The 111,868-nt window shown below is 52.1% G+C and overlaps 3 protein-coding genes and 2 long non-coding RNA genes across 7 annotated transcripts; 1 reads left to right on the top strand and 4 right to left on the bottom strand.

The window, feature by feature from the left end:
* Positions 1-639: 639 nt before the first annotated feature.
* On the bottom strand, positions 640-38,500 carry RBM23 (RNA binding motif protein 23). Its single transcript, XM_068999355.1, has 16 exons — positions 38,416-38,500; positions 35,662-35,736; positions 32,436-32,483; positions 30,927-30,973; positions 30,143-30,196; positions 27,440-27,574; positions 23,908-23,961; positions 22,284-22,401; positions 16,062-16,214; positions 12,875-13,012; positions 11,229-11,294; positions 9,716-9,799; positions 5,821-5,983; positions 2,956-3,054; positions 2,102-2,210; positions 640-740 (listed from the first exon to the last, which is right to left on the bottom strand). Exons 1-15 carry the CDS (start codon positions 38,449-38,451, stop codon positions 2,122-2,124), a joined length of 1,359 nt encoding a protein of 452 aa, XP_068855456.1. The 5' UTR covers positions 38,452-38,500; the 3' UTR covers positions 640-740; positions 2,102-2,121.
* Positions 38,501-41,650: 3,150 nt separating this feature from the next.
* PRMT5 (protein arginine methyltransferase 5) lies at positions 41,651-76,178 on the bottom strand. 3 transcript variants are annotated; one of them, XM_068999351.1, is made up of 17 exons: positions 76,064-76,178; positions 73,745-73,863; positions 71,372-71,457; positions 70,224-70,358; positions 69,012-69,118; positions 66,263-66,312; positions 64,514-64,677; positions 63,204-63,365; positions 61,150-61,227; positions 59,482-59,540; positions 56,569-56,691; positions 54,995-55,170; positions 52,381-52,490; positions 49,963-50,056; positions 46,484-46,600; positions 43,612-43,676; positions 41,651-41,906 (listed from the first exon to the last, which is right to left on the bottom strand). In XM_068999351.1, exons 1-17 carry the CDS (start codon positions 76,168-76,170, stop codon positions 41,754-41,756), a joined length of 1,905 nt encoding a protein of 634 aa, XP_068855452.1. In that variant the 5' UTR covers positions 76,171-76,178; the 3' UTR covers positions 41,651-41,753. The 3 variants fall into 3 exon arrangements, with proteins under 3 accessions (XP_068855452.1, XP_068855453.1, XP_068855454.1); XM_068999352.1 differs by having other exon boundaries at positions 41,651-41,903; XM_068999353.1 differs by having other exon boundaries at positions 46,499-46,600.
* A 564-nt stretch (positions 76,179-76,742) lies between these two features.
* Positions 76,743-81,726, bottom strand: LOC138101592 (uncharacterized). Its single transcript, XR_011147214.1, has 4 exons — positions 81,590-81,726; positions 80,105-80,229; positions 78,924-78,992; positions 76,743-76,963 (listed from the first exon to the last, which is right to left on the bottom strand). It is a non-coding gene; the product is annotated as an uncharacterized lncRNA (long non-coding RNA).
* Positions 81,727-96,097: 14,371 nt separating this feature from the next.
* On the bottom strand, positions 96,098-109,311 carry LOC138101589 (proteasome subunit beta type-5-like; the record flags this gene model as incomplete). Its single annotated transcript, XM_068999350.1, is given in 5 exon segments — positions 96,098-97,272; positions 105,415-105,721; positions 108,900-109,153; positions 109,156-109,219; positions 109,222-109,311. Coding segments are annotated over 5 exon segments (1,017 nt in total), but the record flags the coding sequence as incomplete, so codon positions are not given.
* Positions 109,312-109,571: 260 nt separating this feature from the next.
* On the top strand, positions 109,572-111,240 carry LOC138101593 (uncharacterized). Its single transcript, XR_011147215.1, has 3 exons — positions 109,572-109,624; positions 110,294-110,373; positions 110,914-111,240. It is a non-coding gene; the product is annotated as an uncharacterized lncRNA (long non-coding RNA).
* Positions 111,241-111,868: the final 628 nt, after the last annotated feature.

Raw genomic sequence — 111,868 nt, 5'->3', positions numbered from 1 at the left:
GACCTCCCAGTATGGACCAGTGACCCTCCCAGTATAAACCAGTAACCCCAAATCCCCTCCCAGTTCCCTCCCAGTCCCTCCCAATCCCCTCCCAGTCCCTCCCAGTCCCTCCCAGTCCCCCCCAATCCCCTCCCAGTCCTCCCAGTTCCCTCCCAGTCCCTCCCAGTCCCCCCCAGTCCCCCCCCAGTCCCCCCCCAGTCCCCCCCAGTCCCTCCCAGTCCCCCCCAGTCCCTCCCAGTCCCCCCCAGTCCCCCCCAGTCCCCCCCCAGTCCCCCCCAGTCCCTCCCAGTCCCTCCCAGTTCCCTCCCAGTTCCCTCCCAGTCCATCCCAGTTCATCCCAGTCCCTCCCAATCCCCTCCCAGTCCCTCCCAGTCCCTCCCAATCCCCTCCCAGTCCCTCCCAGTCCCTCCCAGTTCAATTCCGCTTTTATTTCGTGTGAATTTTTTTTTTTTATTTTTTTCTTTTTTTCCGATTCCGAGAAAAATCCCAAAAAAAAAACCAAAAAAAAAAAACCCAAAAAAACCAAAAAACCCCAAAAAATCCCAAAAATTCCCAAAAATTCCAACCCCGGGGAGGGGTGGGGGGGGGAGGGGCGGGAATGGGGGAGGGGGCGGGGCCAGCGCTGAGGCCACGCCCCCTTTGCCCCGCCAGGGGGGGAGGGGCCACGGAGGGGGGGAGGGGGCGTGGCCTGAGGGGGGAAGGGGGCGGAGCCTCCTGGCGGGGGCGGAGCCAAATCTCACCTGGAATGGAAAAGGGGGAGGGGTTAGAGGGGAACTGGGAGGGACTGGGAGGGACTGGGAGGGAACTGGACAAACTGGGAGGGAGTGGGAAGGGATTGGGGGGGATTGGGGGGGACTGGGAGGGACTGGGAGGGACTGGGAGGGAACTGGGAGGGGATTGGGGGTTACTGGTTTATACTGGGAGGGGACTGGGAAGGACTGGGAGGGACTGGGAGGGGATTGGGAGAGACAGGGAGGGGTTAGAGGGGGACTGGGAGGGACTGGGAGGGGATTGGGGGGGACTGGTTTATACTGGGAGGGACTGGGAGGGACTGGGAGGGGATTGGGGGGGACTGGGAGGGATTGGGGGGGACTGGGAGGGACTGGGAGGGAACTGGGAGGGGATTTGGGGTTCCTGGTTTATACTGGGAGGGACTGGGAGGGAACTGGGAGGGGATTTGGAGGGACTGGGAGGGACTGGGAGGGGATTGGGGGTTACTGGTTTATACTGGGAGGGGACTGGGAAGGACTGGGAGGGACTGGGAGGGGATTGGGAGAGACAGGGAGGGGTTAGAGGGGGACTGGGAGGGACTGGGAGGGGATTGGGGGGGACTGGTTTATACTGGGAGGGACTGGGAGGGACTGGGAGGGGACTGGGAGGGACTGGGAGGGGATTGGGGGGGACTGGGAGGGACTGGGAGGGAACTGGGAGGGGATTTGGGGTTACTGGTTTATACTGGGAGGGGATTGGGAGGGACTGGGAGGGACTGGGAGGGAATTGGGAGGGACTCGGAGGGGATTGGGGGTTACTGGTTTATACTGGGAGGGACTGGGCCAAACTGGGGGGGGTCACAGGGGGGTGCCCAGCCCTTACTGGTCCGTACTGGTTTATACTGGTTTATACTGGTTTATACTGGGAAGGGCTCTGAGAGACTCAGGGAGCACTGGGGCCAACTGGGCCAAACTGGGGGGGTCACAGGGGGGTCCCCAGCCCTTACTGGTCCATACTGGTCCTTACTGGTTTATACTGGTTTATACTGGGAAGGGCTCTAAGAGACTCAGGGAGCACTGGGGCCAACTGGGACGGACTGGGATGGACCGGGGTGGTCACTGGGGGGTGCCCAGCCCTTACTGGTCCATACTGGTTTATACTGGTTTATACTGGGAAGGGCTCTGAGAGACTCAGGGAGCACTGGGGCCAACTGGGACGGACTGGGGGGGGTCACAGGGGGGTGCCCAACCCTTACTGGTCCATACTGGTCCATACTGGTTTATACTGGTTTATACTGGGAAGGGCTCTAAGAGACTCAGGGAGCACTGGGGCCAACTGGGCCAAACTGGGGGGGGTCACAGGGGGGTGCCCAGCCCTTACTGGTCCGTACTGGTTTATACTGGGAGAGGCTCACATGGTCTGGGGCGAGAAGAGCCCCGAGAGCGTCAAACACTGCGAGGCCAAAGTCTGCGAGGCCAAATTCAGCGCCGGGCTCAGGGCTGGGGGAGGGGAGAGCCGGGGGCTCAGCGGGGGAGGGGAGGAGGGGGGGTCCCCGAAATCCGGGCAGCCCCGAAATTCCCCGATTTACCCCAAATTTACCCCAAATCGCCCAAATTTCCCCCCCCCGCCCGGGATATTTTCCAGCGAAAAACGGGGGAGGGGGGGAAAAAAAAAAACGACCCCGAAACGACCCCGAATCCGCCCGAAATCTCCCCAAAATCCACCCCAAATCCCCCCAAAATCCACCCCGAATCCACCCAAATCTACCCAAAATCGCCCCAAAATCCACCCCAAATCCACCCAAAACCCCCCCAAAATCGCCCAAATCCACCCAAAATCCCGGAAAATCCCCCCAAAATCCACCAAAAAGCCCCCAAATCCACCCAAATCTCCCCAAATCCCCCCCAAATCAGCCCAAATCCTCCCAATTCCCCCCAAAATCCCCCCAATACCCCCCAAAATCGCCCCCAAACCTCCCCAAATCTCCCCAAATCCACCCCAAATCCCTGAAAACCCACCCAAAACCCCCCCAATATCCCCCCAAATCTCCCCAAATCCACCCAAAACCCCCCCAAAATCCCCCCAATTCCCCCCAAATCCCCCCCAAATCCACCCAAACCCCCCCAAATCCTCCCAAAATCTCCCCAAATCCCCCCCCAAATCAGCCCAAATCCTCCCAATTCCCCCCAAAATCCCCCCCCCAGCCCCTCCCCTGCCCCCCCCCCGGTTTTGGGGTCCCCTCACCTGTCAGGGCCGCGGGGTTCAGCCCCCCCAGGGGGGTCAGGGCCCCGTTCAGCTGCTGCAGCGCGGCCTGGGCGGGGGCGGGGAGCTGCAGCCCCGAGCCTGGAGAGCCAAAATCCCCCCGAATCGCCCCAAAAATCAGCCTCGGCCACCGCCAAAACCCCACCCCCAAAACCGCCCCCAAAATCCAGCAAAGTCACCCCAAAATCCCCCCGAATCGCCCCAAAAATCAGCCTCGGCCACCGCCAAAACCCCACCCCCAAAACCGCCCCCAAAATCCAGCAAAGTCACCCCAAAATCCCCCCGAATCGCCCCAAAAATCAGCCTCGGCCACCGCCAAAACCCCACCCCCAAAACCGCCCCCAAAATCCAGCAAAATCACCCCAAAATCCCCCCGAATCGCCCCAAAAATCAGCCTCGGCCACCGCCAAAACCCCACCCCCAAAACCCAGCAAAATCACCCCAAAATCATCCCGAATTTACCCCGAAATCACCCCCCAAATCACCCCAAAATCGCCCCAAAAATCAGCCTCGGCCACCGCCAAAACCCCACCCCCAAAACCGCCCCCAAAATCCAGCAAAGTCACCCCAAAAATCACCCCAAAATCCCCCGAAATCGCCCCAAAAATCAGCCTCGGCCACCGCCAAAACCCCACCCCCAAAACCCAGCAAAATCACCCCAAAATCATCCCGAATTTACCCAAAAAATCACCCCAAAATCATCCCGAATTTACCCCGAAATCACCCCCCAAATCACCCCAAAATCGCCCCAAAATCACCCCAAAATCCCCCCAAATCGCCCCAAAAATCAGCCTCGACCACCGCCAAAACCCCACCCCCAAAACCGCCCCCAAAATCCAGCAAAATCACCCCAAAAACATCCCAAATTTACCCAAAAATTCACCCCAAAATCATCCCGAAATCACCCCAAAATCACCCCAAAATCATCCTAAAATTACCCTGAAAATCACCCCAAAATCCTCCCGGAAATCACCCCAAAATCACCCCCAAAAACCAACAAAATCACCCCAAAATCCCCCAAAATCCCCCCAAAAATCAGCCTCGGCCACTGCCAAAACCCCACCCCCAGAACCGCCCCCAAAATCCAGCAAAATCACCCCAAAATCGTCCCGAATTCACCCCCAAATCCCCCGAAATCGCCCCAAAATCACCCCAAAATCACCCCAGACCCCTCCCAGGTGCCCCCAGCTGTGCCCAGGTGCCCCCAAATCCCCCCCAAACCCCTCCCAGGTGCCCCCAAGTGCCCCCAGGTGTGCCCAGGTGTGTGCCCAGGTGCCCCCAGGTGTGTGCCCAGGTGCCCCCAAATCCCCCCAAACCCCTCCCAGGTGTGCCCAGGTGTGCCCAGGTGTGTGCCCAGGTGCCCCCAGGTGTGCCCAGGTGCCCCCAAATCCCCCCCAAATCCCCCCAAACCCCTCCCAGGTGCCCCCAGGTGTTCCCAGGTGCCCCCAGGTGTGCCCAGGTGTTCCCAGGTGCCCCCAAATCCCCCCAAACCCCTCCCAGGTGTGTGCCCAGGTGCCCCCAGGTGCCCCCAGCTGTGCCCAGGTGCCCCCAAATCCCCCCCAAACCCCTCCCAGGTGCCCCCAAACCCCTCCCAGGTGCCCCCAGGTGTTCCCAGGTGCCCCCAAATCCCCCCCAAACCCCTCCCAGATGCCCCCAGGTGTGCCCAGGTGTGCCCAGGTGCCCCCAGGTGTGCCCAGGTGTTCCCAGGTGCCCCCAAATCCCCCCCAAACCCCTCCCAGGTGCCCCCAGGTGCCCCCCAGGTGTGCCCAGGTGCCCCCAAATCCCCCCCAAACCCCTCCCAGGTGCCCCCCAGGTGTGCCCAGGTGCCCCCAGGTGTGCCCAGGTGTGTTCCCAGATACCCCCAGGTGTGCCCAGGTGTGCCCAGGTGCCCCCAGGTGTGCCCAGGTGGGTGCCCAGGTGTGTGCCCAGGTGCCCCCAGGTACCCCCAGGTGTTCCCAGGTGCCCCCAGGTGTGCCCAGGTGCCCCCAAATCCCCCCCAAACCCCTCCCAGGTGCCCCCAAACCCCTCCCAGGTGCCCCCAGGTGCCCCCAGGTGCCCCCAGGTGTGCCCAGGTGCCCCCAGGTGCGTGCCCAGGTGTTCCCAGGTGCCCCCAAATCCCCCCCAAACCCCTCCCAGGTGCCCCCAAGTGCCCCCAGGTGTGCCCAGGTGTGTGCCCAGGTGCCCCCAAATCCCCCCCAAACCCCTCCCAGGTGCCCCCAAACCCCTCCCAGGTGCCCCCAGGTGCCCCCAGGTGTGCCCAGGTGCCCCCAAATCCCCCCCAAATCCCCCCAAACCCCTCCCAGGTGCCCCCAGGTGTGCCCAGGTGCCCCCAGGTGCCCCCAGGTGTGCCCAGGTGCCCCCAGGTGCGTGCCCAGGTGTTCCCAGGTGCCCCCAAATCCCCCCAAACCCCTCCCAGGTGCCCCCAGGTGTGTGCCCAGGTGTACCCAGGTGTGTGCCCAGGTGCCCCCAAATCCCCCCAAACCCCTCCCAGGTGCCCCCAAACCCCTCCCAGGTGCCCCCAGGTGCCCCCAGGTGTGCCCAGGTGCCCCCAAATCCCCCCCAAATCCCCCCAAACCCCTCCCAGGTGCCCCCAGGTGTTCCCAGGTGCCCCCAGGTGTGCCCAGGTGCCCCCAGGTGCGTGCCCAGGTGTTCCCAGGTGCCCCCAAATCCCCCCAAACCCCTCCCAGATGCCCCCAGGTGCCCCCAGGTGTGCCCAGGTGCCCCCAGGTGTGCCCAGGTGCCCCCCAGGTGTGCCCAGGTGCCCCCAAATCCCCCCAAACCCCTCCCAGGTGTGTGCCCAGGTGTGTGCCCAGGTGTGCCCAGGTGCGTGCCCAGGTGGGTGCCCACCTTCGGCCAGCTTGGCCATCAGCTGCAGCCTCCCCGCGGCCGAGCCGAGCTCCGGGGGGTCCTCGCTGGCCCCGCCCCCTCCGGCCGAGGCCCCGCCCCCCGCCGAGGCCCCGCCCCCCTCCGGGAAGGTGACGTCACTGGAGCCGTCGGGCCGCTCGCTCACCTGCGGGCCCGAAACCGGCGGGAATCAGCCCAAAAATGGGGGTGGGGAACCCCAAAAAACCCCAAAATCGGCCCAAAACGGGGCCGGGGAACCCCAAAAACACCAAAATGGGCCCAAAACGGGGCCGGGGAACCCAAAAAACCCCAAAATCGGCCCAAAACGGGGCCGGGGAACCCCAAAAATACCAAAATGAGCCCAAAATGAGCCCAAAACGGGGCCGGGGAACCCCAAAAAACCGAAAATGGGCCCAAAACGGGGCCGGGGAACCCCAAAAAACCGAAAATGGGCCCAAAACGGTGCCGGGGAACCCCAGAAACCCCCAAAAAACCCCGAAATGGGCCCAAAACGGGGCCGGGGAACCCAAAAAAACCCAAAATGGACCCAAAACGGGCCCGGGGAACCCCAGAAAAAGCCCCAAAAAAACCCGAAATGAGCCCAAAACGGGGCCGGGGAACCCAAAAAACACCAAAATGGGCCCAAAATGGGGCCGGGGAACCCAAAAAACCCCAAAATGGGCCCAAAACGGGGCCGGGGAACCCCAGAAACACCAAAATCGGCCCAAAACGGGGCTGGGGAACCCAAAAACCCCAAAATGAGCCCAAAATGGGGCCGGGGAACCCCAAAAACCCCAAAATCGGCCCAAAACGGGGCCGGGGAACCCAAAAAACACCAAAATGGGCCCAAAACGGGGCCGGGGAACCCAAAAAACCCCAAAATCGGCCCAAAACGGGGCCGGGGAACCCCAAAAATACCAAAATGAGCCCAAAATGAGCCCAAAACGGGGCCGGGGAACCCCAAAAAAACCGAAAATGGGCCCAAAACGGGGCCGGGGAACCCAAAAAACACCAAAATGGGCCCAAAACGGGGCCGGGGAACCCCAGAAACACCAAAATCAGCCCAAAATGAGCCCAAAATGAGCCCAAAACGGGGCCGGGGAACCCCAGAAACCCCCAAAAAACCCCGAAATGGGCCCAAAACGGGGCCGGGGAACCCAAAAAAAACCCAAAATGGGCCCAAAACGGGCCCGGGGAACCCCAGAAAAAGCCCCAAAAAAACCCGAAATGAGCCCAAAACGGGGCCGGGGAACCCAAAAAACACCAAAATGGGCCCAAAACGGGGCTGGGGAACCCAAAAAACCCCAAAATGAGCCCAAAACGGGGCCGGGGAACCCCAGAAACACCAAAATCGGCCCAAAACGGGGCTGGGGAACCCAAAAAAACCCCAAAATGAGCCCAAAACGGGGCCGGGGAACCCCAGAAACACCAAAATCAGCCCAAAATGAGCCCAAAATGGGGCCGGGGAACCCCAGAAACGCCCAAAAAAAACCCGGAATGAGCCCAAAACGGGGCCGGGGAACCCAAAAAACCCCAAAATGGGCCCAAAACGGGGCCAGGGAACCCCAAAAAAACCGAAAATGGGCCCAAAACGGGGCCGGGGAACCCCTGAAACACCAAAATCAGCCCAAAATGAGCCCAAAATGGGGCCGGGGAACCCCAGAAACCCCCCAAAAAACCCCGAAATGAGCCCAAAATGAGCCCAAAACGGGGCCGGGGAACCCCAGAAACCCCCAAAAAACCCCAAAATGGGCCCAAAACGGATCCGGGGACCCTCAGAAACACCAAAATCGGCCCAAAACGGGGCTGGGGAACCCAAAAAACCCCAAAATGAGCCCAAAATGGGGCTGGGGAACCCCAAATACCCCCCAAAAAAACCAAAATGAGCCCAAAATGAGCCCAAAACGGGGCCGGGGGAACCCCAAGAAACCCCAAAATCGGCCCAAAACGGAGCCGGGGAACCCAAAAAAACCCAAAATGAGCCCAAAAAGGGAGTGGGGGAGGGGAAAAGGGCGGGAATGGGCTCGAAATCCACCCAAAATCAACCAAAACCCACCCAAATCCACCCAAAATCCCCCAAATCCACCCAAAATCAACCAAAACCCACCCAAATCCACCCAAAATCCCCCCCAAAGTTTCCCAAAATCCCCCCCAAAATCCCAAATTTCCTCAAATCCCTCCAAAATCCCCCAAAATCCCCCAAAAAATCCTGAAAATCCCTCCAAAAATCCCCCAAAAATCCCCCAAAATCCCCCAAAAATTCCCCAAAATCCCCTCAAATCCCCCAAAATCCCTCCAAATCCCCCCGAAATCCCCAAAAATCCCCCCAAAAATCCCAAAAAATCCCCCCAAAAATCCCCGAAAAATCCCCAAATCCCCCAAAAATCCCCCAAATCCCCCAAAAATCCCCCCAAAAATCCCCCAAAAATCCCCAAAATCCCCCCAAAAATCCCCCAAAAATCCCCCAAAAATCCCCCCAAAATCCCCAAAAATCCCCTAAATCCCCCCAAAAATCCCCCAAAAATCCCCCAAAAATCCCCCCAAAATCCCCTAAATCCCCCCAAAAAATCCCCAAATCCCCTCAAATCCCCCCAAAAATCCCCAAATCCCCCAAAATCCCCCCAAAATCCCTCCAAATTTCCCCAAATCCCTCCAAAAATCCCCCAAATCCCCCAAAATTCCCAAAAATCCCCCCAAAATCCCCCCAAAATCCCCCAAATCCCCCAAAATCCCCCCAAAAATCCCCCCGAAATCCCCAAAAATCCCCCCAAAAATCCCAAAAAATCCCCCCAAAATCCCCCAAATCCCTCAAAAATCCCCCAAATCCCCCAAAATCCCCCAAAAATCCCCCAAATCCCCTCAAATCCCCCAAAATCCCTCCAAAATCCCCCCAAATCCTCCAAATCCCTCTAAAATCCCTCCAAATTTCCCCAAATCCCCCCAAAAATCCCCCAAATCCCCTCAAATCCCCCAAAATCCCTCCAAATCCCCCCAAAATCCCCCAAAAATCCCCCCGAAATCCCCAAAAATCCCCCCAAAAATCCCAAAAAATCCCCCCAAAAATCCCCGAAAAATCCCCCAAATCCCCCCAAAAATCCCCCAAAAAATCCCCCCAAAATCCCCCAAAATCCCCCAAAATCCCCCAAATCCCTCAAAAATCCCCCAAATCCCCCAAAATCCCCCAAATCCCCCCAAAAATCCCCAAAAATCCCCCAAAATCCCCCAAAATCCCTCCAAATCCCCCCAAAAATCCCCCAAAAATCCCCCAAAATCCCCCAAAAATCCCCCAAAATCCCCTCAAATCCCCCCAAATTTCCCCAAATCCCCCCAAAATCCCCCCCAAATCCCCCCAAAAATCCCCTAAATCCACCCAAAATCCCCCCAAATTTCCCCAAATCCCCTCAAAATCCCCCAAAAATCCCCCAAAATCCCCCAAAAATCCCCCAAAATCCCCTCAAATCCCCCCAAATCCCTCCAAAATCCCCCCAAATCCTCCAAATCCCTCTAAAATCCCTCCAAATTTCCCCAAATCCCCCCAAAAATCCCCCAAATCCCCTCAAATCCCCCAAAATCCCTCCAAATCCCCCCCAAATCCCCCAAAAATCCCCCCAAAATCCCCAAAAAATCCCCCCAAAAATCCCCCCAAAATCCCCCAAAATCCCCCAAAATCCCTGAAATCCCCCCAAATCCCCCCAAAAATCCCACAAAATCCTCCCCAAATCCCCCCAAATTTCCCCAAAAATCCCCCAAAATCCCCAAAAATCCCCCCAAAAATCCCCCAAATCCCCTCAAATCCACCCAAAATCCCCCCAAATCTCTCCAAAATCCCCCCAAAAATCCCAAAACCCCCCGAAATCCCCGAAAGTGCCCAAATCGGGGGATTCTGCCCCAAACCCACCTGCCCCACGCGCATCGGCCGCCCGGCCAGCTCGAAGCCGTTCAGCTGCTCCAGCGCCCGGCGCGCGCACTCGGCCTCCGAGAACTGCGGGTTTGGGGCGAAAAACGGCGATTTTGGGCAAAAACGGGGAGTTCGGGGAAAAAAACCGGCGTTTTTGGGCGAAAAAATGGGGATTTTGGGTAAAAAAAACGGGGGTTTTGTGGGGAAAAATGGGGGTTTTAGGGATTTTGGGGTCACCTGGATAGAGGTGGGAGGGAGATTTGGGAGGAAAAATGGGGATTTTGGGCAAAAATGGGGAATTTTAGCTGAAAAAACAGCATTTTTGGGCGAAAAAATGGGGATTTTGGGCGAAAAAATGGGGATTTTGGGTAAAAAAATGGGGGTTTTGTGGGGCAAAAATGGGGGTTTTGTGGGGCAAAAATGGGGGTTTTGGGAGGGAAAATGGGGATTTTGGGCAACCTGGGTAGAGGTGGGAGGGAGATTTGGGGGGAAAAATGGGGATTTTGGGCAAAAATGGGGAATTTTAGCAGAAAAAACGGCATTTTTAGGGAAAAAAATGGGAGGTTTGGGTACAAAAATGGGGGTTTTGGGACCTTTTTGTTCATTTTGGGGCTAAAAATGGCATTTTTGGGGCGTTTTCTCGCATTTTGGGTCTAAAAGTGGCAATTTTGGGACATTTTTTCCCATTTTGGGTCTAAAAATGGCATTTTTGGGGCATTTTTTCCCCCAATTTGGGTCTAAAAGTGGCAATTTTGGGCCGTTTTTTCCCATTTTGGGTCTAAAAATGGCATTTTTGGGGTGTTTTTTCTCATTTCAAGGCTAAAAAGGGCATTTTTGGGCCGTCTGCTCCCCCATTTTGGGTCTAAAAGTGGCAATTTTGGGCCGTTTTTTCCCATTTTGGGTCTAAAAGTGGCATTTTTGGGGCGTTTTTTCTCATTTCAAGGCTAAAAAGGGCATTTTTGGGCCGTTTCTCCCCCATTTTGGGTCTAAAAGTGGCAATTTTGGGCCGTTTTTTCCCATTTTGGGTCTAAAAGTGGCGTTTTTGGGCCGTTTTTTCTCATTTCAAGGCTAAAAATGGCATTTTTGGGCCGTCTGCTCCTGGTTTTGGGTTGAACCCGGGCGTTTTTTGTAGCTTTTTACCCCCAATTTGGGTCTAAAAATGGCATTTTTGGGGCGTTTTCTCCCATTTTGGTTCTAAAACTGGCATTTTTAGGGCGTTTTTTTCCATTTTGGGTCTAAAAATGGCATTTTTGGGGCGTTTTTATTCATTTTGGGGCTAAAAATGGCATTTTTAGGGCATTTTTTCCCCCAATTTGGGTCTAAAACTGGCATTTTTGGGCCGTTTTTTCCCATTTTGGGTCTAAAAGTGGCAATTTTGGGCCGTTTTTTCCCATTTTGGGTCTAAAAATGGCATTTTTGGGGCGTTTTTTCTCATTTCAAGGCTAAAAGTGGCATTTTTGGGCCGTCTGCTCCCGGTTTTGGGTGGAAACGGGGCGTTTTTGGGGCCACTCACGGTGATGAAGCCGTAGCCCTTGGACTGCCCCGTGTCCGGGTCCCGCATCAGGACGATGCTGTCGATCTGGGGGTGGGGGAGGGGCGCAGCTCACAAAAGGGGCCTGGCCCCTCCCCCTCCCCTCCCCCCCAAAAAAAATCCCCCCCTGGGTTTTCCCAAAATCCCCGCTTTTCCCCCCAAAAATCCCCATTTCCTCCCCAAAGTCCCCAAATTTTTCCCTCAAAATTCCCTTTTTCTTCTCCCAGAAATTCCAAGTTTCCCCCCCAAAATCCCCATTTCCTCCCCAAAATCCCCAATTTTTTCCCCCAAAAATCCCCAATTTTTCTCCCAAAATTCACTTTTTTTTCCCCCCAAAATCCCCAATTTTCCTCCCAAAAATCCCCATTTCCTCCCCAAAATCCCCAATTTTTCCCCCAAAATCCCAGCTTTTCCTCCCAAAAATCCCCATTTCCTCCCCAAAATCCCCAATTTTTTCCCCCAAAATCCCCAATTTTTCCCCCCAAAATTCCTAGGTTTTTTCCCCCGAAATCCCCAATTTTTTCCCCCCAAAAATCCCCAATTTTTTCCCCCAAATTTCCCATTTTTTTTCCCCCACAATCCCCAATTTTTTCCCCCAAAATTCCCGGTTTTTTTCCCCCTGAAAATTCCAAGTTTTCCCCCCAAAATCCCCAATTTTTCCCAAAAATCCCCAATTTTCCCCCAAAAATCCCCATTTCCTCCCCAAAATCCCCAATTTTTTCCCTCAAAATTCCCTTTTTCTTCTCCCAGAAATTCCAAGTTTTCCCCCCAAAATCCACAATTTTTCCCCAAAATCCCCAATTTTTCCCAAAAATCCCCAATTTTTCCCCCAAAATTCCCGGGTTTTTTCCCCCCAAAATCCCCGTTTTTCACCCCCAAAATCCCCCGTTTCTCCCCCCAAATCCCCGTTTTTGCCCAAAATCCCCGTTTTTCACCCCAAATCCCCCCCAAAACCTCCCCAAAACCCCCATTTTCCCCCCCAAAACCCCCATTTTTCCCCCCCAAATCCCCAATTTTTTTCCCCCAAACCCCTTTTTTTTCCCCCAAACCCCCGTTTTTGCCCAAAATCCCCGTTTTTCACCCCAAATCCCCCCCAAATCCCCCCCAAGCCCCCCCAAAACCCCCCCAAAACCTCCATTTTTCCCCCCCAAAACCCCCAATTTTTCCCCCCAAATCCCCAATTTTTCCCCAAAAAAACCCCATTTTTTTTCCCCAAACCCCGTTTTTTCCCCCCCAAAGCCCCGTTTTTGCCCAAAATCCCCGTTTTTCACCCCAAATCCCCCCCAAGCCCCCCCAAAACCCCCCCAAAACACCCATTTTCCCCCCCAAAACCTCCATTTTTTCCCCCCCAAATCCCCAATTTTTCCCCCAAAAAAACCCAATCTTTTTCCCCCAAACCCCTTTTTTTTCCCCCAAACCCCCGTTTTTGCCCAAAATCCCCGTTTTTCACCCCAAATCCCCCCCAAGCCCCCCCAAAACCCCCCCAAAACCCCCATTTTTCCCCCCCAAAACCTCCATTTTTTCCCCCCCAAATCCCCAATTTTTCCCCAAAAAACCCCGTTTTTTTTCCCCCGAAGCCCCGTTTTTGCCCGAAATCGCCGTTTTTGGCCCCAAAGCGGGGCGGGCACCTTGCCGAAGGGCTCGAAGATGCCGCGCAGCATCTCCTTGGTGATGTTGCAGTGCAGGGAGCCCACGTAGAGCCGCAGCGGCCCCCCCGAGCCCTTCTGCAGAGGGGCTGCCATGGCTGCCAGGCGGTTCTTCTCGGCCTGCAGGGGGGGATTTGGGGAGAAAAAGGGGGAAAACGGTGAAAAACGGCGAAAAAACGGAGAAAAACGGTGAAAAAACGGCGAAAAACGGTGGAAAAACAGGGAAAAAACGGTGAAAAAAGGGGGAGAAACGGGGAAAAAATGGGGAGAAAAAGGGGAGAAACGGGGAGAAGCTGCTGTGGCCGCCAGGCGGTTCTTCTCGGCCTGGAGGGGGGATTTGGGGAGAAAAAGGGGGAAAACGGTGAAAAACGGCGAAAAAACGGAGAGAAACGGTGGAAAAACGGCGAAAAACGGTGGAAAAACAGGGAAAAAACGGTGAAAAAAGGGCGAGAAACGGTGAAGAAATGAGGATAAAATGGTGAAAAAGGGGGGGGAAAAATGGGGAAAATGGGGAAAAAAGGGGAGAAAAAGGGGGAAAACGGTGAAAAATGGTGAAAAAATGGCGAAAAACGGTGAAAAAATGGGGAAAAACGGTGAAAAAACGGCGAAAATATGGGGAAAAACGGGGAAAATATGGGCGAGAAACGGGGAAAAAATGGGGAGAAATGGGGAGAAAGCAGCAGCTGCCATGGCCGCCAGGCGGTTCTTCTCGGCCTGCAGGGGGGGATTTGGGGAGAAAAAGGGGGAAAACGGTGAAAAACGGCGAAAAAACGGAGAGAAACGGTGGAAAAATGGGGAAAATATGGGGAAAAACGGGGAAAATATGGGGAAAAAATGGGGAAAAACGGGGGGAAAATGGGGGAGAAAATGGAGAGAAACGGGGGAAAAACGGGGAAAAATGGGGAAAAAACAGTGAAAAAACGGCAAAAAACGGGAAAAAATGAGGAAAAAACGGTGAAAAAACGGTGAAAAAACGGCGAAAAATGGTGAAAAAACGGGGAAAAAAGGGCGAGAAACGGGGAAAAAATGGGGAGAAACGGGGAGAAAGCAGCAGCTGCTGTGGGTGCCAGGCGGTTCTTCTCGGCCTGGAGGGGGGATTTGGGGAGAAAAAGGGGGAAAACGGTGAAAAACGGTGAAAAAATGGCGAAAAACGGTGGAAAAATGGGGAAAAACGGTGGAAAAACGGGGAAAAAACGGTGAAAAAATGGGGAAAAACGGTGAAGAAATGAGGAAAAAACGGTGAAAAAAGGGGGAGAAATGGGGAAAATGGGGAGAAACGGGGGAAAAACGGGGAGAAAAAGGGGGAAAACGGTGAAAAATGGGGAAAAAATGGGGAAAAACGGTGAAAAAATGGGGAAAAACGGGGAAAGAACGGCAAAAATATGGGGAAAAAACGGTGGAAAAATGGGGAAAAACGGTGAAAGAACGAGGGTAAAACGGAGAGAAAGGGGGGGGGAAATGGGGGAAAAATGGGGAAAATGGGGAGAAACGGGGGAAAAACGGGGAGAAACGGCAAAAAAATGGAAAAAAAACGGTGAAAAAACGGGGAAAAACGGTGAAGAAATGAGGAAAAAATGGGGAAAAAATGGGGAAAAAATGAGGGGAAAATGGGGGAGAAAATGGGGAAAAACGGGGAGAAAAAGGGGGAAAACGGTTAAAAATGGGGAAAAAATGGGGAAAAATGGTCAAAAAATGGAAAAAAACAGGGAAAAAATGGGGAAAAACGGGGAAACAACAGCGAGAAAAGGGAAAAAAACGGTGAAGAAACGAGGATAAAACGGTGAAAAAAAGGGGGGAAAATGGGGGAAAAATGGGGAAAATGGGGAGAAACGGCGAAAAAATGGCAAAAAACGGGGAAAAAATGAGGAAAAAACGGTGAAAAAACAGCAAAAAAAATGGGGAGAAAATGGGGAAAAAATAGTGAAAAAATGGGGGAAAAATGGGGAGAACTGGGGAGAAAGCAGCAGCTGCCATGGCTGCCAGGCGGTTCTTCTCGGCCTGGAAGGGGGGATTTGGGGAGAAAAAGGGGGAAAACGGTGAAAAACGGCGAAAAAACGGGGAAAAACGGTGAAAAAATGGGGAAAAACGGTGAAAAAATGGGGAAAAAACGGTGAAGAAACGAGGGTAAAATGGAGAGAAAAGGGGAGGGAAATGGGGGAAAAATGGGGAAAATGGGGAGAAACGGGGGAAAAACGGAAAAAAACGGGGAAAAAATGAGGAAAAAACGGTGAAAAAACAGCAAAAAAAATGGGGAGAAAATGGGGAAAAAAGGGGAAAAACGGGGAAAAAATGGGGGGAAAATGGGGAAAAACCAGGAGAAATGATGAAAAATGGGGAGAAAAGGGTGAAAAACAGGGAAAAACCAGGGTAAAACGGGAAAAAACGGGGAAAAAAGGTGAAAAATGAGGAAAAACTGGGAGAAATGGGGGAAAAAAAGGCAAAAAAAGGGTGAAAAAAAGGAGAAAAAAAAGGGAAAAAAGTGGGGAAAAAATGGGGGAAAAATGGGGAAAAAATGGGGAAAAAAGGGCAAAAAAATGGGGGAAAAAAAAGGGAAAAAAAGGGCAAAAAAGGGCAAAAAAATGGGGAAAAAAAGGGCAGAAAGGGAGCAAAAAAGAGCAAAAAAAAGGTAAAAAATGAGCAAAAAAAGGAGCAAAAAAGGGGAAAAAATAGGGAAAAAAAGGGCAGAAAAAAGGGCAAAAAAAGGGAAAAAGAGGGCAAAAAAAGAGAAAAAAAAGGCAAAAAAAAGGGCAGAAAAAGGGAAAAAAAAAGCAAAAGAAAGGCCAGAAAAAGGGAAAAAAAAGGGAAAAAAAAGAGCAAAAAAAGAGCAAAAAAAGGGCAAAAAACGGGGAAAAAACTGCTTAAAAAAAAGGTCCTGGAAGGTCACAAAAAACCCCCAAGAAACCTCCAAAAAAATGAAAAAAAAAAGGAAAAAATTTGGGAAAAGTTCCACCCAAAATTCCCCAAAATTCCCAAATCCCCTCCCAAAAACCGCTAAGGTCCTGGAAGGTCAGAAAAACAGCAAAAACCGCTCGGAAAAGGTCCTGGAAGGTGACAAAAAACCGCAAAAAACGGGAAAAAAATGGGAAAAAAAGGGGAAAAAATGGGGAAAAAAATGGGAAAAAAACGGGGAAAATTCTCCCAAAATTGGGCAAAAGTGTGGGGGACTCACCTGGGAGGCCTGGACGATGATGGGCACCCCGAGGAGGCGCTGGCCCGTCAGGCCAATGGCCAAGGGCACCGACTGGATCTCGCAGAACTCCACGTAGGCGATGCCCTTGGAGCGGCGGGAATTCCGGTCCGAGATGATCCGCACGTCCCGCACCTGCAAGGGCAGTTTGGGGCAGTTTTAGGGGGTTTGGGGGATTTTAGGGATTTTTTGGGGATTTTTTGGGGTTTTTTTCTGGGATTTTTTTAGGATTTTTTTGAGATTTTTTGGGATTTTTTTAGGATTTTTTTGAGATTTTTTGGGATTTTTTTAGGATTTTTTGGGGATTTTTTGGGGATTTTTGGGGGGATTTTTTGGGATTTTTTTAGGATTTTTTGGGGGATTTTTTGGGATTTTTTTAGGATTTTTTGGGGATTTTTGGGGGGATTTTTTGGGATTTTTTTAGGATTTTTTGGGGATTTTTTTGAGATTTTTTGGGGGGATTTTTCAGGAATTTTTTGGGGATTTTTTGGGAATTTTTTAGGATTTTTTTGAGATTTTTTGGGATTTTTTTAGGATTTTTTTGGGGATTTTTTGGGATTTTTTTAGAATTTTTTTAGGATTTTTTGGGGATTTTTTTGGGATTTTTTTAGGATTTTTTGGGGGATTTTTTGAGATTTTTTGGGGATTTTTTGGGATTTTTTGGGGGATTTTTTCGAAATTTTTTAGGATTTTTTGGGGATTTTTTTGGGGATTATTTGGGGATTTTTTGGGGGATTTTTAGAATTCTTTCCGCTGCCCTTGGAGGGGCGGGAATTCCGGTCCGAGATGATCCGCACGTCCCGCACCTGCAAGGGCAGTTTGGGGAAGTTTTAGGGGGTTTTGGGGATTTTAGGGATTTTTTGGGGATTTTTCGGGGATTTTTGGGGATTTTTTGGAGATTTTTTGGGATTTTTAAAGGATTTTTTTGGGATTTTTTTAAGATTTTTTGGGGATTTTTTTAGGATTTTTTTAGGATTTTTTTGAGATTTTTTGGGGATTTTTAAAGGATTTTTTTGGGATTTTTTTAGAATTTTTGGGGGATTTTTTTGGGATTTTTTGGGATTTTTTTAGGATTTTTTGGGGATTTTTTGGGATTTTTTTGGGATTTTTTGGAGATTTTTTGGGATTTTTAAAGGATTTTTTTGGGATTTTTTTAAGATTTTTTGGGGATTTTTTTAGGATTTTTTTAGGATTTTTTTGAGATTTTTTGGGGATTTTTAAAGGATTTTTTTGGGATTTTTTTAGAATTTTTGGGGGATTTTTTTGGGATTTTTTGGGATTTTTTTAGGATTTTTTGGGGATTTTTTGGGATTTTTTTGGGATTTTTTGGAGATTTTTTGGGATTTTTTTAGGATTTTTTTGGGGATTTTTTGGGATTTTTTGGGGATTTTTTTGGATTTTTTTAGGATTTTTTGGGGATTTTTTGGGATTTTTTTGGGATTTTTTGGGATTTTTTGGAGATTTTTTGGGATTTTTTTAGGATTTTTTTGGGGATTTTTTGGGATTTTTTTAGGATTTTTTGGGGATTTTTTTGGGATTTTTTGGGGGGATTTTTCAGGAATTTTTTGGGGATTTTTTGGGAATTTTTTAGGATTTTTTTGAGATTTTTTGGGATTTTTTTAGGATTTTTTTGGGGATTTTTTGGGATTTTTTTAGAATTTTTTTAGGATTTTTTGGGGATTTTTTTGGGATTTTTTTAGGATTTTTTGGGGGATTTTTTGAGATTTTTTGGGGATTTTTTGGGATTTTTTGGGGGATTTTTTCGAAATTTTTTAGGATTTTTTGGGGATTTTTTGGGGGATTTTTTAGGATTTTTTGGGGATTTTTAGAATTCTTTCCGCTGCCCTTGGAGGGGCGGGAATTCCGGTCCGAGATGATCCGCACGTCCCGCACCTGCAAGGGCAGTTTGGGGCAGTTTTAGGGGGTTTGGGGGATTTTAGGGATTTTTTGGGGATTTTTCGGGGATTTTTGGGGATTTTTTGGAGATTTTTTGGGATTTTTAAAGGATTTTTTTGGGATTTTTTTAAGATTTTTTGGGGATTTTTTTAGGATTTTTTTAGGATTTTTTTGAGATTTTTTGGGGATTTTTAAAGGATTTTTTTGGGATTTTTTTAGAATTTTTGGGGGATTTTTTTGGGATTTTTTGGGATTTTTTTAGGATTTTTTGGGGATTTTTTGGGATTTTTTTGGGATTTTTTGGAGATTTTTTGGGATTTTTTTAGGATTTTTTTGGGGATTTTTTGGGATTTTTTTAGGATTTTTTGGGGATTTTTTTGGGATTTTTTGGGATTTTTTTAGGATTTTTTGGGATTTTTTGGGGATTTTTTGGGATTTTCTTAGGATTTTTTGGGGGATTTTTTGGGATTTTTTTAGGATTTTTTGGGAATTTTTTGGGATTTTTTTGGGATTTTTTGGAGATTTTTTGGGATTTTTTTAGGATTTTTTTGGGGATTTTTTGGGATTTTTTTAGGATTTTTTGGGGATTTTTTTGGGATTTTTTGGGGGGATTTTTCAGGAATTTTTTGGGGATTTTTTGGGAATTTTTTAGGATTTTTTTGAGATTTTTTGGGATTTTTTTAGGATTTTTTTGGGGATTTTTTGGGATTTTTTTAGGATTTTTTTGGGGATTTTTTGGGATTTTTTTAGAATTTTTTTAGGATTTTTTGGGGATTTTTTGGGGATTTTTTTTAGGATTTTTTGGGGATTTTTTGAGATTTTTTGGGGATTTTTTGGGATTTTTTTAGGATTTTTTGGGGATTTTTTTGAGATTTTTTGGGATTTTTTTGGGATTTTTTTGGGGATTTTTTGGGATTTTTTTAGGATTTTTTGGGGATTTTTGTGGGGATTTTTTGGGGGGATTTTTTTGGGGATTTTTTTAGGATTTTTTGGGGGATTTTTTGGGGATTTTTTGGGATTTTTTTAGGATTTTTGGGGGATTTTTTTGAGATTTTTTGAGGATTTTTTTGGGGATTTTTTTAGGATTTTTTTGAGATTTTTTGGGATTTTTTTGGGATTTTTCTGGGATTTTTGGGGGGATTTTTTTGGATTTTTTTAGGATTTTTTGGGGGATTTTTTGGGATTTTTTTAGAATTTTTTTAGGATTTTTTTGGGATTTTTTTGGGATTTTTTTAGGATTTTTTGGGGGATTTTTTGAGATTTTTGGGGGATTTTTTGGGATTTTTTTGGGGATTTTTTCGAAATTTTTTAGGATTTTTTGGGGATTTTTTGGGGGATTTTTTAGGATTTTTTTGGATATTTTTTGGCGATTTTTTTGGGGATTTTTTTAGGATTTTTTTAGGATTTTTTTGAGATTTTTTGGGGATTTTTAAAGGATTTTTTTGGGATTTTTTTAGAAGTTTTGGGGGATTTTTTGGGGATTTTTTGGGATTTTTTTAGGATTTTTTGGGGATTTTTTGGGATTTTTTTGGGATTTTTTGGAGATTTTTTGGGATTTTTTTAGGATTTTTTGGGGGATTTTTTGGGATTTTTTTAGGATTTTTTGGGGATTTTTTTGAGATTTTTTGGGATTTTTTTAGGATTTTTTGGGATTTTTTGGGGATTTTTTGGGATTTTCTTAGGATTTTTTGGGGGATTTTTTGGGATTTTTTTAGGATTTTTTGGGGGATTTTTTGAGATTTTTTGGGGGATTTTTTGGGATTTTTTTGGGGATTTTTTCGAAATTTTTTAGGATTTTTTGGGGATTTTTTGGGGGATTTTTTAGGATTTTTTTGGATATTTTTTGGCGATTTTTTTGGGGATTTTTTGGGGATTTTTAGAATTCTTTCCGCTGCCCTTGGAGCGGCGGGAATTCCGGTCCGAGATGATCCGCACGTCCCGCACCTGCAAGGGCAGTTTGGGGCAGTTTTAGGGGGTTTGGGGGATTTTAGGGATTTTTTGGGGATTTTTTGGGGGATTTTTGGGATTTTTTTGGGGATTTTTTGGGATTTTTTTAGGATTTTTTTGAGATTTTTTGGGATTTTTAAAGGATTCTTTTGGGATTTTTTTAGGATTTTTTGGGGGATTTTTTGGGATTTTTTTAGGAATTTTTGGGGGATTTTTTGAGATTTTTTGGGGGATTTTTGGGGATTTTTTTGGGGATTTTTTTGAAATTTTTTAGGATTTTTTGGGGATTTTTGTGGGGATTTTTTCGGAATTTTTTAGGATTTTTTTGCGGATTTTTTGGGAATTTTTGAGGACTTTTTGGAAATTTTTTGAGAATTTTTCTGGGGATTTTTTGGGGATTTTTTGAGATTTTATGGGGATTTTTTGGGGGATTTTTGGGGATTTTTTTTAGGAATTTTCGAGAATTTTTTGGAATTTTTTTGGATTTTTTGGGGGGATTTTCGGGATTTTTTGGGGATTTTTTAGGATTATTTGGGGATTTTTTGGGGGATTTTTAGAATTCTTTCCGCTGCCCTTGGAGCGGCGGGAATTCCAGTCCGAGATGATCCGCACGTCCCGCACCTGCAAGGGCAGTTTTGGGGGAGTTTTAGAGGGTTTTGGGGATTTTAGGGATTTTTTGGGGATTTTTCGGGGATTTTTCTGGGATTTTTTGGGGAATTTTCGAGAATTTTTTGGGATTTTTTTAGGATTTTTTTGAGATTTTTTGGGATTTTTTGGGGGATTTTTTTTGGATTTTTTTGGGATTTTTTGGGGATTTTTTGGGATTTTTTTAGGATTTTTTTGAGATTTTTTGGGATTTTTAAAGGATTTTTTTGGGATTTTTTTAGGATTTTTTGGGGATTTTTTTGGGATTTTTTGGGGATTTTTTGGGATTTTTTTAGGATTTTTTGGGGATTTTTTGGGGGATTTTTTGGGGTTTTTTTTGATTTTTTGAGGGATTTTTTGGAATATTTCGGCATTTTTCTGGGATTTTTGGGGGATTTTTTTAGAATTTTTCGGGGGATTTTTTTGGGATTTTTTGAGCGTTTTTTGGGATTTTTTAGGATTTTTTGGGGGGGTATTTTTTGGGATTTTTGGGGGATTTTTTTGGGTGGTTTTTTTGGGATTCTGGGAACATTTTGGGGCCATTTTGGGGCCATTTTCAGCCCATTTTGGGGCCATTTTCAGCCCATTTTGGGGCCATTTTGGGGCCATTTTCAGCCCATTTTGGGCACATTTTGGGGCCATTTTCAGCCCATTTTGGGGCCATTTTCAGCCCATTTTGGGGCCATTTTCAGCCCATTTTGGGGCCATTTTGGGGCCATTTTCAGCCCATTTTGGGCCATTTTGGGGCCATTTTCAGCCCATTTTGGGGCCATTTTGGGGCCATTTTCAGCCCATTTTGGGGCCATTTTCAGCCCATTTTGGGGCCATTTTCAGCCCATTTTGGGGCCATTTTGGGGCCATTTTCAGCCCATTTTGGGCACATTTTGGGGCCATTTTCAGCCCATTTTTGGGCCATTTTGGGGCCATTTTCAGCCCATTTTTGGGCCATTTTGGGGCCATTTTCAGCCCATTTTGGGCACATTTTGGGGCCATTTTCAGCCCATTTTGGGCCATTTTGGGGCCATTTTCAGCCCATTTTGAGCCCATTTTTGGGCCATTTTGGGGCCATTTTCAGCCCATTTTTGGGCCCATTTTGGGGCCATTTTCAGCCCATTTTTGGGCCATTTTGGGGCCATTTTCAGCCCATTTTGGGGCCATTTTCAGCCCATTTTGGGCACATTTTGGGCACATTTTGGGGCCATTTTCAGCCCATTTTGGGGCCATTTTCAGCCCATTTTGGGGCCATTTTGGGGCCATTTTCAGCCCATTTTGGGGCCATTTTCAGCCCATTTTGGGCACATTTTGGGGCCATTTTCAGCCCATTTTGGGGCCATTTTTGGGCCATTTTCAGCCCATTTTGGGGCCATTTTCAGCCCATTTTGGGGCTGATTTTCAGCCCATTTTGGGCACATTTTGGGGCCATTTTCAGCCCATTTTGGGCACATTTTGAGCCCATTTTGGGCACATTTTGGGCCCGTTTTGGGCCCACCCTGGGAAGATCCCGGGAACATTCCGGGACCCCTTTTGGGATCCCCCCCAAGGCCGTTTTGGGGTCATTTCCACCCATTCCGAGCCCTTCCTGGGGGGCGTTTCCGGGGCTGATTTTTTTGGGGTGAAATTGGGAGGATTTTCTGGGAATTTTTGGGGGATTTTTTGGGGGAATTTTGGGGGATTTTTGGGGATTTTTGGGGGGAATTTTGGGGGAGTTTTCCGCACCTTTCCCACGGCGGAGAAGAAATCCTCGAGGTCGCGGGGGCGGATGCGGGCGGCGAGCTGCATGCAGAACACGGTGCGGGCGTCCCTCTCCTCGGGGCTCAGCGAGCCCAGCGGCTCCCTGCACACGGGACACACACCTGGAGCCGAAATTCCCAAAAAAACGGCCCCCAAATCCCAAAATACGGCCCCGAAATCCCAAAAAACGGCCCCGAAATCCCAAAAAAACGGCGCCGAAATCCCAAAAAACGGCACTAAACTCGACCTAAACCCGACCTAAACCCGGCCTGGGACAGCCCAGGGGCTCCCTGCACAGGTCAGACACACCTGGATCCACCTGGAGCCGAAATTCCCAAAAAAACGGCCCCGAAATCCCCAAAAACGGCGCCGAAATCCCAAAAAACGGCGCCGAAATACAGAAAAACGGTGCTGAAATCGCCCAAAACGGCACTAAACCCGACCTAAACCCGACCTAAACCTGACCTAAACCTGACCTAAACCCGGCCTGGGACAGCCCAGGGGCTCCCTGCACAGGTCAGACACACCTGGAGCCGAAATTCCCAAAAAAACGGCCCCGAAATCCCAAAAAACGGCCCCGAAATCCCAAAAAACGGCCCCGAAATCCCAAAAAACGGCACCGAAATCCCAAAAAACGGCACCAAAATCCCAAAAAATTGACTGGTTTTTTTTTTTTGGGTCCAAATTCCCGGTTTTTCCGCTCAGAATTCTCATCTTTGCCAAAATCCCCATTTTTCCCCCCAAAATCCCCAATTTCTTTCCCAATAATCTCCATTTTTCCCAAAAAATCCCCAATTTCCCCCCCCAAATCCTCATTTCTTTCCCAAAAATCCCCAATTTTTCTGCCAAAATTCCCAACTTTTTTCCCAAAATCCCCAATTTTCCCCCCCAAATCCCCATTTTTCATCCCAAAATCCCCAATTTTTTCCCAAAATCCCCAAATTTCCCCCCAAATCCCCAAATTTTTGCCCCAAATCCCCATTTTTTGCCCCAAATCCCCTTTTTCTCCCTTAAAAAAATCCCTTTTTTTTTTTTCCCCAAAACTCTGATTTTGGCAATTCCTGTTTTTGCCCAAAATCCCCATTTTTCCCCCCAAAATCCCCAATTTTTTTCCCTAAATCCCCATTTTTCCCCCCCAAATCCCCATTTTTCCCCCCAAAATCCCCAATTTTTTTCCCAAAATCCCCATTTTTCCCAAAAATCCCCATTTTTCCCCCCAAAACCCTCATTTCTTTCCCAAAAATCCCCAAATTTTTTCCCAAAATCCAAATTTTTTTCCAAAAAATCCCCAATTTTTCTTTCCCAAAAATCCACTTTTTTCTCCCCCAAAATCCCCAAATTTTATCCCCAAATCCCCATTTTTTTCCTAAAATCCCCATCTTTTTTCTCCCCAAAAATCCCCATTTTTTACCCCAAAATCCCCAAATTTTTACCCCAAAATCCCCAAATTTTTTCCCAAAATCCCCATTTTTCCCCCCAAAATCCCCAAATTTTTACCCCAAAATCCCCAAATTTTTTCCCAAAATCCCCATTTTTTCCCCCAAAATCCCCATTTTGCCCCAACCCCCCATTTTTGCCCGAAATCGCCCTTTTTCACCCCAAATCTCACCTGCCCGGGCTCTTCTCTCGGTACAGGGGGCTCTTGCTGTGCCCGAAGCGGCGCCTGCCGACAAAAATTGGGGCATTTTGGGGAAAATTCGGGGATTTTTGGGAAAATTGGGGGATTTGGGGGAAAATTTGGAGATCTGGGGTCAGAATTTGGGGATTTTGGGGAAAATTTGGGGGATTCTGGGGGAAATTTGGGGGATTTGGGGTCAGAATTTGGGGGTTTGGGGGAAATTTGATGGATTTTGGGGGAAATTTGGAGATTTTGGGGAAAATTTGGAGATTTCGGGGGAAATTTGGGGGATTTGGGGGGAAATTTGGGGGATTCTGGGGCCGAAATTCAGAAATTTTGGGTCAGAATTTGGGGGATTTAGAGGAAAATTTGGGGATTTTAGGGGAAATTTGGGGGATTTTGGGGCCAAACTTTGGGGATTTGGGCTCAGAACCCCAAATTTTGGCTCAGAACTCCGGGATTCCGGCTCAGCCCCCCCAAATCCGGGCTCAGAACCCCCAAATTTCATCTCAGAACCCCCAAATTCAGGCTCAGCCCCCCCAAATCCGGGCCCAGCCCCCCAAATCCGGGCCCAGCCCCCCCAAATTCCGGCTCAGAACTCCCAAATCCGGGCTCAGAACTCCCAAATTTCGTCTCAGAACCCCCAAATTCAGGCTCAGCCCCCCCAAATCCGGGCTCAGAACCCCCAAATTTTGGCTCAGAACCCCCAAATTCCGGCTCAGAACTCCCAAATTTCGTCTCAGAACCCCCAAATTTCGTCTCAGAACCCCCAGATTTTGGCTCAGAACCCCCGGATTTCGTCTCAACACCCCCAAATCCGGGCCCAGCCCCCCCAAACTCAGGCTCCAACCCCCCAAATCCGAGCCCAGCTCTCCAAATCCGGGCTCAGAACCCCCAAATTCGGGCTCAGAACTCCGGGATTTGGTCTCAGAACCCCCAAATCCGGGCTCAGATCCCCCAAATTCCAGCTCAGAACCCCCAGATTTTGGCTCAGAACCCCCGGATTTCGTCTCAGCCCCCCCCAATCCAGGCCCAGCCCCCCAAATCCGGGCCCAGCCCCCCAAATCCGGGCTCAGAACTCCCAAATCCGGGCTCAGATCCCCCAAATTTTGTCTCAGATCCCCCAAATTTGGGCTCAGCACCCCCAAATCCGGGCTCAGAACTCCCAAATTCCGGCTCAGAACCCCCGAATTTCGTCTCAGAACCCCCAAATTCAGGCTCAGAACCCCCAAATTTCGTCTCAGAACACCCGGATTTCGTCTCAGCCCCCCCAAACTCAGGCTCCAACCCCCCAAATCCGGGCCCAGCCCCCCCAAAGCCGGGTTCAGAAGTCCCAAATCTCATCTCAGAACCCCCAGATTTTGGCTCAGAACTCCCAAATTTCGCCTCAGAACCCCCAAATCCGGGCCCAGCCCCCCCAAACTCAGGCTCCAACCCCCCAAATCCGGGCTCAGAACCCCCAGATTTCGTCTCAGAACCCCCAAATTTCGTCTCAGAACCCCCAAATTTTGGCTCAGAACTCCCAAATTTTGGCTCAGAACCCCCAAATTTCGGCTCAGCCCCCCCAAACTCAGGCTCCAGCCCCCCCAAATCCAGCCCAGCCCCCCAAATCCGGGCCCAGCCCCCCAAATCCAGGCTCAGAACCCCCAAATCCGGGCTCAGAACTCCCAAATTCGGGCTCAGATCCCCCAAATTTCGTCTCAGATCCCCCAAATTTTGGCCCAGCACCCCCAAATCCGGGCTCAGAACTCCGGGATTTCGTCTCAGCACCCCCAAACTCAGGCTCCAGCCCCCCAAACCCGGGCCCAGCCCTCCAAATTCGGGCTCAGAACTCCCAAATTCCGGCTCAGAACCCCCGGATTTCGTCTCAGACCCCCCAAATCCGGGCCCAGCCCCCCCAAACTCAGGCTCCAGCCCCCCAAATCCGGGCCCAGCCCCCCAAATCCGGGCTCAGAACTCCCAAATTTCGTCTCAGAACCCCCGGATTTCGTCTCAGCCCCCCCAAACCCAGCCCCACCCCCCCAAATCCGGGCTCAGCACCCCCGAACTCAGGCTCAAACCCCCCAAATTTCGTCTCAGAACCCCCAAATTTCGTCTCAGAACCCCCAAATCCGGGCTCAGAACTCCCAAATTTCATCTCAGAACCCCCAAATTTCGTCTCAGAACCCCCAAATTTCGTCTCAGAACCCCCAAATTCAGGCTCAGAACCCCCAAATTTCGTCTCAGAACTCCGGGATTTCGTCTCAGAACCCCCAGATTTCGTCTCAGAACTCCCAAATTTCGTCTCAGAACCCCCAAATTTCGTCTCAGAACCCCCGGATTTCGTCTCAGAACCCCCAAATTTCGTCTCAGAACCCCCAGATTTCGTCTCAGAACTCCCAAATTTCGTCTCAGAACTCCCAAATTTCGTCTCAGAACCCCCGGATTTCGTCTCAGAACCCCCAAATTTCATCTCAGAACCCCCAGATTTCGTCTCAGAACTCCCAAATTCGGGCTCAGAACTCCCAAATTCAGCCCCAGCCCCCCAAATCCGGGCTCAGAACTCCCGGATTTCGGCTCAGAACTCCCAGATTTCGGCTCAGAACTCCCAGATTTCGGCTCAGAACTCCCGGATTTCGGCTCAGAACTCCCAGATTTCGGCTCAGAACCCCCGGATTTCGGCTCAGCCCCCCCAAACTCAGGCTCAAACCCCCCAAATTTCGTCTCAGAACTCCCGGATTTCGGCTCAGAACTCCCAAATTTCGTCTCAGAACCCCCGGATTTCGTCTCAGAACCCCCAAATTTCGTCTCAGAACCCCCAGATTTCGTCTCAGAACTCCCAAATTCGGGCTCAGAACTCCCAAATTCAGCCCCAGCCCCCCAAATCCGGGCTCAGAACTCCCGGATTTCGTCTCAGAACTCCCAGATTTCGGCTCAGAACTCCCGGATTTCGGCTCAGAACCCCCGGATTTCGGCTCAGCCCCCCCAAACTCAGGCTCAAACCCCCCAAATTTCGTCTCAGAACTCCCGGATTTCGGCTCAGAACTCCCAAATTTCGTCTCAGAACCCCCGGATTTCGTCTCAGAACCCCCAAATTTCGTCTCAGAACCCCCAGATTTCGTCTCAGAACTCCCAAATCCGGGCTCAGAACTCCCAAATTTCGTCTCAGAACCCCCAAATTCAGGCTCAGAACCCCCAAAGTTCGTCTCAGAACTCCGGGATTTCGTCTCAGAACCCCCAGATTTCGTCTCAGAACTCCCAAATTTCGTCTCAGAACCCCCAGATTTCGTCTCAGAACTCCCGGATTTCGGCTCAGAACCCCCAAATTCAGCCCCAGCCCCCCAAATTTCGTCTCAGAACTCCCAAATTTCATCTCAGAACTCCCAAATTTCATCTCAGAACTCCCAAATTTCGTCTCAGAACTCCCAGATTTCGGCTCAAAACCCCCGGATTTCGTCTCAGCCCCCCCAAACTCAGGCTCCAGCCCCCCAAACCCAGCCCAGCCCCCCCAAACCCGGCCCGGCAGCCCCCCAAATTCCCGCACCGGGCTCTCTCGTCGCGGCTGCGGCGCTCGCGGCTGCGGCTCCTCCTGCGCTCGCGGCTGCGGCTCCGGTGGCGGCTCCGGCGCTCCCGGCTGCGGCTGCGGCGGCGCCGATCCCGCTCCCGGTCCCGGCTGCGGCTGCTCGGGGGGGGGAGGGACCCAAAAAGGGCCGATTTCAGCCCGAAATGTGCCAATTTCAGCTCAGAAAGTGCAAATTTCAGCCCGAAATGTGCAAATTTCAGCCCAAAATGTGCAAATTTCAGCTCAAAATGCCCCAATTCCAGCCCAAAATGGGACTAAATTGCCCAAAATGTGCCAATTTCAGCTCAAAATGTGCAAATTTCAGCCCAAAATCCCAAAATTCCAGCCCAAAACGGGGTTAAATCGCCCCAAAATGCCCCAATTCCAGCCCAAAATGCCCCAATTTCAGCCCAAAATGCCTCAATTTCAGCTCAAAATGTCCAAATTTCAGCCCAAAATGCCCCAAGTCCAGCCCAAAATGTCCCAAAATTCCAGCCCAAAACACCCCAATTTCAGCCCAAAATGCCCCAAAATTCCAGCCCAAAATGGGGTTAAATCGCCCCAAAAAGGGCCAATTTCAGCTCAAAATGTGCCAATTTCAGCCCAAAATCGCCCAATTCCAGCTCAAAATGTCCCAATTCCAGCCCGAAATCCCAAAATTCCAGCCCAAAATGCCACAATTTCAGCTCAAAATGTCCAAATTTCAGCTCGAAATGTGCAAATTTCAGCTCAAAATCCCAAAATTCCAGCCCAAAATGTCCCAAAATTCCAGCCCAAAATGGGGTTAAATTGCCCCAAAAAGGGCCAATTTCAGCTCAAAATGCCCCAATTTCAGCCCAAAATGCCTCAATTTCAGCCCAAAATGCCCCGATTCCAGCCCAAAATGCCTCAATTTCAGCCCAAAATGCCTCAATTTCAGCTCAAAATGCCCCGATTCCAGCCCAAAATGCCCCGATTCCAGCCCAAAATGGGACTAAATTGCCCAAAATGTCCAAATTTCAGCGCAAAATGCCCCAATTCCAGCTCAAATCCCAAAATTCCAGCCCAAAATGCCCCAAAATTCCAGCCCAAAATGGGGTTAAATCGCCCCAAAAAGGGCCAATTTCAGCTCAAAATGTGCCAATTTCAGCCCAAAACGTGCCAATTTCAGCCCAAAATCCCCCAAATCCAGCTCAAAATGGGACTAAATCCCCCCAAAATGCCCCAATTTCAGCCCAAAATGCCCCAATTTCAGCTCAAAATGGGACTAAATCCCTCCAAAATGCCCCAATTTCAGCTCAAAATGTGCCAATTTCAGCTCAAAAAGTGCCAATTTCAGCTCAAAAAGTGCCAATTTCAGCCCGAAATGTGCAAATTTCAGCTCAAAATGCCCCAATTCCAGCCCAAAATGGGACTAAATTGCCCAAAATGTCCAAATTTCAGCTCAAATCCCCCAATTTCAGCCCAAAATGTCCAAATTTCAGCCCAAAATGCCCCAATTTCAGCTCAAAAAGTGCCAATTTCAGCCCGAAATCCCAAAATTCCAGCCCAAAATGCCCCAATTTCAGCCCAAAATTCCAGCCCAAAACGGGGTTAAATCGCCCCAAAAACTGCCAATTCCAGCTCAAAATGTCCCAATTTCAGCCCAAAATGCCCCAATTTCAGCCCGAAATCCCAAAATTCCAGCCCAAAATGCCCCAATTTCAGCTCAAATCCCCCAATTTCAGCCCAAAATCCTCCAATTCCAGCCCAAAATGCCCCAATTTCAGCTCAAAACGTCCAAATTTCCCCCCAAAATCCCCAAATTTCCCCCCAAAACTCCGAGATTTCCCCCCAAAATTCCCAAATTCCTCCCGAATTTCCCCCCAAAAGGCCCAAATTTCCCCCCAGACTTCCTAAATTCCCCCTAAAATTCCCAAATTTTCCCCCAAAACTCCCGAATTCCCCCCGAAATTCCCGGATTTCCCCCAAATTCCTGAATTTTCCCCCAAATTCCCCCCGAAATTCCCGGATTTTTCCCCAAATTCCCAAATTTTCCCCCAAATTCCCCCCGAATTCCCAAATTTTCCCCCAAATTCCCCCCGAAATTCCCGGATTTTTCCCTGAAATTCCCGAATTTTCCCCCAAATTCCCGGATTTCCCCCAAATTCCCCCCGAAATTCCCGGATTTTCCCCCAAATTCCCAAATTTTCCCCCAAATTCCCAAATTTTCCCCCAAATTCCCCCCGAAATTCCCAAATTTTCCCCCAAATTCCCCCCGAAATTCCCGGATTTTTCCCCAAATTCCCGGATTTTTCCCCAAATTCCCCCCAAAATTCCCGGATTTTCCCCCAAATTCCCGAATTTTCCCCCAAATTCCCCCCGAAATTCCCAAATTTTCCCCGAAATTCCCAAATTTTCCCCCAAATTCCCAAATTTTCCCCCCGAAATTCCCCCCGAAATTCCCGGATTTTTCCCCAAATTCCCGGATTTTTCCCCAAATTCCCGAATTTTCCCCCAAATTCCCCCCGAAATTCGCGTTTTTTTCCCCCAAATTCCCAAATTTTCCCCCAAATTCCCCCCGAAATTCCCAAATTTTCTCCCAAATTCCCCCCGAAATTCCCGGATTTTGCCCCAAATTCCCGGATTTTCCCCCAAATTCCCCCCGAAATTCCCAAATTTCCCCGAAATTCCCAAATTCCCCCCAAATTCCCGAATTTCCCCCACCTGTGTCTGTGCTCGCGGCTCCGGCTCCGGCTCCGGCTCCGCCTCTTCCGGCTGCTGAAATTTGGGACAAATCCGGAGGAAAATTGGGAAAAATCCTCCAAATTCCCCCCAAATCCCACCCGGGAACCCCAAATCCCCCAAATTCCAACCCCAAATCCACCCAAAATCCCGGAATTCCAGCCCCAAATGGACCCAAATTCCCCAAATTCCAGCTCAGAATCTTCCAAAATCCCCAAATTCCAGCCCCAAAATGCCCAAATTTCTGCAAATTCCCCAAAATTCCAGCCCCAAATTCCCCCCAAATTCCCGGAATCCCAACCCCAAATCGCCCGAAATCCCCAAAATTCCAGCCCAAATTCCTCAAATCCCCCAAAATTCCCGAAACATCCCAAAATTCCAGCTTAAAATCCCAAATTCCAACCCCAAAATCCCAAATTCCAGCCCCAAAATTCCCAAAACATCCCAAAATTCCCCCAAAATCCCAAAGTCCAACCCCAGATCCCCAAAAAATCCCAAATTCCAGCCCCAAATTCCCAAAATCCCCCCAAATCCCAAATTCCAACCCTAAATTCCCAAAATTCCAGCCCCAAACTCCCAAATTTCTGCAATTCCAGCCCCGAAATCCCAAATTCCAGCCCCCAAATTCCCCCCGAATTCCCAAAATCCCCCCCAAATTCCCCCCAAATTCCCAAAATCCCCCCAAAATTCCCCCCAAATTCCTGAAATTCCCCCAAATTCCCGAAATTCCGGCCCCAAAATCCCCGAAATTCCCGAAATTCCGGACCTGCCCCCGCTCTCCTTCCGGGGCTCCTTCGGCTCCTCCTGCGGCGCCTTCGGGGAGGGAAAAGAAAATTTGGGATGAAAAAAACCCCAAAATGCCCCAAAAAACCCCAAAAATCCCCAAATCCCCCCAAAAAACCCAAAATGCCCCGAAATTCCTAAAAAAGTCCCAAAAATCCCCCCCCAAAATCCCCATTTTATCCCAAATCCCCCTTTTTTTCCCCCCAAAATCCCCATTTTCCCCCAAAATTCCCAAAAAATCCCCGACCTGCCCCCCAAAAATCCCCCCCAAAATCCCTCCCAAAAAAACCCCAAAAAACCCCGAAAAAAACCCCAAAAAATTCCCCCAAAAAACCCCCCAAAATCCCCCAAAATGCCCCAAAAAAACGCCAAAAAAACCCCAAAAAGCCCCAAAACCCAAAAATACCCCAAAATAGCCCAAAATGCCCCAAAAAACCCCAAAATCCCCTCAAAATCCCCCCCAAAATGCCCCGAAATGCCCCAAAAAAACCCAAATTCCCCCCCAAAAACACCAAAATCCCCCCCAAAAAAACCCAAAAAGCCCCAAAATCCCCCCAAAAACCCCCAAATGCCCCAAAATCCGCCCAAAAAACCCCCAAAATCCCCCCCAAAAAACCCCAAATTCTCAAACCCACCCCAAAATTCCTAAAAAAAGATCCCAAAAATTCCAAAAAAAAATCCCAAAAATTCTTGAAAAAAAAATCCCAAAAATTCCGAAAAAAACCCTCAAAATTCCTAAAAAAAACCCCAAAAAAATCCTAAAAAAAAACCCCTAAAATTCCCAAAAAAGCCTAAAAGTTCCTGAAAAAAAACCCCAAAATTCTCAGAAAAAATCCTGAAATTGCCCCCCCAAAAAATCCCAAAATTCCCCCCAAAAAAATCTCCCGAAATTCCCAAACAAACCCGGAAAATTTCCCCCAAAAAAACGCCCAAAATTCCCCCAAAAAAAGCCAAAATTCCGAAAAAAAACCCCAAAGTTGCCGCAAAAACCCAAAAAATTCCAAAAATTATCCCAAGATTCCTAAAAAAACCCCCAAAATTCCAAAAAAAAATCCCCCAAAATTCCTAAAAAAACCCCCCCCCAAAATTCCCAAACAAGCCCGAAAATTTCCCCCAAAAAAACCCCCAAAGCTCCCAAAGAATCCCCAAATTACCCCAAAAATTCCCGAAATTCCCCCAAAAAAATCCCCCAAATTTTCTACAAAGTCCCAAAATTGATTAAAAAACCCCCAAATTTCCCCAAAATACTGAAAATTCCCCCAAAAAAACCCCAAAATTCCCAAAAAATCCCAAAATTCCCCCCAAAACCCCCAAAAATTCACAAAAAACCCCCCAAAAATTCCTGAAAATCCCTCAAAATCCCACCCAGAAGCCCAAAAAATTCCCAAAAAACGCCAAAAATCCACCCCAGACCCCCCCAAAATTCCCAAAAATTCCCCGAAATTCCCAAAAATTTCCCAAAATTCCCCGAAATTTCCCCAAAATTTCCCACCTGGGCCGGGGGCGGCTCCGGCTGCGCCTTGGAAGGGCCGGGCTGGGCCTGGAGGAAAAATGGGGCAAAATCTCAGGAATTTGGGAAAAATTGGGGAAAAATTCGGGAAAAGGAAACGGGAAAGGGCTCAGGGTGGGGGAGGGGCAGGCGGAAGCGGCCGGAATTGCGGGAAAGGGGCCCAAAATTCCCGGGAATGACCCCAAAATCCCCCAAAATCCCCAGGAATGGCCCCAAAATCCCCCAAAATTCCCTCCAAGGACCCCAAAATCCCCAAAATTTCCCTCCAAGGATCCCAAAATTCCCAGGAATGGCCCCAAAATCCCCCAAAATTCCTGGGAATGGCCCCAAAATCCCCCCAAATTTCCAGCAATGGCCCCAAAATCCCCCAAATTTTCCTCCAAAAACCCCCAAAATTCCCGGGAATGGCCCCAAAATCCCCCAAATTTCTCTCCAAGGATCCCAAAATTCTCAGTAATGGCCCCAAAATCCCCCAAATTTCTCTCCAAGGATCCCAAAATTCTCAGTAATGGCCCCAAAATCCCCCAAAATTCCCTCCAAGGAGCCCAAAATTCCCAGGAATGGCCCCAAAATCCCCCAAATTCCCTCTAAGGACCCCAAAATCCCCCAAATTTCTCTCCAAGGATCCCAAAATTCCCAGGAATGGCCCCAAAATTCCCTCCAAAAATCCCGAAATCCCCAGGAATGGCCCCAAAATCCCCCAAAATTCCCAGGAATGACCCCAAAATCCCCCAAAATTCCCAGGAATGACCCCAAAATCCCCCAAAATTCTCTCCAAGGATCCCGAAATTCCCAGGAATGGCCCCAAAATCCCCCAAAATTCCCAGGAATGACCCCAAAATCCCCCTAAATTCCCTCTAAGCACCCCAAAATTCCCCAAATTTCCCTCCAAGGATCCCAAAATTCCCAGGAATGGCCCCAAATCCCCCCCAAATCTCCTCCAAGGATCCCAAAATCCCCTGAAATGACCCCAAAATCCCCTGCCATGAGCCCAAAACCCCCCAAAATTCCCCCAAACCCCTCCAAATTCCTGGGAATTCCCCCAAATCCCCCCGAAAATCCCCGGGAACGGCCCCAAATCCCCTCCGAGGCTCCCAAAATCCCCCAAAATGCCCCCAAAATGCCCCGAAATGGCCCCAAATCCCCTCAAAATCCCCTCCAAGGCTCCCAAAATCCCCCAAAATGACCCCAAAATCCCCCAAAATTCCCAACAATGGCCCCAAAACCCCCCAAAATCCCCTCCAAGAATCCCAAAATCCCCTGAAATGACCCCAAAATCCCCCCCAAAATCCCCGGGAACGGCCCCAAATCCCCTCCGAGGCTCCCAAAATCCCCCAAAATGCCCCAAAATGGCCCCAAATCCCCTCAAAATCCCCTCCAAGGATCCCAAAATCCCCCAAAATGACCCCAAAATCCCCCAAAATTCCCAGGAATGGCCCCAACCCCTCCCAAAATCCCCTCCAAGAATCCCAAAATCCCCTGAAATGACCCCAAAATCCCCCCAAAATCCCCGGGAACGGCCCCAAATCCCCTCCGAGGCTCCCAAAATCCCCCAAAATGCCCCCGAAATGCCCCAAAATGGCCCCAAATCCCCTCAAAATCCCCTCCAAGGATCCCAAAATCCCCCAAAATGACCCCAAAATCCCCCCAAATTCCCAGGAATGGCCCCAACCCCCCCCAAAATCCCCTCCAAGGATCCCAAAATCCCCCAAAATGACCCCAAAATCCCCCAAAATTCCCAGCAATGGCCCCAACCCCCCCCAAAATCCCCTCCAAGAATCCCAAAATCCCCTGAAATGACCCCAAAATCCCCCCAAAATCCCCGGGAACGGCCCCAAATCCCCTCCAAGGCTCCCAAAATCCCCCAAAATGACCCCAAAATCCCCCAAAATGGCCCCAAATCCCCTCAAAATCCCCTCCGAGGCTCCCAAATTCCCCTGAAATGACCCCAAAATCCCCCAAAAATCACCCCAAAATCCCCTCCAAAGACCCCAAAATCCCCTGCCATGAGCCCAAAATCCCCCAAAATTCCCCCAAACCCCTCCAAATTCCCGGGAATTCCCCCAAATTTCCCCCCAAAATCCCCGGGAACGGCCCCAAAATCCCCTCCGAGGCTCCCAAAATCCCCCGAAATGCCCCCGAAATGCCCCAAAATTCCCGGGAATGGCCCCAAATCCCCCCCAAATTCTCCCAAATCCCCCCAAAATTCCCCAAAATGGCCCCAAATCCCCCCCAAATCTCCTCCGAGGATCCCAAAATCCCCTGAAATGACCTCAAAATCCCCCAAAAATCCCAAAAATCGCCCCAAAATCCCCCAAAATCCCCTCCAAAGACCCCAAAATTCCCTGCCATGAGCCCAAAACCCCCCAAAATTCCCCCAAACCCCTCCAAATTCCTGGGAATTCCCCCAAATCCCCCCCAAAATCCCCCCCAAAATCCCTGGGAATAGCCCAAAATCTCCTCCAAGGCTCCCAAAATCCCCCGAAATGACCCCAAAATCCCCCAAAATTCACAGGAATGGCCCCAAATCCCCCAAAATCCCCTCCAAGGCTCCCAAAATCCCCGAGAATGACCCCAAAATCCCCCAAAATTTCTCCAAATCCCCCCAAAATTGCCCCAAATCCCCCCAAAATTCCCAACAATGGCCCCAACCCCCCCCAAAATCCCCTCCAAGGCTCCCAAAATCCCCCAAAATGACCCCAAAATCCCCCCAAAATTCCCAACAATGGCCCCAACCCCCCCCCCAAATCCCCTCCAAGAATCCCAAAATCCCCTGAAATGACCCCAAAATCCCCCCCAAAATCCCCGGGAACGGCCCCAAATCCCCTCCGAGGCTCCCAAAATCCCCCAAAATGCCCCCGAAATGCCCCAAAATGGCCCCAAATCCCCCCAAAATCCCCTCCAAGGATCCCAAAATCCCCCAAAATGACCCCAAAATCCCCCCAAATTCCCAGGAATGGCCCCAACCCCCCCCAAAATCCCCTCCAAGGATCCCAAAATCCCCCAAAATGACCCCAAAATCCCCCAAAATTCCCAGCAATGGCCCCAACCCCCCCCAAAATCCCCTCCAAGAATCCCAAAATCCCCTGAAATGACCCCAAAATCCCCCCAAAATCCCCGGGAACGGCCCCAAATCCCCTCCGAGGCTCCCAAAATCTCCCAAAATGCCCCGAAATGCCCCGAAACGGCCCCAAATCCCCTCCCCCACCTCCTCCTTCTTGTAGGGCGCCTCCAGCATGGCCTCGATGACGATGTCGAAGTCGTCCGACGTCATCGCGTCCGTCTGCGGGGAAAAACCCCAAATTTGGGACCCCCCAAAAGCCCCAAAATCGCCCCTTTCCACCCCAAAATCCCCAGCCGTCCCCTCTGCGCAATAAAATCCCTTTGTTGCCACAAAATTTCCCATTTTTACCCCAAAATTTCCCCATTTTTCCCCAAAATCTCCCCGTTTTTCCCCAAAATTTCTCCTTTTACCCCAAAATTTCCCGGTTTTATCCCAAAATTTCTCCTTTTTACCCCCAAATTTCTCCTTTTACCCCAAAATTTCCCTGTTTTATCCCGAAATTTCCCCTTTTTACCCCAAGATTTCCCTGTTTTATCCCAAAATTTCCCCATTTTACCCCAAATTTCCCCATTTTTCCCCAAAATCTCCCCCATTTTTCCGCCAAATCTCCCCATTTTTCCCCAAAATTTCCCCTTTTACCCCGAAATTTCCCATTTTTACCCCAAAATCGCCCCATTCCACCCCAAAATCCCCAGCCTTCCCCTCTGCGCAACAAAATCCCTTTTTTGCCCCAAAATTCCCCTGTTTTACCCCAAAATGTCCCCATTTTTACCCCAAAATTTCCCATTTTTACCCAACATTACCAGGTTTTATCCCCAAATTTCCCATTTTTTTACCCAAAACTTCCCGGTTTTACCCCAAAATTTCCCCTTCTATCCCAAAATTTCCCCTTTTACCCCAAAATTTCCCAGTTTTACCCCAAAATTTCTCCATTTACCCCAAAATTTCCCATTTTTCCCCCAAATCTCCCCATTTTTCCCCCAAAATTTCTCCTTTTTACCCCCAAATTTCCCCATTTTTCCCCAAAATCTCCCCATTTTTCCCCAAAATTTCCCCTTTTACCCCAAAATTGCCCCATTCCACCCCAAAATCCCCAGCCTTCCCCTCTGCGCAATAAAATCCCTTTTTTGCCCCAAAATTTCCCCTTTTTACCCCAAAATCTCCCTGTTTTGTCCCAAAATTTCTGCTTTTTCCCCCAAATTCCCCTATTTTTACCCAATATTACTCAGTTTTAGCACAAAATTTCCCATTTTTACCCCAAAATCTCCCCATTTTTCCCCAAAATCTCCCCATTTTTACCCCCAAATTTCCCCTTTTACCCCAAAATTTCCCCTTTTTACCCCCAAATTTCCCTGTTTTATCGCAAAATTTCCCTTTTTATACCAAAATTCCCCCATTTTTACCCAATATTACTTGGTTTTAGCACAAAATTTCCCCTTTTTACCCCAAAATTTCCCCTTTTTACCCCAAAATTTCTCCTTTTACCCCAAAATTTCTCCTTTTACCCCAAAATTCCCCCAGTTTTCCCCAAAATCTCCCCATTTTTACCCCAAATTTCCCATTTTTACCCCAAAATGTCTCCATTTCCACCCCAAAATCCCCAGCCTTCCCCTCTGCGCAACAAAATCCCTTTTTCGCCCCAAAATTTCCCCTTTTGACCCCAAAATCTCCCCATTTTTACCCAAAATTTCGCATTTTTACCCAACATTACCCAGTTTTACCCCAAAATTTCCCTTTTACCCCAAAATTCCCCCATTTTTCCCCAAAATCTCCTCATTTTTCCCCAAAATTCCCCCATTTTTCCCCCAAATTTCCCCTTTTACCCCAAAATTTCCCCTTCTTACCCCAAAGTTTCCCCGTTTTCCCCAAAATTTCTCCATTTTCCCACAAAACTCCCCAAAATTCCCCATTTCCCCCAAATTTCCCAGTTTTACCCCGAAATCTCCCCATTTTTACCCAAAATTTCCCGTTTACCCCAAAATTTCCCCATTCCCCCCCAAAATTCCCCGAATTTTCCCTTTTCCCCAAAATTTCCCCAAATTTTCTTTTTCCCCCAAATTCCCCCAAATTTTCTCCTTTTTCCCCAAAATTTCCTCAAAATTTCTCCAAATTTTCTCTTTTTTACCCCAAATTTCCCCATTTCCCCCCAAAATTTCCCCAAAAATTCCCCATTCCCCCCCAAAACTCCCCAAAATTTCTCCAAATTTTCTCTTTTTTGCCCAAAATTCCACAAAATTTCTCCAGATTTTTCCCTTTTTCCCCAAAATTTCTCCAAATTTTCCCCTTTATCCCCAAAATTCCCCCAAACTCCCCCAAATACTCCCCTTTTTCCCAAAAATTTCCCCAAAATTCCCCCAAAATTTCCCCTTTTTCCCCCAAATTCCCCCAAATATTCTCCTTTTCCCCCAAAATTTCCCCAAAATTTCCTCAAAATTTCCCCAAAATTTCCCCTTTATCCCCAAAATTCCCCCAAATTCCCCCAAAATTCCCCCATTTCCCCCCAAAACCCCCCAAAATTTCCCCGTTCTCCCCCAAATTTCCCCCCCTAAAACTCCGCAAAATTTCCCCCTTTTTCCCCCAAAATTCCCCCAAATATTCTCCTTTTTCCCCAAAATTCCCCCAAAATTTCCTCAAAATTTCCCCAAAATTTCCCCTTTATCCCCAAAATTCCCCCAAAATTCCCCCATTTCCCCCCGAAACCCCCCAAAATTTCCCCGTTCTCCCCCAAATTTCCCCCCCCCTTAAAATTCCCCCTTCCCAAAATCGAAAACTCCCGGGAAAACCCAAAATTTCCCGGGAAAACCCAAAATTTCCCGGGAAACCCCGACGGCCCCTCCCCCTCCCCCTCCCCCTGCCCCTCCCCCCCCCCCCCCATTTTTCCCGCCATTTTCCCCTCACCGGGTCCGGCAGCGCTTTGGATCCCCCCGACTCCATCCCGGGGGGGGGGGGGGGAGGGGGGAAAAACCCCCGAAATCCGCCTTTTTCCTGCGGTGACGTCACGAAAAGACGTCATCACTGACGTCAAACACCCCCCACCGCGGCGGCGATGACGTCACGCCCTCCCCTCAAGCCACGCCCCCGCTCCCCCCCCCCCTCCCCTCACGCCCTCAGCGCCCCCTGGCGGCGCCGCCCTCAGGGCGCCGTTTCCCGCCCCCCCCCCCCTCCCCTCAGCGCCCACACCCCCCCCCCCCCGCCCCACCGCCGCTTCCCCGCCGCTTCCCCCGCTCCCCCCCCGGCGATGTCGCGACGCGGAGGGCGCTGTCGTCATATCGCGACAGCGCTGCCGCTCTTACCGGCCCCCCCGAAGCCCTGAAGCGGCGGCGGCGGCGGCGGCGGCGGCCCCGGACGCGGCGGCAAAGATGGCGGCGGCCTCCAGAACCTTCCCCCCCCCCTCCTCCTTCGCCCTGCCCGCGCCGCCGGCCCCGCCCCCCCTCCCCGCGCGCTGCCATTGGCTGCCGCGCCGCGCCGCCGCCTTCCTATTGATCGGCCGAGCTGCCAATCAAAGCGCGGCGGCGCTGATTGGCCGCGAGGCCTCCAAGTGTCGGCGCGGCGGATTGGTGGATGAGACGAGCGCGGCGATTGGCGGAGGAGGCGAGGGGGGCGGGCCCCGCCCGTTCCCGCTGCGCTGTCGCCATGGCAACGCGGCCTGGCGCGGCCTGCGGAGCCTGCGCTCGAGTAGGGAGGAAACGCGGCCTTCAAAAACGCGGAAAAAAGGGGGTTTTTTTTCGGGAAAAAAAAAAAAAAAACCCACGGAAGGGGATTGAAACGCGCTGAGGGAAGTGCGGGTGGGGGCGAGCGGCGGAACAAAGCGATTTGAGGTGATAAAACCGGGCAGGTTTTGGGGGAGGGGGCAACAGAGCCAAAAATGACCCGAAATGACCCCAATTTCCTCAATTCCCCCGGTTCTCCGGAGCTTTCCCCGATTTCTGCCGCTCTTTCTGCTTGTGATCCACACGTGCCTCTTCTTGAGGGGATTTCGCAGGGGTTTTGGCCAGAAATGCCCGGTTTTGACCCAAATTCCTTCCTTTTGCTCACGTGAAACCCCAAATCGCCTCAATTCCGCCCCATTTTCACCGATTCCCCTCGGCCTTTTCCCGAGCCGGACCCGAATTCCTGAGGGTTCGCCCAAATTCCTTCATTTTGGACAAAAATATCCCCAAGTTTCGCCTCCATTTCCAAAGATTTGACCCCAAATTTCTCCCGTTTCAAGTTTGGCCCCAAATTCCTTCATTTCTCCCCAAAATTCCTCCATTCTCCCACCGATTTCCCCCTTTCCCCCCCCAAATTTCTCCCGGTTCTGCCACAATTCCCCAAATTTTCCCCGGTTTTCCCTCCAAATTTCAGCCGTTCTGCCCAAATGCCTCCATTTCCGCCCCTATTTCCCTAAAATTTCGGGGTTTCTCCCCAAATTTCGGCATTTCCCCCCCAAAATTTCCCCATTTTCCCCCAAAGTCCTCCATCCCACCCCATAATTCCCCAAATTTCCCCCCATTTTCCCCCAAATTTCTCCCACGTTCCGCCAGAATTTCCCCAAACTCCGTCATTTCCCCCCAAATTTCTCCCTTTTTCCCCTAAATCCCCCCAATTTTGCCTCGATTCCCCAAAATTTCCCTTTTTCATCCCCAAATTTCCCCTTTCCCCCCAAATTTTCACCATTCCACCCCAAATTTCCCCGTTTCCCCCCAAAATTTCCCCTCTTTACCCAAAATTTCTCCCTTTTCCCCCCAGAATTCCCCAAAATTTCCTCATTTCCACCTAAATTTCTCCATTTTCCCCCAAAACTCCCCAAAATTTCCCCTTTTTACCCCAAATTTCCCCATTTTCCCTCATAATTCCCCAAATTTTCCCCAAAATCCGCCAAATCTCCCCATTTTCCCCCCAAAATTTCCCCTTTTTACCCCAAATTTCTCCATTTTCCCCGGAATTTCTCCATTTCCTCCTAAAACTCCCAAAAATTTCTCCATTCCCTCCAAAACTCCCCCAAATTTCCATTTTTCACCCAAATTTCCTCCTTCCCCCCCCAAATTTTCCCTTTTGACTCCAAATTTCTCCATTTCCCACCAAAACTCCCCAAAATTTCCCCTTTCCCGCCAAAGTTTCTTCATTTCCCACCGAAACTCCACAAAATTTCTGCTTTTTACTCAAAATTTCTCCATTGACCCCCCAAAATTCCCCATTTCCCCCCAAAGCTCCCCAAAACTCCCCCATTTCCCCCCCAAAATCCCCCATTTTTACCCCAAAACTCCCCAAAATTCCCCATTTTTATCCCAAAACTCCCCAAAATTTCCCGTTTTTACCCCAAAACTCCATTTCCCCCCAAAACTCCGCAAAATTCCCCCTTTTTACCCCAAAACTGCCCAAAATTCCCCATTTCCCCCCAAAACTCCCCCATTTCCCCCCCAAAATCCCCCGTCTTTACCCCAAAACTCCGCAAAATTCCCCATTTTTACCCCAAAATTCTCCAAATTCCTCCATTTCCCCCCAAAACTTCCCAAAATTCCCCATTTCCCCCCAAAACTCCCCCAAAATCCCTGTTTTTACCCCAAAACTCCCCAAAATTCCCCATTTTCCCCCCAAAACTCCCCCAAATTCCCCATTTCCCCCCAAAACTCCATTTCCCCCCAAAATTCCCCATTTCCCCCCAAAACTCCCCAAAATTCCCCATTTTTACCCCCAAAACTCCCCAAAATTCCCCATTTTTACCCCCAAAACTCCGCAAAATTCCGCCATTTTTACCCCCAAACTGCCCAAAATTTCCCATTTTTATCCCCAAATTCCCCAAAATTCCCCCATTTTTCCCCCAAAACTCCCCAAAATTCCCCGTTTTCCCCCCAAAACTCCCCCAAACTCCCCCATTTCCCCCCCAAAATCCCGTTTTTACCCCAAAACTCCCCAAAATTCCCCATTTTTACCCCAAAACTCCCCAAAATTTCCCGTTTTTACCCCGAAACTCCCCCATCCCCCCCAAAACTCCCCCATTTCCCCCCAAAACTCCCCAAAACCCCCCGCCTTTACCCCAAAACTCCCCCCAATCTCCGCCCCTTCCACCCAAATCTCCCCCTTCCCCTCCCCAAACCCCCCCAAAACCCCCCCCAAACCCCCCCCCCCCAAAACAGCACACGGGGGGCGGGGCTGGGGGTGCGGGGGAGGGGCGGCGGCCCCGCCCCGCTCCTTTATTGGCTCGGTCCGTCCGTCCGTCCGTCCGTCCGTCGGTCGGCCGGCGCGGGGCCCCCCCCTCAGAGGCCGATGGTGTACGAGCGCCCCGTGGGGTTGTGCAGGGCCGAGCAGGCCGGGCCGGTCACCGCCCACTCGTACCACACCTTGCTGGCCGTGGCCACGCGCCAGAAGGCCACCGACACCTCCTGGCCGGCCCGCACCGGCACCGGCTGCTGCGGGGGGGAGGGGAGAGACGGGGGGGAGGGGAGTCAGCTCGGCCACGCCCACCAAGATGGCTGCCGGGGTCATAGGCAGTGGCCACGCCCACCAAGATGGCGGCCGGGGTCATAGGAAGTGGCCACACCCACCAAGATGGCGGCAGGGGTCGTAGGGAGTGGCCACACCCACCAAGATGGCGGCAGGGGTCGTAGGGAGTGGCCACGCCCACCAAGATGGCCGCCATTAGCACTGAAAGGGGCCACGCCCACCAAGATGGCTGCCGGGGTAATGGAGAGTGGCCACACCCACCAAGATGGCTGCCAGGGTTGTAAGCAGTGGCCACGCCCACCAAGATGGCGGCCAGTGTTGTAGGGAGTGGCCACGCCCACCAAGATGGCGGCCGGGGTTATAGGGAGTGGCCACGCCCACCAAGATGGCCGCCATTAGCACTGAGAGTGGCCACGCCCACCAAGATGGCGGCCAGGGTCGTAGGGAGTGGCCACGCCCACCAAGATGGCCGCCATTAGCACTGAGAGTGGCCACGCCCACCAAGATGGCGGCCGGGGTCGTAGGGAGTGGCCACGCCCACCAAGATGGCGGCTGGGGTTATAGGGAGTGGCCACGCCCACCAAGATGGCGGCTGGGGTTATAGGGAGTGGCCACGCCCACCAAGATGGCCGCCATTAGCACTGAGAGTAGCCACGCCCACCAAGATGGCGGCTGGGGCCGTAGGGAGTGGCCACGCCCACCAAGATGGCCGCCATTAGCACTGAGAGTGGCCACGCCCACCAAGATGGCGGCCACCATTAAACACCCCCAAGATGACAGCCAAGCTTGGCCACGCCCCCAAGATGGCGGCCGCCATTAGACCCACCCAAGATGGCCGCCACCATTAAACACCCCCAACATGGCGGCCGCCACTAAACACCCCCAAGATGGCGGCCCCCAAGCTGACCCCGCCCCAAGATGGCGGCGCCCAAAACTCCCCAAAATTTCCCCCTTTTCTCCCAAATTCCCCCAAATATTCTCCTTTTTCCCCAAAATTTCCCCAAAATTTCCCCTTTATCCCCAAATTCCCCCAAATTCCCCCAAGATGGCGGTGCCCGCGCTGACCCCGCCCCCAAGATGGCGGCGCCCAAAACTCCCCCAAATTTCCCCCTTTTTCCCCCAAATTCCCCCAAATATTCTCCTTTTTCCCCCAAATTTCCCCCAAATTTCCCCAAATATTCTCCTTTTCCCTAAAATTTCCCCAAAATTTCCCCAGAATTTTCCCTTTATCCCCAAAATCCCCCTGAATTTCCCCCAAATTTCCCAAAAATTCCCCCATTTCCCCCCAAAACCCCCCAAAATTTCCCCGTTCTCCCCCAAATTTCCCCCCCTAAAACTCCCCAAAATTTCCTCCTTTTTCCCCCTTTTTCCCCCAAATTCCCCCAAAATTTCCCCAAAATTTCCCCAAAATTTCCCCTTTATCCCCAAATTCCCCCAAATTCCCCCAAAATTTCCCCCAAATTCCCCCCAAATTTCCCCAAAATTTCCCCTTTATCCCGAAATTCCCCCAAATTCCCCCAAAATTTCCCCTAAATTCCCCCAAAATTCCCCCAAATATTCTCCTTTTCCCCCAAAATTTCCCCAAAATTTCCCCTTTATCCCCAAATTCCCCCAAATTCCCCCAAATTCCCCCAAGATGGCGCCCCCCGCGCCGCCCCCGCCCCCGCTGACCTTGATGGGGAAGAAGATGGGGAACCACGAGAACAACCCCGGCGAGTGCGTCTCGGGCCGGATGCCTGCCAAGGACCCAAATCCGCCCCTTTTCACCCCAAAATCCCGCCCGGCCCCACCCCCGCCGCCATTCCCGACCAATCGGGGCCGCTTTGGCCTCAAATTCGGCCGTTTTCGACCCAAATTTCCCCGTTTTCATCCCAAAATTCCCCATTTACATCCCCAAAATTTCCCATTTTAGACCCAAATTTCCCCTTTTTAGACCCAAAATTCCCCATTTTCATCCCAAAATTCCCCATTTTCATCCCAAAATTCCCCATTTTCATCCCAAAAAATCTCCCATTTTAGTCCCAAAATTCCCCATTTTCATCCCAAAATTCTCCCATTTTAGACCCAAAATTCCCCTTTTTAGACCCAAAATTCCCCATTTTCATCCCAAAAAATCTCTCGTTTTCGTCCCAAAATTCCCCATTTTCATCCCAAAACTCTCCCTTAATAGTCTCAAATTCTGTCATTTTCTCCCCAAATTTCCCCCAAATTCCCTCATTTTAGTCCTAAAATTCCGTTTTTCCCCAAATTCTCCCATTTTCTCCCTAAATTTCCCCATTTTCTCCCCAAATTCCCCCATTTTAGTCCCAAATTCCCCAAATTCTCCCATTTTCCTCCCTAAATTTCCCCGTTTTTTCCCCAAATTTCTCCATTTGAATCCCCAAATTCACCAAATTTCCCCATTTTCTCCCCAGTTTTCCCATTTTTTCCCCAAATCCGCCCTTTTTCACCCCAAAATCCGGCCCGGCCCCACCCCCCCCGCCATTCCCGACCAATCGGGGCCGCTTTGGCCTCAAATTCGGCCGTTTTCGACCCAAATTTCACCGTTTTCATCCCAAAATTCTCCTGTTTTCCCCCCAAATTTCCCCATTTTCCCCCCAAATTTCCCCATTTTCCCCCATTTTCCCTCCAAATTTCCCCATTTTCCCCCCAAAATCCCCCATTTTCCCCCAAATTTCCCCATTTCTCCCCAAATTTCCCCATTTTCCCCCAAAATCCCCCATTTTCCCCCCAAAATCCCCCATTTCCCCCCAAATTTCCCCCTTTTCCCCCAAAATCCCCCATTTTCCCCCAAATTTCCCTTTCCCCCCCAAAATCCCCCATTTTCCCCCCAAATTTTCCCCATTTTCCCCCCAAATTTCCCCCCAAATTCCCCCTTTTATCCCCATTTTCCCCAAATTTCCCCATTTTCCCCCCAAATTTCCCCATTTCCCCCCAAATTCCCCCTTTTATCCCCATTTTCCCCCCAAATTTCCCCCCAAATTTCCCCCTTTTCCCCCCCAAATGTCCCCATTTTCCCCCAAATTTCCCCATTTTCCCCAAATTTCCCCATTTTCCCCCCAAATTCCCCCTTTTACCCCCATTTTCCCCCAAATTCCCCCTTTTTCCCCCAAAATCCCCCATTTCCCCCCAAAATCCCTCATTTTCCCCCCAAAATTTCCCCATTTTCCCCCCAAATTTCCCCATTTTCCCCCCAAATTTCCCCATTTCCCCCCAAATTCCCCCTTTTATCCCCATTTTCCCCCCAAATTTCCCCCCAAATTTTCCCCATTTTCCCCCCAAATTTCCCAAATTCCCCCTTTTTTCCCCATTTTCCCCCAAATTTCCCCATTTTCCCCCCAAATTCCCCCTTTTACCCCCATTTTCCCCCAAATTCCCCCTTTTTCCCCCAAAATCCCCCATTTTCCCCCAAAATCCCTCATTTTCCCCCCAAAATTTCCCCATTTTCCCCCCAAATTTCCCCATTTTCCCCCCAAATTTTCCCCATTTCCCCCCAAATTCCCCCTTTTATCCCCATTTTCCCCCCAAATTTCCCCCCAAATTCCCCCTTTTTTCCCCATTTTCCCCCAAATTTCCCCATTTTCCCCCCAAATTCCCCCTTTTACCCCCATTTTCCCCCAAATTCCCCCTTTTTCCCCCAAAATCCCCCATTTTCCCCCCAAAATCCCCCATTTCCCCCCAAATTTCCCCATTTCCCCCCATTTTCCCTCCAAATTTCCCCATTTTCCCCCCAAAATCCCCCATTTTCCCCCAAATTTCCCCATTTCTCCCCAAATTTCCCCATTTTCCCCCAAAATCCCCCATTTTCCCCCCAAAATCCCCCATTTTCCCCCCAAATTTTCCCCATTTCCCCCCAAATTCCCCCTTTTATCCCCATTTTCCCCCCAAATTTCCCCCCAAATTCCCCCTTTTTTCCCCATTTTCCCCCCAAATTTCCCCATTTTCCCCCCAAATTCCCCCTTTTTTCCCCATTTTCCCCCCAAATTTCCCCCCAAATTCCCCCTTTTATCCCCATTTTCCCCCAAATTTCCCCATTTTCTCCCCAAATTCCCCATTTTCCCCCCAAATTTCCCCATTTCCCCCTTTTTCCCCCCAATCCCCCATTTTCTCCCCAAATTTCCCCATTTTCCCCCAAATTTTCCCCCAAATTTTCCCCATTTCCCCCCAAATTTCCCCCTTTTCCCCCCCAAATTTCCCCATTTTCCCCCAAATTTCCCCATTTTCCCCAAATTTCCCCATTTTCCCCCCAAATTCCCCCTTTTACCCCCATTTCCCCCCAAATTCCCCCTTTTATCCCCATTTTCCCCCCAAATTTCCCCATTTCCCCCCAATTTTCCCCATTTCCCCCCAAATTTCCCCATTTCCCCCCCAAATTCCCGTTTTTCCCCCTTTTCTCACCCTTCCCGACCCCGCCCCTCCAAGCCCCGCCCCCTTTAGGCCCCACCCCTTTAGGCCCCGCCCCTTTAAGCCCCGCCCCCTTTAGGCCCCGCCCCTTTAAGCCCCGCCCCCTTCAGGCCCCGCCCCCTTCAGGCCCCGCCCTCACTGAGGGTGACGTCACCGTAGAGCCGCGTCTCGAAGTAGCCGGCGAAGCCGTGCAGGACGGTGGCCACCTGCACCTGCCAGGTGAGCTCCGTGTAGCGGCTGTTGTCCGGGCACGCCTCTGGAAAAACCCGGAATTCCCAAATTCCCAAAATCCCCCCAAAATTCCCACCTTTTGCCCCAAAATCCCGCCGTTTTTACCGCTTTTTTTCCCTTTTTTTTTGCATTTTTTTGCATTTTTTTTGCATTTTTTTTGCATTTTTTTTGCATTTTTTTCGGATTTTTTATGGATTTTTTGTGGATTTTTCATGGGTTTTTGGGGTTTTTTTTCATGGAATTTTAAAGGGAGTATTCCCAGATTTTTGGGGGTTTTTCCCAGATTTTTTAGGAATTTTTGTGGAATTTTTCTGATTTTTTTCCCCCGATTTTTTGTAGATTTTTTTCATGGAATTTTTGGGGTTTTTTCCCAATTTTTTGTAGATTTTTGGGGTTTTTTTCACGGAACTTTTTTGGAATTTTTCCCAGATTTTTTGAGGTTTTTCCCAGATTTTTTGGGAATTTTTTGGGATTTTTTCTGATTTTTTTTCCCCGATTTTTTGGGGATTTTTTTTGAATTTCTGAGGCTTTTCCCCAGATTTTTTGGGGATTTTGGGGGAATTTTTGAGGCTTTTTCCCCAGATTTTTTGGGGGATTTTTTGGGGAATTTTTGAGGCTTTTTTTCCCAGATTTTTTGGGGGATTTTCCGGCAATTTTGGGGGATTTTTCCTGCAATCCACCTGCACCTGCCAGGTGAGCTCCGTGGAGCGGCTGTTGTCCGGGCACGCCTCTGGAAAAACCCGGAATTCCCAAATTCCCAAAATCCCCCCAAAATTCCCACCTTTTGCCCCGTTTTTACCGTTTTTTTCCCTTTTTTTTTGCATTTTTTTTGCATTTTTTTTGCATTTTTTATGGATTTTTTTCGGATTTTTTATGTATTTTCTTGGATTTTTTTATGGATTTTTAATGGATTTTTTGGGGGTTTTTTTCATGGAATTTTAAAAGGAATATTCCCAGATTTTTGGGGGTTTTTCCCAAATTTTTTGGGAATTTCTGGGGAATTTTTCGGAGTTTTTTCCCCGATTTTTTGTAGATTTTTGGTGGAATTTTTGGGCTTTTTTTCCCGATTTTTTGTAGAATTTTGGTTTTTTTTCACGGAACTTTTTTTGAATTTTTCCCAGATTTTTTGAGGTTTTTTTTCCTGGGATTTTGGGCTTTTTCCCCCCGAATTTTTGGCCGATTTTTTGCCAAATTTTTGTGCCTTTTTCCCGGGATTTTGGGCTTTTTTCCCCAAATTTTTAGCGGAATTTTTGGGGTTTTTTTCCTGGGATTTTGGGCTTTTTCCCCCAAATTTTTGGCGGATTTTTGGCAGAATTTTTGCCTTTTTTTCCTGGGATTTTGGGCTTTTTCCCCCAAATTTCTGGCAGATTTTCGCCAAATTTTTGTGCCTTTTTCCTGGCATTTTGGGCTTTTTCCCCCCGAATTTTTGGCCAATTTTCGTCGGATTTTTTGCGTTTTTTTCCCTGCGATTTTGGGTGGATTTTTTACAGAATTTTTGCAATTCTTTCCCGGGATTTTGGGGTTTTTTCCCCCCGAATTTTTGGCGGAATTTTTGGGGTTTTTTTTCCTGGGATTTTGGGCTTTTTCCCCCAAATTTTTGGCAAATTTGTGGCGGAATTTTTGGCGGTTTTTTCCCTGGCATTTTGGTGTTTTCCCCCCGAATTTTTGGGGTTTTTTTCCTGGCATTTTGGGCTTTTTCCCCCCAAATTTTTGTGCCTTTTTCCTGGCATTTTGGGCTTTTTCCCCCCAAATTTTTAGCAGAATTTTTGGGGCTTTTTCCCTGGGATTTTGGGTTTTTCCCCTCGAATTTTTAGCAGAATTTTTGGGTTTTTTTTCCTGGCATTTTGGGCTTTTTCCCCCCGAATTTTTGGGGTTTTTTTCCTGGCATTTTGGGCTTTTTCCCCCCGAATTTTTAGCGGAATTTTTTGCATTTTTTTCCTGGGATTTTGGGCTTTTTCCCCCAAATTTTTGGCAAATTTGTGGCGGAATTTTTGGCGGTTTTTTCCCTGGGATTTTGGGCTTTTTCCCCCCGAATTTTTGGGTTTTTTTTCCTGGCATTTTGGGCTTTTTCCCCCCGAATTTTTGGGGTTTTTTTCCTGGCATTTTGGGCTTTTTCCCCCCAAATTTTTGTGCCTTTTTCCTGGCATTTTGGGCTTTTTCCCCCCAAATTTTTAGCAGAATTTTTGGGGCTTTTTCCCTGGGATTTTGGGTTTTTCCCCTCGAATTTTTAGCAGAATTTTTGGGTTTTTTTTCCTGGCATTTTGGGCTTTTTCCCCCCGAATTTTTGGGGTTTTTTTCCTGGCATTTTGGGCTTTTTCCCCCCGAATTTTTAGCGGAATTTTTTGCATTTTTTTCCTGGGATTTTGGGCTTTTTCCCCCAAATTTTTGGCAAATTTGTGGCGGAATTTTTGGCGGTTTTTTCCCTGGGATTTTGGGCTTTTTCCCCCCGAATTTTTGGGTTTTTTTTCCTGGCATTTTGGGCTTTTTCCCCCCGAATTTTTGGGGTTTTTTTCCTGGCATTTTGGGCTTTTTCCCCCCAAATTTTTGTGCCTTTTTCCTGGCATTTTGGGCTTTTTCCCCCCAAATTTTTAGCAGAATTTTTGGGGCTTTTCCCCTGGGATTTTGGGTTTTTCCCCTCAAATTTTTAGCAGAATTTTTGGGGTTTTTTTTTCCTGGGATTTTGGGCTTTTTCCCCCCGAATTTTTGGCAGAATTCTTGGTTTTCTTGTTCCTGGGATTTTGGGCTTTTTCCCCCCAAATTTCTGGCAGATTTTCGCCAAATTTTTGTGCCTTTTTCCTGGCATTTTGGGCTTTTTCCCCCCGAATTTTTGGCCAATTTTCGGCCGATTTTTTGCGGTTTTTTCCCTGCGATTTTGGGTGGATTTTTTACAGAATTTTTGCAATTCTTTCCCGGGATTTTGGTGTTTTCCCCCCAGATTTTTGGCGGATTTTCCGCCAAATTTTTGTGTCTTTTTCCTGGCATTTTGGGCTTTTTCCCCCCAAATTTTTGGGGTTTTTTTCCTGGGATTTTGGGGTTTTTCCCCCCAAATTTTTGGCGGATTTTTGGCGGTTTTTTCCCTGGGATTTTGGGTGGATTTTTTACAGAATTTTTAGGGTTTTTTCCTGGCATTTTGGGCTTTTTCCCCCCAAATTTTTAGCAGAATTTTTGGGGCTTTTTCCCTGGGATTTTGGGTTTTTCCCCCCGAATTTTTAGCAGAATTTTTGGGTTTTTTTTTCCTGGGATTTTGGGCTTTTTCCCCCCGAATTTTTGGCCGATTTTCGGCCGAATTTTTTGCGTTTTTTTCCCCGCGATTTGGGGTGCATTTCCCCGGATTTTTCCCAGGGTTTTTCCCAGCTTTTGGGGGGGTTTTTCCGGAACTTTCCGCACCTGGATTTGGGTGCTCGAAGGTGAAGCAGGGCTGGGGTGGCGCCACCTGGTGGAAGTTGTGCAGCCGCACCACGTACGGGGTCTCGAACTGGGCCTGCAAAATTCCCCCAAATTTCCCCCAAATTTCCCCCCATTTTCCTCCTTCAAACCCCCATTTCCCCCCATTCTTCCATTTTCCCCAAAAATTTCCCCATTTCAGCCCCAAATTTCCCCATTTTAGCCCCAAATTTCCCCATTTTAGCCCCAAATTTCCCCATTTCAGCCCCAAATTTCCCCATTTTAGCCCCAAATTTCCCCATTTTAACCCCAAATTTCCCCATTTTAGCCCCAAATTTCCCCATTTCAGCCCCAAATTTCCCCATTTCCCCCCAAATTTCCCCATTTTAACCCCAAATTTCCCCATTTCCCCCCAAATTTCCTCATTTTAGCCCCAAATTTGCCCATTTCTGCCCCAATTTTCCCCATTTTAACCCCAAATTTCCCCATTTTAACCCCAATTTTCCCCATTTCAGCCCCAAATTTCCCCATTTTAACCCCAAATTTCCCCATTTTAACCCCAAATTTCCCCATTTCAGCCCGAAATTTCCCCATTTTAGCCCCAAATTTCCCCATTTTAGCCCCAAATTTCCCCATTTCAGCCCCAAATTTCCCCATTTTAGCCCCAAATTTCCCCATTTTAGCCCCAAATTTCCCCATTTCAGCCCCAAATTTCCCCATTTCCCCCCAAATTTCCCCATTTTAACCCCAAATTTCCCCATTTTAGCCCCAAATTTCCCCATTTCAGCCCCAAATTTCCCCATTTTAGCCCCAAATTTCCCCATTTTAGCCCCAAATTTCCCCATTTTAGCCCCAAATTTCCCCATTTCAGCCCCAAATTTCCCCATTTCCCCCCAAATTTCCCCATTTTAACCCCAAATTTCCCCATTTTAGCCCCAAATTTCCCCATTTCAGCCCCAAATTTCCCCATTTCCCCCCAAATTTCCCCATTTTAACCCCAAATTTCCCCATTTCAGCCCCAAATTTCCCCATTTTAACCCAAATTTTCCCCATTTCAGCCCCAAATTTCCACATTTCAGCCCCAAATTTCCCCATTTTAGCCCCAAATTTCCCCATTTTAACCCCAAATTTCCCCATTTCAGCCCCAAATTTCCCCATTTCCCCCCAAATTTCCCCATTTTAACCCCAAATTTCCCCATTTCCCCCCAAATTTCCTCATTTTAGCCCCAAATTTGCCCATTTCTGCCCCAATTTTCCCCATTTTAACCCCAAATTTCCCCATTTTAACCCCAATTTTCCCCATTTCAGCCCCAAATTTCCCCATTTTAACCCCAAATTTCCCCATTTTAACCCCAAATTTCCCCATTTCAGCCCGAAATTTCCCCATTTTAGCCCCAAATTTCCCCATTTTAGGCCCAAATTTCCCTCAATTCTTCTGTTTTTTCCTAATTTTAACCCCAAATTTCCCTTTCCCCCCAATTTTCCCCTTTTTTCCCCCCTTCCCCCCAAACATCCCCCTTTTTTCCCCCTTTCGCCCCAAATTTCCCTCTTTTTCCCCCCAAATTTCCCCTTTTCCCCCATTTTCCCCTTTTTTCCCCCCATTTCTCCCCAAATTTCCCCCTTTCCCCCCAGATTTCCCTCTTTTTTCCCCCAAATTTCCCCCCTTTTCTCCCATTTTCCCCCAGAATTTCCCCTTTTTCCCTTTTCCCCCATTTCTCCCCAAATTTTCCCTGAATTCCCCCCTATTTTCCCATTTTCCCCCAAATTCCCCCAAATTTCCCCCCAATTTCCCCCCAAATTTTCCCAATTTTTCCCCAATTTTCTCCCCAAATTTCCCCCTTTTTCCCCCACTTCCCCCCAATTTCCCCCCCAATTTTCCCATTTCCTCCCCAATTTTCCCCCATTTCCCCCCATTTCCCCCCAAATTTTCCCAATTTTCCCCCCAAATTTCCCCTCAATTTCCCTTTTCCCCCTTTTTCCCCCCAATTTTCCCCAATTCCCCCCAAATTTCCCCCCCAAATTCCCCCTTTTTCCCCCTTTTCCCCCCAAATTTCCCCCCAATTCTCCCCCAAATTTCCCCCCAATTTTCCCATTTCCTCCCCAATTTTCCCCCATTTCCCCCCAAATTTTCCCCCATTTCCCCCCAAATTTTCCCAATTTTCCCCCCAAATTTCCCCCTTTTTCCCCCACTTTCCCCCAAATTTCCCCCCAATTTTCCCCATTTCCCCCCAAATTTCCCCCCAAATTTTCCCCCCAAATTGCCCCTTTTCCCCCTTTCCCCCCCAAATTCCCCATCCCCCCCAATTCCCCCATTTTCCCCCACATTTCCCCCCATTTCCCCCCCATTCCCCCCCATTTCCCCCCCCTTTTTCCCCCCTCCCCTGCCCGTTTTGCCCAAAATCGCCCTTTTTCGCCCCAAACCTCGGGGTGCCGGTCGTGCTCGCGGCAGCCCCGGACCTCGTTGTAGAGCTTCGAGGAGGACACGGGCGCCAGGAAGGAGGTGTAGGATTGGGGGATGGACACCCCGTCCGCTGCGTTTGGGGCCAAAAACCCCAAAATCGGGGCCGGGAAGGCGACCAGGGAGACCCCCCCGAGATCCCCGCGGCCCTTCCTGGCCCCAAAAGCCCCTTTTTTCCACCCAAAATTCCCTTTTTTCCACCCAAAATTCCCTTTTTCAACCCAAAATGCCCTTTTTTCCACCCAAAATCCTCTTTTCCTGGCCCCAAAATCCCCTTTTTTCCACCCAAAATTCCCTTTTTCAACCCAAAATCCCCTTTTTCAACCCAAAATCCCCTTTTTCTACCCAAAATTCCCTTTTTTCCACCTAAAACCCCCTTTTTTCGCCCAAAATCCTCTTTTCCTGACCCAAAATCCCCTTTTTCCACCCAAAATTCCCTTTTTCAACCCAAAATCCCCTTTTTTCCACCTAAAATTCCCTTTTTTCCACCCAAAATCCTCTTTTCCTGACCCAAAATGCCCTTTTTTCCACCCAAAATTTCCTTTTTCAACCCAAAATCCCCTTTTTTCCACCTAAAATTCCCTTTTTTCCACCCAAAATTCCTTTTATTCCACCCAAAATCCCCTTTTTTCCACCTAAAATCCCCTTTTTTCGCCCAAAATCCTCCTTTTCTGACCCAAAATCCCTTTTTTCCACCCAAATCCCTTTTTTTTGACCCAAAATCCCCTTTTTCTACCCAAAATTCCCTTTTTCCCACCCAAAATCCCCTTTTTTCCACCCAAAATCCCCTTTTTTCCACCCTAAATCCCCTTTTTCTACCCAAAATCTTCTTTTTTCCACCCAAAATCCCTTTTTTCACCCAAATTTCCCTTTTTCTGTCCCCAAATCCCCTTTTTTTCACCCAAAATGCCCCTTTTTCAACCCAAAATCCCTTTTTTTTGACCAAAAATCCCCTTTTTCCACCCAAAATCCCCTTTTTTCCACCCAAAACTGCAGTTTTTCACCCCAAAACCCCCTTTTTTTACCCCCAAAATCCCCTTTTTTCCACCCAAAATCCCCTTTTTACCCCCAAATTTCCCTTTTTTATACCCAAAATTCCCATTTTTCCACCCAAAATCCCCATTTCCCCTTTTTTCCCCATTTTTTCCCAATTTTTCTCCCCAATTTTTTCCCTCTTTTTTCCCAAATTCTTTTCCCCACTCCCCCCTTTTCCTTCTCCCTTCCCCCACCCTTTCCCCCCATTTCCCAAAAAATTTTCCAATTTTCCCCCCACTTTTGTGCCAAATTTCCCTTTTTTTCCCCCAAATTCATCCCCCCATTCCTTCCCCCATTTTTTCCCCATTTTTCCCAATTTTTCTCCCCAATTTTTTCCCTCTTTTTTCCCAAATTCTTTTCCCCACTCCCCCCTTTTCCTTCTCCCTTCCCCCACCCTTTCCCCCCATTTCCCAAAAAATTTTCCATTTTTCCCCCACTTTTGTGCCAAATTTCCCTTTTTTTCCCCCAAATTCATTCCCCCATTCCTTCCCCCATTTTTTCCCCATTTTTCCCAATTTTTCTCCCCAATTTTTTCCCGCTTTTTTCCCAGATTTTTTTCCCCACTCCCCACTTTTCCTTCTCCCTTCCCCCACCCTTTCCCCCCTTTTCCCCTAAAATTTTCCCATTTTTCCCCCACTTTTGTGCCAAATTTCCCTTTTTTCCCCCCAAATTCATCCCCCCATTCCTTCCCCCATTTTTTCCCCATTTTTCCCAATTTTTCTCCCCAATTTTTTCCCGCTTTTTTCCCAAATTCTTTTCCCCACTCCCCCCTTTTCCTTCTCCCTTCCCCCACCCTTTCCCCCCATTTCCCAAAAAATTTTCCAATTTTCCCCCCACTTTTGTGCCAAATTTCCCTTTTTTTCCCCCAAATTCATTCCCCCATTCCTTCCCCCATTTTTTCCCCATTTTTCCCAATTTTTCTCCCCAATTTTTTCCCTCTTTTTTCCCAAATTCTTTTCCCCACTCCCCCCTTTTCCTTCTCCCTTCCCCCACCCTTTCCCCCCATTTCCCAAAAAATTTTCCATTTTTCCCCCACTTTTGTGCCAAATTTCCCTTTTTTTCCCCCAAATTCATTCCCCCATTCCTTCCCCCATTTTTTCCCCATTTTTCCCAATTTTTCTCCCCAATTTTTTCCCGCTTTTTTCCCAGATTTTTTTCCCCACTCCCCACTTTTCCTTCTCCCTTCCCCCACCCTTTCCCCCCATTTCCCCTTAAATTTTCCCATTTTTCCCCCACTTTTGTGCCAAATTTCCCTTTTCCCCCCATTTTTCCCCATTTTCCCCATTTTTTCCCCATTTTCCACCCAATTTTTTCCCTCTTTTTTCCCCGATTTTTTTCCCCACTCCCCCCTTTTCCTTCTCCCTTCCCCCACCCTTTCCCCCCATTTCCCCTTCAATTTCCCCATTTCCCCCCCGCTTTTGTGCCGATTTTCCCCGCCCTTCCCCCCATTTTCCCCCCGTTTTTTTCCCCGTTTTCGCTCATTTTTGCCCCGTTTTTGCCCGTTTTCGCCCGTTTTCTCCCCGTTTCTGCCCTCGCTCTCACCCTTGAGGCAGCCCCTGGCCCCGTCCAGGCACTCTGGGGACAGCTCGTTGTCCCCGAAGGAGCCCAGCAGCTCCGACACCACCAGGTCCGCCGGCTCCGGCGCCGCCCAGCCCCGCATGTCCCGCGACACCACCGACACCTGCGAGCCCCACTCCTCCCACTGGCAGTTCTCCAGCCTTCATTAGCGTTAATTAGCCTTAATTAGCTTAAATTAGCCTTAATCGGCTCGTTAATGGTCTTTAATTCCCGCCCTGATCGATTCCGATAAGGGATCGATAAAACCCCACTGATCAATAACCCTCCCGGGACCTCCCCCTGGTGGCTTTCCCTCCTTAATTAGCCCTAATTAGCCTTAATTAGCCTTTACTAGCCTTAATTAGCATTGATTAGTTCATTAATAGCTTTTAATTCCCACCCTGATCGATTCCGATAAGGGATGAATAAAACACCCGGGATCAATAACCCTCCCGGGACCTCCCCATGGTGGTTTTCCAGCCTTAATTAGCCCTAATTAGCCTTAGTTAGCCTTAATTAGCGTTAATTGGTTCATTAATAGCTTTTAATTCCCACCCTGATCGATTCCGATAAGGGATCAATAAAACCCCGGTGATCAATAACCCTCCCGGGACCTCCCCCTGGTGGCTTTCCAGCCTTAATTAACATTAATTAGCCTTAATTAGCATTAATTAGCATTAATCGGTTCGCTAACGGTCTTTAATTCCCGCCCTGATCGATCCCTATCGATCCTTATTGATCCCTATCAATCCCTATCAATCCCTATTGATCTCTATCGATCCCTATTGATCTCTATCGATCCCTATTGATCTCTATTGATCATTATCAATCTCTATCGATCCCTATTGACCCCTATCGATCCCTATGGACCCCTACTGATCCCTATTGATCGCTATCGATTCCTATCGATCTCTATTGATCTGTATCCATCCCTATCGATCCCTATTGACCCCTATTGATCCCTATTGATGTCTATCGATCCCGATCGATCCCGATCAATCTCCATCGATCCCTATTGATCCCTATTGGTGCTATCGCTCCCTATCGATCTCTGTTGATCCCTATCAATGTCTATCGATCCCTATCAATCCCTATTGATCCCTATCAATCCCTATCGCTCCCTATCGATCCCTATCGCTCCCTATCGATCCCTATCAATCTCTATCGATCCCTATTGATCTCTATTGATCATTATCAATCTCTATCGATCCCTATTGATCCCTATCAATCCCTATTGATCCCGATCAATTCCTATCCATCCCTATTGATCCCTATTGACCCCTATCAATCCCTATTAATCCCTACTGATCCCTATCAATTCCTATCCGTCCCTATTGATCCCTATCGATCCCTATCGGCCCCTATCGATCCCTATCGCCCCCTATCGGCCCCTATCGATCCCTATCAATCTCTATCCATCCCTATTGATCTCTATTGATCCCTATCAATCTCTATCGATCCCTATCGGCCCCTATCGGCCCCTATCGATCCCTATCGGCCCCTATCGGCCCCTATCGATCCGTATCGATCCCGAGGGGCCCGGCCCCGCCCCCGCTCACGTGACCACGGCGTTGGGGTTCTTCTCGACGGCGTAGAGCCGGACCCGGGCCCCGGCCTGGCGAGCGGCCCTGAGCACCGCGGCCACCAGCGGCCCCCGGCCGGCGCCCAGCACCATCACCACCCTGGGGGCACCCAAAAAACCCCAAATCAGCCCAAAAATGGGGGCAGGAACCCCAAAAACCCCCAAAATCACCCCAAAACCACCCCAGAAACCCCAAAATCACCCAAAATAAACCCAAAATCAGCCCAAAATCAGCCCAAAATCAGCCCCGGCCGGCGCCCAGCACCATCACCACCCTGGGGGCACCCAAAAAACCCCGAATCAGCCCCAAAAATGGGGGCAGGAACCCCAAAAACCCCCAAAATCACCCCAAAACCACCCCAGAAACCCCAAAATCACCCAAAATAAACCCAAAATCAGCCCAAAATCAGCCCAAAATCAGCCCCGGCCGGCGCCCAGCACCATCACCACCCTGGGGGCACCAAAATTATCCAAAATCAGCCCAAAAATGGGGGCAGGAACCCCAAAAACCCCCAAAATCACCCCAAAACCACCCCAAAAACCCCAAAATCACCCAAAATAAACCCAAAATCAGCCCAAAATCAGCCCAAAATCAGCCCCAGCCGGCGCCCAGCACCATCACCACCCTGGGGGCACCAAAATTATCCAAAATCAGCCCAAAAATGGGGGCAGGAACCCCAAAAACCCCCAAAATCACCCCAAAATCACCCCAAAAACCCCCAAAATCACCCCAGAAACCCCAAAATCAGCCCCAAAAATGGGGGCAGGAACCCCAAAAACCCCCAAAATCACCCCAAAATCACCCCAAAAACCCCCAAAATCACCCCAAAACCACCCCAGAAACCCCAAAATCAGCCCAAAATCAGCCCCGGCCGGCGCCCAGCACCATCACCACCCTGGGGGCACCCAAAAAACCCCAAATCAGCCCAAAAATGGGGGCAGGAACCCCAAAAACCCCCAAAATCACCCCAAATCACCCCAAAATCACCCCAAAATCACCCCAGAAACCCCAAAATCACCCAAAATAAACCCAAAATCAGCCCAAAATCAGCCCAAAATCAGCCCCAGCCGGCGCCCAGCACCATCACCACCCTGGGGGCACCAAAATTATCCAAAATCAGCCCCAAAAATGGGGGCAGGAACCCCAAAAACCCCCAAAATCACCCCAAAACCACCCCAGAAACCCCAAAATCACCCAAAATAAACCCAAAATCAGCCCAAAATCAGCCCCAGCCGGCGCCCAGCACCATCACCACCCTGGGGGCACCAAAATTATCCAAAATCAGCCCAAAAATGGGGGCAGGAACCCCAAAAACCCCCAAAATCACCCCAAAAACCCCCAAAATCACCCCAGAAACCCCAAAATCAGCCCCAAAAATGGGGGCAGGAACCCCAAAAACCCCCAAAATCACCCCAAAATCACCCCAAAAACCCCCAAAATCACCCCAAAACCACCCCAGAAACCCCAAAATCAGCCCAAAATCACCCCAAAATCACCCAAAATCACCCCAAAACCACCCCAGAAACCCCAAAATCAGCCCAAAATCAGCCCCGGCCGGCGCCCAGCACCATCACCACCCTGGGGGCACCCAAAAACCCCAAATCAGCCCAAAAATGGGGGCAGGAACCCCAAAAACCCCCAAAATCACCCCAAAATCACCCCAAAATCACCCCAAAATCACCCCAAAACCACCCCAGAAACCCCAAAATCAGCCCAAAATCACCCAAAATCACTCAAAATCACCCAAAATCAGCCCCAAAAATGGGGTCAGGAACCCCAAAACGCCCAAAATCACCCCAAAAACCCCAAAATCAGCCCCAAAAAAGGGTCAGGAGCCCAAAATTTGGGAATTTGAGGAGTTTGGGCCATTTCGGGGTGGATTTTGGGGCGGTTTTTGGGATTTTTGGGGCAGAATTTTGGGGATTTTGGGATTTTGGGGAATTTTGGGGATTCCGAGCTGATCTGGGGCCAATTTTGGGGCAAATTTGGGCGATTTTGGGGCAGATTTGAGGATTTCGGGGCGAATTTTGGGGGGAATTTGGGGCTTTTTGGGCCATTTTGGGGCAGATTTTGGGGAATTTGGGGTAGAATTCTGGGAATTCGGGAATTTTGGGAATTCTGAGCCGATCTGGGGCCGATTTTGGGGCGAATTTGGGCGATTTTGGGGCAGATTTGAGGATTTTGTGGCCGATTTTGGGGGGAATTTGGGGCTTTTTGGGCATTTTGGGGCGGATTTTGGGGAATTTGGGGTGGAATTTTGGGAATTTGGGGAATTTGGAGAATTTGAGGAATTCTGAGCCGATCTGGGGCCAATTTTGGGGCAAATCTGGGAGATTTTGGGGCAGATTCGAGGATTTCGTGGCCGATTTTGGGGGGAATTTGGGGCTTTTTGGGCCATTTTGGGGCAGATTTTGGGGAATTTGGGGTGGAATTTTGGGAATTTGGGGAATTTTGGGAATTTGAGGAATTCTGAGCCGATCTGGGGCCGATTTTGGGGCGAATTTGGGCGATTTTGGGGCAGATTCGAGGATTTCGTGGCCGATTTTGGGGGGAATTTGGGGCTTTTTGGGCCATTTTGGGGCAGATTTTGGGGAATTTGGGGTGGAATTTTGGGAATTTGGGGAATTTTGGGAATTTGAGGAATTCTGAGCCGATCTGGGGCCGATTTTGGGGCGAATTTGGGCGATTTTGGTGCAGATTTGAGGATTTTGTGGCCGATTTTGGGGGGAATTTGTGGCTTTTTGGGCCATTTTGGGGCGGATTTCGGGGCAGTTTTGGGGGGATTTTGGGGCGGAATTTGGGGAATTCGGGGAATTTTGGGAATTTTGGGGGTTCGGAGGGGATCTGGGGCCGATTTTGGGGCGAATTCGGGCGATTTTGGGCACTCACTGGACGTTGGTCTCGCGCTGCCCCTCGGGGACCCGATCCTGGAGGCACCGGAAGATGGCCTGGGGGGGGGGGGATATGCAAATGTATGCAAATGAGGGGCGTGGCCACGCTGATTGTGCCGCTGTCCCGCCCCCCCATCCACGCCAGCAATGTAAATGAGGGGCGTGGCCTCAATTGCATATGCAAATGAGGCGCCAGCAGGCACCGATGTGTCTGGTTATGCTAATTAGGGGCGTGGTTATGCAAATTAGAAACGCCCGCCAACAAATGACGAGCGCGCCTATGCAAATGATGCCCTTCTTTATGCAAATTAGGGCTGCTTCATGCAAATGAGAAGCGTGTACATGCAAATGAAGCCACAAGCTGCTTAATTGGCCACAAACGAGTGGCGAGAATATGCAAATTGCGCTAATCCCTATGCAAATTAAGGCCACGCCCATGTAAATGAGGCTGCTGCATGCAAATGAGGGCATTGTGATGCAAATCGGGGTGATGGGATCGCCGTTAGGATTGCTTATATGTAAATGAGTGCAACTGCTATGCAAATCACTGCCCGGATTATGCAAATGAGAGGAGGAGTGGCAGATATTAACGCACGGAGGGCGTGGCCATGCAAATCATCGCCCTGAATATGCAGATCAGCTGGTTGAACGACGGCCATTCGACACGGCTAAGCAAATGGGCGTGTGATATGCAAATGAGATGCAAATCACCGCCAAGAGGCGTTGAAACCAGCGGGAAAGCAGGACTGGGCTATGCAAATGAGCTGGGATATGCAAATGAGATGCAAATCTCCTTCAAAAGGGCTTACACCCGGCTCCAATTCGAGGAAGACTATGCGAATGAGGCTGATATGCAAATGACCACGGCGATACGCAAATGAGATGCAAATCAGCCGGGGGGGGGGGGGCGTTAAACCCAGCGGCCAATCTGAATGTCTTCCGTGACATGCAAATGAGATGCAAATCAGCTCCACGCCGGGGTCAATCAGCGAGAAAAGCGACCGGCGCTACCAAAACGAGGCGGCATGCAAATGAGATGCAAATGAGCCTGCAGGAGACGTGGATGCCGTGGGAGATGCGAAGGGGGCGGAAATGAGATGCAAATAGGATGCAAATTAGATGCAGGCAATATGCAAATTAGCTGCACGCCGGGGTTAGTCAGCGAGAAAAGCGACCGGCGCTACAGGAACGAGGAAGGCGGCATGCAAATGAGATGCAAACGAGATGCAAATGGACCAGCGGGAGGCGCGGATGCCGTGGGAGATGCGAAGGGGGCGGAAATGAGATGCAAATAAGATGCTGGCAATATGCAAATTAGCTGCACGCCGGGGTTAGTCAGCGAAAGAAATGACTGGCGCTACCGGAACGAGCGAGGCGGCATGCAAATGAGATGCAAACGAGATGCAAATGGACCAGCGGGAGGCGCGGATGCCGTGGGAGATGCGAAGGGGGTGGAAATGAGATGCAAATCAGATGCAAATTAGATGCAGGCGATATGCAAATTAGCTGCACGCCGGGGTTAGCGAGAAAAGCGACCGGCGCTACTGGAACGAGGAAGGCGGCATGCAAATGAGATGCAAACGAGATGCAAACGGGCCCGCGGGAGGCGCGGAGGGGACGGGAATGAGACGGAAATGAGATGGAAATGAGATGCAAATGAGGGCACCTGCTGGTACTGGCAGTACTTGATGGGGTCCTTCTCGAACACCTCGTACGTCTGCGACTCCAGGTTGTCCATCAGCGGCTGCCGGGCCCCAAATTCCCGGGGTTTCCACCCAAATCGGCCCCGCCCACAAAGCCCCGCCCCCATCCCCGCTTTTCCCGCCAAAAATTTCCCGCTTTTCCCGCCAAAAAATTCCCGTTTTTCCCGCCAAAATTCCCCATTTTCTACCCAAAATTCCCACTTTCCCGCCAAAATTCCCCGCTTTTCCCGCCCAAAATTCCCACTTTTCTCACTCAAAATCCCCGCTTTTCCCGCCCAAAAATCCCCGCTTTTCCACCCAAAATTCCCGCTTTTCCCGCAAAAAAATTCCAGCTTTTCCAGCCAAAATCCCCACTCTTCCCGCCAAAAAATTCCCAATTTCCTACCTGAAATTCCCACTTTTCCCACCCAAAATCCCCGCTTTTCCCCCAAAAATTCCCCACATTTCCCGCCCAAAATTCCCACTTTTCTCACTCAAAATTCCCGTTTTTCCCACCCAAAATCCCCGTTTTTCCTGCCAAAAAATCCCCGCTTTTCCCGCAAAAAAATTCTTAATTTTCTACCCAAAATTCCCACTTTTCCCGCCCCAAATCCCCGCTTTTCCTGCCAAAATTCCTGCTTTTCCCACCCAAAATTGCTGCTTTTCCCGCCCGAATTTTCCGCTTTTCCCGCCCAAAATTCTTACTTTTTTACCCAAAATCCCACTTCTCCCGCCAAAATTCCCGCTTTTCCCGCCCAAAATTCCCACTTTTCTCACTCAAAATTTCCGTTTTTCCCGCCAAAAAATCCCCGCTTTTCCCACCCAAAATCCCCGCTTTTCCCCCAAAAATTCCCCACATTTCCCGCCCAAAATTCCCACTTTTCTCACTCAAAATCCCCGCTTTTTCCCACCAAAAAATCCCCGCTTTTCCCCCAAAAATTCCCCACATTTTCCGCCCAAAATTCCCACTTTTCCCACCCAAAATCCCCGTTTTTCCCGCCAAAATTCCCCACTCTTCCCGCCAAAAAATTCCCACTTTTCTCACTCAGAATCCCCGCTTTTCCACCCAAAATCCCTGGTTTTCTACCCAAAATCCCCGCTCTTCCCGCCAAAAAATTCCCACTTTTCCCGCCCAAAATGCCCCATTTTCTACCCAAAATTCCCCAATTTCTACCCCAAATTCCCATTTTTCACCCCGTTTTGACCAACATTCCTATTTTTCCCCCAAAATTCCCCCTTTTCCCACTCAAAATTCCCATTTACCCCTGATTTTGACCAAAATCCTCATTTTTTCCCCAAAATCCTCATTTCTACCCCAAAATCCCCGTTTTTCCACCAAAATCCCCATTTCTTAGCCCAATTTTTCCCCCCAAATTTTCCTCATTCCCCCCCCCAAATCCCCATTTATCCAAAATTCCCCATTTTTCCCCCCAAATTCCCCATTTTTCCCCAAATTTCCCCTTTTCCCCCCAAAATCCTCATTTTTCCCCAAAACTCTCATTTTTTCCCCAAATTCCCACATTTTCCCCCAAATTTTCCCCAGTTTTCCACCCAAATTTCCCTTTTTTTCCCCCAAAAAGCCCCATTTTTATCCCAAATTCCTCATTTTTGCCCATTTTTGCCCCGTTTTGGACCCAAATTTCCCCAAAATCCCCTCCCAGGTGAGGCCCCGCCCCTCCCATTTAAGCCCCGCCCCTTTCTCACTAAGCCACGCCCCCTTCCTCTTTAATTTAACCCTTTCCTACCCCATTTTTACCCATTTTTGCCCATTTCTGACCCATTTTTTGCCCGTTTCTCACCCAAATTTCGCCCCCAAGCCCCGCCCCTTTAGGCCCCGCCCCCTCCCATTTAAGCCCCGCCCCTTTCTCACTAAGCCACGCCCCTTCCCCTTATTTTAACCCTTTCCTTCCCCATTCTGACCTACTTTTGCCCATTTTTGCCCATTTCTGACCCATTTTTCGCCCGTTTCTCACCCAAATTTCGCCCCCCGAGCCCCGCCCCTTTAGGCCCCGCCCCCCCCCGGCCAGGCCCCGCCCACCTGCAGCGGGCTCTGCAGGTAGTCCTCGTAGCCGCGGGCGTAGAGCTCGTAGGCCGAGGGCGGGGGCCGGTGCTGGCCCAGGTGCTCCAGGTACTGCAGGTAGGCCGAGAGCGGGCGGCCGCCGTGCCGGGGACAGCCCTGCAGGATGATCTGCACGTCCAGCTGCGGGGGAAACCAGTACGGACCAGTATAAACCAGTATGGACCAGTACGGACCAGTACGGACCAGTATAAGCCACGATAAACCAGGATAAACTGCTATGGACCAGTATGAACCAGTATGGACCAAGGCGGCCGCCGTGCCGGGGACAGCCCTGCAGGATGATCTGCACGTCCAGCTGCGGGGGAAACCAGTACGGACCAGTATAGACCAGTATGGACCAGTACGGACCAGTACGGACCAGTATAAGCCACGATAAACCAGGATAAACTGCTATGGACCAGTATGGACCAGTATGGACCAAGGCGGCCGCCGTGCCGGGGACAGCCCTGCAGGATGATCTGCACGTCCAGCTGCGGGGGAAACCAGTACGGACCAGTATAGACCAGTATGGACCAGTACGGACCAGTACGGACCACTATAAACCAGGATAAATGACTATGGACCAGTATGGACCAGTATGGACCAAGGCGGCCGCCGTGCCGGGGACAGCCCTGCAGGATGATCTGCATGTCCAGCTGCGGGGGAAACCAGTATGGACCAGTATAAACCAGTATGGACCAGTACGGACCAGTATAGAGCACTATAGAGCAGTATAACCTGCTATGGACCAGTATAGACCAGTACAAACTGATACAAACCAGTATGGACCAGTATGGACCGGTATGGACTAGTATGGGCCAGGGGGTCATCAGGACCAGGGAAACCAGTACAGACCAGTATGGACCAGTACGGACCAGTATCAACCACTATAAACCAGTATGGACACATAGGAACCAGTATAAACCAGTACGGAGCAGTGTCGGATCCTCCCAGTCCCTCCCAGTTCCCTCCCAATCCCCTCCCAGTCCCTCCCAGTCCCCCCCAGTCCCTCCCAGTCCCTCCCAGTCCCTCCCAATCCCCTCCCAGTTCCCTCCCAATCCCCTCCCAATCCCCTCCCAGTCCCTCCCAGTCCCTCCCAGTTCCCCCCCAGTCCCTCCCAATCCCGTCCCAGTCCCTCCCAGTCCAAACCAATCCCCCCAAATCCCATTTTTCCCCCTTTCTCTTCCATTTTTAACCCTTTTTCTGCCGTTTTTTCCCCGTTTTTTCCCCCGCCGCTCCCTCCCAGTCCCTCCCAGTCCCTCCCAGTTCGTCCCAGTTTGCCCCAGTACCTTGAGCAGCTGCCCCAGCAGCCGCTGGTGCCCCCGGCCCAGCACTGGGAACCCCTTCTTGTTGGTGAGGAAGAGGCGGGTGGGGAGCAGCGCCGCCCTCACCGGCTCCCCCAGCCAGCGCGCCAGCGCCGGCGCCGACGGCAGGTCCGGGCCCAGCTCCAGGGCTGCGGGAAACCAGTACGGACCAGTATAAACCAGTATGGACCAGTATGGACCAGTACAAACCAGTACGGAGCAGTATAAGGCACTAGAATGGCTCCAAACCAGTTCAAACCAGTATAAACCAGCATAGGGGTAAGTTAGGGCCTAGATTTCTGCCAGATCAGCCCAGTATGAACCAGTTTAAACCAGTATAAACCAGTATAAACCACTATAAACCAGTATAAACCACTATGGACCAGTATAAGGCACTAGAATGGCTCCAAACCACTTCAAACCAGTCCAAGCCAGTACAACCCGGCTCCCCCAGCCAGCGCGCCAGCGCCGGCGCCGACGACAGGTCCGGGCCCAGCTCCAGGGCTGCGGGAAACCAGTACGGACCAGTATAAACCAGTATGGACCAGTATGGACCAGTATGAACCAGTATAAGGCACTAGAATGGCTCCAAACCAGTTCCAACCAGTACAAACCAGTATAGGGGTGAGTTAGGGCGTGGATTTCTGCCAGTTCAGCCCCGTATGAACCAGTTTAAACCAGTATGAACCAGTAGAAACCAGTACAGGCCAGTATAAACCACTATGGACCAGTATAAGGCACTAGAATGGCTCCAAACCAGTCCAAACCAGTATAGGGGTGAGTTAAGACCTGGATTTTTGCCAGATCAGCCCAGTAGGAACCAGTAGAAACCAATACAAACCAGTATAAACCAGTATGGACCAGTATAAACCACTATAGACCAGTATAAGGCACTAGAATGGCTCCAAACCAGTTCAAACCAGTTTAAACCAGTATAGGGGTGAGTTAGGACCTGGATTTTTGCCAGTTCAGCCCAGTAGGAACCAGTACAAACCACTACAAACCAGTATGGACCAGTATGAACCAGTACAAACCACTACAGACCAGTATAAGGCACTAGAGTGGCTCCAAACCAGTTCAGACCAGTACAAACCAGTATAGGGGTTAGGCCCTACCTTTCTATGCAAATCGCTCGAGGCCCCACCCCTTTATGCAAATCCCACCCCAAACCCCGCCCCTTTATGCAAATCTCGCCCACTGAGGCCCCACCCCCTTATGCAAATCCTGCTCTGAAGCCCCACCCCTTTATGCAAATGAACACATTTTCAGGCAAGGCCCCACATCTTTATGCAAATCCCGCCTTGAGGCCACGCCCCTTTATGCAAATCACCCCAAGGCCTCACTTTTTTATGCAAATCCCGCCCGTTGAGGCCCCACCCCTTTATGCAAATTGCCCCGAGGCCCCACCCATTTATGCAAATCCCACCTTAAGGTCCCTCCCCTTTATGCAAATCCCGCCCCAAGGCCCCACCCTTTTATGCAAATCACCACAAGGCCCTGCCCCTTTATGCAAATCCTGCCCTGAGGCCCCACCCCTTTATGCAAATCCCACTCAATGCCCCACATCTTTATGCAAATCCCACCCGATGCCCCGCCCCTTTATGCAAATCCCACCCGTTGAGGCCCAACCCCTTCGTGCAAATCGCCCCGAGGCCCCGCCCCTTTATGCAAATCCCACGTCGAGGCCCCGCCCCTTTATGCAAATCGCCCCCCCCCCGCGGCCCCGCCCCTCACCCAGCGCCACGCGTTTGTTGTAGTCCAGCAGCGTCCGGAAGTTGTGCCACCTGCGGGACCCAAAACGGCCCAAATTCACCCCAAAATCAGCCCAAATCAACCCAAAATCTGCCCAAATCAACCCAAACTGAGCCAAAACCCACCCAGGAACCCCAAAACATCCAAAAATCAGCCCAGAATGGCCCCAAATCAGCCCAAAATCAGCCCAAAATCCACCCAGGAACCCTGAAATGGCCCCAAATCAACCCAAAATCCACCAAAATCAACCCAAAATCCGCCGAAACCCACCCAGGAACCCCAAAACGGCCCCAAATCAGCCCAAAATCAACCCAAATCAACCCAAAATCCGCCAAAATCAACCCAAACTGAGCCGAAACCCACCCAGGAACCCCAAAACGGCCCAAATTCACCCCAAAATCAGCCCAAATCAACCCAAAATCTGCCCAAATCAACCCAAACTGAGCCGAAACCCACCCAGGAACCCCAAAACGGCCCCAAATCAGCCCCAAATCAGCCCAAAATCAACCCAAATCAACCCAAAATCCGCCAAAATCAACCCAAAATCCGCCAAAATCAACCCAAAATCCGCCGAAACCCACCCAGGAACCCCAAAACGGCCCCAAATCAGCCCAAAATCAGCCCAAAATCAACCCAAATCAACCCAAAATCCGCCAAAATCAACCCAAACTGAGCCGAAACCCACCCAGGAACCCCAAAACGGCCCAAATTCACCCCAAAATCAGCCCAAACCAACCCAAAATCTGCCCAAATCAACCCAAACTGAGCCGAAACCCACCCAGGAACCCTGAAATGGCCCCAAATCAACCCAAAATCAGCCCAAAATCAACCCAAATCAACCCAAAATCCGCCAAAATCAACCCAAACTGAGCCGAAACCCACCCAGGAACCCCAAAACGGCCAAAAATCGGCCCCAAATCACCCCAAAATCACCCCAAAATCTGCCCAAATCAACCCAAAATGAGCCAAAACCCACCCAGGAACCCCAAAACGGCCCAGATTCACCCCAAAATCCACCAAAATCAACCCAAAATGAGCCGATAATCCACCCAAGAACCCGGAATCTCCCAAATTCCCCCCAAAATCCCCAGTTTTTCCCCAAAAATCCCCATTTTTCCCCCAAATTTCCCATTTTTTATCCCAAATTTCCCATTTTTGCCCAAAATCCCCATTTTCCTCCAAAAATCCCCATTTTTAGCCCCAAAATCCCTGTTTTTCTCCCAAATTTCCCGTTTTTCCCCCAAATTCCCTGGTTTCCCCCAAAATCCCCACTTTTGCCCAAAATCCCCCTTTTGCCCAAAATCCCCCTTTTTCCCCCCAAAATCCCCTTTTTGCCCAAAATCCCCCTTTTTCCCCCCAAAATCCCCCTTTGCCCAAAATCCCCCTTTTTCCCCCCAAAATCCCCTTTTTGCCCAAAATCCCCCTTTTTCCCCCCAAAATCCCCCTTTGCCCAAAATCCCCCTTTTTCCCCCCAAAATTCCCCCTTTTGCCCAAAATCCCCTTTTTGCCCAAAATCCCCTTTTCCCCAAAATCCCCCTTTTTCCCCCCAAAATCCCCTTTTCCCCAAAATCCCCTTTTTGCCCAAAATCCCCCTTTTTCACCCCAAAATCCCCCTTTTGCCCAAAATCCCCCTTTTTCCCCCCAAAATTCCCCCTTTTTCCCCCCAAAATCCCCTTTTCCCCCAAAATCCCCTTTTTGCCCAAAATCCCCCTTTTTCCCCCAAAATCCCCATTTTCCCCCCAAAATCCCCTTTTTGCCCAAAATCCCCCTTTTTCACCCCAAAATCCCCTTTTTGCCCAAAATCCCCCTTTTTCCCCCCAAAATCCCCCTTTGCCCAAAATCCCCCTTTTTCCCCCCAAAATTCCCCCTTTTGCCCAAAATCCCCTTTTTGCCCAAAATCCCCTTTTCCCCAAAATCCCCTTTTTCCCCCCAAAATCCCCTTTTTGCCCAAAATCCCCCTTTTTTCCCCCAAAATCCCCCTTTGCCCAAAATCCCCCTTTTTCCCCCCAAAATCCCCTTTTTGCCCAAAATCCCCTTTTGCCCAAAATCCCCGTTTTCCCCAAAATCCCCTTTTTGCCCAAAATCCCCCTTTTTCACCCCAAAATCCCCTTTTTGCCCAAAATCCCCCTTTTTCCCCCCAAAATCCCCTTTTCCCCAAAATCCCCCTTTTGCCCAAAATCCCCCTTTTTCCCCCCAATCCCCTTTTTGCCCAAAATCCCCCTTTTTTCACCCAAAATCCCCTTTTTGCCCAAAATCCCCTTTTTGCCCGAAATCCCCCTTTTTTCCCCCAAAATCCCCTTTTTCCCCCCAATCCCCTTTTTGCCCAAAATCCCCCTTTTTTCACCCAAAATCCCCTTTTTGCCCAAAATCCCCTTTTTGCCCAAAATCCCCCTTTTTCCCCCCAAAATCCCCTTTTTGCCCAAAATCCCCTTTTTCCCCCCAAAATCCCCTTTTTGCCCAAAATCCCCCTTTTTTCCCCCAAAATCCCCCTTTTTCCCCCCAAAATCCCCTTTTTGCCCAAAATCCCCCTTTTTCCCCCAAAATCCCCCTTTTTCCCCCCAAAATCCCCTTTTTGCCCAAAATCCCCCTTTTGCCCAAAATCCCCTTTTTCCCCCCAAAATCCCCTTTTTCCCCCCAAAATCCCCTTTTTGCCCAAAATCCCCTTTTTCCCCCCAAAATCCCCTTTTTCCCCCCGATCCCCCTTTTTGCCCAAAATCCTCCTTTTTCGCACCATTCCCACGTCCTCTCCTCGTTGCCGCCCTCGGGGGGCGGGGCCTCGTTGCCGATGACGTCATCGCGGCCGTCCTCGGGCGCCACCAGCGGCACCTGCACCCAGAACTGCCCAGTACCGACCAGTAAGGACCAGTACGGACCGGTACGGACCGGTATAAACCGGTATGGACCAGTATGGACCAGTATGGACCGGTATAAACCAGTATGGACCATTAAGGACCGGTATGGACCAGTATGGACCAGTAGAGACCGCTATAAACCAGTATGGACCAGTATGGACCAGTATGGACCATTAAGGACCGGTATGGACCAGTAAGGACCGGTATGGACCAGTAAGGACCAGTATGGACTGGTATGGACCAGTATGGACCAGTATGGACCATTAAGGACCGGTATGGACCAGTATGGACCAGTATAAACCAGTATGGATCAATACAGACTGGTATGGACTGGTATAAACCAGTATGGACCATTAAGGACCGGTATGCACCAGTATGGACCAGTATGGACCAGTATAAACCAGTATGGATCAGTACAGACCGGTATGGACTGGTATAAACCAGTATGGACCAGTACGAACCAGTACGGACTGGTAAGGACCAGTACGGACCAGTACGGACCGGTAAGGACCAGTATGGACCAGTATGGACCGGTACGGACCAGTATGGACCAGTATGGACCAGTATAAACCAGTATGGGCCAGTACGGACCAGTACGGACCAGTAAGGAGCAGTACGGACCAGTATAGACCAGTATGGACCAGTAGGGACCAGTATAAAGCAGTACAGACCAGTACAAACCAGTAGGGTCCAATAAGGGACTGGGGACCTCCCAGTGACCCCCTGGAGCCGTCCCAGTTCCTCCCAGTCCCTCCCAGTCCCCTCCCAGTTCCCTCCCAGTTCATCCCAGTCCCTCCCAGTCCCCTCCCAGTTCATCCCAGTCCCTCCCAGTCTCTCGCAGTAACCCCAGGCCCCAAACCAGTACAAACCAGTAAGGAAATACCACAAACCAGTCACTCCCAGTCCCTCCCAGTTCCCTCCCAGTCCCTCCCAGTCCCTCCCAGTCCCTCCCAGTCCCTCCCAATCCCCCCAAATCCCCATTTTTAACCCTTTCTCCTCCATTTTTCACCCGTTTTTCACCGTTTTTTCCCCTCCCAGTCCCTCCCAGTCGCTCCCAGTCCCTCCCAGTCGCTCCCAGTCCCTCCCAGTACCTGTGTGGAGTGGTGCCCGCAGTGCAGGTGGGCGCTGAGCCCCCGCGCCAGGTTGGGGTTGTGCCCCCCCCTGAGGGGCACCAGGTGAGCGGCCAGGCCCAGGTAGGCCCCGAAATCCAACTCCTGCCGCAGGGCCTGGGGCCCACAATTCCCAAATTTAGCCCAAAATTATCCCAAAATTACCCCGGAATTCCCAAAATTCCCCAAAATCCCCAAAATTCCCCCAAAATTCCCCCAAAACCCCGCTCGGAACCCGGCGGAATTGGCAGAGTTCAGCCCCAAATCCGCCCAAATTCAGCCCAAAATCCGCCCAAAATGCAGGGCCTGGAGCTCAGAATTCCCAAATTTAGCCCAAAATTATCCCAAAATTCCCGAAATTCCCGGAATTCCCAAAAATTTCCCCAAAATCCTGCTTGGAACTCAGTGGAATTCCCAGAACTCCGCCTTAAATTCTGCCCCAAATCCACCCAAATTCAGCCCAAAATCCGCCCAAAATGCAGGGCCTGGAGCTCGGAATTCCCAAATTTAGCCCAAAATTATCCCAAAATTACCTCGGAATTCCCAAAATCCCCAAAATCCCCCCAAATTCCCCCCAAAATTCCCCCAAAATTCCCCCAAAACCCCGCTCGGAACCCGGCGGAATTGGCAGAGTTCAGCCCCAAACCCGCCCAAATTCTGCCCAAAATTCCCCCAAAATGCAGGGCCTGGGGCCCGGAATTCCCAAATTTATCCCAAAAATTCCCAAATTTATCCCCAAATTACCCCAGAATTCCCAAAATTCCCTAAAATCCCCCCAAAATCCCGCTCGGAACCCGGCAAAATTCCCAGAATTCCACCTTAAATTCTGCCCCAAATCCGCCCAAATTCAGCCCAAAATCTGCCCAAAATGCAGCTCCCGGAGCTCAGAATTCCCAAATTTATCCCAAACATTCCCAAAATTCCCAAAATTCCCCCAAATCCTCCCCCAAATCCCTCTGAATGAACCCAAACCCCCCCAAACTTTCCCCCAAAATGGACCCAAAAACTCCCAAAAATGCCCCAAAATTGCCCCCAGATGGACCCAAAAATTCCCCAAAAATTCCCCAAAATGCCCCAAAATGCCCCAAATTGCCCAAATTGCCCGGAAATTGCCCCAAATCCGCGCTCACTTTCTGGGAGTTGCTCCGGACGTGCTCCAGGGGCGAATCCGGGCGGATCCAGGGCGAGAGCTTCCCCACGATGAGGGTGTTCCAGTCTGGGCCCCAAAACGCCCCAAATTCACCCCAAAATGCCCCAAATTCACCCCAAAATCCACCTCAGGAACCCAAATTCACCCCAAAATCCACCTCAGGAACCCAAATTCACCCCAAAATCCAACTCGGGGAGCCCAAAATGCCCCAAATTCACCCCAAAATGCCCCAAATTCACCCCAAAATCCAACTCGGGGACACCGAAATGCCCCAAATTCACCCCAAAATCCACCCCAGGGACCCCAAAATGCCCCAAATTCACCCCAAAATGCCCCAAATTCACCCCAAAATGCCCCAAATTCACCCCAAAATCCAACCAGGGACCCCAAAATGCCCCAAATTCACCCCAAAATCCAACCAGGGACCCCAAAACGCCCCAAATTCGCCCCAAAATCCACCTCAGGAACCCAAATTCACCCCAAAATCCACCTCAGGAACCCAAATTCACCCCAAAATCCAACTCGGGGAGCCCAAAATGCCCCAAATTCACCCCAAAATGCCCCAAATTCACCCCAAAATCCAACTCGGGGACACCGAAATGCCCCAAATTCACCCCAAAATCCACCCCAGGGACCCCAAAATGCCCCAAATTCACCCCAAAATGCCCCAAATTCACCCCAAAATGCCCCAAATTCACCCCAAAATGCCCCAAATTCACCCCAAAATCCACCCCAGGGACCTCAAAATGCCCCAAATTCACCCCAAAATGCCCCAAATTCCCCCCAAAATCCAACTCGGGTACCCCAAAATGCCCCAAATTCACCCCAAAATCCACCTCAGGAACCCAAATTCACCCCAAAATCCAACTCGGGGAGCCCAAAATGCCCCAAATTCACCCCAAAATGCCCCAAATTCACCCCAAAATCCAACTCGGGGACACCGAAATGCCCCAAATTCACCCCAAAATCCACCCCAGGGACCCCAAAATGCCCCAAATTCACCCCAAAATGCCCCAAATTCACCCCAAAATCCACCCCAGGGACCTCAAAATGCCCCAAATTCACCCCAAAATGCCCCAAATTCACCCCAAAATCCACCTCAGGAACCCAAATTCGCCCCAAAATCCAACCAGGAACCCCAAAATGCCCCAAATTCACCCCAAAACGCCCCAAATTCCCCCCAAAATCCAACCAGGAACCCCAAAATGCCCCAAATTCACCCCAAAATCCACCCCAGGGACCTCAAAATGCCCCAAATTCATCCCAAAATGCCCCAAATTCACCCCAAAATGCCCCAAATTCACCCCAAAATCCACCCCAGGGACCCCAAAATGCCCCAAATTCACCCCAAACCAGATCCCCCCAATCCCCTTTCACCCCTCCCAGTCCAAACCAGTATAAACCAGTCCAAACCAGTCCAAACCAGTAACCCCAAATCCCCATTTTAACCCTTCCTCCTCCATTTTTCTCCATTTTCCCCCCTCCCAGTTTGTCCCAGTCCCTCCCAATCCCCTCCCAGTCCCTCCCAGTTTGTCCCAGTCCCTCCCAATCCCCTCCCAGTCCCTCCCAGTTTGTCCCAGTTCCCTCCCAGTTTATCCCAGTTTGTCCCAGTCCCCTCCCAGTTTATCCCAGTCCCCTCCCAGTCCCTCCCAGTTTGTCCCAGTCCCTCCCAGTTTGTCCCAGTTCCCTCCCAATCCCTCCCAGTTTGTCCCAGTTCCCTCCCAGTCCCTCCCAGTTTGTCCCAGTCCCTCCCAGTTTGTCCCAGTTCCCTCCCAATCCCTCCCAGTTTGTCCCAGTTCCCTCCCAGTTCCCTCCCAGTTGCTCCCAGTTCCTCTCAGTTTGTCCCAGTCCCTCCCAGTTTATCCCAGTCCCCTCCCAATCCCCTCCCAGTCCCTCCCAGTTTATCCCAGTCCCCTCCCAGTCCCTCCCAGTTTGTCCCAGTCCCTCCCAATCCCCTCCCAGTCCCTCCCAGTTTATCCCAGTTCCCTCCCAGTCCCTCCCAGTCCATCCCAGTCCCTCCCAGTTTATCCCAGTCCCCTCCCAGTCCCTCCCAGTTTATCCCAGTCCCCTCCCAATCCCCTCCCAGTCCCTCCCAGTTTATCCCAGTCCCCTCCCAGTCCCTCCCAGTTTGTCCCAGTCCCTCCCAATCCCCTCCCAGTCCCTCCCAGTTTATCCCAGTCCCTCCCAGTTTATCCCAGTCCCCCCAAACCCCCATTTTTCCCCCTTTCTCCTCCATTTTTAACCCTTTTTCCGCCGTTTTTTTCGCCGTTTCTCCCCTCCCAGCCCCTCCCAGTTCGTCCCAGTCGCTCCCAGTTTGTCCCAGTTTGTCCCAGTTGCTCCCAGTGCCGCTGACCTCTGCCGGCCAGCACCAGGTCCGAGCGGGTCTGGGGTCCCGGGCGGTCCCGCGCCGGCTCCAGGCCGAACTCGCGCCGGTGCCGGGGGTGGAAGAGCGGGATGCAGAGGAAATCGAACCTGGGGAAACTGGGATGGACTGGGAGGCACTGGGAGCGACTGGGGGGGGGGACTGGGAGGGGCTGGGAGGGACTGGGATAGACTGGGAGGGACTGGGAGGGACTGGGGGGCAACTGGGAGGGACTGGGGGGGACTGGGAGGGACTGGGGGGGGGACTGGGAGGGGCTGGGAGGGGCTGGGAGGGACTGGGAGCGACTGGGGGGGGACTGGGAGGGACTGGGAGGGACTGGGGGGCAACTGGGAGGGACTGGGAGGGACTGGGGGGCAACTGGGAGGGACTGGGAGGGACTGGAAGGTTACTGGGAGTGACTGGTTTATACTGGGAGGGGACTGGTTTGGACTGGTTTGCACTGGCAGGGACTGGGAGGGACTGGGAGGGAACTGGGAGCGACTGGGGAGGGATTGGGAGGGGCTGGGAGGGACTGGGAGGAACTGGGACAATCTGGGACAATCTGGGACAAACTGGGACAAACTGGGACAAACTGGGAGGGACAAGAAGGTGATTGGGAGGGAACTGGTAGGGACTGGGAGGGACTGGGAGGGAACTGGGAGGGATTGGGAGGGACTGGGAGTGAACTGGGAGGGACTGGGAGGGACTGGGAGGGACTGGGAGGGACTGGGAGGGACTGGGAAGGGTTTGGGACAAACTGGGAGGGAACTGGGAAGGACTGGGAGGGACTGGGTTATACTGGGAGGGACTGGGAGGGGATTGGGAGGGACTGGGAGGGGATTGGGAGGGACTGGGACAAACTGGAACAAACTGGCAACAAACTGGGACAAACGGGGAGGGGTTTGGGACAAACGGGGATGGACTGGGAGGGAACTGGGACAAACTGGGAGCAAACTGGGAGGGGGGATTTGGGGTCCCTGAGGGAATTTGGGAGATCCTGAGGGGATTGGGGGGAATTTGGGGGGATTTGGGAATTCCTGAGGGGATTTTTGGGGATCCCTGAGGGGATTTAGGGGAATTTGGGGGGGATTTTGGGGATCCCTGAAGGAATTTGGGGGTCCCTGAGGGGATTTGGGGATCCTTGAGGGGGATTTGGGGGATCCCTGAGGGGATTTGGGGATCCCTGAGGGGATTTAGGGGAATTTGGGGGGGATTTTGGGGATCACTGAAGGAATTTGGGGGTCCCTGAGGGGATTTGGGGATCCTTGAGGGGGATTTGGGGGATCCTGAGGGGATTTGGGGGAATTTGGGGGGGATTTTGGGGATCCCTGAAGGAATTTGGCGGTCCCTGAGGGGATTTGGGGATCCTTGAGGGGGATTTGGGGGATCCCTGAGGGGATTTGGGGATCCCTGAGGGGATTTAGGGGAATTTGGGGGGGATTTTGGGGATCCCTGAAGGAATTTGGGGGTCCCTGAGGGGATGTGGGGGATCCCTGAGGGGATCTGGGAATTCCAGAAGGAATGTGGCGATCCATGAGGGGATTTGGGGGATCCCTGAGGAGATTTGGGGATCCTTGAGAGGATTTGGGGTCCCTGAGGGGATTTGGGAGATCCATGAGGGGATTTGGGGGATCCCTGAGGAGATTTGGGGATCCTTGAGAGGATTTGGGGTCCCTGAGGGGATTTGGTGATCCTTGAGGGGATTTGGGGGATCCCTGAGGGGATTTGGGGTCCCTGAGAGGATTTGGGGGATCCCTGAAGGGATTTGGGAGATCCCTGAGGCGATCTGAGGATTCCATAGGGAATGTGGCGATCCCTGAGGGGATTTGGGGGATCCCTGAGGGGATTTGGGGTCCCTGAGAGGATTTGGGAGATCCCTGAAGGGATTTGGGGGATCCCTGAGGCAATCTGAGGATTCCATAAGGAATGTGGCGATCCCTGAGGGGATTTGGGGGATCCCTGAGGGGATTTGGGGTCCCTGAGAGGATTTGGGGGATCCCTGAAGGGATTTGGGAGATCCCTGAGGCGATCTGAGGATTCCATAAGGAATGTGGCGATCCCTGAGGGGATTTGGGGATCCCTGAGGGGATTTGGGGTCCCTGAGAGGATTTGGGAGATCCCTGAGGGGATTTGGGGATCCCTGAGGGGATTTGGAGATTCCGGACAGGGTTTGAGGCTCCCACGGGCGGTTTGGGCCCTCCCCGGCGCACGAGGGGGTGGAGGGGGGGGGGAATTTCAAGGAAGGTTTTTAAGGCTCCCGAATGGGATTTTTGGGATCTTTTTTGGGGTTTTGGGGGGTCCCGCTCTCACCCCTGCCTGGCCACGGCCCCCAGCGCTCCCGCCACCTCCGGGACGCAGCTCAGGTCGCGGCCTGAGGAGACGCGAGCGGCGCCCGCCGCTCCCGGCCCCGCCGCCATCGCTGCGCTTCTGCTCCCGCCCCCTCCGTGAGGCGGCGGCCAATCAGCGCCGAGCCCGCCTCCCGCGCGGCCAATAGGAGAGTGAGGCGGCGCTGTCAATCAAAACGCAGGCGCTGCGCCCGCCTACGGCGAACGGGGAGCCAATAGGAGAGCGCGGAGAGGCGTCAATCACAGCGGAGGCGGGAATACCGCAGCCAATGGGAGAGCGCGGGGCTGGCCGTCAATCAAGGCAGTGGCGGGAAGGTGAATCCCGCCCCCGGCGGGGCTTGCAGCCAATAGAAACGCGCTCTCAGCTGTCAATCAAGACGAAGAGCGCCGGGCACGCCCACAAGAGGCTCTGGACCAATGAGAGCGCTCTGCGAGCTGTCAATCACCGCGGCAGGCGGCGCGCCCTGCCTGTCAATCACCCAGCTGGCCCCGCAATTTTGGGAATTCCGGGTTCATTTTCGGGCCAGGACGGGGCGGGCGGGGGGGGGGGGGGGAATGGGCAAAGCTGGAATTTGAAGCCCCACCCCTTCCCCACCCCGGCTGTCAATCACCCGCCCACAGAGAAGAGGAGGCGGAGGCGAGGGGGCGGTGCCGGCGGTATTTTAATGAGGCGCGGTGACGTCACGGGGGCGGGGGGCGGAGCTGCAGGAGGGCCCAGCGCCGGTGGGCGCATTCCCGGCGGAGCCGGCCCAGCTCCAGCGCCAGCGCCCGCAGCTCCGGGCCCAGCTCCCGCAGCGCCGCCAGCTCCGCCCCCAAGATGGCGGCCTCGGCCTCGGCGGCGCGGAGCCCCTCGGTGAGGGAGTCCCTGCAAAGGGGGAGGGGCTGGTGAGGGGGAGGGGCTTGTGAGGGGGAGGGAATTGTGAGGGGGAGGGGGTTGGGAGGGGGCGGGGGTTGGGAGGGGGAGGGGCTTAGGGAGGGGGAGGGGGTTTGGGAGGGGAGGGGCTTGTGAGGGGAAGGGGTGTAGGGAGGGGGAGGGGCTGGTGAGGGGGAGGGGCGTGGGGAGGGGGAGGGGATTGTGAGGGGGAGGGGGTTGGGAGGGGGAGGGGCTTAGGGAGGGGGAGGGGCTTAGGGAGGGGAGGGGTTTGTGAGGGGAGGGGATTGTGAGGGGGAGGGGCTTGGGGAGGGGGAGGGGCTTGGGAGGGGGAGGGGGTTGGGAGGGGAGGGGGTTGGGAGGGGGAGGGGCTTAGGGAGGGGGAGGGGCTTAGGGAGGGGGAGGGGGTTGGGAGGGGAGGGGGGTTGGGAGGGGGAGGGGCTTAGGGAGGGGGAGGGGGTTGGGAGGGGAGGGGGTTGTGAGGGGAGGGGCTTAGGGGGAGGGGCTTGTGAGGGGGAGGGGCTTGTGGGGGGGAGGGGCTTGGGAGGGGGAGGGGTTATGGGAATGGGGTTATGGTAATGAGGGGTGGGTTTATGGTAATGAGGGTGGGTTATGGTAATGAGGGGTTATGGTAATGAGGGGTTATGGTAATGAGGAGTTATGGGAATGGGGGTTATGGTAATGAGGGGTGCGTCATGATAAGGAGGGTACGGTTATGGTAATGAGGGTGGGTTATGGTAATGAGGGTACGGTTATGGTAATGAGGGTGGGTTACGGTAATGAGGGGTGGGTTATGGTAATGAGGGTACGGTTATGGTAATGAGGGTACGGTTATAGTAATTAGAGTGGATTATGATAAGGAGGGTGCGGTTATGGTAATGAGGGTAGGTTACAGTAATGAAGGGGGGATTATGGTAATGAGGGGTTGTGGGAATGGAGGTTATGGTAATGAGGGTGGTTTATGGTAATGAGGGGTGGGTTACGGTAATGAGGGGTGTGTTACGGTAATTAGAGTGGGTTATGGTAATGAAGAGGAGGTTATGGTAATTAGAGTGGGTTATGGTAATGAAGGGTGGGTTATGATAAGGAGGGTGCGGTTATGGTAATGAGGGTGGGTTATGGTAATGAGGGTGGGTTATGGCAATTAAGAGTGGGTTATGGTAATGAGGAGTTGTGGGAATGGGAGTTATGGTAATGAGGGGTGGGGTTATGGTAATGAAGGGGGGTTATGGTAATTAGAGTGGGTTATGGTAATGAGGGGTGGGGTTATGGTAATGAGGGTGGGTTATGGTAATTAGAGTGGGTTATGGTAATGAGGGGTGGGGTTATGGTAATGAAGGGGGGTTATGGTAATTAGAGTGGGTTATGGTAATGAGGGGTGGGGTTATGGTAATGAAGGGGGGTTATGGTAATTAGAGTGGGTTATGGTAATGAAGGGGGGGTTATGATAATGAGGGGTGGGTTGTGGTAATTAGAGTGGGTTATGGTAATGAGGGGTGGGTTATGGTAATGAGGAGAGTATGGAAATGAGGAGGGTTATGTTAATGAGGGGGTGGTTACGTTAATGATGGGTGTGCCCATTCTAATGAGGATCATCATCATGTTAATGAGGGGTGTGACTACGCTAATGAGGAACATTATGTTAATGAGGAGGCTGGGCCCTGTCGGGCCACTTTGCATCGATGCTAATGAGGGGGAGCAGGCTTGGGTTATGCTAATGAGGGGCGGGGCTGGGTGACGCTGCCGAGGGGCCGATGTTATGCTAATGAGGCCGGGGGTTATGCTAATGAGGAGGGCGGGGCTGGGTGAGGCTGCCGAGGGGCCGATGTTATGCTAATGAGGCCGGGGGTTATGCTAATGAGGAGGGCGGGGCTGGGTGAGGCTGGGGAGGGGCGGGGCCGGGGTTATGCTAATGAGGCCGGGGGTATGCTAATGAGGGGGGCAGGGCTGGCACCTGATTCGCCGGTGGGCCCGGACGGTGGGGGCGGGGTAGGTGTCCAACAGCAGGCGCAGCTCCTCCAGCCTGATGAATATTCATGAGATGGGGCGCGGCGAGGGGGGGCGGGGTCACTGGGACGGACTGGGATGGACTGGGATGGACTGGGATGGACTGGGAGAGGGTCTGGGGTGAACTGGGATGGACTGGGATGAACTGGGATGGACTGGGATGGACTGGGAGAGGGTCTGGGGTCAATGGGATGGACTGGGAGGGGGTCTGGGGTCAATGGGATGGACTGGGATGGACTGGGAGGGGGTCTGGGGTGAACTGGGATGGACTGGGATGGACTGGGAGAGGGTCTGGGGTCAATGGGATGGACTGGGATGGACTGGGAGGGGGTCTGGGGTCACTGGGATGGACTGGGAGGGGGTCTGGGGTCAATGGGATGAACTGGGATGGACTGGGAGGGGGTCTGGGGTCACTGGGATGGACTGGGAGAGGGTCTGGGGTCACTGGGATGGACTGGGAGGGGGTGTGGGGTCACTGGGATGAACTGGGAGAGGGTTTGGGGTGAACTGGGATGGACTGGGAGAGGGTCTGGGGTCACTGGGACGGACTGGGATAGACTGGGAGAGGGTCTGGGGTCACTGGGATGGACTGGGATGGACTGGGAGGGAGTCTGGGGTCACTGGGATGGACTGGGATGGACTGGGAGAGGGTCTGGGGTCACTGGGATGGACTGGGATGGACTGGGAGAGGGTCTGGGGTCACTGGGATGGACTGGGAGAGGGTCTGGGATGAACTGGGATGGACTGGGATGAACTGGGAGAGGGTCTGGGGTGAACTGGGATAGACTGGGATGGACTGGGATGGACTGGGAGGGGGTCTGGGGTCACTGGGATGGACTGGGATGGACTGGGAGAGGGTCTGGGGTGAACTGGGATGGACTGGGAGAGGGTCTGGGGTAACTGGGATGAACTGGGAAGGGGTCTGGGGTGAACTGGGATGAACTGGGAAGGGGTCTGGGGTGAACTGGGATGAACTGGGGGAGGGTCTGGGGTAACTGGGCTGAACTGGGAAGGGACCTGGGGTAACTGGGCTGAACGGGGAACCGCCCCGTCCGCCCCCCGCGCATGCGAAGGAGATGCGGATGAGATGCGAATGAGATGCAAATGAGATGCAAAGGAGGCCCTTACCGGATCTTGAGCAGCAGGGCCCCGCCCTTGGCCAGCAGGTACCGGCCCCTCCCCCCGTCCAGCAGCGCCTGCCCCTCCCCCAGCCAGCGGCAGCGGCCCAGCAGCGAGCGGCAGCGGCCCAGGGCCTGCCGGAAACCAGTACGGACCAGTACGGACCAGTACGGACCAGTACGGACCGCTACGGACCGGTATAAACCAGTACGGACCAGTACGGACCAGTACGGACCGCTACGGACCGCTACGGACCGGTATAAACCAGTACGGACCAGTACGGACCAGTACGGACCGGTACGGACCGCTACAGACCGCTACGGACCGGTATAAACCAGTACGGACCAGTACGGACCAGTACGGACCGGTACGGACCGCTACGGACCGCTACGGACCGGTATAAACCAGTACGGACCAGTACGGACCAGTACGGACCGCTACGGACCGCTACGGACCGCTATGGACCGGTACAGACCGGTATAAACCGGTACGGACCGCTATAAACCAGTACGGACCAGTACGGACCAGTATGGAGCGGTACGGACCAGTATGAACAAGTATGGACCAGTACGGACCAGTACGGACCAGTACAGACCGGTATGGACCGGTATGGACCGGTATAAACCAGTATGGACCGGTACGGACCGGTACAGACTGGTATGGAGCAGTACGGACCAGTACAGACCACTACGGACCAGTACGGACCGGTACAGACTGCTACCGACCGGTATGGACCAGTATGGACCGGTATAAACCAGTACAGACCGCTATAAACCAGTACGGACCAGTATGGACCGGTACGGACCAGTACGGACCAGTACGAACCAGTATAACCAATACGGACCAGTATGGACCAGTACGGACCAGTACGGACCAGTATGGACCGGTATGGACCGGTATAAACCAGTATGGACCGGTATGGACCGGTATAAACCAGTATGGACAAGTATGGACCGGTACGGACCGGTACGGACCAGTATGGACCAGTATGGGCCGGTATAAACCAATACGGAGCAGTATGGACCAGTACGGACCAGTATGGACCAGTATGGATCAGTATGGACCAGAACAGACCAGTACAGATCAGGCTCAGCACCACCCAATCCCTCCCCAGTCCCTCCCAGCTGAAACCAGCATAAACCAGTATAAACCAGTCCAAACCAGTAACCCCAAATCCCACCTTTTAACCCTTTTTTCCCCATTTTTAACCATTTTTTAACCATTTCTCCCCATTTTTTCACCGATTTTTACCCAAATTTCGCCTTTTTTCCCCCAATTCCCCCCCTCCCAGTCCAAACCAGTCCAACCCAGTCCAAACCAGTAACCCCAAGTCCCTTTCTCAGCCACTTTTAACCCTTTTCCCCCCACTTTTAACCCATTTTTTACCCATTTTTCCCCATTTTTTCACCGATTTTTACCCAAATTTCGCCTTTTTTCCCCCAATTCCCCCCCTCCCAGTCCAACCCAGTCCAAACCAGTATAAACCAGTCTCACCTCGGGGTACTGGTGGCCGATCCTGGCCAGCTCCTCCCGCAGGAGCCGCTCCCGGAGCCGCTCCCGGAGCAGCCGCAGCCGCTCCCGGCCCAGGAGCCCCCCCAGGTTTTGGGGAGAATTCGGGCGATTTTGGGCAATTTCGGGGCCAATCTCGGGGATTTGGGGGAAATTTGGGGGGGGGGTTGGGGGGATTTTGGGGGAATTCGGGGAAATTTTGGGGGATTTTGGGCAGAATTTGAGGGAATTCGGGGAAATTTTGGGGGATTTTGGGGGGATTTTGGGGGATTTTGGGAAAATCCTGGGGGATTTTGGGGGGATTTTGGGGGAATTCGGGGAAATTTTGGGGGATTTCAGGTGGATTTGGGGGGATTTCGGGTGGATTTGGGGGGATTTCGGGTGGATTTCGGGAAAATTTGGGGAGATTTTGGGGGATTTTGGGAGGAATTTGAGGGATTTTGGGATCTGGAGCAGCTTCGGGAAGATTTTGGGGGATTTCGGGAAAATCCTGGCGGATTTCGGGTGGAATTTGGGGGATTTTGGGTGGATTTTGGGGGATTTCGGGTGGAATTTGGGGGATTTGGGGGGGATTTTGGGGGATTTTGGGTGGATTTGGGGGGATTTGGGGGGGATTTTGGGGCATTTGGGGTGGAATTTCAGTGATTTTGGGTGGATTTTGGGCCATTTTGGGGTGAATTGGGGCCGTTTCGGGGTGAATTTCAGCCATTTTGGGGTGGATTTGGGGGGATTTGGGGGATTTTGGGGTGAATTTCGGCCGTTTTGGGGTGAATTTGGGGGGATTTTGGGGGTGAATTTGGGGGATTTTGGGGTGGATTTGGGGGATTTTGGGGTGAATTTCGGCCGTTTCAGGTGGATTTTGGGCCGTTTCGGGGTGAATTTCGGCCGTTTTGGGGTGAATTTGGGGGATTTTGGACTGAATTTCGGCCGTTTTGGGGTGGATTTCAGCCATTTTGGGGTGGTTTTGGGAGATTTTGGGGTGGATTTGGGGGATTTTGGGGTGGATTTGAGGGATTTTGGGGGATTTGGGGGGAATTTTGGGGTGGATTTGGGGGATTTTGGGGTGGATTTGGGGGATTTTGGGGGGTCCCAGCAGGAAACTCCGGAGCTTCTTCCCGCTTTTTCCCGCAGGCGCCGCTGCAGCTCCGGGAGCAGCCGGGGCAGCACCTGCGGGGGCTGCGGGGAATTTTGGGGTCAATTCGGGGCATTTTGGGTCAGTTTGGGCATTTTGGGGTCAGTTTGGGGAATTTTGGGGTCGGTTTGGGGCTTTTTGGGGCAATTTGGGCATTTTGGGTCAGTTTGGGCATTTTGGGGTCAGTTTGGGGCTTTTTGGGGGAGTTTGGGGTGGATTTGGGGGATTTTGGGGTCAGTTTGGGGCATTTTGGGGTCAGTTTGGGGCTTTTTGGGGGAGTTTGGGGTGGATTTGGGGATTTTTGGGTCAGTTTGGGGCATTTTGGGGTCAGTTTGGGGCTTTTTGGGGGAGTTTGGGGTGGATTTGGGGGATTTTGGGGTCAGTTTGGGGATTTTGGGGGTTCCCCGGGTGGATTTTGGGGTGGATTTTGGGCATTTTGGGGCAGATTTGGGGGATTCTGGGGTGGATTTGGGGCATTTTGGGGTCAATTTGGGGCATTTGGGGTCAGTTTGGGGCTTTTTGGGGTCAGTTTGGGGAATTTTGGGGTCAGTTTGGGGCTTTTTGGGGGAGTTTGGGGTGGATTTGGGGGATTTTGGGGTGGATTTGGGGGATTTTTGGGGTCAGTTTGGGCATTTTGGGGCCAGTTCGGGGCATTTTGGGGGAGTTTGGGTGGAGTTTGGATGGATTTGGGGGATTTTAGGGTGGATTTGGGCATTTTGGGGCAGATTTGGGGATTTTGGGGTGCCAGGTGTACTTGGGGTGGATTTTGGGGTGGATTGGGGTGGATTTGGGGCGGATTTGGGGGCTTTTGGGGTGCCAGGTGTATTCGGGGTGATTTGTGGCGGATTTGGGGTGGATTTGGGGCAGATTTGGGGCATTTTGTGGCAGATTTTGGGGCGGATTTGGGGCTTTTGGGGTGCCAGGTGTACTTGGGGTGTACTTGGGGTGGATTTTGGGGTGGATTTTGGTGTGGATTTGGGGTGGATTTGGGCATTTTGGGGCAGATTTGGGGCTTTTGGGGTGCCAGGTGTATTCGGGGTGTACTTGGGGTGGATTTTGGGTGGTTTGGGACGGATTTGGGCGGATTTGGGGCTTTTGGGGTGCCAGGTGGGATTTGGGGGTGTACTTGGGGCGGATTTTGGGTGGATTTGGGCTGGTTTGGGGTGGACTTGGGGCATTTTGGGGCAGATTTTGGGGCAGATTTGGGGCTTTTGGGGTGCCAGGTGTATTCGGGGTGTACTTGGGGTGTATTGGGGGTGGATTTGGGGTGATTTGGGGTGGATTTGGGGTGGATTTGGGGCAGATTTGGGGCTTTTGGGTGCCAGGTGTATTTGGGGTGGATTTGGGGTGGATTTGGGGCGGATTTGGGGCATTTTGTGGCAGATTTTGGGGCGGATTTGGGCTTTTGGGTGCCGGGTGTATTCGGGGTGTACTTGGGGCGGATTTGGGGCGAATTTGGGGCAGATTTAGGGCAGATTTGGGGCATTTGGTGGCAGATTTTGGGGCAGATTTGGGGCTTTTGGGGTGCCAGGTGTATTCAGGATGTACTTAGGGTGTATTTTGGGTGGATTTGGGCGGATTTGGGGCAGATTTGGGGCTTTTGGGGTGCCAGGTGTATTTGGGGTGTATTTGGGGTGGATTTGGGGTGGATTTTGGGGCGGTTTGTGGCGGATTTTGGGGTGGATTTGGGGCTTTTGGGGTGCCGGGTGTATTCGGGGTGTACTTGGGGCGGATTTGGGGCGAATTTGGGGCAGATTTGGGGCATTTGGTGGCAGATTTGGGGCGGATTTGGGGCTTTTGGGGTGCCGGGTGTACTTGGGGTGTACTTGGGGTGGATTTTGGGGTGGATTTTGGGGTGGATTTGGGGTGGATTTGGGGCATTTTGGGGCAGATTTGGGGCTTTTGGGGTGCCAGGTGTATTCGGGGTGTACTTGGGGTGGATTTTGGGGTGGTTTGGGACGGATTTGGGGCGGATTTGGGGCTTTTGGGGTGGCAGGTGGATTTGGGGTGTACTTGGGGCGGATTTTGGGTGGATTTGGGCTGGTTTGGGGTGGACTTGGGGCATTTTGGGGCAGATTTTGGGCAGATTTGGGGCTTTTGGGGTGCCAGGTGTATTCGGGGTGTACTTGGGGTGTATTGGGGTGGATTTGGGGTGGATTTTGGGGTGGATTTTGGGGCATTTTGGGGCGAATTTGGGGTGGATTTGGGGGCTTTTGGGGCGCCAGGTGTATTCGGGGTGTACTTGGGGTGGATTTGGGGTGGATTTGGGGTGATTTTTGGGTGGATTTTGGGGCATTTTGGGGCGGATTTGGGGCAGATTTGGGGCTTTTGGGTGCCAGGTGTATTTGGGGTGGATTTGGGGTGGATTTGGGGTGGATTTGGGGTGATTTGGGACGGATTTTGGGGTGGCATGGGGTGGATTTGGGGCGGATTTGGGGCTTTTGGGGTGCCAGGTGTACTTGGGGTGTACTTGGGGTGGATTTTGGGGGTGGTTTGGGGTGGATTTGGGGTGGATTTGGGGCAGATTTGGGGCTTTTGGGGTGCCAGGTGTATTCAGGATGTACTTAGGGTGTATTTTGGGTGGATTTGGGGTGATTTTGGGTGATTTGGGGCGGATTTGGGGCGGATTTGGGGCAGATTTGGGGCTTTTGGAGTGCCAGGTGTATTTGGGGTGTATTTGGGGTGTATTTGGGGTTGATTTGGGGCATTTTGTGCAGATTTTGGGGCGGATTTGGGGCTTTTGGGGTGCCGGGTGTATTCGGGGTGTACTTGGGGCGGATTTGGGGCGAATTTGGGGCAGATTTGGGGCATTTGGTGGCAGATTTGGGGCGGATTTGGGGCTTTTGGGGTGCCAGGTGTACTTGGGGTGTACTTGGGGTGGATTTTGGGGTGGATTTTGGGGTGGATTTGGGGTGGATTTGGGGCATTTTGGGGCAGATTTGGGGCTTTTGGGGTGCCAGGTGTATTCGGGGTGTACTTGGGGTGGATTTTGGGGTGGTTTGGGACGGATTTGGGGCGGATTTGGGGCTTTTGGGGTGCCAGGTGGATTTGGGGTGTACTTGGGGTGGATTTTGGGTGGATTTGGGCTGGTTTGGGGTGGACTTGGGGCATTTTGGGGCAGATTTTGGGGCAGATTTGGGGCTTTTGGGGTGCCAGGTGTATTCGGGGTGTACTTGGGGTGTATTGGGGTGGATTTGGGGTGATTTGGGGTGGATTTTGGGGCATTTTGGGGCGAATTTGGGGTGGATTTGGGGCTTTTGGGGCGCCAGGTGTATTCGGGGTGTACTTGGGGTGGATTTGGGGTGGATTTGGGGCATTTTGTGGCAGATTTTGGGGCGGATTTGGGGCTTTTGGGGTGCCAGGTGTACTCGGGGTGTACTTAGGGTGTATTTTGGGTGGATTTGGGACGGATTTTGGGGTGGTTTGGGGTGGATTTGGGGCGGATTTGGGGCTTTTGGGGTGCCAGGTGTACTTGGGGTGTACTTGGGGTGGATTTTGGGGTGGTTTGGGGTGGATTTGGGGTGGATTTGGGGCAGATTTGGGGCTTTTGGGGTGCCAGGTGTATTCAGGATGTACTTAGGGTGTATTTTGGGTGGATTTGGGGTGATTTTGGGTGGATTTGGGGCGGATTTGGGGCGGATTTGGGGCAGATTTGGGGCTTTTGGAGTGCCAGGTGTATTTGGGGTGGATTTGGGGCATTTTGTGGCAGATTTTGGGGCAGATTTGGGGCTTTTGGGGTGCCAGGTGTATTCGGGGTGTACTTGGGGTGTATTGGGGTGGATTTGGGGTGATTTTGGGTGGATTTGGGGTGGATTTGGGGCAGATTTGGGGCTTTTGGGGTGGCAGGTGTATTTGGGGTGGATTTGGGGTGGATTTTGGGGTGGATTTGGGGTTGATTTGGGGCATTTGGTGGCAGATTTTGGGGCGGATTTGGGGCTTTTGGGGTGCCAGGTGTACTCGGGGTGTACTTAGGGTGTATTTTGGGTGGATTTGGGGTGGATTTTGGGGTGGCATGGGGTGGATTTGGGGCGGATTTGGGGCTTTTGGGGTGCCAGGTGTACTTGGGGTGTACTTGGGGTGGATTTTGGGGTGGTTTGGGGTGGATTTGGGGTGGATTTGGGGCAGATTTGGGGCTTTTGGGGTGCCAGGTGTATTCAGGATGTACTTAGGGTGTATTTTGGGTGGATTTGGGGTGATTTTGGGTGGATTTGGGGCGGATTTGGGGCGGATTTGGGGCAGATTTGGGGCTTTTGGAGTGCCAGGTGTATTTGGGGTGTATTTGGGGTGTATTTGGCGTTGATTTGGGGCATTTTGTGGCAGATTTTGGGGCAGATTTGGGGCTTTTGGGGTGCCAGGTGTATTCGGGGTGTACTTGGGGTGTATTGGGGTGGATTTGGGGTGATTTTGGGTGGATTTGGGGTGGATTTGGGGCAGATTTGGGGCTTTTGGGGTGCCAGGTGTATTTGGGGTGGATTTGGGGTGGATTTGGGGCGGATTTGGGGCATTTTGTGGCAGATTTTGGGGCGGATTTGGGGCTTTTGGGGTGCCGGGTGTATTCGGGGTGTACTTGGGGTGGATTTTGGGGTGGATTTGGGGTGGATTTGGGGCATTTGGTGGCAGATTTGGGGCGGATTTGGGGCTTTTGGGGTGCCGGGTGTATTTGGGGTGTACTTGGGGTGGATTTTGGGGTGGATTTTGGGGTGGATTTGGGGTGGATTTGGGGCATTTTGGGGCAGATTTGGGGCTTTTGGGGTGCCAGGTGTATTCGGGGTGTACTTGGGGTGTATTGGGGTGGATTTGGGGTGATTTGGGGTGGATTTGGGGTGGATTTGGGGCAGATTTGGGGCTTTTGGGGTGCCAGGTGTATTTGGGGTGGATTTGGGGTGGATTTTGGGGCGGTTTGTGGCAGATTTTGGGGCGGATTTGGGGCTTTTGGGGTGCCGGGTGTATTTGGGGTGTATTCAGGGTGTACTTGGGGCGGATTTGGGGCATTTTGTGGCAGATTTTGGGGCGGATTTGGGGCTTTTGGGGTGCCGGGTGTATTCGGGGTGTACTTGGGGCGGATTTGGGGCGAATTTGGGGCAGATTTAGGGCAGATTTGGGGCATTTGGTGGCAGATTTTGGGGCAGATTTGGGGCATTTGGTGGCAGATTTGTGGCGGATTTGGGGCTTTTGGGTGCCGGGTGTATTTGGGGTGTATTTGGGGTGGATTTGGGGCGGATTTGGGGCATTTTGTGGCAGATTTTGGGGCGGATTTGGGGCTTTTGGGGTGCCGGGTGTATTCGGGGTGTACTTGGGGTGGATTTTGGGGTGGATTTGGGGTGGATTTGGGGCATTTGGTGGCAGATTTGGGGCGGATTTGGGGCTTTTGGGGTGCCGGGTGTACTTGGGGTGTACTTGGGGCGGATTTTGGGGCGGATTTGGGGCTTTTGGGGTCTCACCTGGGGGCGGGGGACGAGCGCGGCCGCCTCGGGGGGGCCCCGGCGCAGACGGGCCCAGCTCAGCTGCAGCTGCAGCGCCCCAGAGCCTGAGGGGGGGAACAGCGCCCGGGACTGGATTTGGGGGATTTGGGGGGATTTTGGGGGGGATTTGGGGGGGATTTGGGGGATTTTGGGAACTTTGAGGGGGTTGGGAAGGGATTTTGGGAGGATTTGGGGGATTTTGGGGGGATTTGGGGGGATTTGGGGGGATTTTGGGAGGGTTGGGAAGGGATTTTGGGGGGATTTGGGGGGATTTTGGGGGGATTTGGGGGATTTTGGGGGGTTGGGAAGGGATTTTGGGGGGATTTGGGGGGATTTTGGGAACATTGGGGGGGTTGGGAAGGGATTTTGGGGGGATTTGGGGGATTTTGGGGGGATTTGGGGGGATTTTGGGGGGATTTGGGGGAATTTTGGGAGGGTTGGGAAGGGATTTTGGGGGATTTGGGGAGATTTGGGGGGGTTGGGAAGGGATTTTGGGGGGATTTGGGGGGATTTTGGGGGGGGTTGGGGGTTTTGGGGGGATTTGGGGGGATTTTAGGAGGGTTGGGAAGGGATTTGGGGGGGATTTTGGGAGATTTGGGGGGGTTGGGAAGAAATTTCGGGGGGATTTGGGGAGATTTGGGGGATTTTGGGGGGTTGGGAAGGGATTTTGGGGGGATTTGGGGGGATTTTGGGAGGGTTGGGAAGGGATTTTGGGGGGATTTTGGGAACTTTGGGGGGTTTGGGAAGGGATTTTGGGGGGATTTGGGGGATTTTGGGGGGATTTGGGGGGATTTTGGGGGGATTTTGGGGGGATTTGGGGGTTTTGGGGGGATTTGGGGGGATTTTGGGGGTTGGGAAGGGATTTTGGGGGGATTTGGGGGATTTGGGGGGGATTTGGGGGCTTGGGAAGGGATTTTGGGGGGATTTTGGGAACTTTGGGGAGGTTTTGGGAACTTTGGGGAGGTTTTGGGGACTTTGAGGGGGTTGGGAAGGGATTTTGGGAGCTTTGGGGAGGCTGGGAAGGGATTTTGGGGGGATTTGGGGGGATTTGGGGGATTTTGGGGGGTTTGGGGACTTTGAGGGGGCTGGGAAGGATTTCTGGGGGGGTTTTGGGGGGATTTTGGGGGGAGTTGGGAAGGAATTTTGGGGGGGTTTCAGGGATTTGGGGGAGGTTTCGGGGATTTGGGGGATTTTGGGGAGGTTTTGGGGACTTTGAGGGGGTTGGGAAGGAATTTTGGGGGGGTTTTGGGGCGATTTTGGGAACTTTGGGGGTTGGGTAGGAATTTTGGGGGGGTTTTGAGGGAATTTTGGGGGGGTTTTGAGAGAATTTTGGGGGGGTTTTGAGGGAATTTTGGGGGGGTTTTGAGGGAATTTTGGGGGGGTTTTGAGGGAATTTTGGGGGGGTTTTGAGGGAATTTTGGGGGGGTTTTGAGGGAATTTGGGGGGATTTTCGAGGGAATTTTGGGGGGATTTTAGAGGGAATTTTGGGGGGATTTTAGAGGGAATTTTTGGGAGGATTTTGGGGGGGTTTTGAGGGAATTTGGGGGGGGTTTCGAGGGAATTTTGGGGGGATTTTAGAGGGAATTTTGGGAGGATTTTCGAGGGAATTTTGGGGGGATTTTAGAGGGAATTTTGGGAGGATTTTAGAGGGAATTTTGGGGGGATTTTAGAGGGAATTTTTGGGAGGATTTTGGGGGGGTTTTGAGGGAATTTGGGGGGGGTTTCGAGGGAATTTTGGGGGGATTTTAGAGGGAATTTTTGGGAGGATTTTGGGGGGGTTTTGAGGGAATTTTGGGGGGGATTTGGGACTCACGGGGGGGTCGAAGTCTCGGGGGTCCCGGATCAGCTCCCCCAGAAGGCGCCAGAGCAGCTCCAGGGGCAGCCACAGCCCCCGGGCCCGGGCCAGCAGCTCCTCGGCCTGGGGGGACCCCAAAAACACCTCAGGGACCCCCAAAAAGCCCCAAAAACCCCAAAATCCCACCCAAAATCCCACCCAGGGACCCCCAAATACCCAAAATCCAACCCAGGGACCCGCAAATACCCCCAAAATCCCACCTAAAACCCCCCAAAATCCCACCCAGGGACCCCCAAAATCCAGCCCAGGGACCCCCAAAAACCCCAAAATCCAACCCAGGGACCCCCAAAAACCCCAAAATTCCACCCAGGGTCCCCCAAAATCCCCAAAATCCAACCCAGGGACCCTCAAAAACCCCAAAATCCAACTCAGGGACCCCCAAAAACCCCAAAATCCCACCCAAAATCCAACTCAGGGCCCCCCAAAAACCCCAACATCCAACCCAGGGACCCCCAAAATCCCCAAAATCCAACCCAGGGACCCCCAAAAACCCCAAAATCCCACCCAGGGTCCCCCAAAATCCCCAAAATCCAACCCAGGGACCCCCAAAATCCCACCCAGGGACCCCCAAAATCCCCAAAACCCAACCCAGGGACCCCCAGAGTACCCCAAAGCCGGGAAGATTCAGGGCAATGTTGGAAGAATTTGGGCAAAGAGAGGGAATTTGGGGCTAAAACCCAGGAAAACGGGAAATTTCGAGCAAATTCGGGCTAAAATCTGGGAAAACGGAGACATTCACGGCAATTTGGGGCTAAAACTGGGGGGAAATCGGGAAATCCGGAGCGATTTTCGCCTCGGTTTTTTTTGGGGGGAAAAACGAGGAAATCGGAAAGGGGAGGGGGGGGGGAGGGGGGGGAATTGCCGGTCAAAATTTGGGGATGAAAAAGAGGAATTTCAGCCCAATCCCACATTGAATCCCATCCCCGTCCCCGTTGCAGCCCCAAATTTGGGGTTGCAGCCCCACCTGGCGCAGCTCCTTCTGCAGGGGGGGGCTGAGCCCATCCCCCCCCAGGAGCCCCCCCAAATCCTGCAGCAGCCGAGCCAGCCCCGGGTGGGCTCCCAACTCCTGAGGGGTGGCGGAATTTGGGGGTCCCGGGGGGTCTTCACCTGCGTTTTTTTTTTTTTATTATTTTTGGGGAGAAAAACCAAGAGATTTAGGGAGATGGGGGTGGGGTTTGTTTTTTTTTATTTTGTTTTTCTGGGGTTTTTTTTTTTTTTTTGGAGGGAGTTCTCACCTGGCAGCAGCAGGTCCAGGCTCGGCAGCTCCTCAAGAGCCATCGGAGGCGTCTGGAATTGGGGGTGAGGAACCTCCCCGAAATTAAATCAAGGAAGTCAAAAAAATCTCCTTTTCCCCCTCAGGCAACCCCCAAATGCCCCCCCCCCCTCAGGGAACCCCAAAATCCCCTCAGAGATCCAAAGCGTCACTCAGGAAGCCGCAAATTCCCGTCAGGACGTCCCAGGCTCCCCTCAGGACCTCCCCCAAACCCCTCAGGATCCTCCAAAGCCCCTCAAGGACGCTGCACGCCTCCTCAAGGACCCCATAAACCCCGTCAAGGACGCGATAAAAGCCTTCGAGGATGCCCCAAATCCCCCTCAGAACCACCCGAAGCCCCCTCCGGACCCCCGCAAACCCCTCAGGGAACACCGAGCCCCCCCCTGCACCCCCACCTCCAGGCCCCCTCTCACAAACGCCGCGAACCGCGCCGAAACCGCGGTTTTCCTCCAAAAGCCACGCGGAAACCGCCCAGAAGTGCCCGCAGAAGCAGCCGGGAGCCGTCGGGAACCTTTCCCAGCCCCTTCTCCGCATTCCCGACCCCGTTTTTGCCAAATTTTCCCCCAAATTTCCGCCCCCCCCCCCTCCCGGAGCCGCTTCCCCTCACGGGCTTCCCGCCGAGCCGCGCCCGGCCACGCCCACCTGGCGCGCCAGCCAATGGGAGCGCGGGGCGGGAAAGACGCGGGCCAATGGGAGCGCAGGGCGGGAAAAGCGCGGTGAGGGGGCGGTGATTTGTGAGTGACAGCGCGGTCGGCCAATGGGAGCGTAGAGACGGGAGGAAGCGGCCAATGGGAAGCGAGGGGCGGGGCAAAGCCGCCCCGGCGGCTCCCAGTTCAGCCCAGTTCAGCCCAGTTCAGCCCAGCGGCCAATGGGGAGCGGGGGGCTTTTCCCCACCCCCAAAATCCCATTAAAGCCACCCAAAAAAGAGGCGATTTCTGTCACCCGAACTGCACGGGTTTCTCCTCGATTTTCCCCCAAAATTCCCGGATTTTTTTTTTTTTCCCCCCAAAATTCCCCATTTTTTTTCACTCCATTTTTCCCCAAAATTCCCGGATTTTCTCCCAATTCTCTCGGCGTCTCCTGGAGCTCTCCCAGCCCTTCTGACACCCCCAAAAACCCCCAAAATCCCCCCCAAAAAAACACCAATTTTTCCACACAAACTCCGTTTTTTTGGCTCTTTTTTCCCAAATTTCCACATTTTTTCGTCCCAAAATTCCACTTTTTTTTCCACTCAGTTTTTCCCCATTTTTTCCCAAAACCCCTCGGACCTCTCCCGCTCTCCCGAACCCCTTCAAACCCCCCAAAAACTCCCCCAAAGACCCCAAAATTTTCCCACACAAACTCTGTATTTTTGGCTCCTTTTCCCCAAAATTCCGCGTTTTTTTCCCCAAAATTCTGCGTTTTTTCCCCAAAATTCCCGGATTTTCTCCCAATTCTCTCGGCGTCTCCTGGAGCTCTCCCAGCCCTTCTGACACCCCCAAAAACCCCAAAAATCCCCCCAAAACCCCCCAAAAAATCCCCCAAAACCCCCCCAAAAACCACCAAAAATTCCCCACAAATTCCACATTTTTTCCCAAAATTTGGCTTTTTTGCCCCCAAAATTCCCGATTTTTTCCACTCAATTTTCCCCAAAATTCCCGTTTTTTTTCCCAAAACCCCTCACACCTCTCCCGCTCTCCCGAACCCCTTCAAACCTCCCAAAACCCCCCCCAAAAAAAAACCCCAATTTTCCCACACAAACTCCGGTTTTTTGGCTCTTTTTTCCCCAAAATTGCACTTTATTCCCCCCAAAATTCCACTTTTTTTTTCCCCAAAATTCCCGGATTTTCTCCCAATTCTCTCGGCGTCTCTTGGAGCTCTCCCAGCCCTTCTGACACCCCCAAAAACCCCAAAATTCCCGAAAAAATCCCCCCAAACCCCCCCAAAACCCACCAAAAATTCCACATTTTTTTCCCAAAATTCGGCTTTTTTACCCCCAAAATTCCCCATTTTTTTTCACTCAATTTTCCCCAAAATTCCCAGATTTTCTCCCAATTCTCTCGGCGTCTCCTGGAGCTCTCCCAGCCCTTCTGACACCCCAAAAAACCCCAAAAACCCCAAAAACCCCCCAAAAAATCCCCCAAAACCCCCCCAAAAAACCACCAAAAATTCCCCACAAATTCCACATTTTTTTCCCAAAATTCGGCTTTTTTACCCCCAAAATTCCCCATTTTTTTTCACTCAATTTTCCCCAAAATTCCCAGATTTTCTCCCAATTCTCTCGGCGTCTCCTGGAGCTCTCCCAGCCCTTCTGACACCCGAAAAAACCCCAAAATCCCCCCCAAAAACCCCCCAAAAACCACCAAAAATTCCACATTTTTTCCCAAAATTCGGCTTTTTTCCCCCCAAAATTCCACTTTTTTTTTCCACTCAATTTTCCCCAAAATTCCCGTTTTTTTTCCCAAAACCCCTCGCACCTCTCCCGCTCTCCCGAACCCCTTCAAACCCCCCCAAAAAAAACCCAATTTTTCCACACAAACTCCCATTTTTGCCTCTTTATTCCCCAAAATCCCTCATTTTTCCCCCCCCCCCGGTTGCCCAAATCCGCCCGGGCTGGCCCCGCCCCGCTGCTCACTGGCCGTAGCGCCGCTGCAGCTCGCCCACGTCGTGCTGGGCCACCAGGCCCCCAAAAACCCCCCAAAACCCCCCAAAATCAGACCCAAAAAACCCCAATTTTTCCACACAAACTCCGTTTTTTTGGCTCTTTTTTCCCAAATTTCCACATTTTTTTCCCCCCAAAATTCCCCATTTTTTTCCACTCAATTTTCCCCAAAATTCCCGTTTTTTTTCCCAAAACCCCTCGCACCTCTCCCGCTCTCCTGAACCCCCCAAAATCCCCCAAAAAACCACCAAATTTTTCCACACAAACTCCGTGTTTTTGGCTCTTTTTTTCCCAATTTTTGCTTTTTTTTTCCCCCCCAATCCCCCCGGTCCCAATTCTCTCGGCGTCTCCTGGAGCTCTCCCAGCCCTTCTGACACCCCAAAAACCCCAAAAATCCCCCCAAAACCCCCCAAAAAACCACCAATTTTTCCACACAAACTCCGTTTTTTTGGCTCTTTTTTCCCAAATTTCCACATTTTTTTCCCCCCAAAATTCCTGATTTTTCCACTCAATTTTCCCCAAAATTCCCATTTTTTTTCCCAAAACCCCTCGCACCTCTCCCGCTCTCCCGAACCCCTTCAAACCCCCCCAAAAAAAACCCCAATTTTTCCACACAAACTCCCATTTTTGCCTCTTTATTCCCCAAAATCCCTCATTTTTCCCCCGCCCCCAGTTGCCCAAATCCGCCCGGGCTGGCCCCGCCCCGCTGCTCACTGGCCGCAGCGCCGCTGCAGCTCGCCCACGTCGTGCTGGGCCACCAGGCCCCCAAAAACCCCCCAAAACCCCCCAAAATCAGACCCAAAAAACCCCAATTTTTCCACACAAACTCCCATTTTTGGCTCTTTTTCCCCAAAATTTGGCTTTTTTTCCCCAAAATTCCCGGATTTTCTCCCAATTCTCTCGGCGTCTCCTGGAGCTCTCCCAGCCCTTCTGACACCCCCAAAATCCCCCAAAACCCCCCAAAAAATACCAATTTTTCCACACAAACTCCATTTTTTTGGCTCTTTTTTCCCAGATTTCCACATTTTTTTCCATTCCACTTTTTTTCCACTCAGTTTTTCCCAAAATTCCCGGTTTTTTTCCCAAAACCCCTCGCACCTCTCCCGCTCTCCCGAACCCCTTCAAACCCCCCAAAATCCCCCCAAAAACCTCCCCCCAAAAAACACCGATTTTTCCACACAAACTCCGTTTTTTTTACTCTTTTTCCCCAAAATTGCACTTTTTTTCCCCAAAATTCTGCGTTTTTTCCCCAAAATTCCCGGATTTTCTCCCAATTCTCTCGGCGTCTCCTGGAGCTCTCCCAGCCCTTCTGACACCCCCAAAAACCCCCAAAATCCCCCCCAAAAAATCCCCCAAAACCCCTCCAAAAACCACCATTTTTTTCCCACAAATTCCACTTTTTTTTCCCAAAATTTGGCTTTTTTCCCCCCAAAATTCCCCATTTTTTTCACTCCATTTTTCCCCAAAATTCCCGGATTTTCTCCCAATTCTCTCGGCATCTCCTGGAGCTCTCCCAGCCCTTCTGACACCCCCAAAAATCCCCCAAAACCCCCCAAAAAACCACCAATTTTTCCACACAAACTCCGTTTTTTTGACTCTTTTTTCCCCAAAATTCCACTTTTTTCCCCCCAAAATTCCACTTTTTTTTCCACTCAATTTTCCCCAAAATTCCCGTTTTTTTTCCCAAAACCCCTCAGACCTCTCCCGCTCTCCTGAACCCCCCAAACCCCCCCAAAAAAACCCCAATTTTTCCACACAAACTCCCATTTTTGCCTCTTTATTCCCCAAAATCCCTCATTTTTCCCCCGCCCCCAGTTGCCCAAATCCGCCCGGGCTGGCCCCGCCCCGCTGCTCACTGGCCGCAGCGCCGCTGCAGCTCGCCCACGTCGTGCTGGGCCACCAGGCCCCCAAAAACCCCCCAAAACCCCCCAAAATCAGACCCAAAAAACCCCAATTTTTCCACACAAACTCCCATTTTTGGCTCTTTTTCCCCAAAATTCCGCGGTTTTTCCCCAAAATTCCCGGATTTTCTCCCAATTCTCTCGGCATTTCCTGGAGCTCTCCCAGCCCTTCTGACACCCCCAAAATCCCCCAAAACCCCCCAAAAAATACCAATTTTTCCACACAAACTCCATTTTTTTGGCTCTTTTTTCCCAAATTTCCACATTTTTTTCCATTCCACTTTTTTTCCACTCAGTTTTTCCCAAAATTCCCGGTTTTTTTCCCAAAACCCCTCGCACCTCTCCCGCTCTCCCGAACCCCTTCAAACCCCCCAAAATCCCCCCAAAAACCTCCCCCCAAAAAACACCGATTTTTCCACACAAACTCCGTTTTTTTTACTCTTTTTCCCCAAAATTGCACTTTTTTTCCCCAAAATTCTGCGTTTTTTCCCCAAAATTCCCGGATTTTCTCCCAATTCTCTCGGCGTCTCCTGGAGCTCTCCCAGCCCTTCTGACACCCCCAAAAACCCCCAAAATCCCCCCCAAAAAATCCCCCAAAACCCCTCCAAAAACCACCATTTTTTTCCCACAAATTCCACATTTTTTTCCCAAAATTTGGCTTTTTTCCCCCCAAAATTCCCCATTTTTTTCACTCCATTTTTCCCCAAAATTCCCGGATTTTCTCCCAATTCTCTCGGCGTCTCCTGGAGCTCTCCCAGCCCTTCTGACACCCCCAAAAATCCCCCAAAACCCCCCAAAAAACCACCAATTTTTCCACACAAACTCCGTTTTTTTGACTCTTTTTTCCCCAAAATTCCACTTTTTTCCCCCCAAAATTCCACTTTTTTTTCCACTCAATTTTCCCCAAAATTCCCGGTTTTTTTCCCAAAACCCCTCAGACCTCTCCCGCTCTCCTGAACCCCCCAAACCCCCCCAAAAAACCCCCAATTTTCCCACACAAACTCCGTGGTTTTGGCTCTTTTTCTCCCAATTTTTGCTTTTTTTTTCCCCCCCCCCTCCCCCCGGTTGCCCAAATCCGCCCGGGCTGGCCCCGCCCCGCTGCTCACTGGCCGTAGCGCCGCTGCAGCTCGCCCACGTCGTGCTGGGCCACCAGGCGCCAGCCGCGCGGGCCGGCGTGGAAGACGCGCACCGTGCCCCCCGAGTAGGCGTCGCGCCGCGCCGCCTGGTAGATGGCCCGCCGGGCCAGCTCGCACGCCGCCTCCTCGCTGGCCCGCGGGCTACCGGCCTCGTCCCCGGGGCTAGCCAGCCCCCGGTCCAGCACGCCGTAGGCGTAGGACGAGCCCGAGCCCACGGCGAAGGCGGCGCCCGGCACGCGCTGGCCCTCGCTGTCCACGTAGTACAGGCCTGCGGCGGGGGGGGGTGTGGCTAGTGAGTTGGGGGGGGGGGGGCTAGTGCGGGTTTTGGGGTGTGGTTAGGGAGTTTGGGGGTGTGGCGAGTGAGTTTAGGGGTGCGGCTAGTGGATTTGGGGGGTGGCTAGTGAGTTTAGGGGTGTGGCTAGTGAATTTGAGGAGTGGCTAGTGGGGTTTTGGGGTGTGGCTAGTGAGTTTAAGGGTGTGGCTAGTGAATTTGGGGGGTGGATAGTGAGTTTAGGGGTGTGGCTAGTGAAGTTGGGGGGTGGCTAGTGGGGTTTTGGGGTGTGGCTAGTGAGTTTAAGGGTGTGGCTAGTGAATTTGAGGAGTGGCTAGCGGGGTTTTGGGGTGTGGCTAGTGAGTTTTGGGGCGTGGGAAGTGAGTTTTGAGGTGTGGCTAGTGAATTTGGGGTGTGGCTAGTGAATTTGGGGGGGTGGCTAGTGGGGTTTTGGGGTGTGGTTAGGGAGTTTGGGGGTGTGGCGAGTGAGTTTAGGGGTGTGGCTAGTGAATTTGGGGGGTGGCTAGTGGGGTTTTGGGGTGTGGTTAGTGAGTTTAGGGGTGTGGCTAGTGAATTTGGGGGGTGGCTAGTGGGGTTTTGGGGTGTGGCTAGTGAGTTTAAGGGTGTGGCTAGTGAATTTGGGGGGTGGATAGTGACTTTAGGGGTGTGGCTAGTGAATTTGGGGGGTGGCTAGTGGGGTTTTGGGGTGTGGTTAGGGAGTTTGGGGGTGTGGTGAGTGAGTTTTGAGGTGTGGCTAGTGAATTTGGGGGGTGGCTAGTGGGGTTTTGGGGTGTGGTTAGTGAGTTTAGGGGTGTGGCTAGTGAATTTGGGGGGTGGCTAGTGGGGTTTTGGGGTGTGGCTAGTGAGTTTTGGGGTGTGGGAAGTCAATTTTGAGGCGTGGGAAGTGAGTTTTGGGGTGTGGCTAGTGGATTGAGGGGTGTGGCTAGTGAGTTTGAACAGGTGGCTAGTGGATTTAGGGGTGTGCCTAGTGGATATCGGAGTGTGGCTAGTGAATTTGGAAGTGTGGGAAGCGAGTTTTGGGGTGTGGCTAGTGGATTGAGGGGTGTGGCTAGTGAACTTGACGGGTGGCTAGTGAATTTTGGGGTGTGGGAAGTGAATTTTGAGGCGTGGGAAGTGAATTTTGGGGTGTGGCTAGTGAGTTTGAACATGTGGCTAGTGGATTTAGGGGTGTGGCCAGTGGGTTTTGGGGTGTGGCTAGTGGGTTTGGGACGGTGGCTCGTCAGTTTGAGCATGTGGCTAGTGGATTTAGGGGTGTGCCTAGGGGATTTTGGAGCGTGGCTAGTGAATTTTGAGGCGTGGGAAGCGAGTTTTGGGGTGTGGCCACTGAACTTGGGGGTGTGGCTACTGGCTTTAAGGGTGTGGCTAGTGGGCTTCCAGGCGTGGTGAGTGAATTTGGGGGTGTGGAAATTGAGTTTTGGGGTGTGGCTAGTGGATTGAGGGGTGTGGCTAGTGGGCATTCAGATGTGGCTAGTGGATTTAGGGGTGTGGCCAGTGGGTTTTGGGGTGTGGCGACAGAATTTGGGGGATCGGGACCCTCCCAGTCCCTCCCAGTTCCCTCCCAGTCCCTCCCAGTTGCTCCCAGTTCATCCCAGTTCCCTCCCAGTCCATCCCAGTCCCTCCCAGTGCCCTCCCAGTTCATCCCAGTCCCTCCCAGTCCCTCCCAGTCCCTCCCAGTCCATCCCAGTCCCTCCCAGTCCCTCCCAGTTGCTCCCAGTTCATCCCAGTTCCCTCCCAGTTCCCTCCCAGTCCCTCCCAGCCCCTCCCGGACCCCTCCCAGTCCCCTCCCAGTTGCTCCCAGTTCATCCCAGTTCCCTCCCAGTCCCTCCCAGTGCCCTCCCAGTTCATCCCAGTCCCTCCCAGTTCATCCCAGTCCATCCCAGTCCCTCCCAGTTCCTCCCAGTCCCTCCCAGTTCCCTCCCAGTCGCTCCCAGTTCATCCCAGTCCCTCCCAGTTGCTCCCAGTTCATCCCAGTTCCCTCCCAGTCCATCCCAGTCCCTCCCAGTTCCCTCCCAGTTCTTCCCAGCCCCTCCCAGTACCTCCCAGTTCCCTCCCAGTCCCTCCCAGTTCCTCACAGTCCCTCCCAGTGCCCTCCCAGTCCCTCCCAGTTCATCCCAGTCCCTCCCAGTACCTCCCAGTTCCTCCCAGTCCCTCCCAGTTCCCTCCCAGTTCCCTCCCAGTCCCTCCCAGTTCCTCCCAGTCCCTCCCAGTTCCCTCCCAGTTCATCCCAGTCCCTCCCAGTTCCTCCCAGTCCCTCCCAGTGACCCCAAACCCCCTCAGAACTTGCCCGAACCCGCTCCCAGTTCAAACCAGTCCGGCCGCAAACCCGCTCCCAGTCCCAACCAGTGCATCCCAGTCACTCCCAGTCCAAACCAGTGCATCCCAGCGACCCCAACCCCCCTCAGAATGACCCCAAACCCGCTCCCAGTCACTCCCAGTCCATTTCAAGTCCATTTCCAGTCCAAACCAGTACGGCCCCCAACCCGCTCCCAGTCCAAACCAGTCCGTTCCCAGTCCAAATCAGTCCATTCCCAGTCACCCCCAGACACTCCCAGTCCGTTCCCAGTCACTCCCAGTCCAAACCAGTCCATCCCAGTCACCACAAACCCCTTCAGAACTGGCCCAAACCCCCTCGGAATGACCCCAAACCCGCTCCCAGTCACTCCCAGTCCATCCCACTGGCTCCCAGTCCAAACCAGTGCCTCCCAGTCCATCCCAGTGTCTCCCAGTCCACTCCCAGTGCCTCCCAGTCCACTCCCAGTGTCTCCCAGTCCACTCCCAGTGCCTCCCAGTCCACTCCCAGCGGCTCCCAGTCACTCCCAGTGCATCCCAGTCACCCCAAACCCCCTCACAACTTACCCAAACCACCTCAGAATGACCCCAAACCCGCTCCCAGTCACTCCCAGTCACTCCCAGTCTGCTCCCAGTCACTCCCAGTCCAAACCAGTACGGCCCCCGACCCACTCCCAGTCCGAACCAGTCCGTTCCCGGTCCAAACCAGTCCGTTCCCAGTCACTCCCAGTCCAAACCAGTCCATCCCAGTCACCACAAACCCCTTCAGAACTGGCCCAAACCCCCTCGGAATGACCCCAAACCCGCTCCCAGTCACTCCCAGTCCATCCCAGTGCCTCCCAGTCCAAACCAGTGCCTCCCAGTCCACTCCCAGTGCCTCCCAGTCCAAACCAGTGCCTCCCAGTCCACTCCCAGCGGCTCCCAGTCCACTCCCAGTGCATCCCAGTCACCCCAAACCCCCTCACAACTTACCCAAACCACCTCAGAATGACCCCAAACCCGCTCCCAGTCACTCCCAGTCACTCCCAGTCTGCTCCCAGTCACTCCCAGTCCAAACCAGTGACCCCAAACCCCCTCAGAACTTGCCCAAACCCCCTCCCAGTCACTCCCAGTCCACTCCCAGTCCAAACCAGTACGGCCCCCGACCCGCTCCCACTCCGAACCAGTCCGTTCCCAGTCCAAACCAGTCCGTTCCCAGTCACTCCCAGTCCAAACCAGTCCATCCCAGTCACCACAAACCCCTTCAGAACTGGCCCAAACCCCCTCGGAATGACCCCAAACCCGCTCCCAGTCACTCCCAGTCCATCCCAGTGGCTCCCAGTCACTCCCAGTGCCTCCCAGTCCACTCCCAGTGCCTCCTAGTCCACTCCCAGTGCATCCCAGTCCAGTCCCAGTGCTTCCCAGTCCAAACCAGTGACCCCAAACCCCCTCAGAACTGGCCCCAAACCCCCTCCCAGTCACTCCCACTCTGGTCCCAGTCACTCCCAGTCACTCCAAACCCCCTCAGAACTGGCCCAAACCCCCTCCCAGTCCCTCCCAGTCCCTCCCAGTGCCTCTTAGTCCACTCCCAGTGCATCCCAGTCCACTCCCAGTGCCTCCCAGTCCAAACCAGTGACCCCAAACCCCCTCAGAACTGGCCCAAACCCCCTCAGAACTGGCCCAAAGCCCCTCCCAGTCTGCTCCCAGTCACTCCCAGTCCAAACCAGTGACTCCAAACCCCTTCAGAACTGGCCCAAACCCCCTCCCAGTCTGGTCCCAGTCACTCCCAGTGACTCCAAACCCCCTCAGAACTGGCCCCAAACCCCCTCCCAGTCACTCCCAGTGACTGCAAACCCCCTCAGAACTGGCCCAAACCCCCTCAGAACTGGCCCAAAGCCCCTCAGAACTGGCCCAAACCCCCTCCCAGTGGCTCCCAGTGGCTCCCAGTACCTGGCCCCCTCTTGTCCCAGCCGCACACCATGGTGCCCAGGCTGAGCCCCATGCCCTTGTACTGGTAGACGAGGTTGGCCAGCAGCTTGGAGGCGGCGGCCACCGAGACGGGCTCCTTGTTGCGCAGCTCGTGCACGCGGCACTGGCGCTCCCAGTACGGCCCCCGACCCGCTCCCAGTCCAAACCAGTACGGCCCCCGACCCGCTCCCAGTCCGAACCAGTCCGTTCCCGGTCCAAATCAGTCCATTCCCAGTCCAAACCAGTCCATCCCAGTCACCACAAACCCCTTCAGAACTGGCCCAAACCCCCTCGGAATGACCCCAAACCCGCTCCCAGTCACTCCCAGTCCATCCCAGTGGCTCCCAGTCACTCCCAGTGCCTCCCAGTCCAAACCAGTGCCTCCCAGTCCACTCCCAGTCACTCCCAGTGCCTCCCAGTCCAAACCAGTGCCTCCCAGTCCACTCCCAGTCACTCCCGGTGCATCCCAGTCACCCCAAACCCCCTCACAACTTACCCAAACCACCTCAGAATGACCCCAAACCCGCTCCCAGTCACTCCCAGTCACTCCCAGTCTGCTCCCAGTCACTCCCAGTCCAAACCAGTGACCCCAAACCCCCTCAGAACTGGCCCAAACCCCCTCAGAACTGGCCCAAAGCCCCTCCCAGTCTGGTCCCAGTCACTCCCAGTCCAAACCAGTGACCCCAAACACCCTCAGAACTGGCCCAAAGCCCCTCCCAGTCTGGTCCCGGTCACTCCCAGTCCAAACCAGTGACCCCAAACCCCCTCAGAACTGGCCCAAACCCCCTCAGAACTGGCCCAAACCCCCTCCCAGTCACTCCCAGTGACTCCAAACCCCTTCAGAACTGGCCCAAACCCCCTCAGAACTGGCCCAAACCCCCTCAGAACTGGCCCAAACCCCCTCAGAACTGGCCCAAAGCCCCTCAGAACTGGCCCAAACCCCCTCCCAGTGGCTCCCAGTGGCTCCCAGTACCTGGCCCCCTCTTGTCCCAGCCGCACACCATGGTGCCCAGGCTGAGCCCCATGCCCTTGTACTGGTAGCCGAGCTTGGCCAGCAGCTTGGAGGCGGCGGCCACCGAGACGGGCTCCTTGTTGCGCAGCTCGTGCACGCGGCACCGGCGCTCCCAGTACGGCCCCCGACCCGCTCCCAGTCCAAACCAGTACGGCCCCCGACCCGCTCCCAGTCCGAACCAGTCCGTTCCCGGTCCAAATCAGTCCATTCCCAGTCCAAACCAGTCCATCCCAGTCACCACAAACCCCTTCAGAACTGGCCCAAACCCCCTCGGAATGACCCCAAACCCGCTCCCAGTCACTCCCAGTGCCTCCCAGTGGCTCCCAGTCCATCCCACTGGCTCCCAGTCACTCCCAGTGCCTCCTAGTCCATCCCAGTGCCTCCCAGTCCACTCCCAGTGCCTCCCAGTCCAAACCAGTGCCTCCCAGTCCACTCCCAGTGGCTCCCAGTCCAAACCAGTGACCCCAAACCCCCTCAGAACTGGCCCAAACCCGCTCCCAGTCACTCCCAGTCTGGTCCCAGTGGCTCCCAGTCACTCCCACTGCCTCCCAGTCCACTCCCAGTGCCTCCCAGTCCAAACCAGTGCATCCCAGTCCACTCCCAGCGGCTCCCAGTCCACTCCCAGTGCATCCCAGTCACCCCAAACCCCCTCACAACTTTCCCCAAAGCACCTCAGAATGACCCCAAACCCGCTCCCAGTCACTCCCAGTCACTCCCAGTCACTCCCAGTCCAAACCAGTGACCCCGAACCCCCTCAGAACTGGCCCAAACCCCCTCAGAACTGGCCCAAACCCCCTCAGAACTGGCCCAAACCCCCTCAGAACTGGCCCAAACCCCCTCCCAGTGGCTCCCAGTGGCTCCCAGTACCTGGCCCCCTCTTGTCCCAGCCGCACACCATGGTGCCCAGGCTGAGCCCCATGCCCTTGTACTGGTAGACGAGGTTGGCCAGCAGCTTGGAGGCGGCGGCCACCGAGACGGGCTCCTTGTTGCGCAGCTCGTGCACGCGGCACCGGCGCTCCCAGTACGGCCCCCGACCCGCTCCCAGTCCAAACCAGTACGGCCCCCGACCCGCTCCCAGTCCGAACCAGTCCGTTCCCGGTCCAAATCAGTCCATTCCCAGTCCAAACCAGTCCATCCCAGTCACCACAAACCCCTTCAGAACTGGCCCAAACCCCCTCGGAATGACCCCAAACCCGCTCCCAGTCACTCCCAGTCCATCCCAGTGGCTCCCAGTCACTCCCAGTGCCTCCCAGTCCAAACCAGTGCCTCCCAGTCCACTCCCAGTCACTCCCAGTGCCTCCCAGTCCAAACCAGTGCCTCCCAGTCCACTCCCAGTCACTCCCGGTGCATCCCAGTCACCCCAAACCCCCTCACAACTTACCCAAACCACCTCAGAATGACCCCAAACCCGCTCCCAGTCACTCCCAGTCACTCCCAGTCTGCTCCCAGTCACTCCCAGTCCAAACCAGTGACCCCAAACCCCCTCAGAACTGGCCCAAACCCCCTCAGAACTGGCCCAAAGCCCCTCCCAGTCTGCTCCCAGTCACTCCCAGTCCAAACCAGTGACCCCAAACCCCTTCAGAACTGGCCCAAACCCCCTCCCAGTCTGGTCCCGGTCACTCCCAGTCCAAACCAGTGACCCCAAACCCCCTCAGAAGTGGCCCAAACCCCCTCAGAACTGGCCCAAACCCCCTCCCAGTCACTCCCAGTGACTCCAAACCCCTTCAGAACTGGCCCAAACCCCCTCAGAACTGGCCCAAACCCCCTCAGAACTGGCCCAAACCCCCTCCCAGTCACTCCCAGTGACTCCAAACCCCCTCAGAACTGGCCCAAACCCCCTCAGAACTGGCCCAAAGCCCCTCAGAACTGGCCCAAACCCCCTCCCAGTGGCTCCCAGTGGCTCCCAGTACCTGGCCCCCTCTTGTCCCAGCCGCACACCATGGTGCCCAGGCTGAGCCCCATGCCCTTGTACTGGTAGACGAGGTTGGCCAGCAGCTTGGAGGCGGCGGCCACCGAGACGGGCTCCTTGTTGCGCAGCTCGTGCACGCGGCACTGGCGCTCCCAGTACGGCCCCCGACCCGCTCCCAGTCCAAACCAGTACGGCCCCCGACCCGCTCCCAGTCCGAACCAGTCCGTTCCCGGTCCAAATCAGTCCATTCCCAGTCCAAACCAGTCCATCCCAGTCACCACAAACCCCTTCAGAACTGGCCCAAACCCCCTCGGAATGACCCCAAACCCGCTCCCAGTCGCTCCCAGTCCATCCCAGTGGCTCCCAGTCCGTCCCAGTGGCTCCCAGTCACTCCCAGTGCCTCCCAGTCCAAACCAGTGCCTCCCAGTCCACTCCCAGTCACTCCCGGTGCATCCCAGTCACCCCAAACCCCCTCACAACTTACCCAAACCACCTCAGAATGACCCCAAACCCGCTCCCAGTCACTCCCAGTCACTCCCAGTCTGGTCCCAGTCACTCCCAGTCCAAACCAGTGACCCCAAACCCCCTCAGAACTGGCCCAAACCCCCTCAGAACTGGCCCAAAGCCCCTCCCAGTCTGGTCCCAGTCACTCCCAGTCCAAACCAGTGACCCCAAACACCCTCAGAACTGGCCCAAAGCCCCTCCCAGTCTGGTCCCGGTCACTCCCAGTCCAAACCAGTGACCCCAAACCCCCTCAGAACTGGCCCAAACCCCCTCAGAACTGGCCCAAACCCCCTCCCAGTCACTCCCAGTGACTCCAAACCCCTTCAGAACTGGCCCAAACCCCCTCAGAACTGGCCCAAACCCCCTCAGAACTGGCCCAAACCCCCTCAGAACTGGCCCAAAGCCCCTCAGAACTGGCCCAAACCCCCTCCCAGTGGCTCCCAGTGGCTCCCAGTACCTGGCCCCCTCTTGTCCCAGCCGCACACCATGGTGCCCAGGCTGAGCCCCATGCCCTTGTACTGGTAGACGAGGTTGGCCAGCAGCTTGGAGGCGGCGGCCACCGAGACGGGCTCCTTGTTGCGCAGCTCGTGCACGCGGCACTGGCGAGCCACCAGGCGCTGCCAGAAGCCGCAGTCGGCGGCGCCGCCGGCCATGGTGCCCAGGATGCGGGCGCTGATGGGCAGCACCTTCAGCACCGACTGCGAGGCGATGTAGGAGCCCGCCGTGGCCCGCGAGTCCACGGCCACCGTCACGCCGTGGGGGGACTGGGGGGGAAATGGGGGGATAAAGGGGGGGGAATAAAGGGGGAATGAAGGGGGAATAAAGGGAAAAAAAACAGAAAAAAATGGGGGAGAAATGGGGGAAAAAACAGAAAAAAATGGGGGAGAAATGGGGGAGAAATGGGGGAGAAATGGGGGAGAAAATGGGGGAGAAATGGGGGGAAAAGGGGGGGGAAATGGGGAAATAAAGGGGGAAAAACAGAAAAAATGGGGGAGAAATGGGGAAAAAGGGGGGGAGAAATGGGAGGGAAATAGGGGAGAAATGGGGAAATAAAGGAGAAAAAAACAGAAAAAAAATGGGGGGAAAATGGGGGAGAAATGGGGAAAAAAAGGGGGGAGAAATGGGGAAATAAAGGGGGAAAAAACAGAAAAAAAATGGGGGAGAAATGGGGGAGAAATGGGGAAAAATGGGGGAAAAGTGGGGGAGAAATGGGGGAGAAATGGGGGAGAAATGGGGAATTAAAGGGGAAAAAAACAGAAAAAAATAGGGGGAAAATGGGGGAGAAATGGGGGAGAAATGGGGAAATAAATGGGAAAAAAAAAGAAAAAAATGGGGGAGAAATGGGGGAAAAAACAGAAAAAAATGGGGGAAAAAACAGAAAAAAATGGGGGAAAAAATGGGGGAGAAATGGGGGAGAAATGGGGAAATAAAGGGGAAAAAAAAAGAAAAAAATGGGGGAGAAATGGGGGTGAAATGGGGAAAAAGGGGGGGAGAAATGGGAGGGAAATAGGAGAGAAATGGGGAAATAAAGGAGAAAAAAACAGAAAAAAAATGGGGGGAAAATGGGGGAGAAATGGGGAAAAAAAGGGGGGAGAAATGGGGAAATAAAGGGGGAAAAAACAGAAAAAAAATGGGAGAGAAATGGGGGAGAAATGGGGAAAAATGGGGGAGAAATGGGGGAGAAATGGGGAAAAATGGGGGAGAAATGGGGGAGAAATGGGGGAGAAATGGGGAATTAAAGGGGAAAAAAACAGAAAAAAATAGGGGGAAAATGGGGGAGAAATGGGGGAGAAATGGGGAAATAAATGGGAAAAAAAAAGAAAAAAATGGGGGAAAAAACAGAAAAAAATGGGGGAAAAAATGGGGGAGAAATGGGGGAGAAATGGGGGAGAAATGGGGAAATAAAGGGGAAAAAAACAGAAAAAAATGGGGGAGAAATGGGGGAAAAACAGAAAAAAATGGGGGAGAAATGGGGGAGAAATGGGGGAAAAATGGGGGAGAAACAGAAAAAAATGGGGGAGAAATGGGGGAGAAATGGGGAAAAAGGGGGGGGGAAAAAGGGGGAAAAAATGTGGGAGAAATGGGGAAATAAAGGGGAAAAAAACGGGGGAGAAATAAGGAAAAATGGGGGAGAAATGGGGGAGAAATGGGGGAAAAATGGGGGAAAAACAGAAAAGAATGGCGGAGAAATGGGGGAAAAATGGGGAAAAATGGGGGAGAAATGGGGGAGAAATGGGGGAGATATGGGGAAAAATGGGGGAGAAATGGGGGAGAAATGGGGAAATAAAGGAGAAAAAAACAGAAAAAAATGGGGGAGAAATGGGGGAAAAATGGGGGAAAAAACAGAAAAGAATGGCGGAGAAATGGGGGAAAAATGGGGGAGAAATGGGGAAAAAAGGGGAAAAAACCAGAAAAAAATGGGGGAGAAATGGGGAAAAATTGGGGAAAATGGGGGAAAAATGGGGAAATAAAGGGGAAAAAAACAGAAAAAAATGGGGGAAAAATGGGGGAGAAATGGGGAAAAAAAGGGGGGGAAATGGGGAAAAAATGTGGGAGAAATGGGGAAATAAAGGGGAAAAAAACAGAAAAAAATGGGGGAGAAATGGGGGAGAAATGGGGAAATAAAGGGGAAAAAAGCAGAAAAAAATGGGGGACAAATGGGGGAGAAATGGGGAGAAATGGGGGAAAAATGGGGGAGAAATGGGGGAAAAATGGGGGAAAAGTGGGGGAAAAAAGGGGGAAAAAGGGGGGGAAAAAGGGGGGAAAGAGGGGAGAAAGGGGGAAATAAAAGCGAAAAAAAACAGAAAAAAAATGGGGGGAAAATGGGGGAGAAATGGGGAAAATGAAGGAAAAAAGGGGGGAAATGGGGGGAAAATGGGGAGAAACGGGGGAAAAAAAGGGGGAAAAAACAGAAAAAAGTGGGGGAGAAATGGGGGAAAAAGGGAGGAAAAGGGAGGAGAAGGGAGGAAAAGAAGAAAAAAGGGGAAAAATGCGAGAAAAATGAAGGAAAAAGGGGAGAAAGGGGGGAAAAGGGGGAGAAAGGGGAAAAAAGGGGAAAAAATGTGAGAAAAATGAGGGGAAAAATGGGGGAAAGGGGGGAGAACGGGGGAAAGGGGGGAAAAGGAGGGAAAATGGGGGAAAAGGGGAGAAAGGGGGAGAAAAATGGGGAAAGAAGGGGAAAAATGGGGGGAAAATGGGATTTTAGGGGGGAAATGGGGGAAAATTGGGGATTTGGGGGGAAAATGGGGGGAAATGGGATTAAATGAGGGGGGAATGGGGGAAAATGGGGATTTTAGGAGAGAAAAGGGGGAAATGGGGGATTTTAGGGGGAAATGGGGAAAAAGGGGGAAACAAAGGGGATTTCAGGGGAGGAAATGGGGGGAATTGGGGAAAAGGGGGAGAAATGAGGATTTTATAGGGGCAACGGGGGAAAAGGGGGATTTTAGGGGCGAAATGGGGAAGATTTGGGGATTTTAGGGGGGAATGGGGGAAAAGAGAGGGAATATGTGGATTTTAGGGGGAGAAAATGGGATCAAATTGGGGGAAAAATGGGGTTTTAGGGGGAGAAATGGGATTTAGGGAGGAGAACACGGAGATGAAAAGAGGAAAAGAGTGAGAAAAAGGAGAATAAATTTTAAAGTGCCTCACGCGCTTTTAGGGACAGCCCCTCGCCCCCGAGACTTCAGGATCCCCCCTAAAGGATTTGGGGTCCCCCAAATGGGATTTTGGGGTCTCCCCCAGGCATTTTGGGCCGCTTTATTGGAATCCCGGGGTTCCCCAGCGGGTCCTGAGGACTCTCAATGGGATTTTGGCCCCCCCTCCCTCCCCAAATGGACTTCGAGGTCCCCCAAACGGGATTTTAGGGTCCCAAACGGAACTTTGAGGCGCCCAGACGGGATTTTAGGGTCCCACACGGAATTTTGGGGGCATTTTCCCCCTCACCTTAAAGGCCAGCGTGGTGGTACCGTGAAGCATCTCAAAGCCGGGCCCATCCGGCAGTGCCTGAACGCCCCAAGGCGGAGCCGCCAGAACCCGCGGAGGACCCGGAGGATCCCGCAGGATTTCAGGGATCTCCGGGAAAGCCTCGGAGTCGTCGGGAAACGTTTTGGAGAGCGCCGAGAAGGGTTTGTGGAGCTCCGGGAGCTCGGAGCGGAGGACGCTGGCGAGCGCCATCTTGGATCCGGGCGGCTGAGGGAGGCGGCGCCCACAAAATGGCGGCGGCGACGCCGGAGCGGCGCCATCTTTGTTGAGGGCAAGGCGGGGGAAGGGCGCGGAACGGCGGCCGCGCATGCGCAGAGCGGAGGAGGCGAAGGCGCGAAGGCGCCGGCGCCATTTTGGTTGAGGGCAGGGCGCCCAAAGGTCGCGAAATGGCGGCGGCGGCGCATGCGCGGGACGGGGCGCAAAAAAGGGCGGGAAGGCGCGGGCGCCATTTTGGTTGAGGGCATGACTTGGGGATGGAGCTGGGTCGGGATTAAAGGCTTAAAATGAGGAGAAAAAGGCGATTTTCGGTTAAACGCGGAGGCGGGAGTTAAAATAAATGAAGTTGCGAATCGGCGGGAAAGGGTTCGGGGGGAAAAAGGGGGTTTTGGGGGGGGTTTCGTGAGGGGGTTTGGGGTGAAATTTCGCAGGTTTGGAGCGGCTGGAGGAGAGGCCTGAGGAGATTTGAGGTGAAAAATGATTTGGGGGGGAATTGGGGTAAAAAATGACATTTTGGGGATTTTGTGAGGGGATTTGGGGTTAAAAATGACATTTTTGGGGAGTTTGTGAGGGGATTTGGGGTCAGAAATGACATTTTGGAGGATTCTGTGAGGGGATTTGGGGTAAGAAATGACATTTTGTGGAGTTTGTGAGGGGATTTGGGGTCAGAAATGACATTTTGGAGGATTCTGTGAGGGGATTTGGGGTAAGAAATGACATTTTGTGGAGTTTGTGAGGGGATTTGGGGTCAGAAATGACATTTTGGAGGATTCTGTGAGGGGATTTGGGGTAAGAAATGACATTTTGTGGAGTTTGTGAGGGGATTTGGGGTTAAAAATGACATTTTGGTGGAGTTTGTGAGGGGATTTGGGGTAAGAAATGACATTTTGGGGAGTTTGTGAGGGGATTTGGGGTAAGAAATGACATTTTGGGGAGTTTGTGAGGGGATTTGGGGTCAAAAATGAAATTTTGGAGGATTCTGTGAGGGGATTTGGGTTAAAAAATGACATTTTGGGGAGTTTGTGAGGGGATTTGGGGTTAAAAATGACATTTTGGGGAGTTTGTGAGGGGATTTGGGGTCAAAAATGACATTTTGTGGAGTCTGTGATGGGATTTGGGGTAAAAAATGACCTTTTCAGGCCCTTTGTGGACTCTCTCCCCTCACTCCGAAGAAGCCGCGGGGCTCCTTCAGGGACAGCGCGGGATTCTCCCAGCACCGGTAACACCAAAACCCCTCCCAGTCCCTCCCAGTTCCCTCCCAGTCCCTCCCAGTTCCCTCCCAGTTCCCTCCCAGTTCCCTCCCAGTTCCTCCCAGTTTCCTCCCAGTTCCTCCCAGTTTCCTCCCAGTCCCTCGCAGTCCCTCCCAGTGACCCCCAATCCCCTCCCAGTCCCCTCCCAGTCCCTCCCAGTCCCTCCCAGTGACCCCCAATCCCCTCCCAGGTTCCCTCCCAGTCCCTCCCAGTCCCTCCCAGTCCCCTCCCAGTCCCCTCCCAGTTCCCTCCCAGTCCCCTTGCAGTCCCCTCCCAGTCCCTCCCAGTGACCCCCAATCCCCTCCCAGTCCCTCCCAGTCCCTCCCAGTGACCCCCAATCCCCTCCCAGGTTCCCTCCCAGTCCCCTCCCAGTTCCCTCCCAGTCCCCTTGCAGTCCCCTCCCAGTCCCTCCCAGTGACCCCCAATCCCCTCCCAGTCCCTCCCAGTCCCTCCCAGTTCCCTCCCAGTCCCCTCCCAGTCCCTCCCAGTGACCCCCAATGCCCTCCCAGGTTCCCTCCCAGTCCCTCCCAGTGCTCCCAGTCCGGGGTCAAGGTCCGCCTGCGGGGCTCGGATGTTCCGCGGGGGAGGCTCGGGGCGGCTCCGGGCGTTTTTTGGGGGGTCCGCGATGAGTTCGGGAGGGTCCCCGAGACCCCTGGAGGGGAAAGTGGCGCTGGTGACGGCGGGCACGGACGGGTGAGTGACCCCGAAACCGCCCGGATTCGCCCCGAAACCGAGCGCGGGGTCCGCCGCCAGGAGCGGAAATGGGAACCCGAAATAATCCCTGAACTCCCAAACCCCCCCGAAATCGCCTGGAATGAACCCAAAATTGAGCCAAAAATAACTCAAATTAACCTGAAATAATCAGTAGACTCCTAAACCTCCAAAATCCCCTGGAATGAACCCAAAATTGAGCCAAAATTAACTCAAATTAACCCGAAATAATTACTGGACTCCCAAACCCCCAAAATCCCCTGGAATAAACCCAAAACCGAGCCGAAATAACTCAAATTAACCCAAATTAACTCAAATTAACCCGAAATAATCCCTCCACTCCCAAACCCCCCCCCCCCTCCCAAAATCGCCTGGAATGAACCCAAAATTGAGCCAAAATTAACCCAAATTAACCCAAAATAATCCCTCAACTCCCAAACCCCCCCCAAATCCCCTGGAATGAACCCAAAATTAACCCAAATTAACTCAAATTAACTCAAATTAACCCGAAATAATCACTGAACTCCCAACCCCCCCAAAATCCCCAGGAATGAACCCAAAATTGAGCCAAAATTAACCCAAATTAACTCAAATTAACCCAAAATAATCACTGGACTCCCAAACCCCCAAAATCCCCTGGAATGAACCCAAAACCGAGCCAAAATTAACCCAAATTAACCCAAATTATCCCGAAATAATCCCTCCACTCCCAAACTCCCCCAAAATCCCCTGGAATGAACCCAAAATTGAGCC

The sequence above is a fragment of the Aphelocoma coerulescens genome, unplaced genomic scaffold, assembly GCF_041296385.1.
Source record: "Aphelocoma coerulescens isolate FSJ_1873_10779 unplaced genomic scaffold, UR_Acoe_1.0 HiC_scaffold_345, whole genome shotgun sequence".
In the NCBI taxonomy this organism is placed as follows: Eukaryota; Metazoa; Chordata; class Aves; order Passeriformes; family Corvidae; genus Aphelocoma; species Aphelocoma coerulescens.
This window is presented reverse-complemented; position numbering and strand designations above follow the sequence as displayed.

Excerpts from the sequence above, each read along its gene's own strand:
- PRMT5 (XM_068999351.1), bottom strand. The coding sequence starts at position 76,170 with ATGGCGGCGGGGCCGGGAGCGGCGGGCGCCGCTCGCGTCTCCTCAGGC. Across the intron at positions 73,864-76,063 it reads GGGGCCGTGGCCAGGCAGGG|GTTCGATTTCCTCTGCATCC; the intron begins GTGAGAGCGGGA and ends CAGTTTCCCCAG. Across the intron at positions 50,057-52,380 it reads AGCACGACCGGCACCCCGAG|GCCCAGTTCGAGACCCCGTA; the intron begins GTTTGGGGCGAA and ends GGAATTTTGCAG.
- RBM23 (XM_068999355.1), bottom strand. The coding sequence starts at position 38,451 with ATGGAGTCGGGGGGATCCAAAGCGCTGCCGGACCCG. Across the intron at positions 35,737-38,415 it reads CCAAAGCGCTGCCGGACCCG|ACGGACGCGATGACGTCGGA; the intron begins GTGAGGGGAAAA and ends TTTTCCCCGCAG. Across the intron at positions 5,984-9,715 it reads GGCCGATGCGCGTGGGGCAG|GTGAGCGAGCGGCCCGACGG; the intron begins GTGGGTTTGGGG and ends TCGGGCCCGCAG.